We start from the raw sequence: 144,179 nt of genomic DNA, 5'->3' as shown, positions 1-144,179 counted from the left end.
TGAGCATGGGGAATAGTAGTGTAAAGCGTAGCAAAATCAAAGGTCTTAATGTTGCTGTAAAATTGCAGAGATTGTGATCTTAGATTAAGAATATTTGAGAATCCACATCTGATTGACACCACTGGTTGAATATATTTCATCACAATATTTTTATGGCCATCTTTTATTGTAGAAAGAATAGTAGTCAACATTTTAGAAAGATGTTTAGTCGAACATCTTGATGATCCAGCTATGTATCGTTCTTTATACGGAGTTTTGTGAAGCTTTTGTATCCTGTATAATGACGGTAGATTTTCTTCGTTTTCTTTGATGTTAATACCAAATGAAAGGACAGATTTGAGAATTTGTAAAATTTCATCCTTTGTAAATGATGTTAAAGAATATGTAGGATTACCAGATGTGCTGTTTATTCCAAGCTCTTTTGTGAGACATTGCAAATAATGGTTTTTACATACGTAGACAATATTATTGGAGGCTTTATCTGCTGGACAACGACATATTTGTCATGCAAAGAGGATAAAGCATCCACAACCTCCGGATTCTTGAATGGTATAGGAAACCTTGTGCTCATAGTACATCGTAGTTTCTGAATGCGCTTCTGAATGCATGATCGAATAGCTTTGATCCATTCAGACAAAGTGTCCAGTTCTGGTTCGTCTGGTTCGCGCTTTACCCATTTTCTAGCATAGTCCTCAACTGCATCCATCAGTAACCTGAAGTTCTTCTTTCAGTTGATGGGCTGGGGAATTCTATATTTTGGTCCCTTGGCTAACAACTGTCTTAGTTGTTCATTGGTAACGATGCCAAGGTCGCCAGTAATAACATGACCAGCTAGACTATAGTTGTATTTTGACGATGCACATGAGCAATCCAGAGGTTTGGATTTCACATCTTTGAGGTTAGATGCCTCTAAAACCCTCTTATGTTTGAAAATCTTGGATGCAATGGACTTGGTGTAAGTATAGGAAATTACAGATGTAGCTTTATTTTTGAAGTAATCAGGTATAGTTTTTTGTACATATTTCTGGTGGAAAATATTGCTAATATTGATAGCATCCAAACCTTTATAGGGGAATTCTACTTTAAAAAAAATTACGTTTTTCCTCAACACATACAAAATAAATATTTGAAATTGTTATAACTAAAGCAAATAAAGCTAAGCAAAATATAAAAAGTGGGCCGTAGAAACTCCCCACATCACTCATATTTCAAGTGCTTTACTAACAAGCTGTGTATATAGCCCTTAAACTAGCCATGAAAAAGTAAGAGAAGAGAGCTACTATTTAGAATACAGTTGAATTATTAAAAGAAACAAAATCTAATATCTTTTTTGTTTAAATCGTATACAATATATATAGTTTAACCTATAAAATCGGACTTTAAATTGCTCACCCAATTTTGTCAATATAACGGAACCATAAACAACTGTCATACAAATGGGATGTTTAGCTAGCTATATATAAACTCATCATAGATACAAGGATTGAAATTTGGTACGTCAGACGCGCGTTTCGTTTACAAAAGACTCATCAGTGACGCTCGTCTCAAAAAAGTTAAAAAGGCCAAATAAAGTACGAAATTGAAGAGCATTGAGTACCCAAAATTCTTAAATAAAGACAACAGTATTATACGGCTGTTCAATAGTAATAAATCGATTAAGCGAAAACAAATCCGGGTCACAAACCAAAACCAAGGGAAACACATCAACTATAAGAGGAAAACAAAGGAACAACAGAAACACTGAACTGCAATGAAAACAAATGCCAGCATACATAGAAACGAACTATTGGATAACAACTGCCATATTCCTGACTTGGTACAGGACATTTTAAGAAAAAATGGTGGGTTGAACCTGGTTTTATGGCTAGCCAAACCTCCTGCTTATGTGGCAATGTTAAAAATACCAAAAATACCGCTAAACATTTTGCCAAATACAGCTAAAGTAATCTATTCTTTTGGGTATAGAATCTTTAGTATTTCGGAAATCCAAAGCTTTGTAAACAGTTAATTTATAGTTATGATCATATCAATGATAATTCATGTCAACACAGAAGTGCTGACTACTGGGCTAGTGATTCCCTCGGGTAGAAAAACTCCACCAGCAGAGGCATCGACCCAGTGGTTGTAAATAAACTCATCATAGATACAAGGATTGAAATTGTGTACGCCAGACGCGCGTTTCAAAAGACTCATCAGTGACGCTGAAGCCAGGTTTTACCCACCATTGTCTTTGGAAAATGTCTGCAGTTGTTTTTCACTTGTTCCGTTGATTGTTAGCATTTGATTTTGTCAGTGTTTATTGGCTTATCCTTTTTGAATTTGCCTTGGAGTTCTGTAATTGTATCTTATTTTTTTTTTTTTTTTGAAATGTAGAAGATTTTTGGCAGATTTATAGGTTTTAAATGTATTAAAATTTTATAAAATAGTGAGAAAGAAAGCATGATTTTATTTGAGGAGAATAGTGAAACAAACACAAATTCACTTCCACCAATAAGCACAAAATGTGAGCATTAAATACATTACTTAAAGATTGTGGAACAGTGATATTATCAACCATCCACGTATTGGAGAAGAATTTTGATTTAAGAAAACTGTTTCCGCCCTTAAAAAGTCCATAAGACTGTTTAAAAAAATATAGCAGCTGCAAAGATTATTGATTTTGCTTCGCATTACGGTGTGACGCTATTAGTTGCATTCGATATTCACGCCATCTTGAAATGCATAACGAATATTTTGAACAAATCTCTTGACAAACATATAGGTGCTAAATAATTACCTATTCTGAAACGTTTTTAAGGCCATAGTTGAATTTTTTTTTGTCTTTAAATATTTAGAATACTTATTTGCTGTGACACCTTCCTACATATTGTCATCAATTTAGTTGGAAATCGATTTATATATAGGTTGACATGGATTTTACGAAAAGATAGAGGGGTTACATTCAACTTTGATATTTATGTCCAACAACAAAATCAATGCACCTGCAAATGCCTGCATTTTAACTATTATAAACAAATCTTAAAATGAGGGAAATTGAATCATATTTCGATGTCAATTCATTTATCTCTTGTGAATCCATTTCACCTCTGCGCCAAATTGATCCAAATTTCTTGATTCAGAAATGATCCTTGTTGCCCTTCCGGTCAATTAATATGGTCTCCCTTACTAAAAAAAAATCTGGGAAAAGGCAAGAAACTTATCATATAACTAGAAAACTGCAGAAAATGGAGACAACCAGACAAGGTTAAAATGCTCAGAACGCCAAGACTCCTGTTTTTCATTGGTCGATTACTATAAGATGTGTTGTCCTTTATGTGCAATGTTTTGATAAATTTGTTGCGTTTATTATATTTTAGTTTAATAACTATGAGAAATTGGCAGAATATGTAAAAAGCACAAATGACCAGCAAAGCACGATCTTTAAAAAAAATCCGAAATGACTGAAACGATCAAGATACTTATCGGATTTATTGTCCTAAAATGGGCGACTTTTAAACAGTTTTATCAGGGTTTTTCCCAAATATTCTGAAATCTGTAAAGTAGACAACCAGCTAATATTATCATTATTAAAAAATCTTTTAAAAAAATGCTAAATATCTTATACCAGAAATTGACTCATGATCAACGTGCTAACTTTAAATGTTAAACAAAAATGCAAACATGACTGAAACCATCGATTGACAACTTTAATACATCAAATTCATAAACTGTTTGTTTTATCTATAAGAGTTACTGTTATAAAATGACGATTTTTCACCAAAATAATTTTGTCTTGTTTCATGGAAAAATTTTAAGATAAACAGAAACTGTTAACAGCAAAACTCATCAGCTATTCTTTTTTTTTTATCTATTAAGAAAATTAGTAAATATTATTCTTAGATACAAGATACAAGATGAACAATTTACTCTTTGTAGCCTATACTTTTCAAAATTTCATAAAATAAATATCCTTCTGTTGGTTATTTTTCATTTTGATAAGTGGAATTACAAGCAGTATCTTATTTTGAACTCCTATCCTTTAACCACACTATTTTTAGTGGAGGACTGTTGTACAAGTTTATGGCTTTCTGTTAAGTATTCTGTATTTTTTTTATTGGTCAGTATCTTTAAGGTTAACATCCTCAAACACCGATTTGCATTTCTATCCTCATCTGAGAAATTACATATGTACACATATTAGTGTTGTCAACGATTAATGGTTAACCGGTTAACCGTAGGAAGGACCGAATAACGAATACCAAAAACGCTAACCGGTTAACCGGAACTTTAATAGATTTGATATAGATGTGTTTTGAAAACAGTAAATGCATTTTGTTCAATTCTAAAATGATCGTCGTGGTAATTAATTTGACATGATCAATTTCCAATATTTTGATTGCTATTGTTAACCTCGAAAACATAAAATTAATAAGCACAAAGACAACTTATCTATGAGCTCGGGGCTAATCTAAAGTAAACAAAATCAGCGAACATGTTTTTTGAACAGTTGTAAGCCGATTAATTTTTTAAATTTACTTAATTTTTTTATTTTTTATTTAATATTGCGTAGACCTAAATATGCCACCTCCATCGTCCAAGGCTTTGTCATACCTTAAACGAAATGCTGACTCAAAAATGGTGAAATCATGCAAATCAACGTGAATGGAACTAATGCATACTGGATCGCCTAATCATCTCAAATTGAACACTCCACATTATCTTCTGAGGCATCAAAGAAAATGAAACAATCAACGGTTTCAGACATTGTCAAGTCGACGAAATCAAGAAGATTTTCATCTTCTCAATATTAAGTTATTTCAAACGTCACATTAAAAACGGTAGTATTGGGTTAATAAAAGTAAAACTTCATTAGGAATGCTCAAAGCTTAGCCTTATAATGCCCAAGGATAAACTTGGTAATCGTATCATAAAATCGCACATTTGTAGGGTACTATAGATAAGGCCATTACATATCACCTGAACTACCAGTTAACCGTTTAATCGGTCGAAAGATTATCAGAGTAACCAGTTAGGCAAAACTGTGAGATTTGACAACACTAATACATATGTATACCGAAATGGATGCTATGAAACTTTTTTTAGGCCCCCTATCATTTTTATAGGCAAATGAAAATTGAATGTGTATTAACAAATTATTTGTAGAATTATTTTGTAAATGACTCAATTTTCCAATTATGGACTGCCATTTTTTGTAGCATTCCAGCAACATCTGCAGTTGGAGTATCATATCTCTCTGCATCTCTCTGTTGGTATATAATATTGCAGAGGATGTTTTTTTTCTATTGAATATCCTTGCTAACAATGAATCTATCTAATCAAGGGTTAAAGAGAGGCGAAAGATACCAAAGGGACATTCAAACTCATGAGTCAAAAATAAACTGACAACGCCATGGCTAAAAAAGATAAAGACCAACAGACAAACAATAGTATACAACACACAACATAGAAAACTAATGACTGAGCAATACGAACCCCACCAAAAACTGGGGGTGATCGCATGTGCTCCGGAAGGGTAAGCAGATCCTGCTCCACATGTGGCACCCGTCGAGGTAAGGGTTTAAACATCCCTATCATGCCTTAGAAGATAAACAAAATATTTTCCAAAAAATGATCAACAGTAGTGTCCTTTTGGTCTAATAACTGACTTATTACCAAATATGGTTAGTCATCAGACATACGAATACTGAAAAAATCAGATATTATTAGGTTTTTGTCAATGCAAATAATGCTACTATGTGATGCAGATTTTCCTGAATAAATAATCTTGCATTTTTGTCCACTCTTCAAAAATCGCAATAATAAATGCACCAATAATTTCTAAATTTACAGTTTATGATTGTTCTACAAAGGCAGAGGAAATCACTTATCCTTCCCTTGTCATAAGGGGTCATATGGGGTTTGCTTTACTTTTTCATGCTTGTTTTTGAGATATTATTTTTGTCTGTGACTAATGATCACCATTGTCTTGTCTATCATTTGTCCTGTTAATAGGCTTGGGCTTGTACATTCTTAATCTTCATTTCAAATCTTCATGTCTAGAGTAAGAAAATAGAAAATATAGCTGACTATACGGTATGGGTTTCTCACTGATTAAGGCCTATGATTGCTAACATGCACTTCATTTGAACTTTGATGAATAGTTGTCTCATTGGCAATCATACCACATATTGTGTAAATATTTTGTAATAACACAAGAATACACAATTAAGTGCTATCTAGCAATCAATCTGCTATTAAATAATATATTTGGGTTGGATATTATTCTCGTGTCAAAAAAGTGAAATTCATAATTTGTTATTTGTAGCATGACTTGTGTAAAATGTGAAATAAAATGCTCCGCTGGGCGCAGCTTGATACGACTGCAGAGGTCGAAACCCTGAACAGTTGGGGCAAGTATGGACACAACATTCAAGCTTGATATAGCACTGAATTTGGATTGTGATTAAATATTTGACACAGCATAGGTTTCGGACACAGAATGAATGTGGTCTAAGAACTTAAAAATTTTTAATTTACCTATTCAAACCATATCATTATTATTTGCTTTTATATATAAATCAGAAATAACCAATTTAAAATGGAAAATTTTTAAGAAAAAAAAATCCCCCCCCTAAATTTTTTGAACCCCCTTATGATTCATCACCCCCAAACTCAATCCCAGCCTTCCCTTTGTGGTATGGTACCTTGCAGTACAATTTCAGAGAGATCCGTACACTTGAACACAAGTTATTGTCTGGAAACTAGAAAAATGCTTGTTTTTAGGCCCCTTTTTGGCCCCAAATTCCTAAACATTTAGGGCAATTTCCCCCAAACTCAAACCCAGCTTTCCCTTTGTGATATGAAACCTTGTAGTACAATTTCATAAAGATCCATACACTTACACACAGGTTATTGCCTGAAACTAGAAAAATGCTTGTTTTTTGCACCTTTTTGGCCTCTAATTCCTAAAATTTTGAGGCAATTACCCCCATAATCAATCCCAGCATTCCCTTTGTGATATGGAACCTTGTGGTACAATGTCAGAGAGATCCATACACTTACACACAAGTTATGTCTGGAAGTTTCAAAAATGCTTATTTTTGGCCCCTAATTCCTTAACTGTTGGTACCATAACCCCCAAAATCAATCCCGACCTTCCTTTTGTGGTATTGAACCTTATGGTAAAATTTCATAGAGATCCATTCACTTAAACTAAAGTTAGAGTGCGAAAACCAATGTGTCTTCGGACGATGACGACGACAACACCAACGTCATACCAATATACGACCGCAAAATTTTTGCGGTCGTATAAAAAGGAAAAACTTACTCGTCAAAGCATCCCACTTTGTTCCTGCTTTTTTTTCTGGGGTTCTTTTAATGTATTTTCTCTATTTATTTGTACACCACTGTTTCTTTTTTTCACTTTTTCATTTTTCCCCATTCTGACTGTCATACAAGTGAGAGGTTTAGCTAGCTATAAAACCAGGTTTAATCCACCATTTTCTACATAAGGACATGCCTGTATCAACTCCTCAGGAATATGAAATGTTTTCCATTAGTTTGATGTGTTTGAGCTTTTGATTTTGAATTTTCCTTGGGGTTCAATATTTTTTTAAACGATGAGGGGATATTGAAAAATGAAAATCTGGCCATACATTCAAAATTGTAATCACTCATACTTGCAATTCTTATCACTATCTCTGATAGTCAAGTTTGCAAAAGAACACTGCTCAATCTTTTATTTTTTGAGTTATATCCCATTAAAATTAAAAATGCATGACAAAATAGTCATATAAGGTCAAAAATAATTGTTAGGATTTATGAGCGCAATGAAATACTTAAGCAAGGGTTTATATAACCAATGTTAGTGACTATATATGTTGAATAAAAATCTATCCCATCGAACTAGAGATAAAGGATACTACAGATACAGTTAAGTCTGCCTCATATCTTGACTTACATCTAGAAATTGACAATGAGGGTCGGTTGAAAACAAAACTTTACGACAAAAGAGATGATTTCAGCTTCCCAATTGTAAACTTTCCATTTCTATGTAGCAACATTCCAGCAGCGCCTGCATACGGAGTATATATCTCCCAATTGATACGATATTTCCGGGCTTGTATTTCCTATCATGATTTCCTTGATAGAGGATTGCTGCTCACAAGGAAGCTATTAAACCAAGAGTTCCAAATGGTGAGGTTGAAATCATCCCTTCGTAAATTTTACTGATGCCATCACGAGTTGGTTGACCGTTATGGAATAACCATTTCACAGATGATATCAGATATGTTCCTTATGTCGTAACTACAATACCCTTCCCTTTTCACAAATGTGACCTACAGAATTAGACTATTTACCGGATTTGTAATAACATAAGCAACACGACGGGTGCCACATGTGGAGCAGGATCTGCTTACCCTTCCGGAGCACCTGAGATCACCCCGTTTTTGGTGGGGTTCGTGTTGCTTAGTCTTTAGTTTTCTATGTTGTGTCATCTGTACTATTATTTGTCTGTTTGTCTTTTTATTTTTGGCCATTGCGTTGTCAGTTTGTTTTCGATCTATGGGTTTGACTGTCCCTCTGGTATCTTTCGTCCCTCTTTTAGAGAAGTTCAAAAATTAAGTTTATTGTTTACATATAGATTCTACCACTGCATCAAGTGTGATACAATATTTATCCACTACTGACAGTTAAATTATCAAATTTAAAACGTGAGGCTCGCTGAGCGTTTTAAATATTATAAGTTTAACTGTCGAGAGTGGATTAATATTGTATTGCATCAGATTTAGTGGTGGAATCTGTTTCTCTAATGATTTTTAGACGCTATGCAGTCAAACTTGATCCTTTTTTTCAAATGATCTGCAAAAAGATGTATACCTTCTATGTGACTTCATCAAACATTTTCAGAGCAAAGCAAGAAAATTTGACGTCATAATCGAATTTTGACCAATGAAGAACTGAGATCAAATGAACCACACGTTGATTAAATAAAAAGAATCAACAGGTCAGGAAAGGGATAAATCGGGTAAGAATTACAGAAATAGAAATATGATATGATTTATAAAACCATAAATATACTATATTCACATACAATTACATATTTACATAATTATAGATATCATATGATGACAATAAAACTAATCATGTCTTATTTTCATCTGAATGTATTCTTCTGTAAATAATTTCTTCTCTTCCTTCCTTCATGGCAGCATATCTGGCTGTTGTAAATAAAAAGTCACTTAACCTGAAAGGTAAACAGTCATTTAAAACATAAATACTATTCTTGAGACAAAACATATCACACAGTTATATCTAATAACTATATAATGAGGGGATATCAATGAACAATTCTCTCTTTGACCAAAGTTCAAAAGCAAAAACAAGATTTGATATAGTCGTCTTTGTTTTAGGAAATAAATTTCCATTTAAAACATTCAAAGGTTAAGAGGATATATATATTAAGAAATGATATGAATGCTTTAACAAGAGGCTGTCAGAGTGACAGCAAACCGGATTTTCCTGCTTGAAAAATGATTTTTGCAAATCTGGACCCCAAGCATGATCAAGTAAAAAAAAAGTTTAGATTCAGCATTTCAAAGAACCCAATAGATTCAATTTTTGTTGAAATCAAACAGTTTAATTTTGGACCCCCGATTAGGACCAACTTGAAAACTGGGCTCAAAATCAACAAGAGGCTGTTAGAGTGACAGCAAACCGGATTACCTGCAGATGTCGAACCCTGAACAGTTGAGAAAGTATGGACACTACATTTAAGCTTAAAACTGCTCTGAATTTGGATTGTAATTGAATATTTGACACAGCATATATAGGTTTGTAACACAATATGAATGTGGTCAAAGAACTGAAAAATTTGAAATTGGACAATTACCTATTATGGTCAAATATCCCAAATCTTAGTACATTGTTAGAATCAGCATATCAAAGCACCCCAAGAATTCAATTTTTGATGAAATCAAACAAAAGTTTAATTTAGGACCCTGTGGACCAATTTGATAAAGGAGTCCAAAATCCAAAATCTTTAATTACATGGTTAGATTCAGCATTTCAAAAAATCCCATAAATTCAATTTTTGATTGAAATCAAACAAAGTTTAATTTTGAACCCTGATTTGGACCAACTTGAAAACTGGGCCCAAAAATCCAATATTTAAATACAGGTTTAGATTCAGCATTTGAAAGAACCCTATATATATTTAATTTATGTTGAAATGAATGTTATCCATATACTTATTAATTTTCTGTTCAAAGGGAAATAACTCAAACTGAATAAATGATAAACAAATAGTTCTCTAAAATTAGATATGATTTAACCACTAAAAAATAGTTCTCTAAAATTAGATATGATGTTATATATTTTCAAATTATAATCAATAAAATTAGATATGATTTAACCACTAAAACATTGTTAGAATCAGCATATCAAAGAACCCCAAGAATTTAATTTTTGATGAAATCAAACCAAAATCAGAAATCTAAATATATGATTATTAATAGACAATATAGGCTTAGTTTTTAAAAGAGTTCACTTCATCAAAAAAGAAAATATATATATAGCATTCAGAAAATTAGTTTATACAGAATAACAAACAAACCTACCACACAATTCTTCAAACAATTTACCAAAGAAAAGAAAAAAAAAATCAAAAATGTCATTTATCATTAATACAATGTCTTTTAAAAATCTATCAAACTTATCTGTAAGCGTAATCAAACTTTATCTATATAATTAACCATTTCTGTTCAAAGAGAAATAACTCAATCACATAATAAGTAGTACTTTTGACTATTGGAAAGGGTTTAACTCAACAACAACAAAAGCTAAAATCCTGAAAATTGAACATGACCTTCATTTAGTCACAGGAAACAACATATCTAAATTTTGAAAAATTTCGTCAAAGTGTTTTCATGTTAATGAACGAACAGTTTGGCAGCCGCCCACACTCCAGCACGCCATACATCCGAAAATCAAAAACTGATTTTTTTCTTTGAAAATCCAGTTACAAATCAACATAATTATCAATAAATGTGGATAGTGTCCACATGTGGATAGTGTCCACATGTGGACACAGATGATGCCCCTGATTGCATATCATATAGTTATAAAGGGACTTAACTGAAGAACCGTAAAAGTGAAGCTACCCAAATTTGAACTTGATCTGAGTTTTGTGGTAATAAGCATTGTGTGTAAGTCTCATAACATTTGGTTGAGGCTAACTTAAGTAGAGAACAGAAACTAAAAATTAAGCAGTTTTTCTACTTGTAAACACGCATAACTCTAGAACGGTTGTGTATAAGTTAACATTTGGTTGAGACAAACTAAAGTTTTATTACATTTGGTTGAGACAAACTAAAGTAAGAGAACGGAAACGAAAAATTCAGCAATTTTTATGTTTATAAAGGGACATAACTCAAGAATGGTAAAAGTGTCGCCACCAAATTTCGTACTTAATCTGTATTATGTAGTAATAAGCATTGTGTATAAGCTTCATAACATTTGGTTGAGGCAAACTAAAGTTAGAAAACGGAAACAAAAAATCTGTACTTGATCTTAGTTTTGTGGTAATGAATATTGTGTATAGGTTTCATAATGGTTGGTTTGGGCAAACTTAAGTTACAGAATGGAAACTAAAAAATTTGCAATCTTTCGATTTATAAAGTGACACTACCCAAATTCAACTTGATCTGCGTTTTATCAGTGGAAGTCAAAATTAAACATTGCATTGTATAAAGCATTGATTGTAGTTGATTCAACTATAATCATGGACAAAGGAAGATAACTCCAATTTTAAAATTACTTGATATTTAGAAGAAAATAAAAATTTTGCAATTTTTCCATTTATAAAAGGACATAACTCTAGAACGGTTAAAGTGACGCCACCAAAATTCAAAATTGATCTGTGTTTTGTGGTAATAAGCATTATGTATAAGTTTCATAACATTTGGTTGAGGCAAACTTAAGTTAGAGAACGGAAACTAAACATTTTGCAATTTTTCCATTTATAAAGGGGCATAACTCTAGAACGGTTAAAGTGACGCCACCAAAATTCAAATTTGATCTGTGTTTTGTGGTAATAAGTATTTTGTATAAGTTTCATAACATTTGGTTCTGGCAATCTCAAGTTAGAGAACGGAAACCAATTTTGGGACGTACGTACAGACGGACAAAGGTAACACTTAATGCCCACACCGCTACGGCGGGGGCATAAAAATAAGTACACTTCAGATGTGGACTGACTGGTTGGAATCCCAACCCATACAATAATAACAGCTGATATATATTACAGAACTCATCTAACAGAAGAATAATGAGCTCATAGAGCCCAATAAAATGCATACTGGTATATAGATCTTGTTAGAGAGAAAAAGTCACTTCTCATGTTTCTGAATAGTGTGGTCATTCTTTTTTTCTGTCCATGTGGATTTCATTTTCTTTACATTTGTGGGAGGATTTTCCATCCATTTTATCAGCAGGTGTTTTAAGATTTATTGTTTTCTGTTACCATTTTGCATTGACATGCCCTTCGTATTATCTCTGCCTTGTTATATATTTAAAAACGATTCAAGCTACATTTTAATGTACCATCTTACAATATCAATCAGTACCTGTTTAAATACTTTAAGGGTTCAGGACCAATTTCTTCAGCTCTTATCAATGGTGTCAAACTGCAGAAAAGACAAGAAAACATGTGTCAAATCTATTAATTATCTATAGCTCATTGGGATGAAAAGAAGAGTAGCAAATGTGGAAACATAAACATGACCACAGGAGTATTTTCAGGGAAGCATGAGAAAAAAACTAAATATTTGGTAAAATTATAATACTGTAAATTCATAAATTATTGCGAGGTTCTAATTAATGCAACTGGGTGAGTATCGCAATAATAAGAACTTACATTTTCATATCTGATACATATATATAGGTAGGCAAGTTTTCCTGAAATTGCAATAATTAATCTTGCATTTTTTTCCTTTCTTCAAAAATGGCAATCATAAATTGAGAATGGAAATGGGGAATGTGCATGCAATAATTTCTGATTTTACAGTATTTGAAACATATAACACAGTGACAGTAATTCCCTGAATGATTACTGGAAATGTTTGTCATAACTCTTTAGACTTTTTCTAACTAACTTGATATAAATGTACAGAAAAACTTTTGAAATCATTCTTACTTCCAATGTCCTTTTTTTTTGTAGTTTTAAGTGTTCGAGTAAAAACAACAAACAAAATATAGACTTTTCCGGACAAAACAAGCATAGAATTTAAAGGACACTTAAAAGTGAACCAAATATAATTCCAAATTCTAAACAGAACTCTGTTGAATCACATGTGTGATGCAAAAAGAAAATGAACAAAATATTTTAATTATTCTTTTAATTTCAGGAATTATGTTAATTTCCATAAAATTTTACATGGGTTCTTCTAAAAAATGCACTTGATGTGGGAACACAAACTTTATTTGTATCGCACAAAACTTTTCAACATAGAATATATTTGAAGGTAATATCATGGTTCACCACTAAGTGGACAGGACCACACAAGGTCCTTATTCATATTGTACTGGCACATTGAGCTTAATGATACCAATGATTGATTGATTGATTGATGATTGTTTTATGCCACATCAGCACAAGAAGGCTAGATTGTCGATAATCAAAATGAAATAAAAATAAACAATTAAAGTAATCAAATACTTGTCCATGTACAGTAGGTAATAATCTTAACTTCTAGATCACAAACATTCATTTATGTCTTTCAGAATGTGATAAAGAATATTACCTTCGTTCAGCTCGTCTACAGATAGATCTTGCTAGGTGTATATGCGTGGCTGATTTTCCTCCGGACTACAATTATAATAAATCAGAATATAGAATTTTGTGTTACACCCAGCTTTAACTAGCAAAAAAATAATAGGGTTATGATTTTAAGAAAACATTTAGCATGTTTCGGGGAAACCGTTTTACCCAGCACTGATCATCTTTTGCAATTTACAAAATGACTAATTATTTTTTATCATTTCCTCAGTTTAAATTTGCAAATGTAAAAAAAAATGTGTAAAATTCTATAATTTTATTTGCCAACATGTTTATGACAGGTTTAGGACCCAAAGCAAATTAACAGTCACAACAGAATTAAAGAAAATTCACTTATCAGATGGGTCATATTAATGAACCTCAAAATTAATTCATTGAATGGATCTGTCAGCAATGGTCAGTCAGCATTTTTGTTTTAATTCGTTTTTTCATACGACCACAATTTGCAATGTTTTTTGTAGTTTCAAGATAAAAAAAAGTAATTCACAGAAAGATAAAAACTATATTGAACTCTTTAGAAATCCTCATTTTAATTTTAATCCATTGAATATTTAAAATCTAATGTGTTTTGTCCACTTCTCCTGTGTACAAGCCTCTAAAGGTAGCAGCACCTCCCAATCTAAAATTACAATTCCAAGAAAGATAACTCAATTATCATATTTCGATCCTGCTACTGAAAGATCTACCCAAGATCTGTCTCCATCCTTCTAACCTTAGGACATATAGGTTTAGAAGGTCTTTCAAGCTATGTTGTAAAGCTAAGAGATTTTTGTGGTGGATGGCTGTGCTTTATTCTTGTTTTAGGCCATATTTCTCTATTCTTAATTTGTTTTCCAATTATTCTCTATTCTTTACTTGTTTTCCGATTACTGTAAATTCAGAATTTTTGTGATGTTTTCATTTATGTGAAAAATGTGACAGAAAAAGGTTTGCAAAATTAAAAACTCACATTCAATTTCAGAAGTGATTTTCCGTCACAAAATTTTAGCAATGGCATTAATAATATCTGGCATTTTTGCCAGTAATCAGTGATTTCCAATAATAAATTCATGCATTTATTTCTGAATTGAAGGTATCCTCTTTTCTTAATAATTAAGCACCCATTATTCTCTGTTTCTTTATTTTTTGGGTCCATTTTTCTCTATTTTTCATTTTTGTACACATTTTCTCTATTCTGCTATAGAGAACATATACTATTAACCATCCAGACACTAATTAAATATTCTCTAAAATCTCTTATGTATACTGTTTAGCTTATCTCCTATATTTTTTATGCCAAAAGTAGCTATTTCAATGTTACCATTTTTTTAAATAGTATAAGTAGCTAGCTGCTTTAGATGTCAAATCTATTATTATGGTTTGCTTAGATCTTTCCATCTCCAGCAGCTTGACTAAGAACTGTTTTTCTCTGTTATTGAAGAGAAGGAGTACATAATGATCATTGACCCTGCCTAGGAAAATAGAATCATCCATGACGACAGTATGACATCTAGATTTCTCTTTTAGCTTAATTATGTTTTTGAATTGCTGTCTTACTTCTGTGTCACCCTATTTTTTCTAAAGTAAATATGTGTAACCATTTGCACAGTACAAAGTTTAACAGAACTTAAAACTTACTGGCAAGATAAAGTTAGTAAGGGGAGGTAACTCTGCAGTGTATTCATCTATCCAATTTTCTAAATCTGCCACATATCTATCACTAAAGGTGGTCTTCCCTGGAAAAATTATTCAATAGAAATGATTACTAATGCAACTGCAGAATTTCCTGGTAGTTATAGGTATTGATTATAACTATTGTGAATAATAATTTCATAAATGCCAGTAAAACAGTCACTGACACCTGGAAATGTACGGTCACATTGAGTCCAATTCTAATCATGCTAGCTCACAAGGTAAATTGTCACTACTGTAAATTCAGAAATAATTGCGTGCATTTATTATTGTGATTCTGTCATTTTAGACTAAAATGTATTTTCAATTTTTGCGAAAATGAGAAAATCCTGTTTAATTCCTTTAAAAAAATTTTAAAATGCTAGTTTAAATTATTGCGATTATAACCATGTCCCATTTTATGCAATAATAAATGGAGAATGTGTCCATGGGACACAGAAGATGCCCCCGCTTGCATATAACATTATAAAAGGACATAACTCAAGAACAGTAAAATGGACGCTACCAAATTTAAACTTGATCAGTATTTTGAGGTAATAAGCATTGTGTATAAGTTTCATAACATTTGGTTGAGGCTAACTTAAGTTAGAGAACAGAAACGAAAAATTCAGCAATTTTTCCATTTGTAAACAGGCATAACTCTAGAACTGTTTGAGCGACACCATCAAAATTCAAACTTGATCTGTGTAATGTGGTAATAAGCATTTTGTATAAGTTTCATAACATTTGGTTGAGGCAAACTAAAGTTAGAGAACAGAAACGAAAAATTCAGCAATTTTTCCATTTGTAAAGGGGCATAACTCTAGAACTGTTAAAGTGACACCACAAAAATTCAAACTTGATCTGTATTTTGTGGTATAAGCATTGTGTATAAGTTTCATAACATTTGGTTGAGGCAAACTAAAGTAAGAGAACGGAAACAAAAAATTAAGCAATTTTTCCATTTGTAAAGGGGCATAACTCTAAAACCGTTAAAGTGACGCCACCAAAATTCAAACTTGATCTGTGTTTTGTGGTAATAAGCATTTTGTATAAGTTTCATAACATTTGGTTTATTCAAACTAAGGTTAAAAAACGGAAACCAACTATGAGACGTACGTACGGACGGACAAAGGTAAAACTTAATGCCCCCACCACTACGGCAGGGGCATTAAAAAAAATATCGCACTAATTTCTGAATTACAGTATCTGCATTTTACTCTAATAAGACAATTATTTTCAACATGCTTAAGCAAACACAGGGTAACAATCTGTGAGAACACATGAATACATTAACCCTATCTACACAATTCTGTAATCCTGTTTTAGCACACATGATGAGAATCTGAGTGAATGCACGACAGCTAGTTCCACTATGGAGACAGGTTATTCTGAGTGAGAACCAACCAGTCTTTGGTCTTGTTCCTAGATACCATGTGCTTAGCAGATAACATTAAAGGCCAATTTCAAAGATTTTGGTATAACCCATCTGTGGATTAAACCCATGACCTTCTACCACAAAAGTTAGCATGTGACCAACTCTAAATTTATCAATGATCCATGAAGTTGAGGTCAAGGTCAAGAGAACCCTAACAGACACATATGTACACCTTACAATAAATCTTTATATTAAATATAGTTGACCTATTACTTATAGTAACTGAGAAACTGACCTTTTTGCAAGAGTTTTACATTGATCAATGAACCATGAAATAAGGTCAAAGTCATGCAACTCTTGTCTAAATGTTGTATTCTCTCACAACAAATAAAGTGACCAATCAGTATTACTAATGGAAAGCAAAATATATGAGACACCTTCATTGCTGGTAAGACAACAAAAAAGAGAAAAATTTGTATATGATAATGTCATTTTGAAGTGTAGACAAAGAAAAGACAACAATTTACAGATTAAATATTGATTTAAATGTTTACAAACAGTTTTAAGAAACAGTGTTGATAAAATGTCAGTGTTATTTAAAAAGTTATGAGTTGTACCAGTTACATTTGTTACTAAACTTACTAAGATGAGCTTCCCTTGCAGATGAATGAGGTGTAGCTATACAGGACCCTAAATCTTGTAAGGCACACTGTACCTATAAATAAGGTAAAATTCTGATATGAATAAAGTAAAATATAACACAAACAAAGTAAGGTCAAAGTTCAAATAATTAAGATGAAGCTTTACACAACCCTACTTCTCGTGAGGCACATCACATCTATTAAGTATGTCAAAATTAAGATTTTTACAAAAACCCTTAGTCTTACTAGGTCCAAAAGATCTGTAAAAAGTTAGGTAAAATTTATCATAAATTAAACATAAATCAGGCAGTAGGTTTCTTGTTTGAATTTTTTATATTTTGTCATGTCTGGGTCTCGTATAGCTTGCTGATGCAGGACATCTATGTGGTTAGGTCTCTGGTTGATAGTTGTCTCATTGGCAATATTACCACATCTCCATATTTTATATTAAATACAATAGATTAATTGTTAAATATTTTTAAACTAAAAAAAATGAAAAATATGAGCCATCAATCTTTTATTACAGCTAGTCTTTTCAAAACCAAATATTCTTTGAAGGTACATTATTGTGGATGTTCATTCTAGTTTTTTTTCATTTATGATGTGGCTTCTTTAATTTGGGTTTATTATTATCCGGAATATTCTGTTGTTACTGCTTTATATATAGTATAAATTTGTACTAATATATTTTTTTGATGTGATGGTAATTTCTGATAATACCTCGTGTAACCTGTCTGTGACTGGTATATTGGTTTCTGTACAATATTCTGCTGCAATCCTACAAAAGTATTTTCACACTGTCATGACTGTATTTTATTTTAAATTACTGTAAATTCAGAAATTATTGCCTGCATTTATTATTGCGATTTTGTCATTTTGGACTAAAATGCGATTTTTTTTGCGAATGTTATCTGCTAAGCACATGGTATTTTAATTTTTGCAATATTGAGAAAAATCCTGTTTAATTCATATAAAAAATTACAAAATGCGAGTTTAAATTATTGCGATAATAACCCTGTCGCATTTTTCGCAATAATAAAAACATCGCAATAATTTCTGAATTTACAGTATTTTAAATTTTTTGCAACACTTGGTTTTTGAAATATAACACTATATAACAGATCAATTCAAAAATCAATGTTGGTATAATACAAGTGGAATATTTTTCTGTACAGTCGAACCTTGTTGTGTCTAAGTTGAAGGAGCCGGACCAAAGTATTCAACTCATCCGAGGTTCGACTCATCGGAGGTCGAGTGTGTCATAATAAATTTGGAATACATGACATATAGTATGAGATTTGTGTAAACTGGAAACACAATGAACAGTATGCCTTTTTTTTCGATATGACACTTTATGATTATGTATTCAATTTTTGGTCCTTCTTAATAATTAAACACATAAGTACAGATAAAAATCATGCACAAATAGTCTACACAAATATTTACAAAGGTCATAAATTATGAAATCACTCGCGGCACGAAATAAGTTGTAAACGGTCTCTGATGAGGTGGTCTGCTTTCCATTAAATTATCATGAATTTATTATAATTGTCCTAATCCTTTTATAAAATCTATTGTAATTAATGAGTTTTAAATCTAGTGATTCATCTAATCTCTGCTTGGGTCATTTAAATTCGTTTCATTTTTATGTCAGGTGAGAAATGCTCAACACACTAACATTCCGCTTGAATGATCAACAAAGGTGTTAATTAGCGGTCACCATAAACATGTCATTTAAACTGTTATACAAACAAGTATGTTTACTCAGCTTTAATCTCTTTTGAAAATGATAAGGTGACAAAGGAAATACATACGATTTGAATTTTTATCATTAGGTCTGCATCTTTCGAAAATTCTTACTTTCGAACTTCAAGACATCAGGGTCAATTAACATCACTTTCACTTCTACCGGACTTTAAAATTTACTCGACTTAACTGAGTATTCGAATCAACCGAGTTCGACTCATCAGAGGTAATTGTGCATTGATCAAACGGGAATTTTACCAGGACCGAGAAATTACTTCGACTCTACCAAATTTTCGACACAACTGAGTTCGACACGAGGTTCGACTGTATTTTAATACTGGATTAGTTAAATATTTTATAACATTGACACAAAGATTGACCTTTAATGTAAGGAATTTTTATCATAATCAAAGGTGAGGTTCTTTTGATCTTAATTCTTTATTGGTCAAAATTCAAATATGATGTCACATTTTCTTGCTCTCTTCTGAATTTGCTATTGTGACCTCACAAAAAATGTGACCATGACTGATGACATTACAAAAAAAACACATCTCTTTGTAGATTATTGAAAAAAAAGATAAAGTTTGTCAATATATCATCTAATAATTAGGGAAACATATTTGACATATACCCTAACATGCTCATGCAGTTTTATCAATTTAGCAAAACTATAAACAACTGTCGTATGAGTGGGAGGTTTAGCTAGCTAAAACCAGGTTTAACCTACCATTTTTTGGGAGAAAAATGCCTGTACCAAGTCAAAAATATGACAGTTGTTTTCCAGTCCTTCTGTCTAGTTGATAAAGTCTAGCATTTGGTTTTGTAAGGTTTTTATAATTTCCTTAGTTTTAAATATACCTTGGAGTTCAGTATTTTTGCTAACACATTTTATACTGTATTTTGTTCATGCTATTTTCATCATGTTCATACCCTATAGCTGAAGACAATTCATCTGTAGTGCCCAAGGCACTGAATATCATATCATCCTTAGATCTCCTCTCACCAGTGTATAAGGCAGATGTTCCTGAAAAAAGAAAAAAAAAATTTAAATGTTAAATCCGTAATGATGTTGATAAAGAGTAGCATTTAATGGTATTGTACAGTTCTGAGGAAAGCAACAAAGAAAGTTTATATGACATAATATATCATAGAATATGTTTCTCTATTGACATAGAGAGTCTTCTTGTTGTTTTACATACAGTAATTTTTACATCGCAATGACCGTGAGGGCATTCCGATGTATTGTTGCCACAGAGATTTCACTTTCGTTTTTGACTGGTAACTAATCGTATAAATACATCGACATTATCGACTGCAAAATAACATTCCTTATCGCTTGTTAAAATTCATTTCTTCAATGAGTACTCATAAAAATATTTATTTTGGAACATAGATTAATAATATGAATATGTTTTGTCGTTAAAAATATATATATAAGTAAAAAATCATTAATATCTATACACACGTACAGAAAAATTGTGTTAACGCAAGGGGAAGAATATCTCAAGAACGTTTTGCAGGAAAATATAAGTGCCTACTCAAATCCGATCTATTAGAAAAATCGAATTATTACAGAAGAGTATCCACCATGCACTTGCACTGCACTATTATTAGAATAGTAGAATAGAATGATATACAAATGGATGAAAATTATACTTACATGTAACTATTATATAAATATTAATATAATATATAACAACAAACCAGAGTATACTGATTTGTATCACAACAATATAATAGTTATTACGGTGAGGTTGAATTCCCTGTCATTTATTCATCATCCGCGCACCAAATTGTCTCCGAAAAAAATATATCTCTGTACATTAACCTCACTTTCTGGTATAGAGATGTAATTTTTTTTCTCAGACAAGTGCTTGTGATCTTCCACAAGAACTTGCGGTCATCCGATGTTCAGTACTTCAGTACTTTGATTTTATTAATTGTTATATATCTTGACACATTGTCCATTTTTACAAACTACTATATCTACTTACAGTGAAATAGTGACAATTATGACCTTTGTAGTTCATGCATGGTTATCACGGTTATATAAATAATAATTTTTTTTTAATAAATAATGAATATTAAAACTGCTATAGTGTATATGGTGTACATACCTTTATCCCCTGTTTTTGTATAAATCTTTGGTATTTTAATCTTCTTTGCATCTGATGAACTGAAAAAAAGGAAAATATATCATATATATAGTACATGTATATAGTAGGTAGTATTGTAATCCATTTTCGGACAATTGAAATCTTGCTGTATCACAATATATCATTGTATGATTATTTCGTGCATATGTTACTACTAAGGCCCTGTCAGTTTCACAACTTCTTTAAGCAAATAAGCAGCATTGCATAGAAAATATCATGGTGGTTAAGGTTCATGTGGACTCTTTGGCTAAAATGGCTGTGTTTACACATAAAAATGGCTGTGTTTCACCTCAAAATGGCTGTTTACACCTTACAATGGCTGTGTTTATACAACTCAAAATTTACTGAAAACAGACAAACCTGTGCATCTGGAATAGTTTTAAGGCACCGCATGACCTGGGTAAATAAAATTCAAATCTTTTTTTCGTCTCTGCAGAAGATGATAAAATTAACAGACATTTGAGTTTCACTTGATATGGTACACTCAATGACAGTTTAAATCACCTATTGTTGTCAGATATCTATTGTCCCTCTTTTGTCAATCAGTTCTCTTTTATTATTACCTATGGGGAAGTTCTCAAACCTCATTCACAACTTTGCTTATTTTAGAAACCTTAGGTACGAAAAAAGTGCACAGCAAAATACAGTTCAGTTTTTAAATTTCTAAAACATATATTTTTCTGTCACAGTAAATAATTTCAAGACATGGTATTTTACAGGCAGATTTCTTATATGGTAAGTATTGAACAGAAAATCTTTTCCTGCTAAAATTTCACATAAGTTTGTGAAATACAACTGTCTACATGTAAGGTGCTCACATTCTATATAAACCTAACCATAATTATAAATGTGTCACCACGGTAGAAGATATCTGCATGATTAATCAATCAAAGGGAGGTAATTATGAGATTTTCATTTTATGGATACTATATTCATGATATTCTGAGATAAACTTCATAGTGAAATTGTGTCCTTTTCTCTTATTCTATTAAATAAAATTATGACTTTAATTCAAAATTAAATAGATGGAAAATATTTCACAGGTAAATACAATCCAGCTATGAAATATTTTGTATAACATGCATTTTGAAATGTTGTGCACCATATATATACCATGTATACCTGTGCACGAATTATTTAGGACAGTATGTTTTGAAACAAATATTTTAGACTTTTATAGTGCAGTTTTCATTGGTATTATTATTTCATGATACATTTTTTTGTCTCGCATTGACAGAGTCAAAAAGTGAGACATAGGTATGCTGTTTCCAATGTCAGGATCAACAATGTATTAGTTTGTGATTAGTTATAAAAAAGAAGATGTGGTATGATTGCCAATGAGACAACTCTTCACAAGAGGCCAAATGACACAGAAATGAACAACTATTGGTCACAGTATGGCCTTCAACAATGAGCAAAGCCCATACCACATTGTCAGCTATAAAAGGTCCCAAAATGACAAATGTAAAACAATTCAAACGAGAAAACTAACGGCCTAATTTATCTAAAATATGTAACACAGCAACAAACAACAACCACTGAATTACAGGCCTAGTTTACGGTGAACCACTAGTTGTAGGTCAATGATATTTGGTATGCAGTTTTATTAACATTGGCATTTCTCATTTCCATGGAAATTATTTGGCCCTGCCCTCTCAGTCATGGTCTATTGACTTTGAAAATTTTGCTAAGTTTACATGTATTAATTAGTTTTGTGATTAGGTCAGTTCAGGGGAACCATTAGTGGTAGCTGTAGGCCAATGTTAATTGGTATGCAGTTGTATAAGCATTAGCACATCTCATTTCCATGGAGGATATTTGGCCCTGCCCCCTCAGTCATGGTCTATTAACTTTGAAACTTTTGCTTAGTTTACATGTATTAGTTTGTGATTAGATCAGTTTAAGATGAACCGCTAATGTTAAGTAAATGATATTTGGTATGCAAATTTATTGGCATTTGCAAGTCTCATTTCCATGGAGATTATATGGCCCATCCCCTCATCATACATCATGCATGGTTCATTGACTTTGAAACTTTGACATAGTTTACAAGTTAATGTTTGTGTTTAGGTTTGTTTAAAGGGAATGACTTATGATAGGTCAATGGTATTTGTTATGCAGTTGCATTAACATTGGCACATCTCATTTCCATGGAGATTGTTTAGCCATGTACCTTTAGTCATGGTTCATCAGTCAGGGGTACTACTTAAACAAGTGATTTCAGAATCACTTCTTTGAGTGATTTTGGCTGTGAAATATTAAAAATTTTCGCACAGACTTTTTAAAATCACTGAAACAAGTAATTTGAGAAGTTAAAATGTAATCACTTCAATAAGTGTTTATAACATTTTTTTGATATTTTTCCCACAAGCTTGATTTTTTTATTGGTAAAAAGACAAGAATTCCATTGAAAAGACAACTATGTACATGCAGAATTGTCTTTTGCTTGATAAGCGTGTCAGTTTTTACAGTTTATTTAAATATGCAAAAACTGGAATAATTTGTAGATCAGGACATAACCTTGAAATAAATCATTCTAACTATAAAGAAAACCAATCAGGTTACCTAATATTGTTGACCTTTGTCTGATAGTAAGAGTAGTTAATGAATATTTGATTACAGAACAATTCCCAAGGGTACTTTTAAAAGCTTTAGCACACTAACTTACTGCCCAAGCGCACTTTTGAAATTGATATCCAAAGATAAAGGGATAATTGATCTATATAGGAAAATTATAGAAAAGTTTGTGAAAATATGGAAAATCAATGAAATTAGCATTTGAAGATCAAAGGAAACACCAAAATCACTTAAATAGGTGATAACTGAATTTAAAAAATCACTGAAATAGGTGATAATGAAATCACTTGTTTAAGTAGTACCCCTGACTGTTCATTGACTTTAAATATTTGCTTAACTTACATGTTAAAGTATTGCTACTTTAATTTCATCAAAAATTACAAAAAGACGAGACATATCTCTGTGTTAACAGTTTATTCATATATAGTATTATTTATATACTACTTACTTATAATCAGCAGAAGACAATGGTCTTTTGTCACTCTGAAGAAATGGACTAATCAAATCTATTCCAATTTCATTCCATTCTCTTTTGCAAGGCACTGGTTCAGGTATTATTTCCTGACAAGTCTTTGTGGTCTTTTTGTTTTCATTTTGGCATTGCGGACATTTTTTCAAAAATTCGGTAACGTCTTTAACAATACCTAACCAATAATAGCTGTCAGTTATTTTGCTAATTGTCTTGTTTCTGCCTAAATGGCAACCAGTTCCAACATGACATAATTTAATTATGCTGTCCTTTTTGTCTTTTGTAATCACAAGTCTTTCATCAGGTGAGTCTTTTATATAATAGAGTTGTCCATTTTTAACCCAAAAATCTTTCACTCTGTTTCTTATTTTTCTTTTTTGACTCTCACTTGAGCCAATACGATATTCTTGGAAATTTGTATAGTTGAATATATCCTCATACTCTGACTCCTCCATTACTGTAGTGATGTAAGATGTAACGCTATGTCTACCATGACTTTTTTAATTGTACTCGTATCTGAAAACAAGTCACTTTAATAATGTAACTGTATTTCACTTACCTTATTTTCTTATTGATCAGGAAAAATTTCACAATAAAAAATCTGTGAAATTATGTATCGGTTAGTCTATGAAAAGGTATTTACTATGTAATTAAGAGCCATGGGCTTGCTTAGATTTTTTTAATTTAACATTTATAGTTGACTACAAGTGAAACGATGATTTTTAATAAATTTATCATGGTTTTCATATTTTTGTCATTTACGTTTTCATTATGAAACTATCAGTCAAGAGTATAACTTAAATAAGTTATTAGAAAAAATAACATACATGTCGTTATTGAAGGCTAAAATAACAAAAATATGTGTGATAACATATGTATGTCATGTATGTTACATGTTTCAAATCAGGCAATATACATCCTTTTTGTTAAATTGTATACAAGTTCTATTGATATTATTATTGTCTCTATGTATACTAAACTTTAGATATAACAGTTCATAGTTTGCCAATCATGCATAGTACACCTATGTTATTACAGAAAAAATATGCCTGTAATAACTAAAGGGTGTTATTACAGCTTCTCTACATAACTTCAAAGCATTTGCTCAGACATATATCATGCTTAATCACAATGTATTTTAATTTATTGTAAGAAATAATGATCAGAGCATGTGTAACGGAAATTTGTCATAGTTCATTTATTTTGATGTGAAATACCAGTTGTCTTTTCCTATTTATTGTTTTTCTATATGTATATAAGTTTCTCAATAGTTGGAGCACCATCTGTTACTTAAAACACCCCTAAAGTTGGTATAGTCTTGATTTTCACCCCTTTAAGTATAATGGACTGATCCAGATGGTAGTATATAAACCAGCCCAAGACAGAGAAACTCTGTCAGTTTTATGTGGACCGTTGAAGTGATAACATCAGGGATTATTTTCCAACTGGTAAGTAGAGTGAATTAAGTGATTCCAAAGGATATATATGAATAGTGTTCGGATTTATATGTGGATATTGCAATAGTGATTGTGATATAAAGTGAAACTTATATAATAAGTTATTTGTATTAGTGAGAATACAAGGTGTATACTTGCTGGTGTTGCAAGTTGTACTATGTGGAAGTGTGGATACTTCATAGATTTGGATTAGTGAGAATACAAGGTGTATACTTGCTGGTGTTGCAAGTTGTACTATGTGTGATATTGTGGAAGTGTATTAGTGAAAGTGCACTGTGTTAAACCTTACCAGTTTGGATAATATTCAGTGTGTGGGAACTCAAAGGGATAGTTAGTGCGTGAGTTCAGCTGTGTTTATATATATATTCCTTGTGCATTGAAGGATTTGTGCGTGTGTAATTGTGTCATTGTGTTATTGTGGTTAGTTGCAGACTAACAAGGTGGTACTACATATAGGTGGACGTTGTAAATAGAAGTTGTATATATGTGATTTTGTGTTCATACGTTTTGTGTGATATTTACCTGATGCATGTTGCATAGTAATCTGTTGGTGACATTGTGTAATAAAGGGCCTGTTGCATGTTGCATAGTGATCTGTTAGTGACATTGTGAATAAATCGGTCTTATACATGTTGCATAGTGATTGCATAGTGACATTGTGTATATATATTCAGTTATGAAACATTGTGTTTATGCATTGTGAATGAGGTACTTCACCTTGCATTTTGATTTATGTATATTGTGCTGTGTATATATTTTGCGTTGTGAATCCATTTAAGGATGTGTTAATTGTTTTGAATAGGACAACTGGTTGTGGTGAAAAATTGAGTTGAACACTTGAAATCCTGATTTATTCAGATACGGATCCATTGATCGCCCGTTACACGTTACAAATTTGGTGGCAGCGGTGGGATTTCATGTGTTTACTTCGTTACTGTAAATTCGCATATGATTGAAGGTTGTTGTAATATTTCAAAGTTATTTGTGTGTTGCGTTTGTAGTCAAAGTATAGTACATTTTTTAAGTAAAAAGGAACATTAAGTCAATTGATATTGAAATGGCAGATAATCTGTTTGATTCGGAAATTGCAGTTTTAACAAGTGAAATTGAAAAATTAGAATACAGCTTAAAACAAAGATTTAGGCATTCACTGCTCAATATTGATCATATAAATTTATCTACGTTGAAAAGTGTAAATGATTCTAGAGATACACTTGTGCTGATTTCAGTAAGGATGAAAATGAAGTAACCAGAAATTCTGTTTAGTTTAGGGACATAGGAGAACTTTTCTGAAAACATGTCTGTTAAAAGTGAATATTTTTGACAAAGAGACTCTGCCTTTAAGACATACAACTAGGCAAATTGAAAATTGTAGAGTAGATGATAAGATATATCATATTTGTATATAGTGTACATAGAGTTAAATGTGAGTCCGTCGGATGGGGACGTTAAATCCGAGGCCCCATGTACAGGAACATGTCACGCCCTGTGCATGTAAAAGACCCCTCCTGCAGATTTCGTTAAGAGTAGGCTCCTTGGAGCCGCTGTAGAGGCAAAATTTGTTAGGGACCCTTTAAATTTATTCTTTGGCAGTGACGCTCAAAATTACAGACGTTAATAGGAAAGAGGTTAATGTTAGAAACAGGGGTATTTTGAAGTAGGAAGTTTTAAAAAGTTTTATTCGGACAAAAAGAAAAATCCTGTGAATAGTGTTTGTGCATAAGAAGAAAGTTCAATATGTTTGATATGGCTGACTGGAATTTGGACATATAGGTAGACTTTGTATCTACGGGTTGTGCCTTGTCATGTCATCAGTTTAGACCTGATGGACAAAAGGGTAGACTGACATTATTGTCGGATGTAATGGTGCCTGACGTTGTGGTCAGAAGATATATATATATAGTTGAAGATATATATGTTCAGAATCTAACCAAAGTTGTTTGGTATTGTGAAGTGGCAAAGCGGGAAAAGGCTTTGTCTTGATGTATATATGTCCAATGGAAATAGTGCCTGCACTATGGTAGCGTTTGGGTATGAAAAATGACCACTTTGATAGATGATTTCTCAGCATGTCAGATGTATTCAAGGAGTCATGCGGGACGCATGATTTTTGAGGCGTGGGTAGTGTAACGGAAATTTGTCATAGTTCATTTATTTTGATGTGAAATACCAGTTGTCTTTTCCTATTTATTGTTTTTCTATATGTATATAAGTTTCTCCATAGTTGGAGCACCATCTGTTACTTAAAACACCCCTAAAGTTGGTATAGTCTTGATTTTCACCCCTTTAAGTATAATGGACTGATCCAGATGGTAGTATATAAACCAGCCCAAGACAGAGAAACTCTGTCAGTTTTATGTGGACCGTTGAAGTGATAACATCAGGGATTATTTTCCAACTGGTAAGTAGAGTGAATTAAGTGATTCCAAAGGATATATATGAATAGTGTTCGGATTTATATGTGGATATTGCAATAGTGATTGTGATATAAAGTGAAACTTATATAATAAGTTATTTGTATTAGTGAGAATACAAGGTGTATACTTGCTGGTGTTGCAAGTTGTACTATGTGGAAGTGTGGATACTTCATAGATTTGGATTAGTGAGAATACAAGGTGTATACTTGCTGGTGTTGCAAGTTGTACTATGTGTGATATTGTGGAAGTGTATTAGTGAAAGTGCACTGTGTTAAACCTTACCAGTTTGGATAATATTCAGTGTGTGGGAACTCAAAGGGATAGTTAGTGCGTGAGTTCAGCTGTGTTTATATATATATTCCTTGTGCATTGAAGGATTTGTGCGTGTGTAATTGTGTCATTGTGTTATTGTGGTTAGTTGCAGACTAACAAGGTGGTACTACATATAGGTGGACGTTGTAAATAGAAGTTGTATATATGTGATTTTGTGTTCATACGTTTTGTGTGATATTTACCTGATGCATGTTGCATAGTAATCTGTTGGTGACATTGTGTAATAAAGGGCCTGTTGCATGTTGCATAGTGATCTGTTAGTGACATTGTGAATAAATCGGTCTTATACATGTTGCATAGTGATTGCATAGTGACATTGTGTATATATATTCAGTTATGAAACATTGTGTTTATGCATTGTGAATGAGGTACTTCACCTTGCATTTTGATTTATGTATATTGTGCTGTGTATATATTTTGCGTTGTGAATCCATTTAAGGATGTGTTAATTGTTTTGAATAGGACAACTGGTTGTGGTGAAAAATTGAGTTGAACACTTGAAATCCTGATTTATTCAGATACGGATCCATTGATCGCCCGTTACACGTTACACATGTAATGAGGATCTGTGCAAGCTTCCCAGTAATTACCAAGTGTCTCATAAAATATATGTAATAAATTTCATACCTGTAATAACTAAGCCTTGTTATTGTTATTACAGCTAAGTTGAATCACTTGAAATCCTTGTCTCATTAATTTACAATGGTTGATTTAAAATCTATTAATCTAATTTGAAAATTAGTTATCAAGGCTATGTATTAAGTTAATGTGCAAAGTTTCATGAAGTCCCACGTGCCCACCAAAAATAAAAGTATTTATGATTATTTAACAAATAACAAACATATGTTACTACAGATGAAGAAAATTTTAGAAACAAAGAGTAGACAACTCATGAAATTATCTGTAATAATAACATATATGTTATTTTCTCTAATAACTTATTTAAGTTATACCCTTGACCGACTATGGTAAAATTGCAAATTGTGTTGCAGAAATCTAGGATATGAAAATTTCTTCAAAATGAAATGACAAATGCCAACTGACTGATTCTATAAGAATTAATTAATTTAATGACCCATCGGATAAGCAGATAACCTGTAAAAACAGATTATGACACTAGATGTGACCATTGATTAGCTTAGGGTCGTAAACAAAGTCATAAACTTGTTGCCAGGTAAAATTTTGTACTTTTTACTTCTACCAATTTCATTGACGATCAATATTATTACTGTTACAGACTTACAGTCAAGAAATGAAAATTTTGATATGGGAAAATGATGGCACCAGAAATATTGCCAGGAGCCGTATTTTGTTGTCAGATGCAATAAAAAAAATCGCACTTTGCGACAATAATGCAAAGCCCAGCATGGTCCCTGATATTTTGTTAGGTAAGTTGGCAAGTATTTTTTATATTAAACACATATATTTTATAATAATAAAGCTTAATTCATATTGTTTAAAGTCAAATACATTTTGTATGTTAATTGAACAATATAACAAGGTTTCAATATATATATATATATTTAAGTAAGGACTTAGGTTATATGACATTCACTTATACAAAGGGTCGTGATGGGGTTACCTTCATGACAATTAACCGTCAAAAATCTTGCCAATTGATATTATTGGTAATTTTTTATGCATGATATTAAAATAATCACTTCTTTATTGCGATAAAGAAATCAACCTATTTTGAAGAATCACATTAGATTCTGTCCAAAAAATAACGGTAATAGGTTTTCATTTGACACCTCTAACATATCTCGAATAGGATATATTGACAAATCATGATAAAACCATTTGACTCTAATGGTAGCACAAATGACTGTTTGATGCCTGACAGTAAAGGGCATTCTTTAATACCCTCTCATACATGCCTGAAGCTGAATTTTACAAAATTTTTAGTTGACCATGGGTCAATGGATCACTTGAACGTGTCGACCACAATACTGGAATACCAATAATGTCGATTGATTGATTGTTGGTTGTTTAACATCCAGTGGCAAATATTTCATGCATATTCAGGACGATCCAGTATTGTTGACAATACCATAGCCAGAAATTAGTAGTACTTTTGCTAATTAATATTCATAATATGTAAATGAGAATTGTACCACGTGATAATAATTTGAACTGGACTGGCTTGATATCATTAAAATCTTTAAAACACGGATATTATAAGTTGCCCGTCACAGAGTCCTTGTTTATAATCATTCTGATATTTCCGTAAAGTTGTCAGGTGGTCAAAATCAAAACAATGAACGCGAATTTAGTGAATTTTTCGTGTTTTCGTGAGTTTATTCTTCTTGAAATAGGGGCATTTTAACTTTACATGGGAACCTAGAGTTCAACGACTACACATACAAGGTTTGGACTTGCTTATTCTTTGGAAATTCAAGTTTCAAGTTTCATCCCTGCAACCTGTTTTTGTAATGACCTTGTTTGACAATTTTCAACACGAAGTTTGCAAATTTGACGTTTCAGCAATTTTAGCCTGTATTTTATATTGCAATGTTAAAAGCCTCTCGCTTCGATTTTTAAAATAGCTCAGGAACCTTGTTTTTTGCAACGACAGTCATTATGTTTCGTTTAAATGGTGTATATTGTCAGTCAGGGGACTTACTTAAATGAGTGATTTTTTAATCACTGATTCCAGTAACATTGTCTCCACAAATGTTGGAAGTAAGAGTTGTTTTTCTTTAATAATCACCTATTTAAGTAGTTCAAATAAATCACTGGACTAAGTGATTTAATTTTATTGTAGCTTTAAATATAGAATACTAATGATCCAGGGACTAATTATGCTGCTAAAATTATCAGAACCAACATCTGTGTTGATAGGATGACCGAGTCATGTCAGGTGATGACCTTGGACTAAATCTAGGATAATGACATAAAAATCACTTGTCTAAGTATCATATCTCTATTTTCTTCCAAAAAATCACTTCTTTAAGTATTATTATTTTAATTACCCCCACTAATTTCAACACCCCCAAACAGTGAAATTTGGATCGCGAACAGTAAAATTTTATTACATAATCTGTAAGATGAAACCTTGAATTTTACAGGAAAATTACTCCCACTGCTGGGAAAAATCTGCTAAGAAAGTATCAGTTCATTATGTAAAGCCTTTATTATAGCATTTTTTCAACAAATATAGAATTAACAGCTAATTGATTGCATCAAAGGCATAAACCTTGCTAATTAAAAGAAGAAAAAGGTTAATTTTTTCCAATTTTACTAATAATCATGATAATAAGATATAATCTAAACCTATGTGTTTAAAATTTTGGTAAAACTAAAAAATCACAATTTGAGACAAAATTTCAAATTTGCTATTTAAATATAAGTGATTTTTAAATCACTTATTTCAGTAAGTCCCCTGACTGATTGTTGTGTATATTTATTTTCTGTCCCCGCAACCTGTCTATCACTTAAATTGAAGTTAAAACAGACATTTTTTTCAAAATTCCCTATCATTTCAATATAATTTCCGTGACCCGTATCCGATTTCTTTAGTATAATATTCAAATAAGCAAAGTGGTGTTGATTTCTGGATATGCTGTCTGGTATAAATATTTTGTTCCAGTATTGTAATCAGCGTAAACGATGTCATAGAACAATCAGTTCTTACTGTGACATAATAGCAAAAGCATTGTGACATAGGAAATTTACAGGAAAGTGCACCAATCAAAAGTTGTTGTCACATTGTCAATATAGACAAAATTTGATGTGGAATTTAATCTTTCTCTGGACATATATGATATAGATCATGTAGATGAGGATAAATTATAATGATACATAATTAAAATAATGAAATATTGTCTTGTGCAACGATATTTTCCTTAACAATGTCATTCTATATACATGAAATGTATGCTTTACATTAACACAGCCATTGAATTCGCCTAAAAGATCCACATGAACCTTAAATCAAGCCATTTCCATACCTGAGTACATGTTTCCGGACATACTTACAATGATCGAGTCACAAAATTTTTTGCAACAGCAGAAGTAAATCTTAACATGGAGGAAACAAATTTTGACATTCTGTTTTGACTCTGACAGGAAATGCGTTCATTCCCAATATTGCCATCAAAACCGTTGCTTCCCTCCCCTTACTTGAAAGTCCCGCAAATTAAAAATAAACAAAACCACGTGAAACTGAACTAGATTGTTAGATGATAAACATGGTTCAAAAATGACAGGAATTATAGTATCTGCACCCGGAAAGATAATTTTACATGGAGAACATTCAGTTGTCTATGGCCGGGTATTAACGAATTTATAATCTATTCATCTGTGGATTTTCATAAATTAAAAATGTACTTATTTGAGGTAGAGCCTAGAGGTACATGGTATCAGAGACACTGAAACATTCATGTATAATATATATACATGTAGATGTATCTTGGTGCATTTTGTTATGTTGTTATATAATACTGTAAGGGGACGACCATTTATTATGAGGAGGGGGTAACAGGATTTGTTCTAGATTGAGTTGACAATTAATTTTCATCAGTAGCTATATTTAGAAAAATACATTTTTGTTTTTGATACAGATCGATCGACTTAATCAGCATTTGACAGCAGAAAGAATATCAAGCAAGTCCACTTGTGCAAGCTGCTATTTAAGGTTCATCATAGCAAATGGACAAAAATGGCTGTATTTACACCTCAAAAACTACTCTGTGTACAGACTTACCTGTCCAGTTTGGAAAGTTTTAAGGCCTGGCAGCCACTAGATATATAAAAGTTAAATGCATTTTTTGTTTCAGAAAGATATAATCACTTTTGGATTTTTATGGGCATTTTTTTTCCTTTCTGCAGAAGGTGTAAAAATAAACAAACACCTGAATTGCTTTGATACTGTCCACTCAGTTAAACCCTTTAACTCATCTATAGTTGTGTAGATACCTATTGTCCGTGTCAATCAAGGACAATCAATACAATGCAAAACAGTTTTTACCTGAGAGGGAGCATCTCAAACTTTTATCCCAACTTCGTTTATTTTTACACCTTCTGCAGAAAGGAAAAAAAATGGCCATCAAAATCCAAAAAAGATTTTATCTTTCTGAAACACAAAATGCATTTAACTTTTATATATCCAGGGGATGCCAGGCATTAAAATTTTTCTAACTGGACAGGTAAGTCTGTACTCAGAGTAGTTTTTGAGGTGGAAATACAGCCATTTTTGTCCATTTGTTATGATGAACCTTAAGCTAATGAAGTCAGTCTCCAAATAAAAAATACCATTATTCTTTTATCTTTCTTCTACAATTTGACTTTTATCATCATGATCATATTTATAAACTGTATGGTGTTTTTTTTTTTTTGGGGGGGGGGGGTTGAGAATATGAAGTAAAATGAAATAGTTAGTAAATCTTCTATTATGCCTATGGAACGTTGGGATAGTTCTTTGGTTGTATGAATGAAGTCATGTGCATTTCATTAAGGAATAACAAGATAACTGTAATTTGGAGCTCAAAATACAATATTGTTCATGGGTTGTTAATTATCTCCTTTCTTATGAAACTGGCATAAAACAACTTCAAATCATGCATTTAAAATCTACAGTGAATTGTGAATTGATGCCATGAAAATTTGTAACGTTATCCAATCAAAATGAACATTACAAATGATGTTGCATTAGAATGATAAATTGATGCTGATTGACTTGAGCAAGTAATGTTGCTGCGCTGATCATGCTGATACATGACATGTACATGTATGAAGTCATTGCCTAATATTTTCGAGTATCAAGTCCTGTCAGACCCATTGATAATGGTTTTCAGGTAATGATTATCATAAATTTTTGTTTTATTCTAGTCAGCCATAGCGTGCAGCTTGAACATCAGAACATACCTTAAATTGTCACAAACAAAAGATGAGCGGGTATCACTAGTTTTCCCAGATATTGATCTAACACAGTCATGGTCCTTGGAAGAAGTAAATTCAATTCAATTACCACAAGGTAAGATTATTTTTTGTTCATCTCTGACTGCTCTTAATATCAACATGATTTACAAATTGGTGTAATGTACATGATGAACATATAACATAATATGGCCCAACTTGTACTGTAAAAAGGGATATTTTCTAGAAGAGTTCATTTTGCTAATTTACCAATTTTAAAGATTTTGCAGTGGAGTATCAGAAAAGATCAACTTGTGCAAATTTGATCTGAAAGAAAATTCTGACTTTGACATGTTGGAGACAAGAAATGCAAGTAAATAAAACCACTCAAACTAATTTGATGCTAGAAACTGTAAAAGGTTAACTTTTGTTAAAAAAAAATATATAACAAGGAATTGTTTGAATCTGGAAAATGATAAGAAATTTATGATGAAAATAAACCCATTTAAGGAGAGTTAGTCAAGCATGCATCTTTGAAAAAAAAAACAATTAAAATACAATACAGGTTTTCCTCATGTAAGTAATTACATTCATGACTTTGCATAGAATTGAGAATGGAAATGGGTAATGAGTCAATTAGACAACAACCTGACCAAAGAGCAGAAAACAGCTGAAGGCCACCAATGGGTCTTCAACACAGAGAGAAAATCCTGCACCAAGAGGCGAGCTTCAGCTGGCCCCTAAACAAAAATGTGTACTAGTTCAATAAAAATGGACGTCACCCGAAACTCCCAAACATATTTATGAACTAAAATTAAGAAACATACAAGACTGACACAGGCCAAATTACATGTATCATGTGTATGTTTTATAAAAATCTGTTCTTTTGATTGCCTGACAATAAACGAGAGACATTCAAAATCAAGATTTCATTTCCCAATAAATATAAAATTCATGATAGCACATGCTTCCCATGAACATGTATAATCACAACAATAATAGGAAAATAAACTAAAAATTTGATATATTACTCTTTAATTTCATGATTGTAGCATAAGAAGGAATTACAAGTATTGAATTCTTTTTGTAATTTTATATGACAGTAAAAGTGTTGATAGTGTGTACATTTTTAGTATGAAGCACTTCCATGCTTCAGTATGAATCACTTTTCACCTCTAAAAAATTACAAAAAGAAGCATTCAATTTTAAATGTAGATAGTCAGCAGCCACATTATAAATGCATTTTGATAATTGTGTGTAATTATGATGTTTTAACTTTCACCAGTCATTGTAATTATGATTAAAACAATATGTTTTAAAGTTCTGTCAAACGTTTCACATAAATTTTATTATTAGAAATTAATGAAAAAAACTAACCTTATTCCTGTTGTACCTTTACCAGGAACATATAAAGGCACACATTTTAAACTTTGAAGGTGTAAAAATATATATGTGAGTTAGAATCTTAATCAAGCTGATCACAAACAACCTAGATAAAAACTGTCTATGGTCAATTTTTACTTTAAGAAGATGGAAATTAGTTTGGTTTACTTACAACATATTTTTTCATTAATCTTTTAGGTTGTGAAAATTTGAATCCAAAACCACCAACAGAAGATGTGATTAAACAGTTGAAAACAATAGCTGGAAGTGGAGAAACAGAAATCGTCAATACAGCCTCCATAGTATTCCTTTATATCTATCTGTATTTGTGTAAGAACAGGTACAGTACACAAATAATTTTGGGTGTTTTAGTATAATCAAACTATGATTTATGACTAAGGGAGCTACCATTTGATTTTTATGGGGGGCTAGGATGAAAAATTTTGTCCTGCATTTTTTATTTTAGTTGTAATCTCTGTCCTGCCTTTTTATTTTTCACTCTATTCGGTCCTGCCTTTTTTTATTAGTTTATCCTGACTTTTTTACATAAATTGTCATCCTGCCTTTTTTTTTTTGCAAAGTTGCTCATCCTGCCTTTTTTTTTACTCAAAACTCCTGTCCTGCCTTTTTTCAAATTTCATCCTAGTTCAATTATTAGCCGAGTTGTAGTGTGACATGATAAATTTGGAATGCTTTAAACAAGGTATTGGATTTGTGTAAACTAGATATAAGTATGACATTAAACTGCAATTTTTATTACATTGAAGGTAAGAAAAAGATTTAATTGTTCATTATAGGAAGCAGGGAATTGAACTAAAAGTTAAATCAGAACTGCCAATTGGAGCTGGACTTGGTTCATCTGCTGGATTTTCTGTCTGTTTGTCCTCTGCTTTTTTAATATTGACTGGGAATGTATCAAAACCTGGAAGAGATAATATTTGGAAATCTGATGACCTTGAACTTATAAATAGATGGGCATTCATTGGTGAAACATTGAATCATGGTACACCTTCTGGAATTGACAATTCTATAGCAACATATGGTAAGCTCAGCACAGATATGAAAAAGATTCATGGACAAATTTTATTTACATTGTATAATCATTCATGAACAAATTAATTTACATCATATCATTCATGAACAAGTTTTAATTTTTTATGGACATCATATCCTCATTCATGATCAAATTTAATATAAATTGTATCAGCATTCATGAACAAATTTTATTTACATTGTATCATCACTATTGTAAATATTTTACATTTTTTAATTACTTACATCTTATCTAAGTATTCTGGATTTTGATTGGTTTATAGCAAAGGTTATGGTACATGAATTGTGTTTTTCATACAAAAAATAATGATTTTCGGGTGATAAATTTTGTACTAGTTCACAGTGCATACAAAGAAGGACGAAGAAAAAGTAAGTAATGAAAGAGATTTTGACTTAGTGATTTGGTATCTAAGATGACAAAAACACAGCAACAAATAAAAACAATTCTCTACTAGCATTGACTAGATAAACTCTTTAAAAGATAGACCATCATGTTCCTATTGAATACTGTAAATTCAGAAATACTTGGAATTTTTAAAATAGTATTTATAGTTTTGATAAATATCATAGTCAAGTCATTATCAAGGGAGATAATTCATTAAATTACATAATAAAACAATTCTATACTAAATAAGACTGTATCATGTGTATCAAAAAAAACTTGCAGTTTCTGAAACAAAGTAAAAACTACTCAATCAAGAAATCATTTCCTCCTATATTGCTTTAACATCTGATTCTGTGTTTATAAGTAGATTTTGATACAGCATGCCATGAGTAGTACAATACAATACATGTTTATTTGTGCTGATTTCATAAATTTAATTTGTCTTCAAAACACCCATATTAAGGACTATTTTGTTTTTACAATTTCAGGTAAAGCAATTAAACTTAAGTCAGGAACAGTCCACAAATTAGACAAGTAAGTTTGCATACAGTCTTTTCTTTTAAAATTGTTATTTTTGGTAGAAAGTTATAGAACAGTCCACAAACTACAAAAGTAAGATCGCATAAATAGTCTTTTCTTTGATGTTATCTTTGGAAGAAAGTCAAGGAACCGACCACATAATGGTCAAGTAGGATTACCTTACATTTAGTCTTGCCTACATTGTTAGCTTTAAAAAATACATTGGAAGACTTCAATATAACTGAATTTATAACTTTTTTGTTAAAACAATAAAAAAAACACCTTACCAGAGAAAAAAAACTACTATCATAACCCTATTTAACCAAGGGTCCCTAATAGTAACTTTGAAGTTATCCCTTCAAATGTTTTCCAGACACCATCACCATTTGGTTGACCCTTATGGAATTTCTGTGTAAAAGATGACCATTGGTATGTTCCAATTATCATAGTCACAGCTGTCTAATCCTCTTTTTTTTATTATTACATTCCAGCGTCTTATCGCATATAAGTTCAGAAATAATGTGATAAATTTATTACTTTTTAAAATGCAACAGAATATACCTCTTTATAATGAGAATATATGCCTAAATGCAGATTTTCGGCTTTACATCAATGAGACAGCTACCAACTACACGAAACAAAAACATCAACAAACTCCCAATTGTGTTTGCTAGTGATATTTAACTATCATCAAGTATGTATGAATTTATCTTTTATCTACCAAACATCAGGTTCTTTTACAGTTGTTTTTTTTTTCACTGTTTTGGCATTAGATGGGATTTTTAAAACTTTGCATTGTTTGTAATTTTAATGTGCTTGGCCTTGTACAAGGAAGTTTACAGAAAGAGAAATGTTCCCAGAGGGTAATTTTAGCAGTAAAATTTCTCCACTGAAAATAGCGAAAAATAAAACTCACAGGAAAATTTCCTGATAAAAAGTAAAGTTATTTGGGTCACTCCCTGTTTTTGGTGGGGATCGTGTTGCTCAGTCTTTAAAAGTTTTCTATGTTGTGTTTTGTGTACTATTGTTTGTCTGTTTGTCTTTTTCTTTTTTAGCTATGGTGTTGCCAGTTTATTTTCGACTTATGAGTTTGAATGTCCCTTTGATATTTTTGTCAAGCAGACCGTATGATAATCTATAATTCTATTCTGAATTTAATATGTTTGTTGTAGAATACCAAATCTAAGAATATTATTGATCAACACAAAGATTCCTCGGTGTACAAAAGATTTAGTGGCTGGAGTCAGAAGAAAATATGAAATGGTACATGATGGGTTCAGGGCATTCGAAACAGTTTCGATCTCACATTGAATTTTTTATGAAAATTTGCATACAAGCTATTTTTCACCTCAGCTATTCAAATATGAAATAATAAAAATATCTCTTCATGTGCTACTTTAAAAGATAATTGGGGGTCGAAATTATAGACATTAACTCAAATTTCAGCTTTTGGGACATTTCTATCCTTTGGATAGACATATCCTAACTTTTTTGTTTCAAAAGATAAAAAGAAGCGGATTTTTGTAAAAATTTTTGGTAAATCTTCTTTACATAAGTTTGCTCTAAATTTGTATAACAATTCTTTGTAAATAATTATTTTTTATCAAAGTTTCAGGATTTTAGAAAAAAAATGGCATTTTTTGCTGTATATTTATCTTATTCAAAAAAATTTCATCATTGACTATTTCATAAAAATTGGTACAAATCATCTTCATACGTAATCAAACCTAATGTCATTTTAAAAAAGAGGTGTCCATGAACTCGTTTTCAAGTTTAATCAGTTTAAATGATAAAAATTAGTCGAAAAATGCATCTTTTTCCCGATTATGCCACAGTTTGACATCGCAAAAAATAACATTTTACGTGAGCAACGTCATTACCTCCCTGTAGCTGTATCGTATGCCCTTTATGAAAAAGTTGATAGGAATTATTACAAATATCTAATATTACTAAGATTCTTGCTCTGGAGGTTTATGAAAAAGTTGATAGGAATTATTACAAATATCTAATATTACTGAGATTCTTGCTCTGGAGGTTTATGAAAAAGTTGACAGGAATTATTACAAATATCTAATATTACTAAGATTCTTGCTCTGGAGGTTTATGAAAAAGTTGACAGGAATTATTACAAATATCTAATATTATTGAGTTTCTTGCTCTGGAGGTTTATGAAAAAGTTGATAGGAATTATTACAAATATCTAATATTACTGAGATTCTTGCTCTGGAGGTTTATGAAAAAGTTGATAGGAATTATTACAAATATCTAATATTACTGAGATTCTTGCTCTGGAGGTTTATGAAAAAGTTGATAGGAATTATTACAAATATCTAATATTACTGAGTTTCTTGCTCTGGAGGTTTATGAAAAAGTTGATAGGAATTATTACAAATATCTAATATTACTGAGATTCTTGCTCTGGAGGTTTATGAAAAAGTTGATAGGAATTATTACAAATATCTAATATTACTGAGTTTCTTGCTCTGGAGGTTTATGAAAAAGTTGATAGGAATTATTACAAATATCTAATATTACTGAGTTTCTTGCTCTGGAGGTTTATGAAAAAGTTGATAGGAATTATTACAAATATCTAATATTACTGAGATTCTTGCTCTGGAGGTTTATGAAAAAGTTGATAGGAATTATTACAAATATCTAATATTACTGAGATTCTTGCTCTGGAGGTTTATGAAAAAGTTGATAGGAATTATTACAAATATCTAATATTACTGAGTTTCTTGCTCTGGAGGTTTATGAAAAAGTTGATAGGAATTATTACAAATATCTAATATTACTGAGATTCTTGCTCTGGAGGTTTATGAAAAAGTTGATAGGAATTATTACAAATATTTAATATTACTGAGATTCTTGCTCTGGAGGTTTATGAAAAAGTTGATAGGAATTATTACAAATATCTAATATTACTGAGTTTCTTCCTCTTGAAGGTTTTTAATGAGAGAATATACTGTTGATTCATTAATGTTCAATGGATACCAATTTTCTTGGATTTCATGGGTACAAGTGGACCACAAATTGAAATGTTCAACAAAGTACAATTTTTTTCTTGGTTACAGACTCTTGTAAAAAGTAAAATCACAAAAATACTAAACTCAGAGGAAACTTAAAAAAGGAAAGTCCCTTGATAATGGTAAAATCAAAAGCTCAAACACATCAAATGAATGGATAACAACTGTCATATTCCTGACTTGGTACAGGCATTTTCTTATGTAGGAAATGGTGGATTGAACCTGTAAACCACTATTTCAAATATCGGCTAAAATACAATAGACGCATTTACACTTGTTTGCAAGTTTGTCCACCATTACTTAAAACCACACAAGTTCCCATTAAATTTGACATCACAGTTTAAAGAATTTGACAAAATGATTAAAAAGTGATTGTTGCTTGACATCAAAAGGTTATTCAGAGACAGATCTTAGGTCATTCAGAGACAAAATTCAGCTCAATACCAAAAGTGTAAATATGTTTATTTTTCCTTAATATTTGAGTATTGGTACCCATGAAAATAAATGAATCAAAATCACTGTAAATTCAAATTTTTTTGCGATGATGGAGATTGTGGAAGATTTGACACAAGTTTGAGATTATTCATTGCAATTTTAGGAAAATGCTGCATTGAAACAATGCTGTCTAATTAAGAAATGCAAGTGTTTATTTTTGCAACACATATCCAGTTACAATTTTGCATTACTGAAAGTAAAAACATTGCAAAATTGTTTTAATTTACAGAATACATCTTTGAGAATTATTACATTACATAGATAGTTCATAAGGATTTAATCGTTTTGAAAGACAGAAAATTATCACATGGTGTTTTAAAGCTAGGTTTAATTTCCTGATAAAATGTAACATCCATGCATGATAATGTCCGAAAAACAAAACAAAAATCAAATCTTGTTTAAACTATGTTATTTCATGGTTTAATTATTTAAATTTTATTACACCAATTGAATGATTCAGGGTTGTTTGGGTTGTAAAAGTGTGACCATGCACAAACTTTTAAGTATTAAGCATGGAAGCACTTGATAGGAATTGATGTAAGCATTAGTAGGAAGTCCATTTCTACCAGCTGGGATAATAATCAGGTGCTGATCTAGGATTTTGAAAAGGGGGTACCCAGGCAAGACAAGGTTAGGAATGGCACTTGTAAAAAGTCTATGCTTCAACCATATTTATGTGGCTCCATAATGGGGCCCGCTTTTATCTGCCTCTAATTATTTATTCATTTGTATATGGAAAGTAATTTTCTGCTTCCAGTATGAAGATATTGTGACACCAGTGTTAAACTCTATGGAAGCCATAGTGAGCAGATGTGAAGCTGTTTTTTCAGACATGACAGGGAACCATGGTGATGTCACTTCCTGTTATAAGAAATTGAAGGTTTGTCAACTTATAAAATTTAGAGAAAATAACACATTGCCATCATTACTAAATAAATGTCAAATGTTGATAATATGCTTAGATTAATTTTAAAAAAAATTCAATTTAAATTTTTCTGGTTGCTATTTGAGAATTATTCTACTGTTTCTGTGGCTTTCTGGCAGCAGAAGTAATCTAGTTTTTTGTCTAAGTTAATTTTGCATATTCAGGATTGATCTCAGGGATTGTAGCAGCATCCATTGAACAATTTGTTAAGTGAATATGACACTTATAAATTGTATGCACTCAAGGATATGTAAAGATTAAACAAAGGGAGTGTAACAGCCTAAAACAAAGAGAAGATAACTCTGTCTTGAATTATCATATTTATTACAGGACTTGATTGACATGAACCAAGACTTACTGAGGTTTCTAGGTGTGAGTCATCCATCATTGGAAAGTGTATGCAAAACATGCCAACAGTATGGACTCCATTGTAAACTGACCGGAGCGGGAGGTGGTGGCTGTGCTTTCTGTCTGATTACTCCAGGTAAGTGGCATCACTCAACCATTGCTAAGCACATTTAGTAATATCATAGCAACATACAGTGTCAACTGTAATGGCACAAAACAACATAGATCATTAGCAGGATTAGGTTCTGATTTAGCCAAAAATATGGCTATTAATTTTCAAGTTGTCAAAAGAAAAGATTAATATCCTCAAAATTCCATGTATTTGAACAAAGTCAATATTTGGTACAACGTGTAGCTGCATAAAGAGATCATGGTTTGTCTGGCTATCTCCTCCTACAGCTTTTGAGCTACAGCTTTAAAATTTTGTAGGCTGTTTCTACACATGATAGAGGTGTGCACTTCTACAGGATTTGATTTTTTTCATATATTCTCAAAATGCCAGGCATTTGAACTTAGTCATTTATGGTCAGAAGGGGTCATCATCATGAGATCACCCCCAGTTGTTGGTGGGGTTCGTGTTGCTTAGTCTTTAGTATTCTATGTTGTGTCTTGTGTACTATTATTTGTCTGTTTGTCTTTTTCTTTTTTAGCCATGGCGTTGTCAGTTTTTTTTTTTATCTATTAGTTTGAATGTCCCTCTGGTATCTTTCACCCCAATTATTGTCTTACAGACAGCACAACAATTTCAAGTTGTTCTTCAACATAACAGTTTGTCAAATCTAAAGAATGTGGAACTATACTCATGCAAATGGCAGAGCAGAGGAGGGCATTGTTCATATCTAGTTATAAACAATCATGGTAGCTAATGATGGTATGTTGATTTAGTTGATATCTTGTTAAAATAAGACAAGATGGCTGTAACCAGTCTGTCGGACAGAAAGTCATTTTTTTCTTTCTTATTTCAGAAACAACAGAAGAAACATTAAAAACTATAGAAACAGAGCTTAAAAAGCAGAACTTTGAATGCTGGGAAACAAGTGTTGGTGGGAATGGGGTAATGTGTCATGATCCAGCATGTGGTACTATCAGTTCTATACCAGACTTCTTAAAAACAACATGATTGAAAAGAAAAAAAAATCTGATTGTATGTTTTGAGAGATAAGCATGATAATATTTATCAAAATCAATCTATTTTCTCCCAAATTTTTTGTTAGATACTGAAACTTGATTGAAAATATTCAGTGTTCACAACACAAGTAGCAAGTCATGCTTTCTGGGAGATGTAGTCTACCTGAATAATTAATCTCTAGATAAAGGGATCTTTAGCTGTTTGGGGTGAATTCAAATTAACAACATCCAACTGTATGTAAAACACCATATGGAGACTTACATGTTTTTATATTTATTATTTTTGTAAATAAAACTGATTAAATAGAAATTTTTGTTATGTTATATATTTGTTAGTGCCAATGTGTACATGAATTTACTGTAGTAACATTAACGGTACCAATTTTTCTGCACGAGATGTGCATTTCAACAAATAATGTCTCTTCAGTGATGCTCGAGGCCAGAAGACAAAGAGCTATAAACAAAAAAATGACAAAAAATAGCAAAAGCCAGGCATAGAATCAGAGCTTTTGGATGAGGGATATAAAGTTTTCCTTAATTTGAAAAACTCAACAAATCTTTGTAACAGCAAAGGCTATCTCTCTGTTCTTTCCTCCTATCACACTCATTTTCTATTGTATGAGTATCAGTGGTTTTATACTGTTAAGTTAGTTGCTGGTAGATTATCAGTCCGTATGGTTTCATCAGCTCAGTAGTCAGTATTTAGATACTGACGTGATTTGAAACAAACCATTCTAAAAAGTTAAAACTCCCACAGGCAATGTAGGTCATAGATGGATTTGGCTGTTATTTTAGGTCTTTTTTTTTGTCACAGAGATCTTCAACTGTTTCAGTTCTTATACATCCTTGGCTTTCAAATATTCTGCTTTTAGTGTTCTTGATGAAGGTAAATGGTGGTATCCTATTACTACATTGGTTGAAATGAAATACTTTAATTTTCCAGAGAAATAGAAACTGAAAATTTCATTCCTCTGACATCAAACAGTAATTTTGTTGTTAAGACGTTATCAATGACCTTGCTTTAAAAAAATTCGAAAATGTAGAGAAAAAGATATAGTTCCTTACATTTTCTACTATATTTCCCCAAAAATCAATGTATTAAAAAGAATAACTCATCAAAGAATGCAAATATATAAAAATTTTCAACTCGACTGAACAACTCTGATAATCAACTCAAGCATTACCTGCATTTATATTTTGAATTTGCATATGCATGGAACATTAATTATAGAATAAAATGGAAATAACACTTTATAAGTTTGATGCATCCGAATAGATTTTTAAAGGCAGTGCTTTAATGCCTTTCTGGTTGCCGTGTTAATCTTTCTTTCCGCGATATCCAACTTATCTACGTGGGGGGTCATAAGGCTCCAAGTAGATCCGGAAAATGTTGATTCTCTCCTCTTCTTATTGTGATATAAAATGTTTTTTGTTTCATTTCATTTACATTGGGAAATAGAGAAATGATCATTGTGTTTTGTTAGTTTTAAAAACTTTTGATATATTTGTATTTTACATTATAAGCAGTCAACCGATTGACAAACTAGAATTATTTGAATTCCGTGTGGAAAAAGGTCGGGTTAATTTCGAGTGTTATCTGCAATCTAGATGTTTATAAATCATTTCAGTCGTTGATATAATAATTAAAGGTCAACTGAACATGAATTATATTATACAATTTAAAGAGCATTTCTGTTTATGCACGCGAACCCGTCTAACGTTATTGTTATTTCGCAGTTATATAAAGTAGCAAATTATCGTTCCTGAATAGGTGGCGCCGTGGTAGCCGATCTTGTTCTTCAACTTCCGGTTTCTGCACTTTGCAACTATTACAGTTGCATTTTTAATTAACGATGCCAAGTACTTGATGTTGTGTACCTGGATGTCATTTAAGAGGAGGACATGCATTTCCAAATGACTTAAAAAGAAGGAAAAGTTGGATCAACGCCATGGCCCATACGCAGATTGGACGAGAACACGATGAAATCTTGGAGTCCATCTCAATCAGCTGTTGTTTGCAAGGCACATTTTACTGAAAAAGACTATGTGCAGGAAACTATTCATGGTAAAACTCTATTTTCTTTTTAAAATATATAGTTACATATGTAATCGCCATGCGAATAAACCAAAGTCTGTTTACAACCGCAATTAACGTTTTAGAATAAAAGGGGGTGGTTAATTCAAGACGTCATAATTTTTTGGATTACGATTCAATGTGATCTGTTTGAGATTTTTTGGTGCTTGCTAAAATTATAATGATTTCTTACAAGAGGTATATCATACTGAGAATTATTTTAGCAGTAATTATGCTAATGTAGTAATGACAGGAATGCATAAGCTATGCCTCATAGACTTTCTTGAAAAATATCAATGACAATGTTAACAGGAACAAAACAATGACATGCTCTCATCTATATTATAGTTATTTAGGTACAAACAATGTATGTTTGTTGCATATGTCTCTCATTGTTTGTCCTTTGGATTTACATAACATACATTTTGATGTACATATATGCATTGAATCAGGCTAACATAGTTTTATCCAGATTGTAATGAATAAATCTAGTTAATATTTTGCCAGGTAGTACAAAGTATGCATTGCTAATGGAAGTTCATTTAATTATCAAAAAACTAATGTTTTATAACCTTTTTCAGGGCGCAAACCCACCATACAGAGACTTAAGTCTACTGCCATTCCCAGCCTATTTTCCTGGACCAAGCAAGAGACTGAATCGTCCGCAAAAAGAAAAATTGGGGCAGTTTCTTGTGAAAACAAAAGAACTATTAAAACTTGATGAATATTGTAGTAGAAATCTTGAGGAAAGTTTTGATTGTAAAGTTGGTTTTCCTGAAGAAGTCATTCATACTGCAGATAGGATTTATGGCTGTCCACCACCAACTGCCGAGCTAATGTTGAGCTTCACAGATGGAGTTACGCAAACACCATCAATGCCTATATTTTCAGCAGAGAATTTTGAAATGAAGACACGTGACACAGCCATGCATTTTTATACCGGTTTAGAGTTGTATACTAAATTTTATTTGTTTTGACCACACTTGGTCCAGCAGCACATTGTTTGAGATGCATATATTTTCAAATTGAAATCAGTTTTTTTATGATTTTGATGAAATTGAGGCATTATACAACCAACTTTGAACTGTCTAGATTCTAGATTGAAACTAGTGTTAAGAATATTGTGTAAACATGGATTGTTTTTATGTCTGAACAGTGGCGTGAGGCTAACACTTGGCCATTTAGTGGTTTAGTCAGGTATTTTTCGCCATCCAACTTCAAATTAAAGTTTCCTACAACTTGGATTATTATTGACAGCACAGAATATCCCGTGATAAAACCTAAAGCTCCTAGAGCTCAGGCAACCTTTTCATCATATAAAAACAGAAACACTGAAAATACTTGTATGTTTGACACCTGGTGGTTTAGTCAACTATGTCTCTAATGCATATGTTGGTTGTACCAGTGACTGTGAAATAGTTGAAAGATGTAGAATAGTTCAATTATGTGATCCAGGTGACAGTGTGATGGCAGACAAAGGTTTAAATGTGCAAGATTTGTTTGCTCACTTTTTTCAAAAAAAGAAACAGAATTAGTTCCAAAACTCTTATAAGGGATAGAAAAGTCTCTAATTAACACGTGCACATAGAGCTAATTATTGGACATGGCAAAACATACAAAATTCTAATAAATCCTATGAATGGAACTGAAACAAAACTTTCATCTGAAATAACATTTAGTTGTTTTATGTTGTGTAATTTTAGAACTTGTATTGTGCCAAAGGATGCATAAATAAAAGTGACGCAATGAAGTTTGTTCTGATATATATATATAAATATTATTTACAATTACATGCTCATGTAAATTGTAATGCATATAAAAATAAGGAGATGTGGTATGATATTCAGTGAGTTTATCGAACCAAAGTGCATAAGAAATGGGTTAAGCAGTTACAGGTGTTACTGTCACCGAACAATCTCCAACAATTAGAAAAACTTGTACCGTGTAAAAAATTTCAGAGATCTTACAACTAAGTTTGACTTTGGTGAATTGTTTATATCTGTTGATGTAAATATAAAAAAGAAGATGTGGTATGATTGCCAATGAGACAACTCTCCACAAGAGACCAAATGACACAGAAATTAACAGCTATAGATCACAGTACGGCCTTCAACAATGAGCAAGAATGTGGCGGGGTTAAACATGTTAGCGGGATCCCAACCCACCCCCTAACTTGGGACAGTGGTGTAACAGTACAATATAAGAACGAACTATAAAAATCAGTTGAAAGAGGCTTAACTCATCAGATGGATAAATACAAATACAAGTGGACGTGGCCGGGTAGTTGTACATCCAAACCATAAAAAGACACTAAGTACAGATCTGAGAGTACTCGCATTTACTGACAGCTACATGTAGTTCAAAGCCACTAACAACTGATAAAAAAATCTTGCATCTAAATTATCAATCCGTAAGCTCCCTTTAGAATTTTATAAATTTTAGATTTTACATTTCTGAGTTGTGGGGTTTTATTCATTAAAAAAGGGGGGATTTTCCAGTTTTTGGACAACAACTCAAAAATGCTTTAAGCAGTTCGCATGAAACTTTGGTGAATTATTTATAGCTATTGATGTAATCTCCCTATTGATTTTCATAAATTTCAAATATGACATTGAGAAGAAATTGAACTTTATTTGTTTATAGTCTGGCAACAGATTTATTAAGTATTGCGTAACAGCACAGTGTATTGCACAACAGCAAGAAATCTTTAATTGAATATAAATTCAATTCATATAACCGATTTCAAGTTCTTTGACTACATTTATTCAGAAACTATAATATGTCAAATATTTAATTACAATCCAAATTCAGACCTGTATCAAGCTTGAATATTGTGTCCATTTTTGCCCCAACTGTTCAGGGTTGGACCTCTGCGGGTGTATCCAGCTGCGCTCAGCGAATCAGTTTATTTCTTAATTAAGAACTCCTTTTTGTCGAGCCTGCGACTTTTGTCGCAGAAAGCTCGACAGGGATAGTGATCCGGCGGCGGCGTTAGCTAACTTCTTAAAAGCTTTATATTTTAGAAGGTGGAAGGTCTGGATGCTTCATACTTTGTATATGGATGCCTCATGTTACGAAGTTTCCGTCAGTCACATGTCCAATGTCCTTGACCTCATTTTCATGGTTCAATGACTACTTGAAAAAAAAGTTAAGTTTTTTTGTAATGTTAAATTCTCTCTTATTATAAGTAATAGGATAACTATATTTGGTATGTGCGTACCTTGCAAGGTCCTCATGCCCGTCAGACAGTTTTCACTTGACCTCGACCTCATTTCATGGATCAGTGAACAAGTTTAAGTTTTGGTGGTTAAGTCCATATCTCAGATACTATAAGCAATAGGTCTAGTATATTCGGTGTATGGAAGGACTGGCCAACTGGCAGGTGTTATCTGACCTTGACCTCATTTTCATGGTTCAGTGGTTATAGTTAAGTTTTTGTGTTTTGGTCTGTTTTTCTTATACTGTATGCAATATGTCTACTATATTTGGTGTATGGAATGATTGTAAGGTGTACATGTCTAACTGGCAGGTGTCATCTGACCATGACCTCATTTTCATGGTTCAGTGGTCAAAGTTAAGTTTTTGAGTTTTGGTCTTTTTTTCTAATACTATATGCAATAGTTCAACTATATTTGGTGTATGGAAATATTTTATGATCTATTTGTCAGTCACGCAGGTTTTTTTTTAACCTTGACCTCATTTTCAAGGTTCATTGCTCAGTTTTAAGTTTTTGTGATTTGGTCTGTTTTTCTTAAACTATAAGCAATAGCTAAATATAGGTCAACTATATTTGTTGTATGGAAGAATTGTTAGCTGTACATGCCTGCCTAGCATGGTTCATCTGACCTTGACCTCATTTTCTTGGTTCATTGGTCAATGTTTAGTTTACTTGGTTAATGTTAAGTTTATGTGACAGTTGTAATAAAGCTTTATATTTAGGACTATCAACATAATATCAATGATTAGTAAAGAAGGCGAGACATTTCAGCGTGTGCACTCTTGTTTCATTCATAAATTACTTTATACTTGAAAATATAATTTTGCTTGGAGTTATAGTTTCTAAAAAAAGTATTGTCATTGAAAGAATTGACATGTTGCAATGTACATTTATTCTACATAGTTCTATGGTACCAAATCAAAAGTTTATATAAAAGAAAGAAGTCAAAGGTTTCCCATCATAGTTTAGTTACATACATTTTTTTTGTACCTGAGGTCGTTGAATATAGATCATTATATAAATAAGGAGATGTGTTATGATTGTCAATGGAACAACTATCATCCATACATTGTACTTACCAGTAACAAACCACATTTGCAAAGTTGAATAAAATACAGTTGATAACATTTACTTATTACTAAAAAGAAAATGCCAAACTATTTTAAACAGTATTTGACTATAAACATAGATAAAAAAGGTACAAACTGGACATAATGCACTAGTTCATAAACAAGTGAGAACAATCGCCTTCATATAGTGCTCAGAATATGACATTCATAAAACTTGTTCAATATCATTAGAGAACTCTAAATCTTAAATACTGAAAGCCACCTCTGATAAGTACAATGTACTATGCAAGATAATGATATAACTGGACTAAAAATACACACAACCTGTAATTAACTGCCTTTACAGCGCTTTCGCGCTTTGATTTGAATTTATCTTCACCAGGAATGTTCAAAACAAAAACGAAAAAAAAACAAGGATGTATATATAATTGAAGAGTTATGACTAAAAGGAATCTAAATAAAGGCAACAGTAGTATACCGGTGTTTAAAAGTCATAAATCGATTGAGAGAAAACAAATCCGGGTTACAAACCAAAACCGAGGGAAACACATCAACTATAAGAGGAAAACAAAGGAACAACAGGAACACTGAAGTGCAACAAAAACAAACGCCAACATACATACATAGAAACGAACTATTATATAACAACTGCCATATTCCTGACTTGGTACAGGACATTTTAAGAAAAAATGGTGTGTTGACCCTGGTTTAACGGCTAGCCAAACCTCCCACTTTTGGAATGTAAAAAATATAGCTAAAATGACAACACTACGTGACAGAAATACAGCACAAACACACATAAGAACATTCATCACAGAGAAACGCACAAACAAATAATATAATAGTCGAAACAACAAGCAAACCGAAGAAAAAGAACGAACATATTCCATCAACGACAGACACCACAGGATATTGAAAACAGTGACACGCTTACGTAACTAACATGCAATCTCGAACTTTATACAATTATTTTGACAATACTCGTCCAAACAATTTTCATGACAATGATGGTATTGAAAGGCAATTTTATAATTATTTGGACTACAAACGATAAGAAATAACACATTATCCAGGTTGCAATTCTGTAAATACAGACAATGCAATTTCCCATAGGAACTCCCTTTGCGGCTAAAACTGTGACACTTTTACTATGAAGTTTCGTGAAAAATAATATCCCAGAACGGAAAGTTTATATGCACTACTATTTTATTCAAAGGTCAAAATATAGGGCTGTGCGGCATATTTTCAACATTTATATGCCCTGAACTTCTAAGAGTTTAAACTTATATTAAAATTCTATACTACCCTTACCTCCATTTTTGGACCTCCTAAGAATTAAAATTTAGCCGCTACCATGTTTATCTATACTGGTTACATTCCCAAGTGATGTCTCTATGAGATGAAATACAGAGATCATCAATGGGAACCAGTACGTTAACAAATTAACATACCTATGAATATTAAATATCTCACCAAAAGAGGCGTGGTTTGAGAAACAGCTGTATTTACAAAGTGCAACCTCCAAACGAAACCATAACAGAAACATAAAAAATAAATACATGAATGTTGGATGTAGAAAATACAGAGACACGTCGTATAGCAATGTAAATTCAAACTCGGTAAAACAGTCATATTCGGGAATATGACAATGATGGTATTGAAAGGCAATTTTATAATTAATTGGACAACAAACAATAAGACATAACACATTATTCAACCGAAATCATAACAGAAACATCAAAAACAAATATATGAATGTTGAATGTACAAAATACCGAGACACGTCGTATAGTAATGCAAATTCTCACTCTGTATAACAGTCAAATTCGGGAATAGGTCACGTTCGGTTCTTAGCAGACAGACAACAAAGATGTTAAGCCACAATCTTAGACGTGGTAAAAATGTCATTAGTTAGTTTAGTCACAGACACATCGTATAGATCAACCAATTCGTGATGGTGTCCATAAAATTTATGGAGTGTCATTTTTGTCGAGCCTGCGACTTTTGTCGCAGAAAGCTCGACATAGGGATAGTGATCCGGCGGCGGCGGCGGCGTTAGCTAACTTCTTAAAAGCTTTATATTTTAGAAGCTAGAAGACCTGGACGCTTCATACTTTGTATATAGATGCCTTATGTTACGAAGTTTCCGTCTGTCATATATCCATTGTCCTTGACCTCATTTTCATGGTTCAGTGACTACTTGAAAAAAAGTCAACATTTTTAGTAATGTTAATTTCTTTCTTGTTATGAGTAATAGGATAACTATATTTAGTATGTGCGTACCTTGCAAGGTCCTCATGCCCGTCAGACAATTTTCATTTGACCTCGACCTCATTTCATGGATCAGTGAACAAGGTTAAGTTTTCGTGGTCAAGTCCATATATCAGATACTATAAGCAGTAGGTCTACTATATTTGGTATATGGAATGATTGTAAGGTGTACATGTCCAACTGGTAGGTGTCATCTGACCTTGATCTCATTTTCATGGTTCAGTGGTCAAAGTTAAGTTTTTGAGTTTTGGTCTTTTTACTAATACTATAGGCAATAGGTCAGCTATATTTGGTGTATGGAAATATTTTATGATGTACATGTCAGTCTCGCAGGTTTTATTTGACCTTGACGTCATTTTCACGGTTCATTACTCAGTGTAAAGTTTTTGTGTTTTGGTCTGTTTTTCTTCAACTATAAGCAATAGATCAACTATATTTGTTGTATGGAAGGATTGTAAGGTGTATATGTCTGTCTGGCAGGTATCATCTGACCTTGACCTCATTTTCATTGTTCATTGGTCAATGTGAAGTTTTCATGGTTAAGTTTGTTTCTTAGATATTATAAGCAATAGGTCAACTATATTTAATGCATACATTGATTGTAAGGTGTACATGTCTGTCTGGCATGGTTCATCTGACCTTTACCTCATTTTCATGGTTCATTGGTCAATGTTAAGTTTTCTTGGTTAAGACTGTTTCTAAGAAACTATAAGCAATAGGTCAACTATGTTTGGTTTATTGAATGATTGTAAGGTGTACATGTATTTTTCGTTTGGTTTATCTGACCTTGACCTCATTTTCTTGGATCATGTTAAGTTTATGTGTTACTTGTATTAAAGCTTTATATTTAGGACTATCAACATAAAATCAATGGTTAGTAAAGAAGGCGAGACATTTCAGCGTTTGCACTCTTGTTAAACTTTCCTCCTCATAACTCTGTTTGAGCAGTTGCTGTGTAAGGAGCACACTCCTGTATATGAAGTAAGTATAATGTGAACATGCACGAGCATAACGTATCAATTGAGATATGTAAACACCATACGACGGAGCAGAGGGTATGTTACTGCTGAGAAATGGGAAATTGATAATTGGGAAGTTGAAATCATCCCGTTTGTCATAGATTTCAGTGTGAAGTCGTCCATCTGTGTCAATATTGAGGAAAACATCAAGATATGAAGCAGTCCTTCTTGTATCAGTAGTATCCCTAATTTCAAGTTCACTGGGATATATGAGATGCAAGTACTGACTGAAATATGGGTTATTCAGTACATAGGACATCATCAATATATCTGAAAGTAATATTAAAGAATTTTGCAAGGTGCTTTTTCTTTTTGTCTTTTAGAAGGTTCTGAATGAATTCTGCTTCATACGAGTACAAAAAACAAATTGGCCAGAAGGGGGTGCACAATTAGCACCCAGCGGAATACCGACTGTCTGTTGAAATATCAATACTCCAAACTCGACAAATATATTTTCGATTAAAAAGTCCAGCATTTTGATAATATCGTCTTCACTGTATTTTCCGATAGAATCAGTGCGGTTCTTCACAAAATAAGAATTATTATAACCCAAAACAAGAAATTTATATCTATGATTCCCATTTTTATAGAAAAAGCTATGTTTAATGAGATGGGGAAGGCGATCTTTCAATTGAGCATTGGGAATAGTAGTGTAAAGCGTAGAAAAATCAAAGGTCTTAATGTTGCTGCAAAATTGCAGAGATTGTGATCTGAGATTTAGCAGTAGATCTTTGGAATTTTGGGGAATTCACATCTGATTGACACCACTGTTTAAATATATCTCATCACAATATTTTTAAAGGCCATCTTTTACTATGGAAAGAATAGTAGTCAACACTTTAGAAAGATGTTTAGTCGAACATTTTGATGATCCAGCTATATATCGTTCTTTATACGGAGTTTTGTGAAGTTTTGGTATCCAGTATAATGACGGTAGATTTTCTTCGTTATCTTTGAAGTTAATACCAAATGAAAGAAGGACAGATTTGTGATTTTGTAAAATTTCATCCTTTGTAAATGATGTTAAAGAATATGTAGGATTACCAGTTGTGCTGTTTATTCCAAGCTTTTTTGTGAGACATTGCAAATAATGGTATTTACATAAGGAGACAATATTATTGGAGGCTTTATCTGCTGGAACAACGACATATTTTTCATGCAAAGGGGATAACGCATCCACAACCTCCGGAATTTTAAATGGGTTAGAAACCTTTGTGCTCATAGTACATCGTAGTTTCTGAATTTGCTTCTGAATGGATGATCGAATAGCTTTGATCCATTCAGACAAAGTGTCCAGTTCTGGTTCGTCTGGTTCGCGCTTTACCCATTTTCTAGCATAGTCCTCAACTGCATCCATCAGTAACCTGAAGATCATCTTTGCTGGAGTTAGAACCTTAATTTCTAAAAGTTTTCTCAATAGTATTTGTGTTGCACCTCATGCTGGTTTGGGAGCACTCTCTACTGTGCAAAATATCAAATGATACCCCTGGGACTAACAGTCCACCAACATCAACTGTATAATTTTAGTAGTCAGATTACCTGTTTGTTAGAAGGTTTGTTTTACTGCTATCCCATTTTTTTTAGTTTCCTCGCATCCCAAATCACTCCTATGTGATGATATCCATTTTTGTATAGGCCACTTCCAATTCTTGAATAGTAGCATACCATCTATCGAAACTGTGATCGTTACTTATAACAGATTAGATGTGTCAGCGCATGTTGTCAACAATGCGATTTAACCCATGGGGGTATTCTTAATCTCACTGTTTCAGTAAGGCGATGGAGTAGAATCACTGAACTAATCACCGCACTTTATGTGGTCTTTTTCATGAATTGTTTACTTTACTCATTCTTTAGTTTTCTATGTTGTGTTTTGTGTACTATTGTTTGTCTGTTGGTCTTTTTCTTTTTTAGCCATTGTGTTGTCAGTTTATTTTCGACTTATGAGTTTGGATGTCCCTCTGGTATCTTTCTCCTTTCTTTTACAGAACCCTAGGAATTGTGTCATAAATCTCATATGCCATTCATTGTCCTTCTGATATTATTCTAGGTTTAGTCATATTCCTCATTGCTAAACTTACTACTGATATGAAATTGTATGATACCATAGATGCATAACATGGTATGATTACCGCTACGATGTACCTGGTCTAAAATCGTTTAAAATTCATGCGATTCCGAATTCTCAGCTTCCATTTTTGTTTGTGCCAGGACTTTGATGTTAACTAATGTTGATAAACTACATAAGTACAGCTGATATAGATACCTTAATTCCCTTCATTGAAACCCATATTCTGACTTCTGAATATCTTGCATTCATAATCTTGACCTTACAGGTAATTTCATCATTCTTTAATGAAATTACGAAAGAGCTATGGCCAATTGTTACTTCATTTAATTCACAACTAGGCTAAGAAACGGTTGTTAAAGACCGTACTGTGACCTATAATGGTTTACTTTTATAAATTTTGACTTGGATGGAGAGTTGTCTCATTGGCACTCATACCACATCTTCTTATATCTATTAAGGCTTTACCAAAATCAACAGTTTTACAGCCTTTTGTGTTTACTTTAATTTTCTAGGGATAGCGTTTTTCTGAACATGTTACTAATTTATAAATTTCTAAAGATACATCCTATGTGGATGTGTTTTGAGAACGTTTTATTATTATTGTTCCAAACATTAAATAAGAATGACATTTGTAATCAAAACCAAACATCAAACGTGAGTATCTTTCAGATACAAATTACTTCATTTAGGAAAACCAGGTAATTAGATTTCAAATTTTACAAAAGAATGTAAACTTGAAATATTGTCTCTATTATCAATGTTTTCGACTTATGAATTTGAATGTCCCTGTGGTATCTTTTACCAATCTTTTAATACATGCAGCACTGACAAACAGTTTGATAGTGTGGATCAATGTTATATTATAGACAAATCTTTAAAGTATATTGTTTAGTCTCTTTATTATTTACATTCCGGACTGTTTCAACCCCTTTCTAATTTTGACCCTGTGAGTGACCAAATGCAGAGGAAGTTGGCCCTACCTCTTTGAAGGTCTGGGGCAAAGTTTAATCAAATATTTAAATGTTTAGTTCATTATATTTAAATGGAGGGTAAAACATTTCAGGAGCGTCACTATGAAAATAACGTCTTTTCTGAATTTATTGTGATGTGCTGCCTTTTCATTGTCGTATACTTCTTGTGTTGTTTTAAATTAAGAGGAGGTCAAGAAATCTGCTTTAAACGATGGCAAAATTTTTCAAGTCAACCATTAGTTCCTAACATATCTGCATGGACAACAATACAGTAATACAGTGAACTTGAAATTCTTCACACACTAGTGTTGCATAAGTTATTAAATGTACTAATATTCCTTATCACCTGAGGTCATTCATTTACACAATACACAATGTTGACCTTGGTGGTAACTTGTAAGTATCGTTGAATATGTTCGTTTATACTGGCATTGCTTATCTTATGTAAAAGCTCTTGATTTTTAAATAAATATTGACAATATTCAGGAATTCTGTAACGATGGAGGTCCGTTTAGTTTTGTTTAGCGGGTGTATAATTAAACAGCCACATCTTGTCTAAAATCTGGACGTCAAATTCGAGTGTTTGGAAATCCATTTTTCCTACCCACTAAATAAGCCTTACTACATTTAAATGAGTGATACATAGATCATCTGTCGAGGGGCAAAGTTACAGCCTCTGACCAATACTGCAAACGAATACTTTATTTCGCGTTGAACCCTTTTTAGCCTGACCTCTTTACTATTCATTTTCGCGATTTTCTAATCTTCTTGACGTATTTATGTAAGGGAAGATCTAAGTTTAACAAATTCGCGCAGATTTATATTCGCGTTATTTTTGAACTCGCGAAAATCGCGAAAATAAGTTGGTTTACAGTAAGCCTCGATCATTCTCCCACTTGCAATTCAGACTTTAATCCCTAACTATCGTCTGGCGCATTTACCGATCCTTGAATTTTCACATTCGAAATAGAATGCATGGAAGATTTGTCATTCCATTATAAGAAACAAATCAAGCCGTTTCAATTTCCGGCTGTTCTAAGTCTTCATCAGTGCATACGTGTCCTTTCATCTCTCTCAAGGTATAGTTCTTGATTATTTATCATAATATATGTTCAATAGATATTCAGAAAAGGCACACTTTACACCTCCTGTTCTGTTCATAAAAAAATCTATACAATAAGTACTTTCGTAAATGTCCTTGTTTTGCTTAAATCTTAAACTAAATATATGAAATACTATTATTATTCAAAATGAGTTCTGCATCTGTTTTTCACAATTGGATATTTTTTTAATATCATTTTAAAACAAATGGTCGTCTTTGGCAATCGATGTCCCGAGCTGAAATGAAAGCTATCCCTCGATTGAAATTCTGCATAATAAGAATTCTTTCTCAAAAATTTATCCTGTAATTAAAATGAATTTGAATTTTTGGAATACAAGCTAATTTGATAACAATGACATTGAATTTTTCTTTGTTTTATATCATGTGTACAATTTTTAGTTAGTGTATTACAAAATGTTGCTGGTTTATTACCTAATGGTTGCCACCGACTGGAAGACCTTCCGCTAGATACAGCTGATCCTGGCACTATATTTGGAACAAATAATGAAATAAATCAGAAAGCGCCACCTCACAGAACTGGTAACCTTCGATCACAACGCCCTCTACCTACTCAGCACTTTGCTAGCAATGCCATAAAAGCATCGCCTGTTCCAATGATTCTGTATCCATATGAAGGTACAAGCTAGTCTGTCTTTTAACTGTATTATAAGTAGATCATAAGCTTTCGTTTTGTAAATATTCGTGAGACAACACAATATCAAATTAAAAATACATCTAGAAGGTTGCATACGATCTTCAACAATAGATTTCTATACCATATTTCAAGTCATAAATCTCCCCATCCCTATTAAAGGGATATTAGTTACGAAGTTGACAAAATATCAAAATATGATTTTTTTGTTTTTGTTTCAAACATTTATTAATAAAGGCAACATTAGTATACCGCTGTTCAATGGTCATCAATCGATTAAGCGAAAACAAATCCGGGTCACAAACCAAAACCGAGGGAAACACATCAACTATAAGAGGAAAACAACAGAACAACAGAAACACTGAACTGCTACAAAAACAAACGCCAACATACATAGAAACGGACTATTTGATAACAACTGCCATATTCCTAACTTGGTACAGGACATTTTAAGAAACAATGGTGGGTTGAACCTGGTTTAATGGCTAGCCAAACCTCCCGCTTATATGGCAATGTTAAAAATACCGCTGAAATGACAACATTACGTGACAGGAATACAGTATAAATAAACGCAAGAACACTCAGGACAGAGAAATACATACATAAATAATATAATAGTACATTACAACATGTAAACCACAAAATAACAACGGACTCCTCCCATTGATTTACGACAGTACACCAGTACACCACAATAGAATCATGAACTGTGCGTCACACGAATGTATCAACGCCACAAAAAGTGACGTCACAGGTAAATATCTAAAATTAGAATATAAAATTGGGATTAAGTTTGTAATGGTGTTATTTTATGTACTTTCTAACCATTACAAGAATATTAATATAGAATGGTCTTAGTAATGGTGTAATTATTTGTATTTTCTAACCATGTCGGTGTTTCTTCTAAATCAAAACTGTGTAAAAACAAATAAGTCCTGTGCTTATAGCTGCTTTAAACTAAAAATCACAAATGAACTAGCTGATTAATTATCTTAACTTTTACATACATATAGAAAATAAAAATAGAATTCAAACCACAAACGATAAGACATAACACATTATCCAACAAGACTTACAAAAGAAACATCATAACTAAATGCACGAATCTTGGATGTATAAATAACGACACACGTCTTATAGCAATACGAATTCACACTCGGCAAAACAGTCATATTCGGGAATAGGTCATGTTCGGTTCTTAGCAGACCAGACGACGTAGATGGTAAACCACAATCTAAGACGTGGTAAAAATGTCGTAAGTTAGTTTAAACTCAGACACCTCGTATAGATCAACCAATTCGTGATAGTGTCCATAAAATTTACGGAGTCTTTCCTCCTCATAATTCTGTTGGAGCAGTTTCTGCGTAAGGATCACACTCCTGTATATGAAGTCCGTATAGTATGAAAATGCACGAGCATAACGTATCAATTGAGATATGTAAACACCATACGATGGGGTAGAGGGTATGTTTTTGCTGAGAAATGGGAAATTAATAATTGGGAAATTGAAATCGTCCCGTTTGTCATAGATTTTAGTGTGAAGTCGTCCATCTGTGTCAATATTGAGGAAAATATCAAGATATGAAGCAGTCCTTCTAGTATCAGTAGTATCCTTAATTTCAAGTTCTCTGGGATATATGAGATGTAAGTACTGGGTTATTTAGTGATAGGACATCATCAATATATCTGAAAGTAAAGTTAAAGAATTTCGCAAGGTGCTTTTTCTTTTTGTCTCTTAGAAGGTTCCGAATGAATTCTGCTTCATACGAGTACAAAAACAAGTCGGCCAGTAGGGGTGCACAATTAGTACCTATTGGAATACCGACTGTCTGTTGAAATATCAATCCTCCAAACTCAACAAATATATTGTCGATCAAAAAGTCCAGCATTTTGATAATATCATCTTCAGTATATTTTCTGATAGAATCAATGTGGTTCTTCACAAAATAAGAATTATTATAACCCAAAACAAGAAATTTATATCTACGATTCGTATTTTTATAGAAAAAGCTCTGTTTAATGAGATGGTGAAGTCGATCTTTCAATTGAGCATGGGGAATAGTAGTGTAAAGCATAGAAAAATCAAAAGTTTTAATGTTGCTGCAAAATTGATTTAGCAGTAGATCTTTAGAATTTTTAAGAATCCACATCTGATTGACACCACTGGTTGAATATATCTCATCACAACATTTTGAAGGCTATCTTTTACTGTAGAAAGAATAGTGAAAGAATAGTGATGTCAGCACTTTAGAAAGATGTTTAGTTGAACATCTTGATGATCCAGCTATGTATCGTTCTTTATAAGGAGTTTTGTGAAGTTTTGGTATCCAGTATAATGACGGTAGATTTTCTTCGTTTTCTTTGATGTTAATACCAAAAGAAAGGACAGATTTGTGGTTTTGTAAAATTTCATCCTTTGTAAATGATGTTAAAGAATATGTAGGATTACCAGTTTTGCTGTTTATTCCAAGCTCTTTTGTGAGACATTCCAAGTAATGGTTTTTACATATATAAAAGCGGAATTGAGAAAACATATTTTGACATAAGCAGTCAGTTATGGTTCAATTTTGTCAAAGAAGCTAAAACAAAATCGATGATGTATTAAGGGCTAGCCAGTCAATAATTAATCTCATTTGAATCCGTATTCATGCAAACTTCAATTTAGCCCTTAACTGGGAATTCAGTAGAATGTTTAGTTATTTAAAGAAAATTAGCAGCCAACCGGAAGATCCCTTTAATTGACTGATGCCGTCCACAGAAATCATTCGAATTCCGATAAAACGATGCTTTACATATATTCTAATCTATGACATGAACTTCAACAGACATAGAAAAATCGTCATTATACGATTGGACGTGCTTGTCTGTGTATTTATTCTTATATATATGTTTCTGGTCATATGACCTACGGAATTCGTCGGATATCATCTCGATAGTTAATTAGATGGCGTCTATTATAAAATACACACGTAATGTTGATACATTATAACGAGAACTTGTGCAATGTAAATTGTTTCTTTAGCATTTTAGGACTTTTGTAATTTGGATAAACGTTTTACAATGTTTTAGTGTGTTATCAATAAAATATGAGATTTTAAGTCGAATCGGTGAACATGAATTTGACAGCTTATTCCCCTTAAGGGCGACAGTAGTTTTCCGATGTTCAAATCCAGGTCACAAACAAAAACTGAGGAATCGCTTGGACTCAAAAATGAGCGACAGACCGGCTACGTCAACACGTTGTTAATCAATCAAACAGACTACCAGAGATCTGACTTTTAATGTCAATTTGCACTGTGAGTTGCAATTTTAGTTAAAACATATGTTTTATGAATTTCAAAAATTTGGCGTAACAAATAATAAGCCTGGTATTTTCTATTCATGATTTTGACTAGCTTATGTTGAACTTTGAATGGGTACATGATGAAAATAATAGTTTAAACATTTCAAATGAAAATATCTAAGGAAATTTGTTGACTTTGTCCTTTGTTGCAAAATTTTACAAAAACATGTAAATACTAGTACTCAACATTTTTTCAGTAGATATAACATTTTTATTCGATGGAAATATGTTAGACTTGTTGTAAATTCTTTACAATCTGGATTCTAGCTCGTCAAAACTATCTCCCCATTACGTCACTGAATTGTTTTCAATCGTAAAAATGGAAGCCATTGTAGGTATGACGCGCTGTCAATTTAGCTCTTGAAAACCGATAAATTTATCCACATAGCATCATTACGATCCTTATATGGCAGTTGTATTTCAAAATACAAATGTATCTACTAGCTATTAAGCGTTGTTTAATGTACTTTTAGGCCTTTGGTCAACTTGAAACTACTGTCTGCTCGGTTGTCAGGGGGAATTTGTCAAAATGAAGTAACACAAAAAAAAATTAAAGTAAACATTTCGTGGAAGGGCAGACTAAAAATTGAAGGTTGAACACGAAGTACTCTAGAAAATACACAAAAAATATAGAACTGGAGGTATGCATTTTCCATGAAATTATTGCTCATTTTAAGGACGTTTTCCTAAGAAAAAAACTGTCGCAGGGGACAGAGATGCAAATTAACGCTTTAAAGATCATTCTTTTATCTTTCTGTGGAATTTTTATCAGCGGAATTTATGCTTTTGCACAAAAAAAGGTCCACATGTACTTTAACCCACCAAAATCAAAAAAATGTCTCAATTTAAAAGTTAACAAATATCTCGAAGCTTCATACTATAATTTAAGTAAAAATACGTATATAAGATGAATCAAATCCTAAATTATGCACCTACGTTAAATTTTTGAAGCCCATAGAAACAGATGTAAACAATTCAAATATACCAACATTTGCCTTTTTTACCTTCTCTAATAAAGTGTTCAATTTCTTTTGTTTAATTTCAACTGGATATCAGCCTGCTTAGGTTTATATGATTTATACTTTGTAATGTTCGATTTCCAGCAGTTTAAAACGACCTCCAGATTTTGACGCTATAAGCAGAACAAGTGCATAGGAATTCGTCCTACTTCGTTAGCAGGGCGCTAAACCAAAAATACCATAATCTATTAAAGATCAACTTTATTGATTTCATAACTTGATAATTAATAATAGTAAAATTAACAAAAAGTAAATTTCATTAAAATATACATCTTTAAGAGGCGGTTAAGATCATCATCAGGATCGCTCAAAGCCAACAAAATTGAAACTAATGATGTACCGGAACACATTAAAAGCCTAATTGCCAAATGGGACATACAAATAACAGCTAAATCTATCTATTTTTTATGCTTTTCGTCGTTGGAAAGTTTTTAAAGTAATTGTTGATTTTTTTTTTCAAATTTGAGAATAAGTGATATTGTGACAAAAAAATATATATATATATATACGACATGGGGATGTCTCACATTTTCAGCCTTAATGGGGAGTGATGGTATGGTCTATGACGCCTATACTTTAGATAGATGGTCCGACCCTGACAGGTCGGACATGATGTTACAGCAGTCTGCTAGTGTTGCTGGACAATCTTGGAATAAGCTATGGTCACTTGGAACAAATATGAAACAGATGACCTCCGGTCCAGATGGCAACAAGGGTGGGGTATTCACAGGTTAGTAGTATTCTCTGTATTTGAAATGACAAATTTTCTCTCAAATTGTCATAAGCAAATGATAGATCCTCTTTTGAATTCATGGAGGTTATATACAAAATTTGTTTGATAATGAAAAAGTTTGGCAAAGTCGATTCGTGGTTTTCGATTCGTGTTTACCATTTGTAAGAACGGTTCCAAATATCACGTTCACTTAGGATTATTTTGTTCATTTGTATGAATAGAAGGAGCAGGCTTCTGAAAATTTGCTTTTTGTTATGCAAAACAAATCAATGGAACCAACCAAATGTCCTCTGAGTCGCCTTTTTTTTCTTGAGTCAATTAAAATAATGAGAACTTACACTCCAACTTAAAGACTTTAACTTTCCTAATGGGTTGCACAATTATTCAAGGGAAAGTTTGAATTTCACAGAAGCTGAAGGATACCAAACCATGTAATATTTCACTGATGTGAAACGACGCATTTTATTAATTACATGGATATTTGTTCGTGCTAGACATACAATGATAACAACCTATTACACGTCAGATGAATATAGGAACTATTAGGAAAAACTAACTATAAAATGAGATAAACGATGGTTTTCCCAAAAGCCAGTCTTGACATCATGTATTCAAAGAAATGACAAAAAACCAAAATTGATTCAAAGAAATGACAAAAATACAAAATTGATTCAAAGAAACCTTACTTGTGTTATACATGAATTGTTTGTGTTTTGTATGCTGTTGTTTGTCATTTGATAGTTTTTCGTTTTTTTGCCATAGCTTTGTCGGTTCGATTTCGACTGATGAGTTTGACTATTCCTTTCGTAGTTTTCGCCTCTCTTTGGAAATAAACTTAGAAGTTTCAGGTATAGAATAATAAAGTCTACTAAAAGTGACTGGTAAAAGCATGTCTTCGAAAGTTTTTCATTCAAACAGAAGGATAAATTATTTATAGGAAATAAATTTTCTAAAATATCAAAACTCCTCTCAAATTCATATTGTCAAAATCAAAATAAGCATATAAATTAATAAGTCGCTAACTGAGAGATCTATTGATTATCAATTTAGGTAAATCAGGGGTGAGGATTGGAATATCTGGAAGTTCGGAGCCTGTCATGACCGATTTTGGAGATTTATATGCCAACTTTGAATACCATGGAAACGGTGGAACAATGGAGGTATGATTGACATGTGTGTATTGTATGTGTCTTTTAGTGATGAAGAAACTAGTACGATGAAATATATATTATAACACTTTTTCCGTTGCATTTTTTAATAACTTTTCTTCTACCTTCAATGAACCTTGTGTTGATGGGGATTCTTATGAAGTGTCTTTTAAATCAATCATTACTTGTTTCGACTCTGTGGTTTCGAGCGAGGCATATGACATAAACAATTGTTAAAAAAACGACAATATCATTCATTTATGACGATGTAGCGTGTATTTGGCAGTAAGACGTGATACTGCTTGGGTTGTTTTCTAAATTCCTTTTTCGGTTTTGTTAATATAATTTTCTTTTGTTTGTTTAAAGGTCCCATTGGTCAGAGGTTCTGCTCTTTTAACGCACATATTTACAAATGCTGATCCAGTAATTAAACCATATTGTTTAAGCAATATAAATGGTCAACAAACTCACTTTGACTGTCCTAAAGAAGCAACAGGTAAGATTTCAACGGTATAATTTAAAGGATTCAGACATTAGTGGAACAAATAAGTTCAAACTGCATTTTTAGAAAGAATGAGAAAACTACAATTAATGTAGAAAGCAAGAAAAAGGCATTATTTTCCTCTGTAATCCAAATAGTAAAATAGTAGATTTTCCAAATTATTTTTACTTCATTGCTATATAAAAAAGATGGTCTCATCAAGAATTTTCAGTGAGGAAATGTCACATGTGTTGTCACTATGATGTTCTTAACATGTGAAAAATGACATACCATATGAAATATAATTACCATTTAACTCATAGTATTTGACAAAATACGATTGAACCAATCCCTTTTCCAAAAACATATAGTTTACCGTCATTTCACCTTTGTATAAGACGTATTGTAATGACATATGTTTTGTGGTAAGGACTTGGTATGTAACGACCAAAAGACATTCAAAAGTCCACAATTTACAGCATAGAGAACCAAAGACTGAGCAACACATACCCAACCAAAAACCGGTGGTGACTTGATGTGCTCCGGAAGGGTAAGCATATCCTGATCCACATGTGGTACCCGTAGCAGTTTTTTGCTACGAGCGCAAGGAATATTATTAGTTATTTTTAAAACATGTGTTGTGTTGATGGAAATTAAATTAATTGTTTTTGTTCTACTTTTTCGAAGCATATTTTGAAGGATTCAATTTTATTATTTGAATGATGTTTACTTTTGAAGCAATACAGAATTCTTAAAATTTCTATAGTTCACCATTTTTCAATTTAAAATAAGTAAACGAGAAATTTCTGATCTAATTATGGTTTGATAAATACTAAACAGATGAAAAGTGTTGTAAAGGCAAATCTTAAATTTAGAAGATTGATTGATTGATTTTTGTTTGCTTAACATCCAGTGGCAAATATTTCATAGATGTTCGGGATAAATTAAGAAGATGTGGATGGGCATTTTACACTGTTGGATGTCTTGGATAAATTTATACTCTATCTAAACTATTTCACATTGTCCATCTCTTGAATATTCCAGCATTTGATGGAGGAAGTGGACATCTATCAGGTACATGCAGTGGTGGAACTTTGCATATCGTACTAGACAGCGACAAACCTATACATGACATTACACGTTTACAGTATGCAGTTAATTCGTTGTCAAACTGGCGTTCAGGAAAACATGGAATGCGGAACTGCGACAAGAACTCCTGTCATCTCTCTAACGAAGATAAACGAGTCACTATAAATATTCCTAATTCACATGGTATGTAATAAATAAAGTTGTTGAGATTGACAGTACTTTTCATGAGAAGTAATAAAATACTAGTGTCTAGATTGAATTAAGCGCTCAAGGAAATGACTTAGAATCAATCAATACAAAAACATGTTCTAACTTGAATAAATTGCGACCTACAAACACGTATAAATTTAAGTTTACTGATGTTCAATACTCATTCATCCATTTAGAAGATACAAATCAAGGTTAAATTAACCTGAGGGAATCGCTATAACTAAAAAAAAAGCGACACCGGATGCATTGACAGGGTAAGTGTCTCCTGCAATGCATACGTCATCCGCCATGCAAATGCACTCTCAGACATTATGTCACAATCAAGAATACCTAACGGTATAAAACGTAGATAACATTTTTTAATATATGATAAGTGCATTTATATATTTTGAAGGACAAATGGCATTTGCTGTCAACTACATCGGACATTATCTTTTACCTGGGAATTGGGTTCCAAACCCACAACAAGTAACGTGTAGTGGAAAAAGGGATAAAGAGTATGCCGAAAAAGAAGTGCACGAAAAGCGCGCGATTTGTCATCCAGGTGACATTTCTGCATCAGCAGTCTGCGATGTCAATAGAAACATTGATATAACTATTGATCTGGGTTCAAGTGATATTCCGATTGAAAAGGTCAGTCATATTATTTTATATCGTAAAGATCAATATCTTTGGCGTGTTATTCTAATTTTATTGAATATACTTTGTTACACACAAATATGTCAAAAGAAAAACTAAACTAGAGGCTCTCAAGAGCCTGTGTCGCTCACCTGACTCTACTTTGGTTTCAAAAATCATGTAAAGATAGATAAAAATCATAACAGATACCCAAATAATGATTGAGTCCAAATTTGGTTTAATATTGGTCCCGTTATTCAATCAAATATCCTAGTGGCCATCTTGAACAGTAAATCGGCAACAAAGTAGCAACACTTGGTCAGCACCTCATAAGGAACATTCATGCCATGTTTGGTTTCATTCTATTCAGTGGTACTCTAAAAGAAGACATTTGTATATATTTCCCATAGGGTCCTATGTTAAACTAAGTCCCCCCCCTGGCAGCCATCTTGGATGATGGATCGGCTGCAAAGTAACAACATTTGGTCAGCATCTCATAAGAAACATTCATGCCATGTTTTGTTTCATTCCATTCAGTGGTTCTCTAAAAGAAGACATTTGTATGTATTTCCCATAGGGTCCTATGTTAAACTAAGTCCCCCGCTGGCGGCCATCTTGGATGATGGACCGACTGCAAAGTAACAACACTTGGTCAGCACCTCATCAGGAACATTCATGCCATGTTTTGATTCATTCCATTCAGTGGTTCTTTAAAAGAAGACATTTGTATGTATTTCCCATAGGGTCCTATGTTAAACTTAGTCCCCCGCTGGTGGCCATCTTGGATGATGGATCGGCTACAAAGTAACAACACTTGGTCAGCACCTCATAAGAAACATTCATGTCATGTTTGGTTTCATTCCATTCAGTGGTTCTCTAGAAGAAGTTCAAAATGTAAAAAGTTAACGACGACGACGGACGACGGACGCCAAGTGATGAGAAAAGCTCACTTGGCCCTTTGGGCCAGGTGAGCTAAAAAAAAGGAAAGGAACAAAATGGAGATTGTACAATGAACCAATACAAAAAAAGCAACATCGTAAGGATTTAATTTACTCTTGAATCGTTGCACTGATTGGGTTGAAAGGCTTAGATTATCTTATCAAAAAATTTTTATTTTTTTATTTTTTTGAGTATAAGTTATTGATCTCTATGAAATTGTACCAAAAGGAAGGTTGGGATTGATTTTGGGGGTTATGGCCCTAACTGTTTAGGAATTAGGGGCCAAAAAGGGGCCAAAACAATACTTTTCTAATTCTTTGTACAAATTGCTTATTTCTTGACCAATTTCAATGGGGTTTAATTAAAAGGTCTTGAATTCTTGGGGTTCTTTAATATGCCGAATTTAACAGAGTATTTCGATTAGGGATTTTGGACACCGTTTTTAAATTGGTCCACACTGAGGTCCAAAGGGTCCAAAATTAATATTTGTTTGATTTCATCAAATATTGAATTATTTGGGCTTTTAGATATGCCGAATCCAACCGTGTATTTAGATTTTTGATTTTGGGCCAGGTCTTAAAATTGGTCCACATTAAGTGCCAATCTGCCTAAGAATCAGGCAGTGGTGAAAACATGACCAAAAAAACCCACTCAAGTTTACATTAATTTAAGTTCAAAACGTATAATGATGCACGAATATAACATTAGTTTTCTTTAACTGTTCTGATAATTAAGATATAATTTGGTTGTAATGCACTGGAAATTAACAATTAAGGGGAGCTAATTCCGTAAATTTCTATCATTCTTACCAATAGTTATCTAGAGATTTGTCAAATTATCAGACACGCAGAAACGAAATACCTACCATTTCTAACTCAGGATGAGGGTAGCTTCAAACTAGGATGGTTAGGTCGGTGTTTTTTTTCCCCATGTTTTGAAATTCTTCTAAATTGCCTAATTCTTACAAAGACTAACACTAAAGGTCCAAAGTATCCGATAATAAACTTTGTTTGATTTCAACAAAAAATAAATTGTGTTGGGGTTTTTTTTATATGCTGTATCTAAAGATGTATTTAGATTTTTGATTTTGGGCCCAGTTTTCAAGTTGGGCCCAATTGGTGTCCAAAATTAAACTTTGTTTGGTGTCAACAAAAATTAAATCTATGGGGTTCTTTGATATGCTGAATCTAATCGTGGATTTAAATTTTTGATTTTGGGCCCCGTTATCAAATTGTTCCACATTGAGGTCTAAAGGGTTCAAACTTAACTATGTTTGATTTCATTAAAATTGAATTCCTCGGTTTCTTTGATATGCTGGACATAACCATGTATTCAGATTTTGGATATTGGATCATAATAGGTAAATGACCAATTTCAAATTCTTAAGTTCTTAGTCCACATTTATTTTGTGTCAGAAACCTATTGTGTCAAATATCTAATCACAATCCAAATTCAGAGCTGTATCAAACTTGTTAGTGATTGGAATATAAATTGCACAATAAATACAAATTGCAAGAGGATGCATAGTTAAAAATAGATACAACACCAAATTCTGATTTTAGAGAAGAAATTATGTATAAATATATGTTAAAATTTACTGTTCATTGTTAGATATTTTTGAAAATAATTGAAGGCAAGTTTTAGATTTTTTAAAGACATTGTAATAATGATAAATGATATTTTGGAAATTGTTATTTTCATTTTTTTGTAATTTTTTGGAAGAACTTCATGGTAGGTTTGTTTGTTATTCTGTATAAATTAATTTTCAGAATGCTATCTATGTATATTTTTTTTTTTTGATAAAGCGAATCCCTTTAAAATCTTAGCTTATATTGTCCATTGACAAATAAACTAATTATATTCTTGGTGTACTTGGATATGCTGAATCTGACCGTGTATTTAGATATTTGATTCCAATTATTCAGTTCTTTGACCACATTCATTTTGTGTTAGAAACCTATGCTGTGTCAAATATTCAATCCCAATCCAAATTCAGAGCTGTGTCAAGCTAGAATGTTGTATCCATACTTGCCCCAAATGTTACAGGGTTCGATACCTGCGGTCATATCAAGCTGCGCCCCTCTGAGCATTTTATCTAAACTGTTCACTAAAAGACGAAAACAATGATTTAATCCTAAGTTTATCCATCGGTTAACCTGTGTTTATGCCGTCTTATTTTTATCAGTGTTTCAAACTTTGGAATTTCCCGTATTTATTTTAGGCACCTCTTTCGAGAAATACATTTTCGAAAAGGCATATCTTATATCAATTAAGCGTCGGTGTTTTCCAAGTTTCAGAAATTAACATAAATATTCAAATGCATTTTATATTCAGCACTATTTCAGATACAGTTGCTGCATTACAAAAAAATCTGATATTTGGTAATCTTTACACAATTTTTGATACAATTTTTATATATATATAAGTGTATTTGTGTGGGGTTTTTTTTCTTGTTTACAGATCACAAGTGCAAATTTAAATTCGGACATTTTTGACATTTTCGAGTATAATAAGGGACGTAATGATCTAATATTTTGTATTTTTTTGTAATACGTATGCAGCTTAAAATTCTGATACTTGTTGATTCTTTCAGATACAATATGCAATGGAAGGTTCGGATGTTTGGCATCACCCTCCAGCAATGCACAATTGTAAACCGGATCGTTGTTCACGTACTGGTAGATTTATTCATATCAAACTCACAACTTTGTCTAATAATTTCAAGTAAGTATTTTAGTTACATTAACGTTTTCTTAAACGCTGTCGTATAACTTTCGATACCAGAATAGTCGTATGATCTTTAAATTAACCGATTATGCATGTCCTATGGAGAACCCATCAATGGAGTAACCCATCAAATATCCCAGACTTATAATTTTGTACGGCGGATGCGCCTTTCGTCTTCAAAAGACCCATCAGTGATCCTCGAATCAATAAAGTTAGCAGCGAAATAAAGTACGAGGTTGAAGAACATTGGGGACACAAAATTGACAAAGATTTTGCCAAATACGATTAAAATAATTCATTCCTAAATTTGAGAAGTTTTACTGATTATGGATTGGCACAGCAGTTCGTGCATTCAAAGCAACGGACGTTTACACTATCGAAGCACCCCACTTTGTTCGTAGGAGGTTCATGCGATTTTTGTTTGTTAAATTGATTTGTATCTTTTATATCGATTTATAGGATTTGAACATCGGTAAGCTACTGTTGTCTAAATTTATCTGAAGAATCTGAACAAAAAACAAATTCAGTTGAGCTCTTATGTATTGCATCAATCACAAAAAATAACAGAGCTAGACAAACATTTTGATCTTAAAATTCATAAATATTATGCCCTTGTCGCATTTTCCCCATGTACGTCATGTTAGCCTTTGGATAAATTGCTACCATGCATTTAAACATTAATTTTAGTGTTTTGTTGTACATCAAATACGTACCCAAAAACTTATTTCAGATATAAAACAAATATGAGGAAAAGATAATTATGAAATACGAAAAAATGTTCTTTTATTTACACTTAATACACCAAATAAAGTCTGTTGTTTGCTCTTGTACAATTTTCTCGTTAAAAGACGTAGAGAACTGTTTATGACGCCTCATTTCCAATTTGTGTTAAACTGCTTTCATTTAAATTGTTGTAAATACTGTTTTCTCTGGTATCTTTGATGAGTATTTTCTATATTTTTCAATATCTGTCTTTTTTCATTTGTTTTTCTTTGGTAGCTATGCAGTTAATTTCATTGGTTGTACCACAGTTCCAGGTAACTGGATTGATCAACCCCTCACTGGAACATGTGGAGGCTAGTATATAATTTACATTCAGTTTCTCAGAGCTTTGCGCATTCAGATAAACGTAAATGGGCACTCTCTGATTTAATGACATTTGACATGTTCCTGAAACATGCATAACTCTATCGTAATATAAATAGTTCAACATTTACTTTAAAATTTATAATTGCACTAATACAGTTTGCTCGACAGGTAACCATTAGAGGTATAAATGCATAGACTATACGTTAAATTAACAAAAAAACAAAAGTGTAAATCTTACCCCTGGGTTTTTTCATGAATAATCTGATATATTTGTCATGAGAAGTTACTAAGCCTTGATGTCAGAACTGAAGAAAAAATGATGGAATTGTGGCTACAACAAATTAAACATATAAATCGCAACGTATGTTTTCTTTTGTCAATGGCATTGGTCATGTTAATACCTTCTTACTTTGGGTAAATAACATACTAGTAATTAAAGAATGTCAAAGGGTATGAGAAATGGCAATTTGAAGTGTATTTTTAGTCGTTATTTATTAGAATACATCAATTCTATGAATTCATACTTCTATTTACCGAAAAATCATTTCGCTGTATATATATATGGAATCTAAAAAACCATTTCCTCGAAATTCGGAGGAGGTTTCTTGCTCCATTTTTAGGCATAATTTCATGAAAAATGCTTAAGACCCTCAATATTCGTACTTCTCACATTATAGTCATGCTCATTTCCGTAATGTGGCATGTTTAAGTGATGTAAAAAGTAAAATAACAAAAATACCGAACTCCGCGGAAAATTTAAATCGAGAAGTCCCTTATCAAATGGCAAAATCAAAAGCTGAAACACATCAAAAGAATGTAAACATTTCTGATAACCATTCTAACTAGACTATCTTTAAAATTATTGCGTGATGTAGTGCATAAACAATTGGGCTGGTATTAACAAATTCATAAAAGATCATCTACCTATATACGTTGATTCATATTAATTTTATTATTTTTTGTGCACGTGTATTACAAGAATGTCCTTGGTTTATAATATGAGCTATTAAGCATCAACGTAATTACTTATTACAGCCAGTGTAAATACACCCTCACCAACCTCTGCGCCAACACAAATGCCAGTCCAAACACACAATCCAGTAATAACAAACCCTACACAGGCTCCACATAATACTGGAACAGGGACTGTACAAGTAAAACATGGATCGAAGTTCATTATGGAGTTGAATGAACCTGGCGATGAGCTTCCAAACCAAACAAGAAAGTATTTGATTTATTTTTCACAACCAGTTACTCCACATGTCAATCAAGGTCAAAGTACGATAAACTTTACTCCAACAAGTGGCGGAAAATACAATGGCATCGTTCAACTGGCGTACCTTGGTGCTGGCCCGCGTGGAGATACGACACATAACAATGATTTAGATAAATATTTGGGCGTTTACTCATACAAACCCTCAGCGGGCTATTGTGTTTCCGAGGAGGTCAATAAAACCTTTGTCAGCTTTGATTGGAATCCAAACAATCAACATGCAGTTAAATCTATGGGCGAATTAATGATGATAACGATGCCTCATCATGTAAGTATACTACAGAATAGTATCCTCGCTTCGTTGTAGACAGCAAGATGATTATTTCCTAATTTTATTTTATTTAGAAAAAGAAACTCATCAAAAATACCAGACTTGTTATTTGGAACGATATAAGACTAAACCATTTTTTAAACAGGGGCGTGCGAACAATCACATGATACGTTTTTATTGAACAGTTATTTGGTTTATTCTATGAAAAATAAAATAACAATAAAACCGAACTCCAAGGAAAATTCAAAACGGAAAGTCCTTTCAAATGGCAAAATCAAAAGCTTAAACACATCAACCGAATTGAAAAACAACTGTCATATTCCAGACTTGGTACAGGCATTTCCTTATGCAGAAAATGGTTGATTAAACCTGGTTTTATAGCTAGCCAAATCTCCTACTTGACAGTCGTATAAAATTCTATTTTATGGACAACAATGTGTGAACAAAACAAACAGACATAATAGGTAAAAATGTCAAAAATGGGGTACAGCAGTGAACGTTGTGTTATTATCTTAATCGCTATAAAAACAAACAAATATGTCAACAAAGAAAAACAAAATGTTTTTTTTCAATGAAATGACAATAACACTCTTTAAATTTGGTGTGTCCGATTCTCTTTTCTTAAGAAGTATTATCAGGAACGTTTGAACCCACTTATTTTGAATTAAGGGCTGTGTAAGTATTTCCATACGCGAGGAACAACACTTTATCAAGTATTCGAGAAAAGGAACAGGAAACGACATATTGTAATGTTTTAGTGTTATAGCAGCAATTAGTGAATTATTAAAAGAAAATTACATCACTGTTGTCTTCTATTTCATTACAATATGAGTAATTGGCAGGAATAGTCATTTGTCTTTAGTTGAGAATTCCATTTCTGTTATAGCTGATACCTTGATGATAAGGTTGCAGGTTAGTCTTAACTGCCTTGTTAAAATAAAATTCAGATTTAACCATTATCACCCATAGCATGTAGTAGAATTAACGTTTTAGGCACTGATCCTAAAGAAAGATTATGCAAGTCATTTGAAGAGTACAGTATATGGCTTTGAAGGATATGTTGGTAGCAGTTGGCTGATGGAAATGGACATGCCTAGAGCTGCAATGGAACCTGAAAATGCCGCTGTGAACATGATAAAAAGAAATGCACAACAGAATAAGGTGAAATATTATGAAAATTTTGTTACTTAAAGCCGAAAGTGATAATTCAATGATCTATGTAGGAATGAACCATATACATATCATAATTAATGCGAATAGAAAAAAGGCATTTGAATCGAAAATACCTTTCAATATTATCATTCCACGTAGAAATAGCATTTTAAATATTTTATAAATGATTGTTCTTTTACTTCTTTTGAAGGTAAAACTTGTTTAACTTTTTTATCCAACATTCAACATGTTCTTTCTTTACACATTGCATAGTTATGCAAACCTTCCTTATGAATGCAATGACTTATTACAAAATATTTGCTTGCTTGAAATTGATTGAAAAAATTGAAACATTGTTATTTATTATTTAAAAAAGTAAGATATTTAAGGGCGAAATCACAAGTCGAACAAGACTAACATTATGGTCAAAATAAAAGCAGTACAAGAGTAAAATCAATTCAAATAACAAACTAGCAAACTAAAAGTTGAGCAGTTAGAACCCTTTACAAAACGGGATAACTGAGGTGCCCAGAAAGAATAGGTAGTCCCCGTGCTCGCAGTATTCATACTCATGGTGAGTAAAATCTGTTGGTAAATCGCCTTAGGTGACAAGTCGTAGAGGAGGTGCGAACGGCCACGGTGAATGGAACAAACCTGAGGTTATTTTAACATGTATTCTGTACAGTTCAATTAAGTCATGAGGGTCATCATTAGAATTTCAAAGACACGACTTCAACTTTAAAGTTTGAGACATTGGTTCCAATAGCTTCCTTAACAATAGCGTGAAGACTATTGGTAAAAATGAAAAAGAATAAACAATAAAATTATTTGGTATTCATACAACAATAGCATGTTTCATTTTTTCGGAGAATAAACATTACTTGGTGAAATTGAAAGGATAAATGTCTTTATGCAAATCAAGTATTTTGCACTTAAACTGATATATAAACAGCAAAATATGACACGAATCTTCTTTGGTAAAGATTAAACCCTTCGATGACTAAAATGGCACCTTTGGTGTTATATTTCCTCACATTACACGACTTTTTTTACGCAAGGTATGAGTGAGTAACAGTCGAATGAAATGAGATTAAACTATTACAGGACATGCTGGATGCTATTGCGAAGGATGCATCTGAAACCATTTTAGATCAGATATGTGGTAGAGTAGACAGTTATGGGGGCGGTAAAGAAATCGGCATGTTGGCAAGACTTGCTAGTATATCACGTGCTTTTAATACAAACCATTACCAGAAATTGGACTCTAGCATAAAGAATTGTTTGGAGAAATGGCTTCGAATAGATGGTAAAACTACCTGTTTTAATTGGAATAAGAATATGTATTTATTCTTTATTATTTTGTTTAAAACGGAATGAAGATATTAATTGGTTAGATAGAAAATTGATGTAACAACATCTACAAAGAATCTACGTTTTTTCAATTAGGACTTCATACATGATGTATTCTTGTAGTTTTGTATTCGAGAAAACATGATCATTTATGACACAAATGTTCCTTAATGGTCAACTACATCATTCTGGTGTCCGTAAAAGTTTCAAAGGGATGACTTTAACGTTATCAACATGAATCCGTTGTGCATAGCTTTCTTGTAGGCACCAACTCTCTGTTAATAAAATACTGATAGGGTAGCAAGCTGTGGAATATGGCATCTCTTTTATCAAAAAATCAATTATTAACTTTAATTGTCAATTTCTAGATGTTATTCAATGTATAAACAAGACTTACTGAATCTGGTATCCTTTACTTCAAGTTTGATGGGAAAGATACATTTCATATAGACAAAAATGTTGTGACCTATTTTGTGCGAGGACATCATCGATATACCATGTATACCTGAACGTGACTTTGTAGGTTAATGATATTTTTCTTCTTTTTTTCCTGCCAAGGTCCTGTATGTAATCAATTTTCATATAAATTAAGAAGGTGGTTACGATTAGCAATCATGGGCAAGCATATTGTCCTCCTAATGTAACAAATATGATGTAAATAACAAACATGAATCATGACGATGTCAGTTTTAAAGAATTATTTGTTTAAAAAACAGATTGGTTTATAAAAAAAGAACGAGTAACTCCTTCCTTACACAAGATATTTGCATCGTGTTAGCAATCTTTGCTTGTGATACACAGTTCAAACACATGTTATTCATTCGATCTTTTCTTAATTTAAGAATGAGAAATACACCATGGAAAAGGATGAAAAGTTTATATATTTGCGCGAGGAAAGGGAAATAAGTTCTATGTATTCTATCAGATATTTGGAAGGGTTTAGAAGCCACTAAATGATAAACGCATTTAAAGCGATATTAATGAATATAAAAAAACTCACAAACAGTAACAACAACTGAATGAAAATAGCTGTACATCAAAATTATTTTCACTTGAGAATCTATGCATGATTAATTCATTGATTTTTTCATCCATTCGGGAAGAATAGTTTGTTTACCAAGCTTAAACAAAATGTATCACTCTTTAAGATACTTTGTATGAAATGTGGAAGTTTAGATACGATAGTGTTTGGGGAGGAATGTTTCTGAGATCTACAAATAGTCGTACGTTGGACTTTGCTTCTGACTTTGGATTCACTTTCTACAATGACCACCATTTCCACATCGGATACTTTCTATATGCATTAGCCTACTATGTTAGACATGATCAGGCATGGGGAAAACGTAAGTTTGTTTTAAATAATCTGAAAAATAATGTACATAACTTAAGTAATTTGATATGAATATGTCAGTTTTTATGGAATCCCCTTTTTGAATTTCCTTAGAGTTCGATATTTTTGTCATACTTATTTTTTACCATACAACACGTACATTATTTCTTTTGCTAATCTGATACCAAAAGGGAATGGCATGTGTTGATAATGTTTTATTATTAACTAGATAATACATAAATTCATTGAAATTGATTCGAAAAGTGAATTTGCAGATTTTTTTTATTATTAACAATAAAAGTCTGTGTTTAAGACATTCACACTTTATTTTTTTTTATTAACCATTTGTTGTCTGATTGATTGGCAGATTCTTATAGTAAATACGGTATGCGAATTCGAGACACTTTGTTAAAGAAAATTCCATCACCAAAAACTCTTCGCACTTTCACCTCCTCTCCTGTCTTCTATTTTTAAAGAGCATAAGCACAGAATCTACGCCTTGGCACGGGATGTTGGTAATCTAAGTTATAAAGACAAACATTTTCCTGTTGCCAGACATAAAGACGTATATACTGGATTCTCGTGGGCATCTGGTATTGCTCCTGGTATAAGACAGGAAGAATCTTCATCTGAGGTAAGTATAATTAAATAATCAAAGAAATGTATTTGATATGTGAGATTTCTCTAGTAGAGGCTCAAGCAACATATTCTGAACGCCATATGGAAATGTACTTAAGATACGACCAGGTATCAGCAGAGTAACGTTCATTCAACGGATTATATTTACATATTTTATTCATTTGATGCAGGTTTATAAATTTAACTCTCGTGATTATATGCTTCTATTATTCAACTCCTTTTGTGATTATATGCTTCTATTATTCAACTCTCGTGATTATATACTTCTATTATTTATGCTTATATTATTAAATTCTCGTGATTAAATGCTTATATTATTCAAATTGTTTTTCAAGCCAAACGCACAAAACATTTGTAGGCATTAAAATCGATTAATCCAACATGTCCAAGGCTAACTTTGACTGAGAGTTTTTATTATTGACGCACTGTTAACTGTTTAGATCCTGCACTAGTAGTATTGATGTAGGGTATTAATTGTGGCATCATGCACGAGGAGTGTTTCTTGACAAATCTTCATCGCATAAACCTATGATCAAACATTGGCAAAGTCAAATCCATAAAAGGTTTGTGAGCATAAGACTGAATAATCCCTATTTAAAAAGCAAAATCCTTACATCAGAAAATTGCCATAATAACTTCGAAGCAATGGACCGTTGATAATCATAGATATTTGTCCTGAAGTTAGACTAGGACACAAGGAGTAAAATTTCAAAATGTCTGACATTGAAACCGAGATATGATACAAAGAGTATCGTGGTTTGATTGTCACTGTGTGTGAAATAAATGCATGTGTTTCATTAAAAACAACACGAAACTATCCATTTTTATTTGTAGGGTTTAAATTGCTATCATGCTCTGGCTGCCTTGGGCGATGCCTACAACGACTCTCGTCTTAAACACACTGGACAGGTGCTATTGGCTATGGAGATTGCTTCAGTCAGAGAGTATTGGCATGTCAGGGACCATAACTACAACCATTTCCCACCACTAATACAAAAATTTGGAGCTGTCGGTATGATCGGAGAACAAAGTTTCTATTTGTACACACTCAACTGGCCATGTGATCCTAACGTGTTCCCACAGCGACATGCTTGTCTGATTGGAATACAGGTCATGCCTATAACAAGTGTATCCAAATATTGGTTGGATAAGGTAAGTTCAAATTAAGAAACAGCTTGTAAGAGAGGCGAAATGCATAAACGTCTTTACCTGTCCAAGATGTACGTATGTCAAAGAGGGACGAAAGATACCAGAGGGACAGTCAAACTCATAGATCGAAAACAAACTGACAACGCCATGGCCAAAAATAAAAAGACAGACAAATAATAGTACAGATGACACAACATAGAAAACTAAAGACTAAGCAACACGAACCATGCAACATGTCATTCTCCTTCAACTTATCATCGTACTGATTTAGACCATAAATGTAAGACCCCATACCCATAAAATATAAATCATTATTGTTTTAAATTCTATTGTTCATTTGCATGAATAAACTGAAAAGTCAATAATTCTGTCAATGACTTTAAGTTCATTATTTTGTTATGTGCATCCATGATAACATGGAACCAAGCTTTAGTCAGTACTTGTTCATAAAAAATTTCGTCTAATCAGGATCATTTAAATAACTCATGACGGTAACACAAATTTTGAGCAAACCATTTTTTATCATTTTTTTTCTTCAGAAAGTCATGATTTTTTTATTTCCTGCAATAAAAGTCTTATGATTAATCTTCTAGGATGAGTCTCGTAAGGCTTGAAGGGTTTGCTAATTTTGATCACAACGCAAGAAATGTAAAATACACTTTATTTATTGTGTGTGTCCGAAGTGCTTTTTTGGATATAGTACCTTAATCAGAAACGCTTAAACCTACACACTTGAAGCCAGGGATGTATTAAAACGTAGAAACTCTAGGAGCTACATGACCAAAATGCCCTTAATAGCCAAATTCAACTAAGATCAACTTTGCCTGTGGGAGTTTCTAAATTTCTTATTTATCTATTTAAAGTGACACATAAACATATTTATGCATTTCATTATCTGGCAGTCAGAAAAGTAATAATAAGGTTTACTTACTAACTTACGTAGTCCAGACAGAAGATATGCATGTCAGCAATTATGAATTGCTTATTAACTGATAAAAAACATTTTTCTTAATGTAAGGATATAGGAAAACATAAAACTTTTATCTTAATTTTGTTGTCAAAAAGAGATGTGTTAAAGTTTGGAACATTACCGTGTACACCTTCTTAATGTGTAAAAAGAACATATTTATTTCAGGATTGGGCTAAGCATGTGCTTAATTCTTGTACTGAAGCAGTCAATCCTACCTCAGCAAAAGATTACCATTTAACAGGAGGAAGTAGGCAACTTAATTCAGTAAGTATCCCTCATTCAACATATAATCCTGTCTTATATACACACTATCCGTTAAACTTAGTAAACGTACATCGCTGACTATACAAGCCTCCTAAGTTTTTTTGTTTTACCGTGCTCACTTTAAGTCAGGGAGTTTGTGGACTCAATCTGTTATTTACTGCTATACAATATATTTTGAGAGTTTAACACCTGAGATCAACCTTGGTTTTTGGTGGGGTTCATGTTGCTCAGTCTTGAGTTTTTTATGCTGTTTTGTATACTGTTGTTCGTCTTCTTGTTTTTTTTTCTTTTTTCGCCATGGTGTTGTCAGTTTACTTTCGACTTATGAGTTTGAATTTCCCTTTGGTATCTTTGGCCTATCTTCTATAAAATTGACTTAAGTTGGTGGTATATAATAGAGTACACTTTTGCTTATTTGCCACCAAATAATTTTATACAACATGTGATTACACATACAACACAAGTATTTCCACTATAAATGAATATGAGAAGACACCTAACTAAATACAAATAAAATGGAATAAATATCAAAATACAGGTCTTCAATAGATAGTTCTCTCAATGGCAATCATACCACATCACCATATTTTTAAACAGAGGACAATACACAAACAAATATGAATAAAAAGAGATGTGTAGGTAATGGTGTACACCACAAATAGACAGCAAAAGAGCAACTTACAATAAAACAACACAAAGAATGATCAATTTATAAAAGCAAGCTAAATGTAATTAATTAGCTTGCTGCATAGATACAATGCTTTCTAACACTTTAATAGTTGCTGATGTTCTTCAAAGCATATTTCATATAGCTTCATGGATAGTTAAAAAAACTTCAACCATTTACAATGCCAGGGTAAATTTGAAAACCGAATTTAAATACAGTAGGGGAAATAACACTGTAATTGTGTATCTGCTAAGGCATAATAAAATTTTAATAAATGGAAGATTTGAAGTCCCCCTTCAAAAGCTTTACAGACATCATCATGACTTGTTTGACTCTTATCGAAAATCTGTGTCACAGATGACCACCAACATGTTATAATTGTCCTAACCACAATCTCATCCTCTTTCCTTCTATTTTCGGAATGCGAATTGTTATCCTATTTTTACTTGTGATATTTATTAAAATAACAGGTGATACTAGCTATATAGCCCCGGGTTTTCATGGGCATGTGTTGCTCAATTGTAGTGTTCTGTGTTTCTGTTCCTCGATTTTCTGTTTGGCAATATTATTGGACTTGACATTTCATATTGCCATTGGCGTTTTGTCTCTCTTTTGACTGTCCATGGAACATCTACAGAAATTGTCAGTGTCATTGACATTTCATATACTTGATTGAAGTTTGATTTCCATGAGATTTAAACAGAGGTGCTTTTCCTTAACTAAATTCAGCAGAAAAAAAAATATATCTTAAGAAATAACTGTAAAAACATATGTTTGTTATAAACAATGAAATTAGATGAAAGAACTAATAATGATAGAAAACATCAAGAACCATCCAAGGTAAATGACAGAATACTGGACATCAGTTAGATCTATTGCTAATGTCACTGTGTTGTGGACCAAATTATTAAAATACCATAAATATATACCATCATTAATAAAATGTTTGAATTTGTGTTTTTACAGGGATGGAAAGCATTCTGTTATGTTGCTATGGCACCTTATGATGCTGCCCATGCTACAGAAGCTGCTAATTATGTCAAACAGCAATCACCACGACACCTAGTGGGTGGCACTAGTTCCTCTAGTACACTTTTATTTATTTATGGACGTACATAAAAATTTGGCATAAAAGAAGACAAACAGTCACATTTTGTATACTTGTATTATGAATCTTTGTTTTCATTGTACATATAAAATTAAGCTTGACATTCTCCTTTATTGTTCTTATCACAGTATTCAACAATGTAATAAAGGATGATATAGGTTCAGCTCGAAGGAACAATGGAAAAACTTCCAACATAGATGTTATATGGTATTGAATGTTTTTTAATCACATTGTTAATTCCAATGTGGATCATTCGAGTACTACAGAGTTTGAATTGTGTTCAATATCAAATCAAATCACCCTGAAAGAAGTCTTTTGGAGTTTTTCTAAAATAACTATATTGCATGCTGATGTCTCTATGGCATCCTTTTGAAAGAAATATCAGCAACATAATTGTAAGATACTAGATGTATCTCTGTTGTCAAAGCATCAACAATCTTCCAAACATCAGTCATGAGTTGAATGTCTCAATAAGTGAATGGTATGTTTGTCTGAAATGATAACATAAAGAACTGTGTTACAAAAATACATGACAGAAACATTCAGATCAGCAATAGCAGGTGCACAACTTTATGTAGTGAAGAAGAAGCTATGCAAGGTTAGTGGAATACTGTCAGGATGTTTTCAAAGAGTTTGAGATTAGCAAAATGTGACACAGATGATGATGACACAGTCAAGAAGTATAATCGCATAAGTGATGCCTAGGAGTCACAATAAATCAGTTTTAATCTGCCACAATTTACAATTTTCCTTTTTTAGGAAACCAAATTGTTGAAAGCATAGTATTCACCTCAGTTTATTATCCTGTTCTGTGCCTATGAAGAACTTAATATCTAGATTATTTATGAGTTTGAATAACCTGTTCGTATCTTTCGCCTATATTTAAGTATAAAATTTACCACATTTTGATACCCCAGTAGAATTTATCATACATGAAAGTAGCATGATTTTTCCTTAGTTTAGTATTATGTCCTGTGCCTCAATCATTACATTTATTTCATCTAAGTTGAGTACCTTGTCTTGAAGAAATTATCAAGGTAAGCCAACTGAACTTTAATTAGGTTTAGCATCCTGTATTGTGACCTTTACCATTATTATTCAGTTTACTGTCTCCTGCAGGAATTATAATCCAGATAAACAGACATAATTTTACCTTTGTTTAGTATCCTGTGTTTTCCAGCTGGGGTGATACACTGTTAAATGTTTACCCTAGTTTAGTACCCTGCTCTGCACACCTGATGCAATACTTTACCTTAGTTTAGTATCCTGTCCTGTGCCCCTGAAGGATTCATACTCCACAATGACATGTTCTATCCTTGGTAAAATCTTCTGTATATAACAGTTGCCTGATTTTGGTAACTTTTCTAATGTCTTGATGGCCTGGTTTAATTTCACTTTCTTAAATTTTGATAAAAAGTTCATAATCTGTTCTCCAACTACCTCCCTATAACAGAATGAATGTAAGATAAATTTACGAAATTAACCAGCTGAGTCAATACTATAATGGGAAATCATTACACAAATATGAACTAGTACTGTGAGTGAAGAAAAGGATGACCCCTGTCCTGTGGCTATCACCCCTTTAACATGTAGGACAGGGATTATTAGAAATTAAATCTGACAATGAAATCTAACAAACACTGTAATGAATTGTAAAAAAATCTTAAGTGAAAAATACAGAAACAATAACGTACTATAACTGATTCTCGGTGCATGCAAAAATGTTTTTGACTACAGTGGAATCAATTTTGAGTTTTTTCTTAAATATGAAATACATTGTCACACCAAAAAGGACTTTATAGTTCATATAAAAATAAGGAGATGTGGTATGATTGCCAATGAGACAACTATCCACCAAAGTTCAAATGAAGTGGATGTTGGCAATTATAGGCAACTGTATGGCCTTCAATTATGAGAAAATCCAATACCGTATAGTCAGCTATAAAAGGCCCCGACATGAAAAATATGAAACAATTCAATTCAGAAAACTAACCGCCTAATTTATAACGAAACAATTTACAAAAACAATCATGAGACATGAACCGACAAAAACCACTGAACTACAGGCTCCTGACTTGGGACAGGCAAATAAAGAATGTGACTATTACTAAGAAAATGAGGAGCATCAAAGAGACCTACCACTGACACAACTGAAGGGATGAAAGGATAAACAAAACATGTTAAAATGTATTATTGTCAATATTGAAGGATCCATTGAGACATGTGTGAGGTACCATGATTTTTTTAGGCATTTTCACATTTAACTTTATCAGTTTGAAACCGACAGGTATTCCCTTGGATATAGACATCTTCCCCAATGACTTTTGTTAACTTGTATTGTAATAAGCCTGTTAGGTTTCTCAATTGAATTGTTTCATATTTTTCATGTCGAAGTCTTTTATAGCTGACTATACAGTATGGGTTTTCTCATTGTTGAAGGCCATACAGTTGCCTATAATTGCTTACATCCACTTTATTTTGAACTATTGGTGGACAGTTGTCTCATTTGCAATCATACCACATCTCCTTATTTTTATATGGAAATTAGCCATACACAGCATTAACTAAGCACACCGTCAATCACATATTTTTTTCTTCTTATTTCTTAATAAGCTTCCTTATTTAAATGTTTGTGCAGTATTTCCCACACTTGAGCAATAGAGGCATAATAAACAACAAGTATTCAAATATGATCTAACACACCTTTTGTAAAACTTACTTTGTACCAACATGAGGATGAGAGCTTCCTGCATCCACCATCTGTTGTAGTATTGTTTGACAAAGATGCTGTGTAGATATCGAGTCACACTGTAGATGTATACTAAGAACTGGACAAACAAGGATACATAAATCGCTGAAAATACCCAGAAATAACAGCTTGTGTAAAGTTATGGATGTACACCTCTGAGGAGCCAAAAATTTCTAGAATTAAACTTTTTTTCTTAACCTGATTTTGGGTTTATATGACTGTAAAAAAATAATTGGTGAAGAAAAAATCATATGGTGGTGCACTTCTTTTATTTGCTACAGCCATTTGAAAGTACCCAATTTTGATGATTTTCCCATTTTTCATCAATTTTTACCCATTTTTGGGCTATTATCATGAAAAAAATCACAGTTTCACAATTAAACTTTTTTTCATACTTTCACTAAAGATGGAGTGGACCAATCTGAATAAATTTAACTTAAAAAAAACTATGGGTAGGTGTTAATATAAGAAAGTTTTATAAAATTTTGTTGCGTTTTTCGTGTCAAATTTACCATGTTGTCAATTGTGTAAATTTGGGATTTTTCTCTTTTTTTTTTAGAACAAAAAGCATATTATTTCAACTTCTTTGTAATAAATGATTGAAAAAATACATATCTAAGACATTAGAAAAGAAATAAACAGCTGCGCCATGAGCGCATGATACGCCCGTCGTCTTGTGTGTGAATTTTTTTGCAATAAGCATAAATAGTTTCTGACATACGGCGTGACATGCGAAAACCCCCTTTTTTTTTTACAAAAAACTCAATATCTCTAAAATAAAATTTTGAATCAAAACCAAAAAGTATACAGATCTTTAGATTAATATAACTAAGTAGTGTGTAAAATTTTAAGCAATTATCATAAATCGTTTTTGAGATACAGCGCGACATGTGAAAACCCCCCCTTTAAAAAAAAAAAAAAATCAATATCTCAAAAATAAAATTTTGAATCAATTTTGAATCAGAACCAAAAAGTATACAGATCTTTAGAATAATATAACTAAGAAGTGTGTAAAAATTTTAAGCAATAATCATAAATCGTTTTTGAGATACGGCGTGACATGTGAAAAACCCCTCCCCCTTTTTTTACAAAATACTCAATAACTCAAAACTGAAATTTTGAATCATCACCAAAAAGTATACAGATCTTAAGGTTAATATAACTAAGATTTGATTTGATTTGATTTTTGGTGTTTTAACGCCACTTTTAAGCACCGCTTTTGGGCTATTTCGTGGCGGCCAGTTTTTATTGGTGAATATAACAAGTTTTAAGCAATAATCCTAAATTGTTTTTGAGATACGGCGCAACATGCGAAAAACCCCTCCCCCTTTTTTAACAAAATACTCAATATCTCTAAAATTAAATTTTGAATCATCACCAAAAAGTATACAGATCTTAAGATTAATATAACTAAGAAGTGTGTAAAGTTTTAAGCAATAATCATAAATTGTTTTTTAGATACGGCGCGACATGTGAAAAAAAACACACACCTGTTTTAGTTACTAAGTCCCGTAACTCAAAAAGTTTTAATCTTATTTTCACCAAAAAGTATACAGATCGTTTGACCATCATAAGAAACAACTATGTTAAGTTTCATGAAATTTGGATAAGTCATTCTCAAGTTACGGTGCGACATGTTTACGCCGGACAGACAGACGGACGGACAGACAGACAGACGGACGGACGCCGGACATTTGTATACCATAATACGTCCCGTCAAAAATTTGACGGGCGTATAAAAATTGATATGAGATGTACATGTACCTGGTAAAATCATTTCTTGTACCCCTCACCCATTTTCTCAACATTTTGGCTAATGAGACTGACTTGATTGGTTATAAAATTTGAAAATTTTATTACTCAAAAACTTTTTATTGTAAAAACACAATTTTTTCACAGAGTTAAGTTTGATTATAATATTTTAAAAATTTATTGATATTTTTCACTTGTAGCACATGTTTTGGAAGTAATTCCAGAACGAGATTTCACGAGACTGAAACGTCAGAAGAATACATCCTTAATATGTCAGCAACCATTTTTTTTGTATCTATATGTCATTTTGGCTTTGTCTACTCAATGGGGAAGTACATAATAGTAAAGGAACTCAAGTCTGAAATATCTATTACAATCTGAACTTATTTTGAGTTGTTTCAACATAAAAATTCTTTGTCTTGTTGAGGATTAAAGATATTTTGAGGATTTTTCTATTGTAGAAAATTTAGTAGGTGACAGATCAATCCAGAATTGTTCAGTCACTTCAAGTATAAGAACTTACAATAGTTATGAATTAAAGATATTTCAATAAGAGAAAAATGCAAACAAAACACAAAAAACAAACAATGTTCAACAATAGACAAGTTCCTATACAAGATGTCAAGCTCTTCAATGCCCTGAATCTAGAAAAAAAGTGAACTATTAAGTATCTGCCATCAGCACTAAATTACCAAAAGAATTGAAAACCTTAATAAGTAAAAATATCCAAGTGAGGATCTGACTTGGTACAGACCAATGAACATATGGCAAGATCAAACTAGTTTTTCTCCTCATAGTTTAGGTAAATATCTACTGAACCATCTAAAATTGTTTGTCTAGGCAGTACTGGAATAATGGCTGTAGAAATCTGAAAACTAACTAAGACTGAACATGATCTTTTCAGACGGAATTTCCATTTTTGAAAAAACTTCTGGTCACAACATAGCCCATACGTTCTGATGCAGTGTTAAAGTGCCATCAATAAATCAATTTATGTGAATGGAATTGAGCCAAGATGTATTGACTAGTAGCAGGATTATGTGTATAGCAAAGTACTTAAATGATTCCCCACTATTTACAAACATCATTGAAGGTAGTAACTAATTTATAAATTAAATGTCAATTAAGAACCTTAATTTACTTTTAAGTTGTCAACCTTTATGTGCCAATTTGCCTAAGAATCAGGCAGTGGTGAAAACATGACAAACAAAAACCCACTCAAGTTGACATTAATTTAAGCTCAGAATGTATAATGGTGCACAAATATAACATTCGTTTCCTTTCCCTGTTCTGGTAATTCAATATAATTTGGTTGAAATGCACTAGAAATTAAAAATTAAAGGGAGATAACTCCATAATTTGCTATCATTCTAACCAAAATTTATCTAGATATTTCTCAAATTACCAGATTTGCAGAAACGAAAGACCTACTATTTCTAAAGAAGGATGATGGTACCTTCAAAATAGGGTGGTTAGGGATCATAGATTTATTTTTACGAGGAAGCTCCGAGCATGCCCGGAGGATGCTCGGAGCTTTTTAAGTAGGCTCTTCTCAGCAGTTTATGTGACAATAATTATCATTATCCATTAAGATGTCAATCAAATCTATAGCACTTTTATAATAAGGAAAGTAGAGCATTATAGAGGAAGCTCCATTAACACCTGTGTAAACATCTGGTCTATTTAAACAAATCTTGCATTAATTTTACAAAACTATAAAATAGATGAGAAATTCTTCAATATTACTGTACAATGTTTAGTATCATGTCTTCACACAAAGAAAATGATTTTAAAACATTTTCTTAATAATTATCATTCATTTACAATACACATGATACAAAAAAACACTAAAATTTTATATTTGAAATATAAATATATTTTAAATTTATACTATATAAAATGAAATATAAAAGTCATCAAAGACACAAACTATGGTTATTGATTTATAACCATACTACCAAAAACATGGTACATTCAGTTTCATGCGTAAAAGGGTTGATCTTTTTTTATATTCCATTTAATTTGACATTTGTTTGAAATTAACCCTCCATTTCATTGCAGAAAAGTTTTTTTGAGTCGTAAACATGTTTCTTGGGTGTTTCAAAGCAATAAAAATATACTATATTCTACAGGGAAAAAAGGGGGAGAGAATTTGATTGGTTAACTTCTGGTGATGTTTACTTTCTTATATGCACTGAAAAGTTATGCTATATTTTCACTGTAGTACAGGACATTTATTTATGTCAAGTATTTCTTTATTTAAAACATAGATAAATTCTGCACATTTTTTTTGAAATATTACAATCATGACAATTAAACCAAGACTTATAGGGGGAAAATAATTTTACTCATGCCAAGTATTTCTTTATTTAAAACAAAGCTAAATCTGCACAATTAAAAAAAAAATGCCAAGCAAAGAGAGACGTACTAGAGGGAAAACAATGTTGGTATTACCCCCTCAAACCAGGCTTCCACTAATGAATTACAACTTTTCTTAAAGTAGCCATAATTTTCTATAAAAGAACTTAGTTTGCTATTTTATAAAACAAAACATATTACCATTGTTTAGTTAGGGGCATTACTTAAACAAGTAATTTTCAAAATTACCTATACAAGTTATGTTGAAAATGAGGCTGTTTCAAATATTACTTCTATTTCACCAATAAGTAACTTCTGTTAATATTATTTATATAGGTGTCCATTCATACAGGTTTTACTAGCTTTAACAAATTTTCACAAACATCTGGTTATTTTCCCCATGAAATATACTGGTAAAACTATTTAAATCCTCAACAAGCACTAATTGCTTTTCTGATGCCACACTTCTTGGTCGAAGATTGGTCTCTTGGGGCTATTAAAATATCATTTCCCCTTAAAATCTTAGAGATAGACAGTTATAACTAGATATGGAACCTTTAATTAAGACTTGAAGTTATTTATAATTTGAATCTTAATCAAAAGCAATTACATATATTCCTTAAATAATTGTAAGTACTAAGTTTTTTAAAGTTGTATAAAATAATTTATTAAAGTAATATTTTTGTCATTATTTTTTAAAGTAACCTCTCTATACTCATCTAAAATTGGATAAATACTTAATTTTATTTAATGAAATGATATAAAAATTCTTAAAAACTACATTTAGTCCATGCTTTATTTGACATTTAAAATAACTATTGAGTTATTAAATAATTTTTAAAAACAAAAAATACTTATAAAAGTGACTAAAAAAATTACTTGTTTAGTAACGCCTCTGACTGTTGTTTGTGTCTTGATAACTTTTATGTAGCATATTATATAATATAAAGTATTTTTAAATCATATCATTCAATTATTAAATTTGAGAATTTTTTTATTATAAAAAAAGGAATGATTATTAAATATAATAAGAAAATATTTAAATGATTTTTACTTTTTGTGGAGACTTGAGATTTCTTTCCAAGCATTACACAGCACTGTTGAAGAATTTCTAATCTATTTTATAGTTTTGTAAAATTTCATGCAAAATGTATTTGAATCGACCAGATGTTTACACAGGTGTTAGAGAATATGACAATGTAAACGGACAAAGGCGACCAGAAAGAGAGGAGTGGACACCAGTACAAGGACGACATTTCCGTGGTCGAGGTGGTAGAGGTGGACGCGGATATTAGGAATTAACACTTGGTGTTTGGAACATTAGAGGGTGGTCAGCACATCAAAATGATAATTCAAACTTTAGATGTCATGTTGTAAACGCTTTAAATTTTGATATTCTATGTTTATGTGAAACTTTTTTGAGAGAAAGTGATAAAATAAATGTAGAAGGTTATACTTGTTTTCAGAGAAACAGGGACAAAGTTCATGTTAATTCCAAGAGAGGTTCTGGTGGGGTTGCGGCTTTAGTTAAAAATGATCTATTGAAATATTATAATGTTGAAATTTTAAACAGTGAAGTACAAGATATTCTATGGATAAAATTGAGTAATGAAAATGATATAATATGTTTATGTGTGTGTTACTTACCACCAGAAAATTCTATATATAATGACTCACTAGTTTTTTATACTAAACTGCTAGAACAGGTGTATATGTATCAAAATATTGGTAAATTGTATATTTGTGGTGATTTTAATTCTAGATGTGGAGATGCCCAAGATTTTATTGAAGGTGTTGATAATGTACAAATAAGAGAAATTGTTGATAGTATATCAAATAGAAATGGTGATTTACTCATTGAGTTTTTAGTAGATTGTAATATGGGTATGGTAAATGGGCGAATTGGTTCGCAAGATTTTACTCATATTAAAGGTACAGGGAAATCTGTTGTAGACTATGTCCTTACTCCACATGAACAGTTAAACGATGTAATTAATTTTAAAGTGAATACAATGTCAGACTTAGTAACTGAGTTATCGCTTGTCGGATACGAGTCGATTCCGGATCATTCTCTGTTAGAATGGGGCATACGAGTTAGAACGTATATGTCGGAAGTAGAGCAAAACGAGAGCGGTATAGGAGTAAATCGGGTTAAAGGTCCAAGAAAGTTCAAGCTAGATGGATTGAGTAACGAACCTTTTTCTAGTGAAAATATGCAGAATGTATTACGAGATACTATATATCGAATTGAAGTTGCTTTAAACCGTAGTAAAGACGTGAATAAGGCTTTTATCGAACTGAAATATTTACTTATTAAAGAATTGGAGCTAACATGTAAAGAATTGAAACCGCCCGTTTCTAATATGCGAACGAATAAGTGTAAGCGGAAACCGTATTGGTCTGATGAATTACAGGACTCATGGAACAAAACGTGTGATGCTGAGAGGCAATGGAAGCGATGCAAATCAATTGGAAAATCTAAGCTCCGTACTCGATTTATGCAATCACGAAAAGATTTCGACAAATTAAATCGGAAAGCGAAGCGAAATTATCAGCTAGAACAACAAAATAAACTTCAAAAACTTGGCGAACAAAATTCATCTGAATTTTGGAAGTCTATAGGAAAATTAGGACTTGCCAATGATCGCAAATCGAGACAGACTTTTCAAATTCGATCAGAAACAGGAGAAATTATAAGTGACATTGACTCTGTATTAGAAAAATGGAAAATAGACTATAAAAAGTTGTACAACAGTGCTGATATGAATGGTTCGTATGATGACGAATTTCTTAAGGACATTAAAAGTAAACTTCAAAATAGGAATAATTTAGTCCATGACAATAATATTGATACAACTGAACTTAATAGAGCTATTGAAAGGGATGAGGTACGCGAGGCCGTTTTTCGAGCTAAGCAAGGTAAATCCGCTGGAATTGATGAGATACCGAGTGAGATTTTGCGAAATGACACGTGTATAGACTTGTTATATAAAATTATTCAGTTTTGTTTCATAGAAGGGCACGTTCCTAGTGAATGGTTAACGAGTATGATCTCTCCGATTCCGAAACTGGATTCCCTTAATCCACTTGAATACCGTCCAATTTCATTAATATCAGTGCCGTGCAAAATATACGCGGATATTTTGAATAAAAGATTGACAAATTGGTTAGAACAAAATGACATGTTAGCAGAAGAGCAAAATGGATTTAGAAGTAACCGAAGCTGTTTGGATCACTTATATGTATTAACAACAATTATTAAAAATAGAAAGTTACGAAGGAAAGATTCTTTCGTGTGCTTTGTTGATGCGAAGAAGGCTTTTGATAATGTTAATCGGGACATGTTGTGGTATAAGCTGATGAAAATTGGTATTAACGGAACGTTTCTAAAAGCAATTCAGTCTCTTTACGATGCGACACAAAGTGCAGTAAAATTAGGAAACAACTTGACAGATATTTTCCCGGTTCAATACGGTGTGAAACAAGGCTGTAAAATGTCTCCTACTTTGTATTCGATATATGTTAACGATCTTGCGGATGATATTCGCTCGCTTAATGCTGGTGTAGATATTGGTGATTTAAATGTATCTATTCTTCTTTACGCTGACGATGTTGCGTTGATAGCTCCAAATGAACAGAATTTACAAAAGATGTTGGACTGTTTAAAAACCTGGTGTAGGAAATGGAGAATGACACTAAATAAAGAAAAAACAAAGGTTATTCATTTTCGTAATAAAAACACTGCTAGATCTACTGTCGAATTTAACTGCGGAGAAACTTCGGTTAATTATATTTCATCCTACAGATATTTGGGACTGCATTTGAATGAATTTTTGGATTATAAACATACAGTACGAGAAATTACTAAATCAGCAAGCAGAGCACTTTCAGCCTTATATGCTAAATTTATTTCATGTGGTGGAATGACTTATGATGTGTTTACGAAACTTTATAGGTCTGTAGTTGAGCCTGTTCTATACTATGGTTCTGGAATATGGGGGCATACAAATTGGAGAGATGTACAAGTTATACAGAACAAAGCATGTCAGTTATTCTTAGGAAGTGCTTCAAATGCGTCAAATATAGCCATTCAGGGTGATATGGGACTTAAAAGTACGAAATCAGCAGAAATTTTGGAAACTTTTCGTCTTTTTCTTAGAGTGAGCAAAACTTACGATACAAGACTTACATATAAGGTTCATGCGTGGAGTAAGGATTGTTCTAGGTCATGGGATAAAAACTGTATAAAGAAAGCACAAATTTTAGGTATTGAAAATGTTATTAATGATACTTTTTCCATCAAACATAAACTGCAAGAAATCAAATCCAAACTCTATGAAAAAGATAAAAATGAATGGGTTGAAAAATTGTTTAAAGACAGAAATGAATGTAATGGTAATAAATTACGTATGTATAGGGAGTATAAAAATGTTTTAGAATTTAGTTCTTATGTAAAATTAGTTCGTAATAGGCAGCATAGACATGTTTTGTCAAATTTTAGAAGTGGCTGTTTACCACTGGCAGTTGAAACGGGTAGATACACCAAGCCAAAAATTCCTTTAAATGAGCGTACTTGTATATATTGTACAGATAATTGTGTTGAGGATGAAAAACATTTTTTGTTAGGGTGCGATTTTTATGCAGATTTAAGATATGATTTAATGAAGAAATCTGGTGATATTTGTGAGACTTTTAACGATCTTGATTTACAGGACAAATTTATTTTCTTAATGTCAAATGATGCAATTCAACCATTTTTAGCAAAAACTTTATATCACATGTTTTATCGAAGGAGGTATTGTGTGTAATAATATTTTAGTACATTAGTTTTAATTGTTTTATAATATGTGTTATATTTTTAAAGTGTCTCATAAGTCAGTTATTTGGCTGGGTACCAATATTCTAATTGTAATATTTAATTTTTAATTGCATATTATGTAATTATGTATTCATTGTGTTTTATATTGGTATGTGACACTATAATAAATTATTCTGATTCTGATTCTGTTAATTGAGCTTCCTCTATAATGCTCTACTTTCCTTATCATAGAAATGGTGTAGATTTGATTGACATCTTAATGGATCATGATAATTATTGTCACATTAACTGCTGAGAAGAGCCTACTTAAAAAGCTCCAAGCATCCTCCGAGCATGCTCGGAGCTTCCTCGTAAGAATAAATCTATGATCCCTTTGGTCGGTCGGTTTTTTTTGGCCATGTTTTGAAATTTTTCTAAATTGCCCGATTCTTATAAAGACTGGCACTTAACTGTAATCCAAGTTTTTCAAACACAACCTTTTTCTTTCCTTTTCCAATTCAGTATATAACAAATAACTGTAGTACTTTAGATAACCTTACCTGGCTATGACTTCTTTGTTTACTGTTCTGTTGATTACGTCTCTTGTAAAATATAAGGACTGAAACATAAACAAATAAATGAAGAAACAAATCTATTAAAATAAAACAGGCTGTGAGACTTCACCATGGAGAACAAGAGTTTGACTGTAATTAACTGTCAATTCAAGGAGGAACATCAAATTTCAAACATGTCCTGTCAAAAATTTGTCATTTCAAAATCTTCTGTTAATAGAAATAATTATGTGTACAATTCTTATCAAGAGTCTAAAAAATGAATTCAAAAAATTCTTCTATGACTATCTCATTGTGTTGTAGAAGCTGTATGTTTACAGTCTCCATAAAATAATAATTTTTACTCAATACAGATCTAATAACTTTTTAATGGCCTTGATAGTAGGGCTTACAATTCAATATAAAGAAAGAGTTTTGTTTCAAATAGTTACCATCTGATAATTTTCTGGCAAATTGTATGTTGGAGATATCACCATAAAGGTCTCTTTAACCAGCTCAAAAATATATTGCCTAAAGCTCACAGAAGATTCCAATGGCTGTCGACCATAACTTCCTTTCAAAGACATCTAAAATAAAAAAAATATTACATTTCATCTTTAAGCAAATAGTTGTATGTCATGATATTGGCAGAATTATCAAGGGTTTTAGTATGTACTGAATAATCAACATAAAGGACCTTTGCTAAACAAATTTTCACAGAGTTTCTTCATTTTTTTTCTGGGTTTTCGTCACTTTATTTTATATATTCAAAATAAATTCAATTCCTTATTTTTCCTTAAATTTTTTTGTGGCCTTAGAGCATCTGTAATTCTTAACTTTCCTGATTTCCAGCAAGTGTATAGTCCCTGAACATGCTATGATTCAATAATCAAAGAGCTGAAAGCTCTGAGGAAAAATGACGCCACTGTCTCTAATATTGTGATATTTTTTATGCAAGTCTTGATTTTCACATACCGTAATTAGTTTAACATTCCAACATGTCTCATAAGCATATAAAATTGATATTCGTATATGTGTGTGTTATGTGAAGATGACAACTGGCTGTTTTTTTAGTACAAATGTATAGGTCAAGACTACCTGAATGATCTACAGTATCCAATGACTACTGGCTGTTTTTTTCTATAAATAAATAGGTCAAGACTACCACAATGATCTACAATATCCAATGACTACTGGCTGTTCTTTTGTACTAATAAATAGGTCAAGACTATTTGAATGATCTACAATATCCAATGACTACTGGCTGTTCTTTTGTACATATAAATAAAGACTACCTGAATGATCTAAAGTATTCTAAGTAATGTGATTTTTGTCTTGCAATTACATTTTTCTAAATCAAGAATATAGACTACTAGTATCCTTTTCAAAGACAAACCAAATGATTATGAAGAGCCTGTTGTTATCAAGCTCTTATACCCCACATACTCATTAAATAAGTTACTAGTGACCTAGTTATTTCTGTTACTTGAAGCAAATTATATTTCTGTAGATTTAGACAATAGTATAATATTGTTTTAGTAGTTTTATTTCACCTTGAAGATTAGACAAATAGGGATATTCCTTTGATTTTTTATTTCATGTCAGTCAGGTCGCTTTATATGAAACTTGAAACCACTTCTCTGCCATATTGTTATTTCATAACAACTCTGCCCTTGACCATGTTGACCCATGTAATTGATATTCATTCTTTAACCATATATCATAGTCAGTTAGTTTTTGATTTTGCACTCCCACACCACCTTTCAGGTCAAATGTCTGTCTCCATTTAAGTTAATGACATTGAACAATCATGGTATTAAACACAATTCCAATAGTGATAATGCTGTTCTAGTAGGTCGCCATATATTCAACTCGGGTAGCATTCCAGTTTTGAAATTTGTGTCAGATTAGAACAATGATCTAGACCTTTAGGAATGGATCTTACAATTTAATATGGAGCCATAGTATGGGACCCCTACACGGTAACAAAAAAAAAACAAGCTTGAAAAGATACAACGTCAAGCGGCAAAATCTATCACCAGAAATTACAAGTCAAGAGAGGATGGACGGGATACGTCTCTAAAATGCTTGCCTAACTGGAACTACAACAAGATCTCCAGACAAGACAAACAAGGAGTTGAAGCCAGAAGTTAATATTTATATAAAAAGTAGTTGAGGGGCTGATTCCCGCTATTGAACCATACTGTCATTCTATAATATTATTGCGTAAGTATTTCTGTATTGTCCTTGTTATTGGTCCATGTCTTGGTGTATTGGTCTGAGGCGAAGCCGAAGGCCAATACTGCTGGCCGAGGACCAACAATAAGGCCAATACAGAAATACATGTAATAGTATCTTTATTAATTAACTACAGTGTTACAATATTTTTTTATTTCATTTCACAAGAGATAAACATTTTTACCTTGAAGTGGAACTATCCAAATCTCAGTTTCTTTTTATAAGATGCAATATCTAATGATTTGGTGCCGTTTCCATGCATCTTCAGCCTTTTCTCATCTGATGAATTTTTCTACCCTTTCCAGTCACTATAAAGTGTTACAACTTTAATTTAGACACAACACATAAATAGTAATTGGAAAGGTACTGCCATTGCATGTGTAATGCAAATATATTTAAAAAAAAAATAATGTAAGAGTTGAAATTGATACAACTATCCATAAGCCAATTGACCAAAGAACGAAGATTTGCGCAATTACAGAATGCATATGCCTGGCTCGGGTTTAAAAATAAAAGACCGTTTACAAAACATGAGAAGCGAAAGTGAACAGTAAAAATCGACATGATGAAATTATGAGGTCGTCAAGAAATGAACTTTGTGATAATTTACTCGTTCCCTAAACCTGAAATATTTCCATCGTCTACTTTCAAAATGCTTTTCAAATGAATGGGACCGTCTTTAACCTAAAATATATGCCATACTGAACGTTTCAGCTTGTTTATGGTGAGTAAATAAAAACTGCGTTGTACAAACAACTGTTTACTTTCAGTTTGAGTTTATCGTGACTTACGATCTAAAAACTAGAGACGTTCCGAAATCCTGTTTTGGCCGGATCAGAAATAACAGAATGGCAAGATGCACCTTTGAAAACTATGTAGGCGAAGAATTTGAAACAAAGATAGGGCTGCCACAAGGATCAGTTCTTGCTCCCACATTATTCAACATCTTTATCAACGACCTACTGGGAGATATTCTAGGAGACTACACAAAATTTGCTGATGATGGAACACTCTGGCAAACAGCTAAACCAGACCAGATAATAGAACTAAAGGATAGAATGAAGGATGACATCACAAAAGCAGTGAAATGGACTCAGAAATGGAGAGTAAACATCAACCTGGACAAAACTGAAATATGCATCTTCTCAAAAAAGACAATCGATGAAGAGGACAAACGTATTCTGATTCAAGGTAAAGAACTCAAATACAGCTCGACACCAAAGCTCCTTGGAATCATTATGGACGAGAAAATGACCTTTAGCAAACACATAGATGCCATTGAAAAAAGAGCAAACCGGAATTTAACTATTCTGAGAGAAGTGAGACAGATTAGCAAAGTAAAGACAGAAAAGCTATTACAATTATACTACAGTCTAGTTAGATCAGTCATGGAATACTGTAGCCCAGCATGGCAAATAGCAGATCCAAAAGACCTGCAAAAACTTGACAGAGTACAGAGAAAAGCACTAATCCTATGCATGGATATGCCTACAACATCTGGCAGAGAAGCACTAGAAGTCGAAACAGGAGTTATGCCAATAGACCTTAGGCTAGAACAAATAGCCATAAAAGAGATAGCAAAGATTAAATCCAAATCTGCACAGGAACCCATCAAACAGAAACTTGTGAGGTATGAAGATCAGGACACCTATGACAAGTACCCAACACCGATGGGCAAAGCACTAAGCCAAGCAGCAGAAATGGACAAACAGACGAAGATTAACATCAATCTCATAGAACCTGAGTTTACCTACAGACTGGGAGAAACTCAAATGACCCAATCAAAACCTTCATATTGGAGTCGACTAGGCAACTCAAAATCAAGGACAAGTGAGCAACAAGAACTTTGCCAGGAAACCATTAACCAACTCATGGGAGATTGCGCACAAGAACAAGCAATATCGTTCACAGATGGATCATGCTTAGGGAACCCAGGACCCTGTGGAGCAGGAGCAATTATTTATGCTGAACACATTAAACCTGCTGCAAGACTACACAGACCTGTGGCACAAAGAGGATCCATCCTCCTGGCAGAACTCATAGCGATTCTCATGGTCCTTGAATACTGCATTACAGAAAATATGTACAACACAATACAAAAAATCAAAATTTTCTCTGACAGTCAAAGCGCCGTGGGATTACTAACACTGAACTGGGCCCCAAATAGCTACATCTCCGTAATAAGAGAAATAAAAGAAAACATTGAGCATCTTAGGCAAAAAGCACTAAATGTAATCATATCATGGACACCAGGACATGCCAATATAGCTGGCAATGACGAGGCTGACATCCTTGCAAAAACAGCAGCACAGGAAGCAAAAGAACTACCACCGGAAAATAACGTCATAACACTACAGGACGTCAAACAGGCAGCCTATAAAAGTACAGGAGAAAAATGGCAGAGAAGATGGGAAATATCTGAGAGAGGCAGGGACCTTTACGAAAAAATACCAACTACGAAACACTCAATCATGTATGATTTTCCCACTAAAAGACATTTCAGTATATTCGCCCAACTAAGAACTGGCTATACAGAACTCAACTACTACAAGAACTGAGTAGGCCAAACCAACGGCATAGAATCATGCAACTGTGGAGCACCTGAAACACCTCACCATTTCCTTCTGGAGTGTCCCTGCTATGAGAACAAACGAGCAGATATGTTACAACAAATATCCAAAGAGGTCGGGACCAGAAACCTGAATTTAGCTACTATGCTAACGAGACTAGACGGCGAGAACACCGAAGAGTCAAAAGCCAAACTACAAACAGTGGCACATTACATTGACAGAACAGGCAGATTTGATACTGCTGTTCCTCAATCCCAATCTTAACCAGCGCATACTAAATTAAAGCACAGAGAAGAAAATACGCCGAGAAAAACGCACCAGAGAGAAAACCTGCACATTGGGAAAATTCGTGCCAACAGGCCTTAAGATTGAGGATTGAGGAACTCGGCCAATACGGAAAAAAATCTGTATTGGCCGAGTTGACATCTTATATTGCATATGCAGTTTTCATCATTTTAAGTACAATAACAGTGTAGTTAATTAATAATGATACAGTTACAGACTCTGCTGCTATAACTTTGTGAACAAAGATTCATACGCACCGCGTGGGTATAACCGTATTACTAATTTCCGATTATTAAAATCTTCGTAAATCTTGATAAAGACCAGTTTCTATCCAATGGATATCAAAATGATTCCGATTATTACTTTTTTAATGATTGTAAAGTTGAAATGGCATGAAAGGCTGACATTATTTAGGAGAACTATTTTGTCTAGCGATTGCTGATCATTGGAGGGTAAAAAGTCCAACACCATAACAAAACGGATCTATTTATCATGTATACATACCGATTGTTTACGATTGTAAGACATGTGCATAAAAGTGAAAGCTCGAATAAATATGAAAAATATAACAAAGGGATAGCTCCAAATACCATTTAATAACAAAAAACATATGGACAGGTCAAGATATCTTTTTGGTAAATAAAATAACGTATGTAAACTGGTTCCCGTCCGACTACAACACTTTAACAAAGACTTTGTTCGAGTGTAGCGTAAGACAAGCAGATTCCAGTTAGTATGTAAAATAGTAAATATGAAACCGAGTGCGGTAGGCGGAGGCATAATCAACTTCCGTTAGTTCTGGTCAATGGTATCGGAAACATGCCGCTGATAGCGTCATTTTCCAAAAAAACAATGCAACTGATTTTTAAGCATAACATGAAATGGCATTGCCAACATTCCCAAACTGTTTTTACGCTTTAAGCTTGATTATTGTCTAACCTTTTATCACGTCATTACTTTTCTCCTTTACTAATTTATAATTTATTATAAAACTAAAGTTCAAACTTACTCAGGCAAGGTTGACCTTAGATGGGTTTGGCTATTATTTTTAGGTCTGTTTTGGCCATATAGCTCTTTGCATGTTTCAGTACCTAATATATATATACATCATTGGCTTTCAAATTTTTGTCTTTGAGAAATACTGATTACGGCAAATCAAGAAAAATGCTTTAGATACATCATATTTGAAAAGTGCTTTTCATTTACTCCTTTTTGTGTCCCTGCCATAGTCGACAGGGGCATTAAGTGTTACCCTTGATCTTCTGTCTGTCCGTCCCTCAGTCCGTCCCTTTTTCGTTTGTTTGAAGCTTGAGCGAGGGGATTCATGTCCTCAGACACATTCTTCTTTTATTTCAAAAATAACTTACTACTATTGGATGAACAAGGGATGAAGTACTTCCTGCTGAATTCTAAAATAAACAAAAATATATGAAAATATATACACAGCTGATCACAAATACATGCGACAAACATAACAATTTCCTTCTACAGCAATATAACTACATGTATATCACAGACACATCATTATGGGGTATATACATATTACATTTGTTATTCTACTCTACAGCTTATGCCCTATAGGATTTTTTTTATAGAGCATAAATACTTTCAAATAAACTGCTGAGTCAGGAATATGTTCAGCCTAAATTGACATCATCTATATAACATTTTCACCGTCACAAGTTCTATAAATAATCATCATATTTCCCTATGACTACATTATTCTGCTCAATGTTTTGGTAAATACTTGGGAGTCAAGAGTTCTAGTCTTTTAAATTGAGTAAAAGGAGGTGATCCAAGGCCAAATAATGTATTTTGCACCCTTTGAGACTCGTATATTTACATTGAGTTTGATCTTTTGCTAAAAGTGACAAAATTAAGACATTCAAAAGCCCACATCAGGATTCTTATCCTGCCATGTGCAAATCATAAGACACATGTAATATACATGGAAATATACCTACCCTTCTGAAGCACCGTATATCACTTGTACTTTTGGTTGAAGTTCATACTGTTCTAATCTTTTAGTTTCAGGCATTCACTGAAAGCCAAGGGCGATAATTGTGAAAGGAAGGTCAATTGGAACAAACACAAACTCTGTAGTCTTTAAACACTAAATCAGATCATTATCTGCAGGCATAACAAACAAACAGTTGATTTAAGAATGAGGGAAGGACAAACAAAACCATATGTCTTGGTTACCTAAAGACAAGGCATAACAATTGTTGAACATATATGGTATTTAAATGTGAAAATAGGTTTAATAATTACAACTTACCCAGAATTTGACCAAATATATAGTGACAATGTCCTTCAGCCTTCTCTGTATGAAAGGGTCTCTTTTAAAATCAAGATTGGCTAATCCACTAACAAACTAAAATAACAAGTATAAAGATTGGCTAATCCACTAACAAACTAAAATAACAAGTATAAAGATTGGCTAATCCACTAACAAACTAAAATAACAAGTATAAAGATTGGTTAATCCAGTAACAAACTAAAATAACAAGTATAAAGATTAACTAATCCACTAACAAACTAAAATAACAAGTGTAAAGATTGGCTAATCCACTAACAAACTGAAATAACAAGTATAAAGCTTGTATAATAGCTATATTAGAGAAAAAAAGCTTTAAAAGGAAAGGTATATATGATATAAAAGATTCAGAAAAATGTTTCTCAAACAGAAAAAAATTAGAAGCTAAAGTAGTCATTCACCAAACAGTACAATGCATAAGGTATAACATCAACAAAAGCCCTTGCCTAGCGATGAAGACATTACCTCACAGTTCAGCGGCAGATATTATTTGATCAAATGACTTTAATACTGATAATACAATAGTTCATTAATTAGTCCACCACAGGCACAGCAAGAACTGGACTAAAATGGATAGGAAATTTTTTCGGTATGACCTTGAACTTACCAAATGTAAGTGATCCCTGATAATTCCTAAGAAGACTGGACTCATTGGTTTATCTTTCTTGAACAATGTATGTGGTACTATCATTGTGTTTATAATGTCAGGGAGTGGACAGTTTGGTTTGGACTGAAATAAAAGATAATAAAATTGACTTGTTCAAATAAGAAATTGTTAAATATTGCAAGTAATTACTAAGTTAAAGGGATTATTGATATGAAATGTACGAGATATTTGGTCTTCATATACATAAGGGAACCCAACACATCTTTGGCCATATAAGGCTATACTAAACTAACATGTTACTCTAAATTTAATTCTAACCCTAATTCTTAAACCTTACTTTAACCTGACCCTTACTCTTAAATAAAAGCTTACCCTAAAATACATCGTCCCCAATAGTACATGAAGGGCAAATATTCCATTGTGTAACAATACGCATCAAATTATTTTTACGTTACTTTATTTGAAGTTAATCTCATATTTACCTTAGGGATATAACAAAATAGGATACTGGTGTATGAAATATATTAAGAATTTTACAGGTCAACATCAATTGTCCAAAGATATAAATTCATTAAAATATTGTGCTGTGAACTTGATTTCAGTGACTGAGCAAACTTTGATACTGCATAATCTAGTACTATTTTTGTAATTGATATCAATTAGTTTTGTGCTTTTTCTTAATTGCTTTATATTTTGTAATTTTCATAGTATTATCTGTTGTTTTACTGACAGAATGACCAATTCTATGTCGTGTTTTGAATATTGCTGTTTACATTTTGGTAGTTTTTCCTTTTTTGCCATGGCATTGTCAATTTATTTTCGAGTTTCATTATCCCTTTAATATCTTTCGCCTCTCTTCAAATCAAAAAGCTATGGTTCACTAATGATACCCAAGTATTAATGATACATTTAAGTTTTTGATAAACAGGAAGTTGATGAGTAATATGGATCTAAGGCTTGGGTATATTTCAAAATACATGAATAATGAGTCAAAATTAAGTACAACAAATAAAAGATTGGACGGACAGACAGATGGAGACAAACCGTCAGTCCTCTTAAAATTCATCAATAGGGGCTATTAAAATGAATATTGCATGGACAGACAAATGGAGAGCAGACCTACTGTCTCCAATAAGGGAATAATAAAATGATTACCTTGACATACAAAAGGTGAGCACAACACTTGATAAGATAGCCTATAATAGAGTAAGCTGTAGATAGAGTTTCTACTGGTCGGAACGTTTGTAAGAATGGCATGACATGGCGATGAATATCCTTCACATAATCTGTCACTTGGTCACGAAGTTCTATTTTCTCCTTCCAATTCTACAACAAAGCACAGTGAGGTGTTACAAAATTCTCCATATACAAAAACTTATGTCTGGAGAACTTGTGTCTTGACTCCTATATTTAACTATTGTCGTATTGATGCCATGATGAAATTTTTTACATTGTATACCAGTACTCTAAGAGTAATTATGGTATAAATTTGTTCAGCTGCAATATATAGGAGACTATAAATGTCGTAGCACAAGATCATTATGTATATATTATAATCTTGGGTCTTTTGAAAATGTTGTGAACTGTGATGTTTTAGTCATTCGTGCAACCATTTAAGTTAAAATTGTTTCTTTTTAATTTTAAATCTATAAAAGAAGATAGCTCTTATTGCAACTATAAACTTTTGCACTGCATAGCCAGGGCAAGTTCTCCATGTCTAATTATGACAGACAAGATATTAACAAATTAATTTTCGTAATAAGATTTTTTTTAACTGTACCTCTAATTTATCATACAAGTTCTGTATAGCTTTGAATACATGGAATAAGATCTTGTCATGTTCGTCTGGTACAATGTAACTGGCTCTGTTCAAGATACCTTGTACAGCTGGTAGATTCAGCATGCTTCTGTAATTAAAAGGAAAAAAAAAAACATTTTGGATGTAGTTTATTTAATCCTGTTCTTTTCATTCATATTTCTTTTCCTCTGTATTACAAGATTGATGAACTGATAGTGCCTCTTTGTTCAAAATTTCAAAAAGCTGGTAAATATATCCTTCACCTTTATAGGTCTTATAAATTGGTGAGAAATATAATGGAATAGGCCTGGACTTCTACAAAACAACTCTTTGGTCCTGTAATATTTTACTGTAAAATCTAAAATGTTGTGCTTTATAAAATTAAAGAAGATTGAAGAAATGTATAATATCATCTTTTTCTATAAATTTAAACAGATCACAACTGTCAAATAGTTTGTCATGTGACCACATTGAGTAATATACCTGTTCAGGGCCTGAAGTTGTTGTGATGAAGCAGGCACCAATACAGCACATCTTATTCAGGTTTGTATCAATGCAATTTGATAGTTGGTCATGTGACCACATTAAATAATATACCTGTTCAGGGCCTGAAGTTGTTGTGATGAAGCAGGCACCAATACAGCACATCTTATCCAGGTTTGTATCAAGGCAGTTTGATAGTTGGTCATGTGACTTGATAAAAGGTCAAGGGCATTATCAACTGTGACAATGTGACTGAGGTATCTGCATACAATACTGTAAATAATTTATCAGTCAATAATTGTGTGTTTTGTATAATTTTGTTTAGATAAGAAGTATTGAGACTCTTTTGTAAGATGCCTAATCACTGTATATGACTCATTAATGTATTTTAATAAGAGTAACATAGTAGCTGTCACTAGGGAAGCAGATACCGCTAACTCATTTAGGAGAACCTAAGTTTACCACCATTTTATTGGTAGGGTTCATGTTGCTCCGTCTTTAGTTTCCTATGTAGAGTTATAATGACTTGTTTTTCATCTTTCTTCTTTTTTGCCATAGTGTGGTCTGTTTTTCTTTATCAATGGTGTTTGATTTCTTAAAACTAAGATCTTCATTTATATAAAAACATCAAGAAAATTTGAAAATCCTGAAAATAAATCAATGCAAATTTAAATGCGAAATAAAGTATCCATGAAAAATTAGTGTATGATACAAAATTATCTTAAAAAAACAACAGTGTACAGTGTATATATGCAAGTTAAAAGAATAAAAACATTCAAAATATTTTTGTACTCACTTTTTATTTATGTTTTCACAGTTCAACATCAACTTCATTACAGTGAAATAATCATCTGGTTTACTACAATCAGAGAATAATTATTTTTCATGTTTTTTATTTATATTGGTGTAATTCCATTTTTTGTAAACCAATACACAAAACACATTGTTAAACAGTATATAGTACACAAGACTTATATGGAGCAGAATCTGCTTACCCTTCCAGAGCACTTGAGATCACATCAGGTTTTTGGTTGGGTTCTTGTTGTTCAACCTATATAGTTTTTTTTTTGTATTTTGCCATGGCATTGTCAGTTTGTTTTCAATTTACAAGTTTGAATATCCCTTTGGTATCTTTCCCCTCTCTTTTATATCTTTCCATTAGAAGTTTAAAAAAAATTCATTCCATATGGAAGGAAGAGGAAAAAAGATACAAGTTAGGCATTATTTAAATATTTTGTATTTGATGTTGAATGATGGTAATGACGTGTTTAAAGTCCATGGCATAAGGGACAAGAACTTGTTACTGTGTGATATGAAATCTGTTTTGTACATTAGACCAGCAGGCTGAGCAAGATTTTTAATATTAAGTTCAAAAGGTTACAGTCCACAGGAAGACACATCAGCCTACCCTCAGACTTTTTTTTTTACTCCCAAGTTTATCCATCTCTAATCTTCTGCTTAAATGTTGCTTTGGAGAGAAGCAGCAAATAGTGGTTCTTAAAACTTTGGTTTGACCTGGATGAGGATTCAACCCTCAACCTAGGATCACTCAAGATGAGCAGGCTACTTTGAAATCACCAACCTGTGTTCTTGAATAATGAACAAATTTGTGTGAGGGTAGGCTGACATGTCTTCCCAACAAAATAAGGCAAATAAACAATTTTTTATGACTTTTATTGTACTTAATAACATCAACAACCCTTCTTTTCATCAGCATTCACTCATTAACATTAAAAGAGACACAAGTTATCAAATCTGATTTTTTTTCAGTTCGACCAACTTTTAACTACATGAGTCATCTGTATCTTAAAATTAAAATACACAAACCAATCTAATGCCAACAAGGAAATCTCAGCCAATATGTCTGCTAACTGAACTTGTGCTGTTTGACTCTGACAAAGGTCTCTAACAGGTGGATAGATGTTGCAAAATACTGCATTGTGGAATACTGAAATAGTAAACATGTTGTCCACAACCAATAAAATACATCAGAATTCTCATCTCCTTTTACGTTAACAGTATCTCGCCATGAGTAACACAAAGGGTGCCATATGTGAAGCAGGATCTGTTTAAGTACTCTTTTGGAGCACCTAAGATCCCCATTGGTTTATGGTGGGGTTTGTGTTGCTCAGTTTTTGGTTTCTATGAAGTGTTTTCAGACTTTTGTTTGTCTTTTTGCTGTTTTTTTTTGCCAAGTTGTTGGTTTTTACACAACTAATAATTTTTTAACACCTTGATTTGTCAAATTTTGTTACTAAGCAGACAATGCATTTTGTGAAAAAGTGAAACAAGCAGTAGTATTTTAAAATTAATTAAGAAATACAGTAATATGTTTATATTTAGTGGACATAACGCATTATTTGTTAATAATTTGGACATCCAATAGTATTTCATTCACAAGTGGGATATCCAAAAATATATTTTTTTAGAAATTGAAATACACAAAAACGTTTTTTAATAAGTGTGACACACAGTATGACATACCTGTCAACTGACCCGTATCCTCTGGTTCACACCCTAGAATTCACCCCTTACCCGGGTTTTTTTAAAACACCCGCCCAGTGGCTACAACAACCCGGGATTTCAGAAAATGACCCGTTTTCACCCGTATTTCAGACCGGGATTGTTTCTGGTATTAAGAAGTCAAATATACTTCCGATTTTCTCGGCATTTTTCCTTTGAAAAGGTAAACAATTGAAATTAGAATTTGCTTATTTACCATGCCAATGGCAGCTATCAAAACATTACATTTGATTGAAAAGTAACAATTCGAGGATTGTTTGTTAATTGTACCACAGAAAGTTGAAGCCAGTCAAGCTTGAAATACAATTTTATGTCTTGCTTAAAAGATTTGCCGTTTGCAAATATCAAATATCCTGTAAAAATCATTTTAAAACAATTTGAACCTTTTAATACATTTCTGGTGGAGAGAATAATTTTGTTATCACTTAAATGTAAAAGCTTTTAATCAAATCCATATGCTCTAGATATTACACTGAAAGGAAACACACTAACTTCTTTCTATTTATCTTCCTCCTGTGTATAGGAGCACATAAGCTATAATATTGATTTATAATTACATGTACAGATGGGGTTTATGACATTCATTAATAAGAAGAAGTAAACTAGTGTGAACTAGACATCATTGAGATGGGAGCCATCTCTGTGGGCCCCACTGTGAATAACGTGTGGTAAAAAATTTGTATCTTTACCATGGGACATAGGGTTGTCATCTGAAACCAAAGTTTTTGACCTTGACCTAGGAAGTTGTACATACATTATGACACACCCTCTGGTGTTGGTTAATATACATGTCAAGTATAAACTTTGAAATCATAAAGGTTCTCAAGATGTAGAGCGGACACGATCTTTACCATAGGACATGGGGTTGTCAACTGAAACCAAAGTTTTTGACCTTGACCTAGGAAGTTGTACACACATTATGACACACCCTCTGGTGTTGGTTAATATACATGTCAAGTATAAAGTATGAAATCATAACGGTTCTCTAGATATAGAGTGGACACAATTTGTTACGGACAGACTGATCACTATAGGGCGACCCGCCATTCGGCTGGGCCCTAATAAAACAATAAAAGGGCATTGCTTTAGAAAGATATTTAATTAATGATAAATATTTATATATATAACAAATACAAAAGCGATTATTTTCAGGCAACTCAGTGGTACATGTATATGTTATCGTATATAAAAAAACTCTCAATACTAAAATTGGACCGAAAAAGTTCGTACGCGTTATGACCTGATATTTTCTTCTTCAATGCAGGTCATGACCTGCATTTTCAGTTTCAGAGGTTGACAGGTATGAGTATGATTCGGTCAATAAGTGGGACAGGAGTAAAATTTTGATTATAAGTGGTACACAAAGTAATTTTTTGTTGAAAAGTAGGACACAAAGTAGAATTTTATTTGTAAAAGTGCAATGAAGTAATATATATATAAATTACTAATGGTTCCACAAGTAAAGATTTTCTTAACACAAGAGTTCACCAGGAAAATCATATTCCACATTAAATAACAAATCCATGCCTATACTGAAATGTCCACAAGTTTTTTGAATTGTGAAAGAGTAAATGAACATACAATACCTTCAGCTTGTTGGAAATTACCACTTGTAATACCAAACACATCTCTCTTGTCAGATAAACTTGTCAGCCTACAAAATAAACAGAGGAAGAATATTTAATACTTTTCTCATTTATTGCTTCAAATGTTTCATGTCAGGGCCTTTTATAGCTGACTATATGGTATGGGTTTTGCTTATTGTTGAAGGCCAAAGGGTGGCCTATAATTGCTTAAATCTATGTCATTTGAACTCTGTTGGATACTTGTCTCCTAAGCAATCATACCATATTTATGAATGTGTTTTTCATACTCCATTAATTTCTTATATAAAAAAAAAAGACAAAAATTACTGTTTATACAATATACTCATCACTGATCCTAGCAATAAATTACAATTTAACTAATTTGGTTTCATTATATATGTGATAGTACCTGACTTTACTAATAACATCTTGTAGTCCTGATATAACTGTTGGTACCTCATTATTCCTACATGTCTTTAACAACTTAGAATAGCCTTCTCCTGAAATAGTATAACAGTAATAACATTACCTTCCAATGTATATCTAATTAGCAATTGTCAGCGATTAAAAAAAATAGAGTTATGATATCATATACTGATGGTGGTTTTAAAAGATCTTGAAGTTTTAGTTTACAGCAGAAACTCAATCTAAAAAGTTATTAACCTAAAGCTTCGAGCATCCAGGTAAGTTAACATTTCTGATCATTTTTAAGTGTTAATGAATTTAAGGTTTAATTAATGTCTATAAAGAACCATAACAGAGTACATGCCAGATATAACAATAATAGACAAAGTAAAATTTTATTGATACTATGCCATCAATTTATTAGATGTTGTTTCAAAAGTTTTCCAACTAAGAGCCAAAATAATGTTGCTACTTTTGTACTTAATCCTGGCCGTCTTCCTAGAAATTTGCTATTACAATACCTTACATGCAGGTATAAGGAGTATATTTCAAACCCTTATCAGCAATTTAAGTAAAGGCTCTTACAACATTTAGTAGTGCCTTTGATAAATAAATCAATGACCATAACTCCAGAACAACAAGAGTGCACACGCTGAAATGTCTTGCCTTCTTTACTAATCATTGATATTATGTTGATAGTCCTAAATATAAATCTTTATTACAACTGTCACATAAACTTAACATTAACCAAGTAAACTAAACATTGACCAATGAACCATGAAAATGAGGTCAAGGTCAGATGAACCATGCTAGGCAGGCATGTACAGCTAACAATTCTTCCATACAACAAATATAGTTGACCTATTGCTTATAGTTTAAGAAAAACAGACCAAAACACAAAAACTTAACACTGAGCAATGAACCTTGAAAATGAGGTCAAGGTAAAAAAAAACCTGCGTGACTGACAAATAGATCATAAAATATTTCCATACACCAAATATAGTTGAACTGTTGCATATAGTATTAGAAAAAAAGACCAAAACTCAAAAACTTAACTTTGACCACTGAACTAAGAAAACGAGGTCAAGGTCAGACGACACCTGCCAGCTAGACATGTACACCTTACAATCATTCCATACACCAAATATAGTAGACCTATTGCATACAGTATAAGAAAAACAGACCAAAACACAAAAACTTAACTATAACCACTGAACCATGAAAATGAGGTCAAGGTCAGATGACACCTGCCAGTTGGACATGTACACCTTACAGTCCTTCCATACACCGAATATACTAGACGTATTGCTTATAGTATCTGAGATATGGACTTGACCACCAAAACTTAACCTTGTTCATTGATCCATGAAATGAGGTCAAGGTCAAGTTAAAACTGTCTGACCGTCATGAGGACCTTGCAAGGTACGCACATACCAAATATAATTATCCTATTACTTATAATAAGAGAGAATTTAACATTACAAAAATTCTTAACTTTTTTTTCAAGTAGTCACTGAACCATGAAAATAAGGTCAAGGACATTGAACATGTGACTGACGGAAACTTCGTAACATGAGGCATCCATATACAAAGTATGAAGCATCCAGACCTTCCACCTTCTAAAATATAAAGCTTTTAAGAAGTTAGCTAACGCCGCCGCCGCCGCCACCGCCGGATCACTATCCCTATGTCGAGCTTTCTGCGACAAAAGTCGCAGGCTCGACAACAAGTACAAATTGTCAACATCAAACTTCCACTCAATTTTCTCATCAGAAACAACATAATTTTTTTTTCAAAAGATGTTGAAATATTCTCAAGGTATTGCATGGGAATGACTTAACATAAAACATCATTTTTCAATTTTTTCGATTGATGAAGGCCAATATCTCCCAAGCGACAAAAGTGAAAAGCATCAAAATTGATCTTGATCTCATGAGAAACAACATATCAATAATGATGATGGATTGGTGGTGTTTAACACCTGATTTGTCACAGGCTAGTTCACAGTCACCCTACCCCAACACGTTATTCTGTTTCCAAGTTGACTAAACTTCTCTTGGTGGAGAAGCAGCAAATAACCAATTTTTGTTTGACCTGTTCAAGGTCGGCACTTGAAATGAACAAGTTACCACAAAAACCACCCATGTGTTTAATATCATAACAAAATTTGAAAAGAACTCATAGTTGCTGCATGGAAACAGTTAGTAGCCACCAGCTTTACTATCAGAAATTGATATTAACCATTTTTTTCGTCTGTTATAAACATAAATTACCTATCAACAAATACTGAGATAAACCGACATCTTTGGAAGAATCAAATACTTCTTGTGTTCCATCTAAATAGACATTAATCAACTTCCATAAACTGTGTCTAAAACCTGGATCTGATTCAAATACTTCAAATTCCCTGAAAAATATAAACTTTGATCAACTTCCATAAACTGTGTCTAAAACCTGGATCTGATTCAAATACTTCAAATTCTCTGAAAAATATAAACTTTGATCAACTTCCAAGACTGTGTCTAAAACCTGGATCTGATTCAAATACTTCAAATTCTCTGAAAAATATAAACATGGATCAACTTCCATAGACTGTGTCTAAACCCTGGATCTGATTCAAATACTTCAAATTCTCTGAAAAATATAAACTTTGATCAACTTCCATAGACTGTGTCTAAAAACTAGATCTGATTCAAATACTTCAAATTCTCTGAAAAATATAAACTTTGATCAACTTCCATAGACTGTGTCTAAAACCTGAATCTGATTCAAATACTTCAAATTCTCTGAAAAATATAAACTTTGATCAACTTCCATAGACTGTGTCTAAAACCTGGATCTGATTCAAATACTTCAAATTCTCTGAAAAATATAAACTTTGATCAAATTCCATAGATTTTCTCTTAAACCTGGATCTGATTGAAATACTTCAAATTCTCTGAAAAATACAAGAATTACTTTTTTTTAAATAATTTTCATGTAATTTAAATAATTGGTAAGAAATAAAAGTTAGTTAAAATATACCAAGTCTAAATTCAGGGTCTGATTCAAGCATCTAACATAAAGCTTGACATCAATTTCAAGAAGCTCTGATAGTAGTTCCTGAGAAAACCTTCACAAAAATTTCATGTGACAGAGTGACGGAGAGATGTATACCTCCCTCCTTTCCAAGTTATCTGTATTTCCCAAACACCGTAACATGAGTGCATTATGAAAGCAGACTCTAGATTTAGCTTATCACCTGGATATACTGTAAATTGGGAAATTATTGCGAGGTTTTTATTATTACGAAAAATGCGACAGGGTTGTAATCGCAATAATTTAAACTCGCATTTTGGATTTTTTTTTATATGAATGAAGGTGGATTTTTCTAAGTATCGCAAAATTAATAATCGCATTTTGGTCTAAATTGACAAAATCGCAATAATAAATGCACGCAATAATTTCTGAATTTACAGTAGACCAGGGTGTCAAAACAATGATAACTTATATAAAATGGTCTGTACAAATTAAAATTTGTGGAAAATACAACTTGAACTCTGACAACATATATATAAATGATTTCAAACTGTTTAGCTCATAGGGTTCATGAATGTAAGTTCAATTAAATAATGAAAAAGAGTAAAACTTGATAAATCTATACTTACAAACAAATATTGCTGAAGGAGGTTGCAATTTTAGTTGCAATGAATTTGACATCCATGTTTCTTTCTAAATATAGTAACATTAATGCAAACATGCCTTTCCAAGTCATTGTTAACTTTCCTACATTTTGACGATTTACTTCTATCATATCATAGAATCCACTTAGCTTTGTACTCTGTAACAGAAAGAGACATCTATGGATATACTTAGTTATATTGAGGATTCATTTATTTTCTTGTGTACCAATTTTGGAAGATTATAGAAAACTTGCATTAACTTGCATTTTCATGGATATATGATTACATGGTTTTGCCAAAGTCTGCAAACAATGCTATAGAAAATTTGTAATGAGTTCCTAAATTCCTGGTCCCTCCTATACTCACAAAATTTGGTATTCAAAAATTAATAATGAATGTACATTAGATACTTTAAAATTTTTCCTAAACTTGCTATACTATATTTTTTCATTACAACTATCTTTAGTTTGGTATAATCAAACCATTTTTTTCTTTTTTTCAAATTGTGTTTAATCAGTTGGTTGTTCATTTAATGTTAAATCATAACTAAAATATTTTGATTTACAATTTATGAATATCAACATCATCTAAAGAAGTGGTTTTTACTTTTATCATATATGATCTAGATAGGCAAAAGGGAGGTTTGTTAGAATATAAAACTAGATTACCCTACCATATTTGTGCCTGTACCAAGCTATCTGCAAAATGTGTTGTTCATTATTTGTTTTTGTTGGTAAGTCTGTTTTCAGAGGAGGTGGTTAGTGTGGTCTGTTGTATTGTCTAGTAGTTTTGGTAGTTATGTAACACTGATCCTTTTTATACATTATTAATAAATAATATAGACAGAAATATTTGTAAGAGTGAAATACAAAAAAAATCTGGTATCCATAACAATCAATGAATTAGTAATCCGAGTTTAATATTGACATAAACTTTTCGTGTTTTGAAACCATGATATCTCTTCATATTACAGTCAAGGGTGTAACTTGAATACGTTATTAGAGAAAAATAACATACATGTGTTATTACAGATACTTTCTCTTAATCTGTAGTAACATATGTTTGTTATCAGTTAAATGTACCATAATAATTTTTATTTTCAGTGGGCACTTGGGAATTCTTGAAACTTGCGCAGTAACTTAATACGTAACCTTGAAAACTAATTTTCCAATTCAATTAATACATTTTTGATCAACCATGGTAAATCAATGAGACAAGGCTTTTAAGTGATAACTTAGCTGTAATAACAAAGCTTAGTTATTACAGGCATTTAACTTTTTACATGAGACACTTGGGAATGACAAGGAAGCTTGCGCAGAACCTCATTACATGCTCTTATCATTATTTATTACAATAAATTAAAATACTTTGTGATATATGTAGGAGAAAAGGCTTTGAAGAGATGTAGAGAAGCTGTAATAACACCCTTTAGTTATTACAGGCATATTTTTTCTGTAATAACATGGGTGTGTTATGCATGATTGGCAAACTATGGGCTGTTATGTCTTTCTAAAGTTTAATATACATAAAGACAATTATAATATCAATAGAACTAGTACATAATTTAACAAAATAAAGGATGTATAATGCCCCTTTGAAACATGTAACATACATATGTTATCACAGATTTTAGATTTTTAGCCCTCAATAACAAATGTATGTTATTTTTCTCTAATAACTTATTTAAGTTAGACCCTTGACTGTATAAGATATACCTGCAAACAATTTGAAACAAATCAGGCTTCCTAAATATCCTATTAACAATAAAGGGGGTTGATAAAAAAAACTATCTTTAAGCCACTCCACCTAACCCAAAAATCCCAGGCAGCATGACAATTTAAATTTTACCTGCTTGTAAATTTACCTGTGAATAAAGTGGACACAATGAATAAATGTAATGATACCTGGGATACTTAGGGGGTTTCATCAATCAGAACGTTACTTCATAGTGTTCCAATATAAATACAATTGTGTGTATCGAATATTTGTGTGTGAATGAGAACATTGATGACCCCTACCATAGAGGAGCTTAAAAAACATGCTACAACCTTAAAGCATAATAGAAGAATAAAATTATGAGGAAACTGAATATTATTTTAACTCAATTGCAATGTTCCACTTCATTTCTAAACTATGACCTTTTCAAAATTAACATTATACTGGATCCTTCCTGTCAGTGTGGGTCTGATATTGAGGATGTTCATCATTTTTTTTTTTCGTTTGCCCAAAATAGCTACATGTAGAGAAATTTTACTCAATAATCTTAATTGACTTACCGAAAACTTTGTTTTAGGTACTAAACTGTTAACTTGCAAAGACTTCGAATTTTCCAATGAACAAAATCTCCTAATTTTCAAACATGTTCAAGATTTTATTAAAAGGTCAAACAGATTTCTAGTACCTTCATAAAGCGTTATTGATACTGGCACGGACGATCATCTCCATCAAAAACATTAGTCAACATCACAGAAAAATATGATTTGCTTCTTTTTATTTTCTTCTTTTTTATTTATAGTTCTTATAATATCTAATGAATCTGTTTGTTTTACAAGCATGCTCATAATATCATTATTGTCTATCTACCTATATTGTAATATGGAGAAGACTTCATAAGTATGATTTACTTGTGTCTCATCTATTTTGCTTAGATTTAGCAAATAAAATTGGTTTAAACTAAACGATAAAATAATGTTAAACTTACAACATCCTCTACATCAGCTGTTAGAGCTAAACAAAGAAATAAAGTGGTGAAATTGTTTAGTCCTGTCTCTGTTAATTCTTGTATTCTTCTCTGGTGAAATTTGGAATATATTCTATATAGAAACATTAGGAATTACTATTATATACAATCACAATAATAAAATATACTTAATTGAAAAACCCAAACACTAGTCATAAGAATATGTCCATAAATATTTTTATATCCCCGCCTCTCAAATTTTTGGCATTCAGCATTCCTGATGAAGGTAAATGTAAAAAAAGCACTTCAGACACAACAACGAAGTAAATTGTTTTGTTTTTTTTTTCGTTTGCAGTAACTGCTTTCATATCATAGTAGGACCTATTCTTTCAATTGTACTTGTCTTTTTGTTTTTTTAACTGTACACCAGGAGTTTTTGTGGGAAAATTACTCGAAAATCACCTTAACATCATCACTCAAGACTGTTTGCAAAGGAAAGAAAACAAGAGGCTCTCAAGAGCCTGAATCGCTCACCTGTATTTCAGAGGAGAAGATTTTTAAATGTTAGCAAACTTGATGAACAAATTGTGTAACATTGTCTTTAAAGGGCAATAACTCCTTAAGGGGTCAATTGACAATTTTGGTCATATTAACTTTTTTGTAGATCTTATTTTGCTGAACATTACTGCTGCTTACAGTTGATATATATCTATAATAATATTCAAAATAATAACAAAAAACTGCAAAATTTTGTTAAAACTACCAATTCGGTGGCAGCAACCCAACAATGGGTTGTTCGATTCGTCTGATAATTTCAAGGCCGATAGATCTTGACCAATTAAACAATTTTACTCCATGTCACATTTGCTCTAAAAGATTTAGTTTTTGAGATATAAGCCAAAAACTGCATTTGACCCTTATGTTCTATTTTTAGCCATGGTGGCCATGTTTGTCTATGGATACAAACTTCGGATACAATTTATAAACAAGATACCCTAATGAACATTTATTTAAATTTTGAAGGTAATTGGCCCAGTAGTTTCAGAGGAGAAGATTTTTGAAATAGTTTACGATGACAGATGACGACAGACAACAACAGAGACGACAGACGACGGACAAGGACAGACGCCAAGTGATGGCATAAGCTCACATGGGGCCCTTTGGGCCCCGGTGAGCTAAAAATTCAATAATGCAGCCAATGTTAAATATATGAAGTTATAATCTTAATCAAACGCATACTCTATAAGTAAATAAAAAAGCATCCTGTTATTCAGATTATTATATTGGAATAATATGTTTTGATTTATGGTAAAAAAAAAAAACATGCACTTCAGGACCTCAGGTATTATCTGACTAAACTATACTACAACTGTTGTTACAAAGAAGAGGGCCAAAGGACCTTTTTGAGGAATTTGGGATTGAGCAGTTTAATTCATGGCAATTCAAGAATAGAAAGTTTAATCGTCAGGAATTCAGAATTCAGAATTTAATTAAATTGTGATGCAAGATAGGACACATTATTCAGGATTTGGCATTTATTTTCCTAGGAATTTGGGATGACACTCCCTCCTACCCCCTCAAAGAATAGTGATGTGGAAAAGCATTAAATAAGAGGTTACCTCCCCTTCATCTGTTTCCACTCCTGCATGGAATGTGTTTCTACTAATCGTCTTAGGTGATTTCCCAACAGTCCTAGGTACAACTGATAACTTGTCTCATTCTGTTTACTAGAAAATAAAATGGGTTTGTGAAGTCTTTGACCTTCAGTGAATTCAAGATCAAATTGTCCAATTCTGTTTACTAAAAAGTAAAAATGGATTTGTGTTGCATTAAATTTGAAGTGCATTTAAGATCAAATTTAGTTTGGGTAAAATTGAACTATTGACACAGCTATATATCTCTTACCGTTTAACATGAAAATAAAGAACATATATTGAATGAACTACCATATTGTAACAGCATTCAGTAGAAAATAACTTTTTATTAGAACCTAGCCGAATGAAGTTTTTAATTCTTTTATACATAATGAATAAAACAGCATTTGATCGAATCTAATATTTCAAATACTTGATTTAACTCTGGACTGATTTGTGAAGATACAAATAATAACTAAAATGTTCTAGAAAATCACTATCATACTGACGTTGCTTTTTGGCCAGAACTGTACTTTTTACATTTTTCTAGAAGGTCTACTGCTGTTTTGCTGAAAAGTATATATATTCTATCAATAACTTTATTCAAGCAGTTAGTAAAATAATGTACATTTATAACAATAAAAAACAAACTGTTGACACAGAGATATGTCTCGCCTGTCAGCATAAAATTAAGAAAAAGACAATCTGATGGACAGCAACATGGTTTATTAATTCACTCGCTGGGCATTTATCTAGTGGGCAGGGCCTCAAAATAGTCGTCCAACTGATATGTACTGATAGTATCTTTATACAAAATATCAATAATCTATTACAAGCAGTTCTTATCAAACAAACTTAAGCAGAAAACTTAATATTGAAAATTGCTAATTAATTCAAAGTCACTAGACCATGACTGAGGGGGCAGGGCCTCAAAATAGTCTAAAACTGCTATGTACAGATAGTAATGTGACTTCATACAGAATATCATTGATCTATCACAAGCAGATCCTATCAAACTAACTTAAGCAGAAAACGTAATATTGAAAATTGCTAGTTAATTCAAAGTCACTGGACCATGACCTAGTTGTCAAAATGATATGTACTGATGGTAATGCAACTTCATCTTAAATATCAATGATCTTTCACAAGTAGTTCCTATCAAACTAACTTGAGCAGAAAACTTAACAAATTGTTGACGCTGTCGTCACCACAGCCATTACCATGGCTGGAAAAACAATCCCATGTCTTGCTTTCCGCGATTTTCGTCACAGGTGAGACAAAATCCATCAATTGATCTTTAAACATTGGTCAAGATGATAAACAGAAAATATGACATTATTTCTTCAACATAGTTACAGCTTGTTTTCTTATTGAATCTGATATAACTGTTTTTTGTAAATATCATACATCATCTTTATCTCCTTATCAAAGTTTTTTTCTTATTATCTGGCGATGACTGATTGTATTTGAAGGAATTCCTCTTAAGTAATTTTCTGGTAACCCGTTGTTCTGCAAGGTTTATGATTTGAGCTCATAAATTGAAGACAAAAATTGTTCCAATATTCCTTAGGGTTCAGTAAAAGTGTCCATTCCAAATTTAAATTTTTTTTAAATCATGAAGAACTCCCAAGTTATCACCCTGTATCACAAATACTTTATTCTCAAATGACCTAGTTTGGCAAAAAAAAATATGCCATAATGGCTTTTAAAGGTTCATTCCAAAAATACCTTGAAGACCTCATATATAACAATTATCAATATGTCAGTATTATTCCTTGGTATATTTTTTTTTTACAGAATATCCTAAGACAACTATCTAAAATCAATATACACCCACACTTCATATCCCTTTCTTGATATTCTGAAATTTTTTTAATATCTGACTACCAAGTCAGGAGCCTATAATTCAGTGGTTGTCGTTTGTTGCTGCATATCATATTTGTTTTTTGTTCATTGTTTTTTATAAAAATCAGGCCGTTAGATTTCTCATTTGAATTGTTTCACATTTGTCATTTCTGGGCCTTTTATAGCTGACTATGTGGTATTGGTTTTGCTCATTGTTGAAGGCTGTATGGTGCCTCTAGTTGTAAACTTCTATGTCATTTGGTCTCTTGTGGAGAACTGTCTCATTGGCAATAATACCACATCTTATTTTAATATGTTATCAATTAAGACTAGAGAAGACATCCTGGTCGCAATTTTTGACAAGTATGTAAAATTTCAACATATTGAACAAACAAAATTTACATTGAGAGGAAAAAAAATCAATATATCATGTTCAAAGAGTAAAAAATACCTTTTTATTCAAAAAATATATGATAGCGTTTAAGTATAGGAAAGTTGAGGCATTAATACAATCAACACTGCATTCAGTTTTCATTATACACACCTGACTGTCTGTAAACTGTCTATTGATACTGTTTTCAACTGGAATGTACTGTTCTGAAAGAAAAAAAAACAATGTAAACTGTGAGAATGATACCCTTGCTATAAGTATTCAGTACTACCAAATACCAATTTGCAAAAGGCTTTGATTTTTGTTTGCGAGAAAATTGTGACAAATAATTCAGGGGACGGACTGATGGACATACTGAAACATGGGCATAAAACAGACAAGTGTAAACCAGTAACCTCAGCCCCCTACCCCCTCCTTCTGCGGAGCAAGGTATAATTCTACGACAAAGGCACTGACAATTAGGTTTTTATCTTTCTGTGATTTAACCTGTTTTAAATGTGATATCATTATGGTCTGCTTTGTATTTGAATGACATGCTGAGTTTAATTTTCAAAACATTACACCACAAGGTAACAGTCTTTTAGAAGACATGTTTCATACTGTATTTATCATTAATATCCTTTTTCATACACAACATGTAGATATTTTTCTTTTGGAAAGGATTACACTGTTCTATGCCAGCATTGAAATTTGTGATATTTTATTTTTGAACTTCCCAGAATTATTATTAATTATCCACAACAGGTAATTAAACTGTATTAATGCTCCCAGACATTTAGATTGTAAATGATGTACGAGGCTTTACAGATTAATCTCCGCCCTGATCATCAATTAAAACACTTTAATGGTCAACCAAATGAAATTTTATGACAGCAATGACTAACCATTGGCCTTTTCTTTCCATGTTTAACAACTTCTTATAGACTTATTACCAGGTTTGTAATAACATGAGCAACTCTACGAGTGCCACATGTGAAGCAGGATCGGCTTACCCTTCCAGAGCACCTGAGATCACCCCCAGTTTTTGATGGGGTTCGAGTTGCTCAGTCTATAGTTTTCTACGTTGTGTATTATTGTTTGTGTGTTAATCTTTTTCCTTTTTAGCCATGTCGTTGTCAGTTTATTTTTTACTTATGAATTTGAATGTCCCTTTGGTATCTTTCGCCTCTCTTTTATACCATTTTAAATTTTACATCTTACCATTCGTTTGTAGAAATAATCCCAAAATATAACTAGGAGGTTTATATTTGGTTCCCAAATTGTACATAACTGCTGACAACATCTTAAATAAAACCGCAGGTCTAATTCATTAACTTCTCCCTAAAAAAATACTTGGATTGTAACTTATCATAAAAACATTTACATTGACAATTTCATAAAAAGAAAAAAACACAAATAATGTAAATTCCATGATAGAAAAACGTTTACAAGTAGAGATGCAGTAAAAAGTAGATTGATGCCAACACTAGCTACTAGATTAAAAGAGCTTACAACTTGTGAAGCTAATTTTACTTATCAGACTACAAATTTCATAAAGTATAAATTTAAAATACTGTAGATTCTTTTTTTTCCAAGGATACCAATTTTCATTGATTGAAGAAAATTGTATATTCGTGGATATTTGATTTCATGGACTTGCCTAAGTCTGTATACAAGACTGAATAAGACAGGAACATTTAAATATTTGGTTTACCTTTAAACATGAAATCCACACCATATTTAAGACCCTGACCACTCTTCAAATATATTTTTTTATTTTACCTATAATTCTTACAAAACTTGAAACAAAATGCAACCACAGATATTTGATTAATTTGAGTACCTCCCATTCCCCAATTCCTCCCCCACATGATTAATTATGGCTCAAACCTTAAAGAAAACTTTACAAGTTTAATCAGTTAATCAGAATCTCTGCAGATGAGAAGAGCAAATTCAAATATTCCTGCAGAAGTAGGTTCGGCAAAGTCAACACAAAAAAGAAATAATCTCAAACCCTGAACCATTACTTAAATTACTTAACAACTCACCTTATTAACAACTTTCTTTATTACAGCATTTACATCATAATAATTACTTGCTGTTACAATCTAAAACAAATACAACTAATAGATATAAGAAAGTATTAAGATGGTATTATAAAACATATACTCATAACATTTGTTTCTGGAATACACTCTCTTAAGAACAAATTTTTGGGGAGCTATATACATTAAACATAAACAAGAATGTGTCCATAGTACACGGATGCCCCACTCGCGCTATCATTTTCTATGTTCAGTGGACCGTGAAAGTGGGGTCAAAACTCTAGTTTGGCATTAAAATTAGAAAGATCATTTCATAGGTAACATGTGTACTAAGTTTCAAGTTGATTGGACTTCAACTTCATCAAAAACTACCTTAACCAAAAACTTTAACCGGAAGCGGGACAGACGAATGAACGGACGGACCGATGGACGAACGGACAGACAGAGGTAAAACAGTATACCCCACTTTTTTAAAGCTGGGGTATGATTAATGGCTTAAGTACATCACTACTTCTTATATTTCTTACTTTATCATCCTCATTGCCTCTCACCACTATGGCCACATTGGTTATCATCCAGATACAGAATTTACTGTTATCATTCAAAGTTAGGTTATCTACAGGTGGGTACATGTATACATCACTGTCTGAAATATACAAAACAAATATTTATGTGGAGGGATGATTTCATATGGAAGGTTGATTTTTTACTGCATTATGTCCATTGACAAATATTACATGCATATTCATAATAATATAATTAATATAATCTCTATGTCCAAAGGAATACAGCTACCAAGAAAGATATGTGTCCCTACTTGTACATTATTCTATTAAACTACAAGTCTACTAGTCTATGCCCTTAATCCTTAATGCTGTGTGTTTAGTAGAAAATATATTTTTTATGACCATAACAGCCATTTAATGTGACTTACGGTATAATTCGTAAAATATAAATGATAGGCCAAGCATACAAAACTTTAATCATATTAAACCTACAGCTTGAAATACTATTCCATTGGTTTAATAAAGAAAGTCCAATCTGAATACAGTTTGATGGATGTTTATACATGTATTTAAAAGACACATTTTAAGCAGGTTTTTCATTACCTATTTCGACATCTTCTGGTAATTTAATTTCAGCTCCCAACAAAGTCTGTATCACTTCATGTAAGTTCACCCAAAAAGACTGCAACAGATAGATAAAATACTTTTTTGGAACTGAAAAAACTTCTTAAACATACAGTTTCCTCACAACTGCTTCCTCAAAATGATTAAATAACCATTACATGCTTTTATTTTGTATTTTCAAGGTTTATGGTATCAATATTGGTAAATTATCCCTGACATAATATAAATATAAATTGAACTCTAAAGCAGGTGCAATATACTTGGGATAGTATTCCCCTATATTTTTACAACCCTATAATAAATACATATACCTCTATGTCAGGAGCCTGTCTGTCACTCAATGGTTTTCGTTGGTTACTTTCTGTCTGTTATATTTGTTTTTTGTTTTGTCATAAATCAGGCATTTAATTTTTTTGTTGGAATTGTTTTACGTTTGTCATGTTGGGGCCTTTGATATATAGTGGATATTACTGTATGGGTTTGCTCATTGTTGAAGGACATACAGTGACCTATATATAGCTATAGTTGCTTGAATCTGCTTCATTAAGAATCTGTTGAATAGTTGTCTCATTGACAATCATACCACATCTCTTTATTTAATACAAGACTTTAACCGTACTCCTAACAACAAAATTATTATATTTAAATTTACCTGTGTATGTTATTTAATTTAACAACATTTTGTCCAAGGTTACAACTTTTTTTTATTAAATATTGTATTTATCTTAGCTTGTGTCATAGATCAAACTTATTCGTTCAGCGTATTTTTACCTGTTTTTGTTTATATGTCTTTTGATCAAGTTAAGCCATTTCAATTGATATTTTATAATGTGTCTTTTTATTTCGTAATGTTACACTACTGTTTCAGGTATCAGGTGAAGGTTGGGGCCTGTTAAAACGTTTAAACCTGCTGCATTTTTATGCACCTGTCCTAAGTCAGGAGCCTATTGTTCAGTGGTTTTTGTTTGTTTATGTGGCTCATAAGTGTTTCTCGTTTTTTATATAGATTAGACTGTTGGTTTTCTTGTTTAAATTGTTTTACATTGGTCATTTTTGGGGCCTTTATAGCATGCTGTTAGGTGTTAGCTTATAGCCAAGGCTCCTTGTTGAAGGCCATACTTTGACCTATAATTGTTTACTTTTTACACATTGTGACTTGGATGGATAGTTGTCTCATTGGCACTCATACCACATCTTCTTACTTATATTTAAGACCATCTATTTCATTTCTCTGTATTACTTTACTTTTACATAATCACTAACATGACGTAGTTACTCCTTAACTGTGCTTTATGGTTCGGCAAACATGCCAATAGATACCAAATGTCCTGTACACAACTACAGTCAAAAGGAGAACTGTGAATGAAGTCCTGACTCTGCTTCTAAAACAAATAATATATCTACTTATTACCTCCCCTTTATGGTTCAGCAGACAAGCCAATAACTTCCACATGTCCTGTACACAGCTACAGTCAAAAGGAGAACTGTGAATTAAGTCTTGACTGTTCTTCTAAAAAAAAAAAAAAAAAGTACTTTTTAAAGAACTTAACACTAAACCATTTCATGTAAATTCTTAAGTGTTTCACAATCTAATTTTTTTTTTAAATTAACGTTTCATTTTTTTCATGAATAAATGTTGATATTAGAATTCATTACTGCAAAGCTTCACAATTTGTTAAAAAGTGTCTGATAGATCATAAAATACCAATTATTTATCTCAAGTTCAAGTATTTATACTATAGCATGTTTGCAGGAAGCTCATATCTGTAATTGTCTAACATAATGTGACGAAAATTTCATACATGGACGTTATGTGTTAGAATATATAAGTAGTTGGTAAACCGGAAATTGAGTAGCAATGAAACTGAAAAATGCATATCATATATAGTATGCCAACATTAGACATGAAACTAACTGAACAGACATATGGATGGACTGACAGATGAATGGAGAGACAGGGGTAAAAAAGAAAACCTCCCCAGCGTCACAGTGGGGGTATAACAGGTCATTGTACTAACTTCAACAATGAAGCCAATACTGTATGGCAAGCTATCAATGGTTTAATCCAAAGAAAGTAATATACGTTATCTAGTGTGACACAGAGAAGAGTTTGAAATATAGCTAGCTAAGCAACCAGTGGCTACAGGTATTAAATTAAGTGGATGCAGTCTTTACTCTCAAAATGTAGGAAACTCCACTTTTTTACATACCTTCTGGAAATTTGAGATTGCTATGGCTATAAGTTCCCATACTACAATCTGTACCATCTGAGGCAGCAGTGACCTACTTTCAACATCATCAGAACTGTAACTAGAACTTATTTTCTTCAGTGGTAAAGAATCTACATGTGAATAAATATATTCTATCAAAAGTTTGCTAACTAACAACAAGTTTATACACTGAGTTCAACAATGGTAGAGGTTGTAAATTCTTTTCAGTGTAAGCACTAAATCATTATCTTTTAAGTGGTAAGATCTTTCAGTTTTGATTTCTACAAAATAAAGCAACTACAGATGCTATTGTAGGTATAAATTAAAGGACTATGTGAATTTTGTTGAAAATGAAAAAAAAATTGTGATGGTTTACAGCTCTCAACTTAGACTACTAAAACTCGCCTGGGCTACCTTAAAAGTCAACAGGCGACCTAAATTTCACTGTTTGGTGGCAAATTGGCAAACATAACTTTTTGAACCTGGCAACTGTAAAAAATCAAAGCACTGTAAGCGCTATAGGCAGTTAATCAAAAATATGATGAAAACTGTGGCAGTGTTGCTTAAATTGTCATAGCTTGTTTTATCTCATTTTTCAGATTTGTTTTTTGTCATGTTTAACCCTGCCAGCTTACGTGTGTGTCTGTCCGAAGTCATTCAGTGGTTGTCATTTGTTGCTGTATATCATATTTGTTTTTCATTATTGATTTGTACATAAATCAGGATGCTGGTTTGCTTGTTGGAATTGTTTTACATTTGTCATTTCAAGGCAATTGACAGCTTCATTCTATGTGGTATGAGTTTTGCTCATTGTTACAGGCCGTATGTGACATACAGATGCTTATTTCTATCAACTTCTCAATACCCTGATGAATGAATTTAACTTATGCAGCAATAATGTCGTCAGAATTAAGGTTTTATACAGTGGTGTATAGTTTAGTTTCCATATGTACTAAGAGTTTTCATATGCCACATTAGCATTTTTAGTCAGATCAGCAGGTGTCAATCCTTACAAAAACTGATTCAATAATACTGGGAACAATGTGAGGTGGTGTAATTTTATTGTTTATCATGCATATATCATATTACACAAAATGATTATATCGTTGGGCTAGAAATGCTTTTAATTTTCTTTTACATGATTATTGTACTTCTAAGTGTCCAACCTATTACATTTACATCAAATTTCATACAAATATTGTGTCTGTCTTTTTTAATATGTTTATATTCTTCATTTCTTACATACTTTATAAAACATATTTCATGTATCTGCACATTGTATCATCATTATGTATATGTATTCAAACTATCTTTATATAACTGATACCTGGGTTACCGTAACTACTTGTATATATATATATTAATAGTGTGCATATTATACGATGTATCTCCCACATTTTATAGTAACAGTTGCACAGACATATCATTAGACAGCCTCTAAAAATAACTGGACGGTTACAGTAAACTCCATGAAAATAATATTCATGTGTTGTAACCCCTGGCAATTTTGTAAAAATTCCTGTCAGAAATCTGAACCAAAATTTGTCTGACTAGTCGTCATATGATAAGACCTAGTAAAAAGTTTCATAGTTCATGTACTTCGATCATATCTGTAGATAAACATGTCATACATGTATAACTATATTTAAAACATCAAAAAGGTCTAGAATTTCATAGCTGTCATGGAATTATTATGATGACTAGTCAATGCAGCTACTAGATAGTATCATGTATTGTACATGCATGTCTTGTCACTTCTAGGATATTAAAGCCAAGAATTGGAATCTAGCTAAAATAAAAACAAATACAAATATTTATATTGTTTATTTAGAATATACAATCATGATAAATTATATTTACACAAGTTTTGTCAATTAATTTGAAAAGAAATCATTATGGGATCATGGCATAGGCGGATCCAGGGGGGGGGGGGGCTCTGGCCCCCCTTTTGTGGGAAAAATTTGGTTGATTATATAGGGAATCACTGAAGCATGACAGGAGCGGAGCGCCCCCCCCCCCTTATGAAAAGTTCTGGATCCGCCACTGCATGGGATATTCTTTTTTTAGGGTCAGATCAAAGTTTGATTTTCGACAAAATAAAAAAGATGAGCAGTTTGAGTGTCAGAGAGATAAAATTATGTTAAATTTTATTTCTTTCATTCAATTTTATACATACAATGAACATGTCATTTAATATAGTATGCTCTAGTCTGCCTCTGTTGTAAGTTGACACATGGTCTCTGATAGGTCTATCCGACAGAATTATATTGTGAATTCTAAAATTTAGTGGTTAATGTTGATTTGAGTTGACTTTTAGTGGTATAAGTTAAATGGCATGGTACAACTTTGCAATAGTGTGCATTGACTTGCTTCCCTGTGGAGAACACTGAGTTTGTTCAATTTAAGTTCTACAGTACAAAATGTATGACACAAATCAGACAATCAAACTATAACAGGAGTCAAAGGTGAGGTCTGATTGACCTGCCTTTAGTAAATGTAAATGACCCGCCCCCTCCAGGTCCATGATGTTACTCGAGATCTATATCAATATTGGAATAAATAAACGGTTGGTAAAACATTCTTGGACTTTACACTTCTTGAAAGATATATCTTCTTTAAAATGGGCCATAGATGAAGATTTTTTTAGGCCCAGATTGGCCAGAAATAAAAAAGTTCTGGTTTAGAAAAAATATCGTAAACATTGAAATGTCAAAGTCTGACCACATGCACTTGTTTCTTTGCATGGGAAGACCCAATATCAACGTATATTTTGAGCTCCTAAATCTTCCCATGGATATAAACAAGTGCCTGAGAGTAGGACACTGGCTTCATGTCAAGATCAAGGTGATCTAGACCGAATTCTTTTATCCGCATATATTTCCTATATTCACATTTGCTCTTTTTTGATTCTCGCTGATTTTATACATTTTTCGGACATCCGTACCTGTATACAGTGATATATGAATGGGGTTTCTACATTTTCTTGTGACTTTCTATTATCACACGATCTTTCTGAGTCTAAAATCCATATACATGTATATCACATACTACTGTCAGTCTCGGCAAGTTTGACATATTTACAAGGTCTCTTAGCGACAAGAAACGACAAGAAGCGTCAAGAAGTACGGACGGCTACTAAATGTAACATAATTTTAAACTTCACACAACAGAAAATAATCAACTGTAATTAATTGACTTTTCTATAAATTTATTATTCTAACAGTGTATAAACTTTCTTGTCTCTAATTTATCTTCTTATCGCAAATTCATTCTTCCTGTCGCTAAGTTTTATCTTCTTGTCGCTTATTGTCTCTACAATCTTCTTGTCGGTAATTAGTGAGACCTTCTTGATTTCCGGTTTTATTCAACAAGTGTAAACACCATGTTGGTGCATTACTTGACAAGGTCATTTATGTGAAAAACGGAGTAATACAAAAGAATGAAATCCAAATGTGAATACACAATTTATTAACACTCATCTCAAACAAAAAGAATATCATGATTAACAATAATTACCTTTCTATCATCAGAATCCTCTAAATTTAAAAGATACGTAAAATTCGTCTTCTAATTTGAAATTGCCGCCAACTTATTAATAGACTACTGACGTATTTAATACGTATCGACGACAAACAATATTCCTACGACTTTTGCCATTTGGGAAATGTAAACGACTTGTCTTTAGAGTTTTTCGACGATAAAATATTTCATACAATTGTTCTTTGACATCTTAGCCAAAAACACAGGGGAAAATAAACTACATACGAATTTCTATTGAGCACTACTTCCTATGTGCAACTTCAAAACTTTTGGGTTGTTCGACGATCATTTAAGGTTTTTCTGGTCATATTTTTTGTATTCCAGCATTAAAAGTATGAAAAAAGTGCCCAATTAGTTATTAATAACATATTAGCCAGCAATTTAATAACAATAGCACTTTTTTCGCGATTCAGTGGGAAGAACACAAATCTAGGGTGGTAGCATAAGGTAGCTTAACTGCCTAAAAAACGGTTTGGGGCAGATCCTGTTAGACGATTTTAAAAGATTTTAAGATTTAGATTTTAAAATACATTTCTTCTGCAGGATCAGCAATGCGCTTGCAAGTGGGTTGGTTTTAATATTCTCAAGCATGTATCGACTATGAGTTAAGGCAGCCATTGATACAACATAAAAATCTGCTAAACAAAGTATTAAATGTTGAAAAGTGAAGACATTGAAATGATTTGGTCACAATTTTTGTGGAGGAACAGAGATAAATATGTTGGCTATAGATGTTTAATCCGCTGTAAAGGATTAATTACGAAAAAACACCTCAAACACGAGAAAGGGGGCAAGATGAAGTTTTACCTAATGCCATTCTGTGGTGTTAAGGGATTTTGGTGCACAATGCAGTGTCTCAGTCTAGAAACAAGAGGCTCATAGGAAACTGTGTTGCTCAACAGATTAAAATATGCCTTATTGATGCTTGTTTTCACATTTTTCAACAGAATTATCAGGCTAATTAAGCTATCTTACAATATAACACTCAAAGTATAACAAATATGCACTAGATAGTAATAATAACACTATTTACCTATAAATTTATCTTCTAACAGACACAAGATTTCTAATGTATTCCAGTATAGGTCAAGGTTCAAGTGGAATCTGCTGTAATCACGTGATGACGTCTATAAATACAAGATATATTAATTAATTTTACAACTTTTTAAACATAAGCTCTTTTGGAATTTCAACACAAAAAGCTCTTTATGTAAAACATCTTTAAGACTTATATAGGCCTTCAATTATCTTTAACCTTATAAAGATAGTATTTATGGCTTTTGTCATAGCTGACATTATTGCACTCATAGAAAATGTGATCATTTCTCAGAATTATGTGAAGGTTAAAGTACTTACTGAGTGAGTGGATGATATCATATTGTTTATCCCTTGTTTAGAGATATCACTACCATGTTATACAGTTAGGAGAAACAGCTCAATTCATTCTACATACATACAAATAATTTATCAAAGGGCAATACCACTCACATTGTCAATTTTATTCAGTCAGTCAACATACCACAATATGAGATCAGGTGATAATACTCACAAATAGTGTGGTCATATTTCCCTTCACTCAGTCAGTTAACATACCATGATATAAGAGATGTTAATAATATTCACAGATAGTATGATGTCATTTTTCATATCACTTTGACGGGTAACATACCACGATATAAGAGAGGGTGCTAATACTCACAGATAGTGTGCTATCATATTTCATATCACGCAGTCAGTCAAGATACCACGATATACATGTAAGAGAGGGTAATAATATTCACGGACAGTGTGATGTCATTTTTCAAATCACTCTGACGGTCAACATACCATGATATAAGAGAGGGTGATAATACTCACAGATAGTGTGATGTCATATTTCATATCAGTCAGACGGTCAACATACATAACAACGCTGTGTAATAAGGTGACAATTTTTTGTATAATTTCTTCTTCCTCACCATTTAGATTCCTGGGTAACCTATCAATTATAAATATTAAAAATAATTACCGAAAAATATGACATCATTAACTAGAATCACAACATAAATGTCTCTACAAGTATATTTGTATTAAAAGTTAATCTGTCATATCTATATACATTCAACATCACATGCAAATTATTGCTTTTCCTAATATCTGAATGCATCAAATAACCAAACTACATCCCTCCCCAGATACAAAATTAAAACTTTATTGAGTCGATCCAGGATTAAGGAAAGACAGAAAAAAAATTAAAGCTAAATAACCTTTGGCACTAAATCACAACATCATTCATTTTTGTAAGGGGGGATAGCGGGGTCTCCCAATTTCTGTCACCACTTTTAAATGTATTGCTTCTGGGATTTAGATTACAAGATATATAATGACTTCAATGTTTTACTTTGTTTGTTTATAACATATAGTTTTTGTTACCAATTTAAATAAAATATTACCTGTATAAAAACTTTTTGAGAAATGAGTAAAATGTGATAATCTGTTCTCTACTACTGTAGTAATCTGTATCTGAAAAGAAGGAAAAAACTAATTTGGTTAAAAGAATCATTTTGTCACAAATAACTTTGAGATCTCACAAAACATGTTTAACCTTGCCTCATTTTTTGTGCCTGTCCCAAGTCAGGAACCTCTGGCCTTTGTTAGTCTTGTATGCTTTTTTAATTTTGGTTCATTTATATGTTTATGAGTTTAGTGTGATGTCCATTTTCGCTGAACTAGTATACATTAATGTTTAGGGTCAAGCTGTAGCCTGCCTTTGGGTGCAGGATTTTCTCGCTGTGTTGATGACCAATTGGAGGCTTTGGGCTGTTTTCTGCTCTTTGGTCAGATTGTTGTCTCTTTGACACATTCCCCATTTCCATTCTCAATTTTTTTTTTTTAAGTCTGTATTTAAAATCACAAACACCCTAGCTCATTTGCCAATGTCAATACACAAAGGGCAATAGATTGTGATTCACAATCAAACAAAAGAGCTGTCCAAGAATCTATTTCAACAAACAGTCAGTCAATAAAGTAATATCACAATTAGGCCTTGCTTTTACAGTCAACAGTTTCAAGACATATTAAACTGAAACGCAGTAAAATTATAAACAACAGATGATTATAATTCATTAAATGTACTATAATAATAATTATAAAAGTTTCTAAAGAATGCACAGAATATTTTAATGACAATCAGATGAAATTATTGTTATAAGTAAGAGCAATTTCATTGCTTGCAATTTATATAAGACAGATTGTAACAACATACTACCAGCATGTGCAGTAAATATTTTTTTGTAAGTAAGACACAGTCAAAGCATTGCTCGTTTTCAACACTACAGTTCTTGTAAGATTCTTCAATGATGAACTGACTGGTCTACACCTTACAATAATATCAAGATGGTCTCTGGTTTCCCCACTCAGATCTTATTTGCCTTGAATGGTTCTTATATTCACACTTATCGCAACTTTGACTTTTTACTCACAAAAAAAAATTTACAGTGCATACTGCTAGTAGGTTGTCACCATCTGTCTGTTATAAAGAGGTTTCAATCTGACTAAATTTTCATCATGAGATTTAGTTTTACACACAGCAAATCCATAATATTACCTGATTCCAGGTTTCCATGACAAATCTTTGAAATCAACTGTCTGAAAATAAATGTTATATTACATTAAGGGCTGTTCCAGATTTAAATGCATGCCATTGGATGGATGAGTGCACTTAAATTAATTAATGGTGGATGATTGCATTTTCTTTAGAATCTTGTAAGATTTATAAGTAAAATGAATATTTTATATTATGGGTGGTTGGGGTCTAAAAAAAATGCCTCCCATCCACCCAGGCTTTAAATCTCAAACAGCCCTAAGAAGATAAATATCATTTGTAATTTGGTGAATATCAATAAGGCAGTAAGATATACGACATACTGACATATATTATTTTATGTTGTCTTTGTTTATCTAATGAATAATTATGATTTCCTGAGTGTTTCATTGAATGATACGTATAAGAATATTATATGGCCCGAGAACACAGTTATTTTGTAGTGCATTTCTTTTAGACAATAAATTCAAATTAAAATAAAATGCTCCGCAGGGCGCAGCTTGATACGACCGCAGAGGTCGAACCCTGAACAGTTGGGGCAAGTATGGACACAACATTCAAGCTTGATACAGCTCTGAATTTGGATTGTGATTAAATATTTGACACAGCATAGGTTTCTGACACAGAATGAATGTGGTCTAAGAACTTAAAAATTTTAAATTGGACATTCACCTATTATGGTCCAATATCCAAAATCTAAATACATGGTTAGATTCAGCATATCAAAGAACCCCAAGAATTCAATTTTTGATGAAATCAAACAAAGTTTAATTTTGGACCCTTTTGATCTCAATGTGGACAAAGTTGATAACGGGGCCCAAAAATCAAAAATCTAAATACATGGTTAGATTCAGCATATCAAAGAACCCCATATATATTCAATTTTTGTTGAAATCAAACAAAGTTTAATTTTGGACCCCGATTTGGACCAACTTGAAAACTGGGCCCATAATCAAAAATCTAAACACATGTTTAGATTCAGCATATCAAAGAACCCTAAAAATTCAATTTTTGTTAAAATCAAACTAAGTTTAATTTTGGACCCTTTGGACCTTTATGTAGACCAATTTGAAAACGGAACCAAAATTAAGAATCTAAATACACGGTTAGATTCGGCATATCAAAGAACCCCAATAATTCAATTTTTGATGAAATCAAACAAATTTAAATTTTGGACCCTTTGGACCTCAATGTGGACAAATTTAAAAACGGGGCCCAAAATCCAAAAACTTAATACACGGTTATATTCAGCATATGAAAGAACCCCATATATTCAATTTTTGTTGAAATCAAACAAAGTTAATTTTGGACCCCGATTTGGACCAACTTGAAAACTGGGCCCATAATCAAAAATCTAAATACATGGTTAGATTCAGCATATCAAAGAACCCCATATATATTCAATTTTTGTTGAAATCAAATAAAGTTTAATTTTGGACCCTTTGGACCTTTATGTAGACCAATTTGAAAACGGAACCAAACATTAAGAATCTAAATACATGGTTAGATTCGGCATATCGCAGAACCCCAATAATTCAATTTTTGATGAAATCAAACAAAGTTAAATTTTGGACCCTTTGGACCTCAATGTGGACCAATTTAAAAACAGGGCCCAAAATCCAAAAACTTAATACATGGTTAGATTCAGCATATTAAAGAACCCCAAGAATTCAAGAATAAAACCCCATTGAAATTGATCAAGAAATAAGCAATTTATACAAAGTATATTCTTTTGCACAATACTGTGCAATTGAATATTTCTTGCTATTGCGCAATACTGTACAATTGACAATTTCTTGCTATTGCGCAATATTGTGCTATTGGATATTTCTTGCTATTGCGCAATACTGTGCAATTGAAGATTTCTTGCTATTGCGCAATACTGTGCAATTGAAGATTTCTTGCTATTGTGCAATACTGTGCAATTGAAAATTTCTTGCTATTGCACAATACTTATTGTATAATAATTTACACATCCTGTTTGGTGTGTATTTCCTACCATATCATTATTATTTGCTTTTAAATATAAATCAGAAATAACCAACTTAAAATGGAAAATTTTAAAAGAAAAAAAAAAGGAAAAAAAGAAGAAAAAAGAAACCCCCCCCCCCCCAAATTTTTTGAACCCCCTTATGATTCATCACCCCCAAACTCAATCCCAGCCTTCCCTTTGTGGTATGGTATCTTGCAGTACAATTTCAGAGAGATCCATACAATTGAACACAAGTTATTGTCTGGAAACTAGAAAAATGCTTATTTTTGGCCCCTTTTTGGCCCCCAATTCCTAAACGTTTCGGGCAATTACCCCCAAACTCAATTCCAGCTTTCCCTTTGTGATATGGAACCTTGTAGTACAATTTAAGAAATATCCAAACACTTACACACAAGTAATTGTCATGAAACTAGAAAAATGCTTGTTTTTTGCCCCTTTTTTGGCCCCTAATTCCTAAAATTTTGAGGCAATTACCCCCAAAATCAATTACAGCCTTCCCTATGTGATATGGAACCTTGTGGTACAATGTCAGAGAGATCCATACACTTACACACAAGTTATTGTCTGGAAGTTACAAAAATGCTTATTTTTGGCCCCTTTTTGGCCCCCAATTCCTTAACTGTTGGTACCATAACCCCCAAAATCAATCCCAACCTTCCTTTCGTGGTATTGAACCTTATGGTAAAATTTCATGGAGATCCATTAACTTAAACTAAAGTTAGAGTGCGAAAACCAATGCGTCTTCGGACGACGACGACGACGCCAACGTCATACCAATATACGACCAAAAAATTTTGAATTTTTGCGGTCATATAAAAATCGCACCTGCTCTATCTCAAAAAGATTTTTACAGTGTAGTGTACTACTATTGATACAAATAATATCAAAATTATAGAAACTTCTACCAGCTCTAACTCAAAATATTGACAATTCTGTGTTAAGGGGGGCTAAAATTCAGTTTGACAGCTTCCGACATTCTAATTTTTGACCTTTTTTAACTGGACCAAATCACTACTTAACATAAAGATTCAGCACCCAAATTTTTTTAACATGTAATTTCATCCCCTTACTTAATATTTCATGCATAAAATTTCAAGAAATAAATTGGGAAAGTGTATCAAAAAAAAATGCAAGTTATACACTGTTCACACTAGGGACGATAACTGTGTCCTTGGACCTAATAGGATAGAAAGACTTGACCAATTTTGATAAAACTTTGCATGACCTAAGCTTAGGCAATTTTAAGATAGTTGGCCAAGTTTCATGGACATAGGATATATATTATAGAAACTAGGGCCATTTTAATATTGAAATTTGGATGTTTATTTTTGACGTTTAAATCAAATATTTTCAACTGTCAAGATTTTGGCCTAAAAAATTTAAATATTGCAAAAATTTGTTTTTTAAATACTCTTGAATTTAATATAATAAGTATTAAAAGCAACGGAACACTCATTTGATTTATCAGATTTATTACAGTTATTCAAAAGTCAAATTTATATGAGCCTGTGCCTGAAAATAGAGATTTTCGAATTAAGGGAAGCCTTACATAAACATGCATTTTTTTCAACCAATTTGAAGTTTTTGAAGGTTTTTAACCATACATTATTGTTCCATATATATTAAATGTACTTTAAATGTAAAGAAAAGTTACAAAAAGCATACTACATGAGTATGAAAATGGTCTTAGGCCATGTAAGACTGAGAATTATTTAGAGTCGATTTAGGCTGTAGCCCATATTTACATATAAAAATGCACACAGAGGCTATAAGGAAGTGAAATTTGTTACTTTTTGCTCATTTCTATGCTAAGATGTCATGATACAAGAAGTCTAATTGCAAAAGGACTCTTGAATTCAACTTTTTTTTGCAGACAGTATGGTCTGATGACCAGTTTTTCACTTTTCAATGGAAAACTTGCATGTAGTTTTAGTCTCATTTGGCATATATTTGAACCACTTACTATCCTAAAGAAGAAAATTATGGTAGCATATGAAATGAATAGGGTGTACTGATCATTGTAAAGTGTTTTTTTTACAGATTTAGTGAAATACTTGTGACGGACTACAGATTTTATGTACAAAGCTCTTCACATTTCACATACATCAAACAGGCCGTTTAACCAGGGACATAAATACAAATATTCTGCACATTTTTTCTGTGATAATCTACTTTTCTCTAGATTCCGAGTTCACAAATGGTTAATTAAATTTGATTAAAGCATAGAAACACAAATATCAGGAACATAAAAAGCTGTCAGATAGAAAGTCAGCATGGCTCTTAGGCATAAAATGGAAACTGCTTTAAAATGCTTATTTTAGCCGTATAATGCCAAAATGGGACATTTTAACAGAATTTCTGTCAAACAAAGATGTAAATCCTTTACTTTTATTGAGTTTGACAAATTGAAACCAGAAAACCATTCAGGAAAGTTGCCAAAGTACAGAATCTACATTTACGGAATTCATCTCTTAGGCCCGAGAACACAGTTATTTCGTAGTGCATTTCTTTTAGACAATAAATTCAAATTAAAAAAATCGCACCTGCTCTATCTCAAAAAGATTTTTACAGTGTAGTGTACTACTATTGATACAAATAATATCAAAATTATAGAAACTTCTACCAGCTCTAACTCAAAATATTGACAATTCTGTGTTAAGAGGGGCTAAAATTCAGTTTGACAGCTTCCGACATTCTAATTTTTGACCTTTTTTAACTGGACCAAATCACTACTTAACATAAAGATTCAGCACCCAAATTTTTTTAACATGTAATTTCATCCCCTTACTTAATATTTCATGCATAAATTTCAAGAAATAAATTGGGAAAGTGTATCAAAAAAAAATGCAAGTTATAAACTGTTCACACTAGGGACTATATTTGTAGACAACGAAAACCAAAGGACGATAACTGTGTCCTTGGACCATATAAGGGGAAAAAAATGATGGGAAAACAATCTGTGCAAACAAACAATTTTTACGAGTAAAGAAAAAATGCAAGTTATAAAAATTTTGTATATGACAGATAGTATAAATTAGAATTATAACATAAGGTAATATGGCTTATATCTCAACAAGAAACCAACTCAACAAAACAAAAATCAGAACAATTGTTCGTTTGATTTAGAAAAACTTAATAATTGCATACTTCAGACTGTAAAACAGGTGACCTATTTTTTCTGGTACAGTATCCATGACAACATGTGAGGTAAAAATTTCTGTTATGTCATTGTCATTCAACGCTGTGTCTGGTTCTTGAAGAAATCTGAATAGAAATTGTTTCATGTACTAAACATTTCGTCAATAAATAATTTTACATATATTCTGGTAATAACCTATATTACAAAAGGAATTTGGATTGGTTTTACAGGAGATTTTTTTAAAACACTAGAAACAAGAATATGTGTCCATAGGACACCATGCACAGCTGACGGTTTCACGTTTTAATGCTCGCTGAACCCCTCTTTGGCGTATATTTTTAAAATTCACATCATTAAATCACTTTAATCCAAAACTTTAACCTGATATGGGACTAAATGATGGACTAACGGATGCACAGACTTAAATAATACTGTTCCCTTTCAATCGTAGAAAGAACATTAAAATACATATCAGCAGAACAGCCTTTTCAAGTTGTTTTTCTTTTAAGCTGTTGCTGAAAATATGAAATAAAAATTTCACATCTTAGAGTAAGGTCAAGCCATTCCTGATGGAACTTTTAAAAAAATATTGTATTAAATTGTTTTAAATATCTCACTCCTATAATATTATACAATTATAGCCTTTGTACTAGGTAGATACAAGGATATATCAACCTCAAAGAAGTATATCGACTGAAGATGAAGTCATCGTCTGCATAGCCAATAAATATCACATAAAACTTAGTTTCTATTTTGTTGCCACTGTCCTATCAGAGAAGCTCCTTTAATATAAACTATGTTTCTGCTATAATTCCCTAAACTTAGAAGTCTTTATGCTTTCAATAAAATATTTTCAAGATCAATCACGAAATCAAAACAAAATGTATATTCAATAATGCCACCTTTGAAATGCCTTTATCCTGTCCAATGTCTGTCCTCTGGATTTCTTACAGCAAAATGGCACAGGTCTGAAATCTTCTGCAAATAATAACAAGAGGAAGAAAATAAAATAAACTACTGAATATGATATAAAATTTTAATGAAAATAAAAACTAAGAGGCTCTAAAGAGCCTGTGTTGCTCACCTTGGTCTATGTGCAAGTTCAAGGACACTCTCCAACATTGTAGACGAGAATAAAATTTGTCATTTAAGGGCAATTTCTTTAACATAAAATAGATGTTTCGTCAGAAACTATGATTTCTGTATTCTGAAAAGCCAAAATTATTTAATTATCTTTGTTGGGCATTTTGAACTGTATTATTTTCTCCCATGGGTCAATTTATATATTTTGAGAATAAGAACAATCATTACATTTGATCAACTGAAACAAACTTTCATTAATAATACCTTGTATTGTCTGTTCTTCCACCATGATACTATCTGGTATGACTTCTGTTTCCAGTAACCTCAGGGGAGATGACTGTAATTAATAAAAAGATCATGATACAAGTTATGTTCTTCTCGCATAATTTATGACGGCATGATATGAAACCCCTAACGGGAGGGATTGTAGTTGGTTTTCATATGATGAAGACATTATCTTTTATTCAGTTAAAATGAGGCCTGGAGCTGGCATGTCAGTAACTGCTAGTCCTTAATTTTTGTTGATTGTTGTCATTTTGCTACATTTCTTCTGCTATCTATTCTAGCAACGGACTCAAACTTCTATTAAACTTAGTTTTACTGTGCGTATTGCTGTGTGTTTGTCTATTCAACATTGGCTACAGGTATAGGATGGTTTAAATCTGACAAAATATGTTTGAACCCACAGAATTTTTGGGCATGTCCCAAGTCAGGAACCTCTAGCCTTTGTTAGTGTTGTATGGTTTTTATAATTTTGGTTCATTTGTATATGTATGTTTCAGAGTTTAGTGTGGCTCCCTTTCGCTGAACTAGCATACATTTTTGTTTAGAGGCCAGCTGAATCCCACTTCCGGTTGCAGAATTTTCACTGCTTTGATGACCCATTGGTGGCCTTAGGCTGTTTTCTGCTCTTTGGTAAGGTTATTGTCTCTATAACACATTCCCCGTTTCCACTTTCTATTCTTCATTATGCTGAATAAAAACTTTGTTATTAAACAGTCCTGACAGTAAAAGTTGTTAAAACTTCTATCTAAAGAATTAAAAATGTTAAATCAAAGAGCATGATTGCTCTGAGGGATACGATCGCCATTGTTTTCTTTGATATTAGTAGTATTCTCATAAATAATTCAACTGCACATGTATTCCTTATTTGATTCAATCTGCATATCGTTTTTAAATTTTAAAAAATAGCCAATCTCTGATACAAGTGTATATTTATACAATGAGAATGTAATTATTGAGTTTTAAATTTGCTCTACATTTGCTTGATGATTGGAAATTCAAACCCTCTCTTTTTAAAAATACCAGAACACACCCGCCACAACGCGTGATCTACACCTTATTGTCACTCTGGATATTAAGTATTCATATTTTCATTTGACAAAGTCATGCTGATTGTAAGGCGCACAGTTTTCTTTACTTTTAAAATCTTTTTGTTTGAACCTGTCCTGCTTTTCTTACTACAACTGGAAACTACTTGTAGATATATTTTTGGGTCAAAGTGTCAATCCCTGTATAATGACAAAGTCCAGGTGTGATTTTATCCCATATACACCGTTTGGTGGTGCACCAGCTGACAGTCGGAAAGTACAGATTATGGAACAGGTAACAGGTACTATTGGGATCGGTATTGGAATCGACCCAGGAACTTGTTAATTATTGGTTATTAATTAAGTGTAAAACAAAAGGGCCTGGAATGTCGTAATTTTCAATCAACACCATTGTCCTATATAAGTTAGATTTCGCGTGCAGTACGTCTATTGAGCATGCACAACAGCGTATAAGACAAAGATCGATAACGGTCTCCAAAATTTGGATATATTTTCTCAAAAATTGTCATTTTCTGCGGAAAAACAAGTGTTTCAAAGACAAATTTAGGAAGAACAAAACACTAGATTTATATGTGATATCACAAATATTTCCGACTTTGTATGGTTTCAGAGGATTTGGGGCTCAATGAAATCAGTCTCTTTAGTAGTATAGATTCCTTCTAAATGTTATCAATCCCACATACTAAGTGTCAAAAATATACATTTGTACAAGCACACGAAAGTCAATCGGTTCTTTCTATGGTTTAGGATTCATATGGCCCAAAATGTTAAAATCCTAGACGTCTTCCAAAATTGCACACATTTAAATGATGATCACGGGCAAGATTGTAAATTCTATCATGAATGAGAGCTTTTTGGAAAACGGTATCTCAATTTAACAAAAAAAATCTAATGGATTAAACTAAACCCTGTTTTTTATGTTCTTCCACTTTCAACTTTGTATTTGATTTGACTTTCTTACTGTTTTGATTCATGTGCCACTGATGAGTTTTATGTAGCATTTCTAGGGTACCAAATTATAAGTTCCATACAATTTTTGTACATGAGATTTTGCTACTCATGCTTCTGTAAGGGTAGTAATGTCCTTTACCGTCAGGCGTCAAACGGTCATTTTCAGCTACTGTTAGCGTCAAATTGGTTAAAACTTTACTGTGATTCCTCAAAATATCCTTATCGTGATTCGTCAGAGGTCTCCAAAAATTATCGTTACCGTCATTTTGTGGGGAAACATTAACGTGATTCTTCAAAATCAGTCGATTTTTTTATCGTCTTAAAGAAAGTGTACATTTTATCGTTATGCACCAAATATTACCGTTAACGTCATTTGGCAAGAATTTTTACCGTTATTCGTCATGAAGGTACCCCCATTACCACCCTTTTCTGTCAGTATGAAATAAACAACCTTTTTCTTCTGATGCATTTCTTGATTATGTCCACTGTTCATTACATTAAACATGTTTAAGGAAATTTTGTTGACTGAGATATAAATACTAGCTATTCATTGATGTCTTGTTAAAAAAAAGCAAGCTATTCATTGATGTCTAAATTACTTTCCCCCATTACAAATAACTGAGTACATTTTAATTTCTCAGTAAAATACTAAAAAAAATACATTAAAATTTGTTTTTCCTTCAAAATTTTGCCCTTTTGATCAAATTTACCCAATCCAGGTAGAACAATAAAATTCCATGAAATTTAGAAAAGTCAAATTAATGGAGTGATCGAAGTGATCGTAATATAATGACTGGATTATTCGGGATGCCTTGTATGACATTATGGCACTTACTGCAAACAAAACATTCTTGTTCAAAACCATTATGCTGTTCAACACCACTGTAAATTGACTTCAAAATTTCTACTACTTATATTGATTTCACCGTGAATCTTCTGAATATTTCATCTGCATTCCTTCGCTAATTCTTCTGTTCAAACACATGTGTACATTGAAAACACATTTCGTGCTCCATTGCACATGTTTACAAACAATTTTAAACTCCTTTTTTCGCGCCATATGTCAGGATATAGTGATCAAATGATGCAGCTTGTTTTTAATTTCCGGTTTGCAGGCGTTAATGGAGTGATCGAAGTGATCGTATATGACGACTGGATTATTCGGATTACGGAATTCCCACTCTGACGTGATTCTAAATATATAAATACTGCTGAATTCTGATGAAAAAGGGAGATACCAAAACATAGGGATTATGAGAAGAAATTTAACAGAATGTTGTTTAAATTCAATCTCTTTGTTTGTTTTTACTTTTTATAACAGGACAATCTTAAGAATCTGAGTTGTTCCTATTAATGTAAACACAAAACGGTTGACGTGAGAGTCTTGGAAGGCAATCAATGGTAAAAGTCTACAGATTGCCTGACGGCACTCGTATCCCAAAAAAAGGTTAGAAAGGTGGTCTATTTACATAGTTCATTAGTCCATTTTCATATTACAGACTTTGGTTTTGGATTTTATAATTTCTGTTAAAGTTATTTCCCCTAAGGTTGGACATCATTGTCCTTGTGCTATGTTTTTTCGGCAGTAAATCTTGTTATTAATACACTTGATTTCCCTTTTTCCATTTAAGAACTGTCTTAATACACTACTGTACATGAAATGAGGGCAACTACCAAAGTAGGAAGGGCTTATGTCATTCTAAATGCTGAAATGCTGGTCATAAGTGTAAAGTTTGAAGGTGATCTTGTTCAAGTTCAAACCTGAATAAAATGCTTCGCTGAGCGCAGCTGGATACGACCGCAGAGGTCCAACCCTGAACAGTTGGGGCAAAAATGGACACAATATTCGCGCTTGATACAGGTCTGAATTTGGATTGTAGTTAAATATTTGACACACAATAGGTTTCTGACACCGAAAAACTGTAGTCAAAGAACTTAGAATTGGTTATATGATTTGAATTTATATTCAATATTTTGCTTTTGTGCAATACACTATGCTGTTGTGAATTGAACCCCTCCCCAAAAAAAAAAATTTACCCCCCCTTTTTTTTGCTTTTGTGAAATACACTATGCTGTTGCGTATTGACCCCCTTTCTTTTTGCAAAAAAAAATAATATTTGAAAAAATTTTCTTTTTAATTTCTGAAATCTGAAATGAAAAAAAAATTGCCCCCCACAATTTCTTTCCCCCCCCCCCCCCCCCCCCCCCCCCCGCACCCTTTTCTAAGAAAAAAATTCTTTCCCTCAAGATATGGTCATAATCTCAATTCAAATTTCCAATGAAGTTTGCAACCATAATTACCAATTTAAATACATCATAAAAGTCTTAAAATAAAATGACATACATAATCATTGCTAAAATTAATATTCCTTTAATAGTAACTTCTAAGAATAAATTGACAGCTAATCACCTCAAGACAATACAAAATTTCTTTATACATAATTCAAAAGCAGTGTAAGGGAGGTAATCCAAACATACACAACATTGTACTTTAAATGTGTTTGGATTACCTCCCTTACACTGCTTTTAAATTGTCCATTTACCAGGAAACCTTGTTTTTCCCCCTTTTTTGCCCCTACTTCCTAAACAGTTTGAGCCATAACCCCCCAAAGTCAATCCTCACCATCCCTTTGTGGTATAATTTCAGAGAGATTCATACACCGTTCCAAAAGTTATTGCCTGGAAACTAGAAAAATGCTTATTTGGGCTCTTTTTTGGCCCCTAATTCCTAAACTGTTAGGACCATTACCTCCAAAATCAATCCCAACCTTCTTTCTGTGGTTATAAACCTTGTGTTTAAATTTCATAGATTTCTATTTACTTATACTAAAGTTATTGTCCAGAAACCATATGTCTTCGGAAAACGACGACGACGACGTGATACCAATAAAAACCATTTTTAGATTCACTTTACCAGTACTTGACAAAATCATCTGAAAATTTAACACCCAAAACGCATTGATTTTAAGCTTGCAGTGTTTTCCATTCGGCATTTAAGCCGGGTGTGCCGACCACCTTCTTTTGAAAGCCAACCACCTTTCCATTTTAGGAGGTGGTCAGCTTTTTTTTTCAAATTCCAGATTTATTTCGGTTCCGCACCGTAAAAATTTAAATACTAATCGTGCCTCGCATTTGTTTTCATTGACAAAAATGGCGGATCGTCAAATTTCAATGTTTTCTTTTTATTAATTGGGGGAAGAGAATTGCAGGTGAGTGACGATGGTGATAAGGAAAATTCTATGCCAAATAAGTCAACTAAAACGGATAGTTGTATTGAAATTGTTGAAATTGAAAAAAAAGTATCAAACAACGGAAAAGGCACGCAAGCGATCGCAAAGATGAACAGGTTGGGAACAATCCTTAAATGAGGGACTGTCTCTCTGGCAAGAGGTCATGTCAATACTGTTGAAGAAAAGAAAAGAGAAAAACTTAGATTTTTTAACTTAAAAGGGGGAAAATCGTTATATTTGGAACAACTTTTTTAAAAGAGGGTCCAATTTTTTTTAATGATAAAGCAGATATAAGTCCAGGAATATTACAAATTTCTTGGACGTGTTTTGACCATATAATACCAAATAGATGTATAGTTCTTTGGGAAAGTTTCTGTAAATAAAATAAATATAAGTTCATTTGTATCTCGTGAAATGTACCCCTCATAAAAGGGGTAGTCATTACAGTGAGAGTTTACCCCTCATTTGAGGGGTTGTTCCCAAGCTGATAAATATGAATAGGACTTTAAATGGCTAATCAGCACAGAAGGAGGATATTTCTGTTCTGTGTGCCAAAAATACAACACTAAAGCGAGGAACAGGACAGAAACTTGGATCGATAAGCAATGCATAAGCAGGAGAAGGGAGTCCTGCAAAAGCAATATCTGCTATCCAAGTTGCTAACAACAAATTTGTCAAAAAAAAGGCTAGCAGTGATAGCAAAGAACGGTTCAATTTTATTAAATGTGAATACAATACTAATCCTTCTTTTTTTGTCCCAAAAAACAGTAAAGTAAAACCTGGTTGGAAATGTTAAAACAAAAAAAAACCAACCGGTTGCAAGTGATTTTTTCAAAACACCCACCTTACCTTAGTGAAAAATGGAGAACACTGGCTTGATCATGTTGATTTTACTTCTTTAAATTGATCTCAATTTACCGCAGAATTATATATTCCAGAGTCAAAAGTCGGTAATATGA

At 32.4% G+C, this 144,179-nt stretch overlaps 4 protein-coding genes across 5 annotated transcripts; 2 read left to right on the top strand and 2 right to left on the bottom strand.

Annotated features, from left to right (window-relative positions):
- Positions 1 to 9,023: 9,023 nt before the first annotated feature.
- On the bottom strand, positions 9,024 to 32,746 carry LOC127711563 (corrinoid adenosyltransferase MMAB-like). Of its 2 annotated transcripts, XM_052217655.1 has the most exons (10): positions 32,619 to 32,746; positions 24,413 to 24,949; positions 21,349 to 21,407; positions 20,162 to 20,255; positions 18,206 to 18,263; positions 17,487 to 17,559; positions 15,434 to 15,531; positions 13,782 to 13,846; positions 12,606 to 12,665; positions 9,024 to 9,226 (listed from the first exon to the last, which is right to left on the bottom strand). In XM_052217655.1, exons 2-10 carry the CDS (start codon positions 24,886 to 24,888, stop codon positions 9,124 to 9,126), a joined length of 1,086 nt encoding a protein of 361 aa, XP_052073615.1. In that variant the 5' UTR covers positions 24,889 to 24,949; positions 32,619 to 32,746; the 3' UTR covers positions 9,024 to 9,123. The 2 variants fall into 2 exon arrangements, with proteins under 2 accessions (XP_052073615.1, XP_052073616.1); XM_052217656.1 differs by lacking the exon at positions 24,413 to 24,949.
- An 11-nt stretch (positions 32,747 to 32,757) lies between these two features.
- Positions 32,758 to 44,077, top strand: LOC127711562 (mevalonate kinase-like). The gene is made up of 9 exons (XM_052217654.1): positions 32,758 to 32,913; positions 34,470 to 34,614; positions 36,078 to 36,219; positions 36,677 to 36,921; positions 37,806 to 37,851; positions 39,009 to 39,099; positions 42,115 to 42,237; positions 42,613 to 42,766; positions 43,596 to 44,077. The coding sequence occupies exons 1-9, from the start codon at positions 32,842 to 32,844 to the stop codon at positions 43,748 to 43,750; spliced, it is 1,173 nt and encodes a 390-aa protein (XP_052073614.1). The 5' UTR covers positions 32,758 to 32,841; the 3' UTR covers positions 43,751 to 44,077.
- A 12,748-nt stretch (positions 44,078 to 56,825) lies between these two features.
- On the top strand, positions 56,826 to 81,880 carry LOC127711559 (uncharacterized). Its single transcript, XM_052217650.1, has 17 exons — positions 56,826 to 56,847; positions 57,953 to 58,189; positions 63,103 to 63,297; positions 64,351 to 64,460; positions 64,815 to 64,944; positions 65,974 to 66,201; positions 66,623 to 66,861; positions 70,379 to 70,509; positions 71,512 to 71,588; positions 72,637 to 73,142; positions 74,139 to 74,306; positions 75,402 to 75,603; positions 76,796 to 76,990; positions 77,454 to 77,611; positions 78,451 to 78,768; positions 79,901 to 79,999; positions 81,633 to 81,880. The coding sequence occupies exons 1-17, from the start codon at positions 56,826 to 56,828 to the stop codon at positions 81,783 to 81,785; spliced, it is 3,168 nt and encodes a 1,055-aa protein (XP_052073610.1). The 3' UTR covers positions 81,786 to 81,880.
- A 345-nt stretch (positions 81,881 to 82,225) lies between these two features.
- On the bottom strand, positions 82,226 to 136,745 carry LOC127712953 (protein MMS22-like). The gene is made up of 33 exons (XM_052219538.1): positions 136,634 to 136,745; positions 131,497 to 131,537; positions 130,343 to 130,412; positions 129,768 to 129,888; positions 128,944 to 129,037; positions 124,371 to 124,501; positions 123,572 to 123,670; positions 122,140 to 122,218; positions 121,558 to 121,676; positions 121,034 to 121,093; positions 120,207 to 120,326; positions 119,160 to 119,212; positions 117,280 to 117,339; positions 116,756 to 116,863; positions 115,158 to 115,269; positions 112,442 to 112,614; positions 111,582 to 111,656; positions 111,068 to 111,201; positions 108,799 to 108,889; positions 108,390 to 108,457; positions 106,108 to 106,228; positions 105,077 to 105,139; positions 104,395 to 104,553; positions 103,780 to 103,906; positions 103,155 to 103,325; positions 102,000 to 102,122; positions 101,354 to 101,449; positions 100,443 to 100,484; positions 94,435 to 94,569; positions 93,992 to 94,050; positions 84,494 to 84,628; positions 83,027 to 83,218; positions 82,226 to 82,265 (listed from the first exon to the last, which is right to left on the bottom strand). The coding sequence occupies exons 1-33, from the start codon at positions 136,678 to 136,680 to the stop codon at positions 82,226 to 82,228; spliced, it is 3,318 nt and encodes a 1,105-aa protein (XP_052075498.1). The 5' UTR covers positions 136,681 to 136,745.
- Between the last annotated feature and the right edge of the window lie 7,434 nt (positions 136,746 to 144,179).

Source organism: Mytilus californianus, unplaced genomic scaffold (assembly GCF_021869535.1).
Source record: "Mytilus californianus isolate M0D057914Y unplaced genomic scaffold, xbMytCali1.0.p SCAF_8, whole genome shotgun sequence".
NCBI classification, from domain to species: domain Eukaryota; kingdom Metazoa; phylum Mollusca; class Bivalvia; order Mytilida; family Mytilidae; genus Mytilus; species Mytilus californianus.
This window is presented reverse-complemented; position numbering and strand designations above follow the sequence as displayed.

Bases quoted from the DNA above. Each gene is read 5' to 3' on its own strand.
- LOC127711562 (XM_052217654.1), top strand. From the start codon at position 32,842: ATGACAGGAATTATAGTATCTGCACCCGGAAAGATAATTTTACATGGA. The intron at 39,100-42,114 runs GTACATGATGGG...TTCTGCTTCCAG, and splicing joins TCAGAAGAAAATATGAAATG to TATGAAGATATTGTGACACC. The intron at 42,238-42,612 runs GTTTGTCAACTT...TATTTATTACAG, and splicing joins CCTGTTATAAGAAATTGAAG to GACTTGATTGACATGAACCA.
- LOC127711563 (XM_052217655.1), bottom strand. From the start codon at position 24,888: ATGGAGGAGTCAGAGTATGAGGATATATTCAACTATACAAATTTCCAA. The intron at 12,666-13,781 runs GTAATATTCTTT...TCTTTTCTGCAG, and splicing joins TGTAGACGAGCTGAACGAAG to TTTGACACCATTGATAAGAG. The intron at 9,227-12,605 runs GTACTGATTGAT...TTTACCTTTCAG, and splicing joins CCCTTAAAGTATTTAAACAG to GTTAAGTGACTTTTTATTTA.
- LOC127712953 (XM_052219538.1), bottom strand. From the start codon at position 136,680: ATGGATACTGTACCAGAAAAAATAGGTCACCTGTTTTACAGTCTGAA. The intron at 122,219-123,571 runs GTAATAAGTAGA...TATCTGTTGCAG, and splicing joins TGCTGAACCATAAAGGGGAG to TCTTTTTGGGTGAACTTACA. The intron at 100,485-101,353 runs GTAAGTTGTAAT...TGTTTATTTTAG, and splicing joins TATATTTGGTCAAATTCTGG to AATTCAGCAGGAAGTACTTC.
- LOC127711559 (XM_052217650.1), top strand. From the start codon at position 56,826: ATGTTGACCTTGGTGGTAACTT. The intron at 66,202-66,622 runs GTATGTAATAAA...TATATTTTGAAG, and splicing joins AAATATTCCTAATTCACATG to GACAAATGGCATTTGCTGTC. The intron at 76,991-77,453 runs GTAAGTTTGTTT...CTATTTTTAAAG, and splicing joins TGATCAGGCATGGGGAAAAC to AGCATAAGCACAGAATCTAC.